The sequence below is a fragment of the Poecilia mexicana genome, unplaced genomic scaffold (assembly GCF_051168715.1).
Source record: "Poecilia mexicana isolate PSO_F unplaced genomic scaffold, ASM5116871v1 scaffold_3, whole genome shotgun sequence".
NCBI classification, from domain to species: Eukaryota; Metazoa; Chordata; class Actinopteri; order Cyprinodontiformes; family Poeciliidae; genus Poecilia; species Poecilia mexicana.
The window spans coordinates 33,521,279-33,665,457 of NW_028263372.1; the positions used below are offsets into that span (position 1 = coordinate 33,521,279).

Sequence of the window (144,179 nt, forward strand, 5' to 3'; positions counted from 1 at the left end):
AAGCTTTAAAATAAATAAAATTTTTAAAAAAATAACAGTGGATATTATTCTGGGCTAGTGTTTGTTTGTTGTTGTTTTTTTTTTTTTTTTTTTTGTTTGGTTGGTTTTTTTTTTAGCTTTTGTAGTTTTCTAGAGTAGCTACTGCTAGCTACTGTAGTCTAACAGGTTTGCCGATTACCGTTAGCCCTACAGCCATTTTAACTGCCACCCTACTGTTCCCGTAAAAAGAAGAGGGACGTGCTGTTGGTGTTTATCGCTTTTCAGCTTATTGTGTTTTAATGAACAGAGTAACAAGTAACACGGAACTTACCCGAAAACGTCAGAAACGAGTGTTTCAACCGTTTCAACACGCTGGGTTGTGTACGCCTGCATGACGCAAGTTGAGCATGCGCAGGATCGGATTCCAGAAGTTGTGTTCAATGACCTGTAGTTGTAGTGGGAAACATTGAAGTTCACATTTAGAAAACAGTTAGAGGCCCGTTTACGGAATCAAATGTTGGAAGTTATAATTGGACTTGTCCAAGCAGCAATGTGCGAATCATGAGGACGTGGTGCAATAAATCTGTATGTGATTTTAGACATCTTAGTTATTCCTCATCAAAATGGTCTTCTTTGATAACATTTTTTCAGATGTTTTAAAAGTATCTATAGTTTTATTTATTTGTTTATGTAACGTTAATTTGTCAGCGTTATTAAAATCGGTACTAAATGTTCAAAGGTGTAAATAGGCTTTAAAACACAGGGCTTTCATAGAATGTCACATTGTTTTGGCACAGCTTTAATCCTGGTATTTACACTGACAGAAATATCCAGACAACTTTCTGAATTTGCTTTTTGCACCACTGACATTGGCAAAAATGAATCATGTATTTGTGGCTTAAGTGTTTGCTTCAATTAGTTATTTTGTTGAACAACATTTACAGGAATCTGAATTCACAAACAGGATATTACTCATATAATAGGGAAATTATAATATCCCTAAATGTTGATCAAATTGCTTTTCAAATTGCACATCAAAGTATGACCTTTGACTTGACTAAGCATACCTAAAGCCTAACCAAAAACATTTTCTAAATGGGCAGCAATGACTTGGGGACCAAATTGTGAATTACATCTATTTATCATAATAAGAGTTATTTTGTAGAACAGCTTTCTACATTACTTTAATCAATGATTCCCATAAGGTTTGGAACTTTACAAGCTTGTTCAGTCACTAGAGGCTCAGCCATTCAAAGATTAGACAGAATTGTTTTAAAAAGGTCTTTTATTAGCCTGTTTGCAGGCTGCAGCATTACTCACTCCCCCCACACACCCTATCATCATGTGCAACAGCATAGTCCCAGATTATAACTTGTTCTTTTTGATATATTAGCTCTGACACCTGGGTCATATTTTCATTAATTAAACATGGTTTTGTAATAATTTCATACTGATAGAGACCCATTGCACTACAGACTTTGGGCACATAAGATATGCTTTTGCCACATAACTTAATTAGAAAATGATAAATGTCTTAGTAGTGTGACCATACATTTCCTAAAGGTCAGGGACACCTACGACTTTGTTCGTTTTAATTCATAATACAGGCTGAGGAGCTCGCTGCGATGTATGCAACTCCTCCCTTTGTGTGTCGCACTCAGGTCCACAACAAAATAATGGTTAAAGTTTGAGTTTGTGATTATTTTTTCTTAAGTGTCACTGCTCAGACTAATAATCCAAAAAATTAACCTTGGGTTACTAGTTTTTATTAGCTCTGTCTGACTGACACCAGACCTTTCGTTTAATGCATTGACTTGCCCATAGATGGTTGATGATTTGCACAAATTAGTTTTGTAGACTTGAATATTTTTGTTTCTTATTTCCCCACATAGTGGTAACCTGCTGATAACATATATGCCTTCTAATATCCTGAGGTTAAAAACACATCTCTGCTAAATTTCAATTTGCTATATTTCCAGACTTCGCTGCATTCATTTTGTGCTCAAAGATAAAGACAGAAAATATGTACACATTGGCCTGAAAGCTGCATGAAACTGAATCTATTCCAAGCGTATGATGAGCGGCAAAGTACAGCTGGTGAAACTCTAAACTTTTTCTGTGTGCAGTGATCTAAAACTAGCTTAGGGGCTGCCAACCAAAACTGATCCAGTGTACAAACGAGTTAGTGTCTGTTGTGGTAATTAAAAAACTAAAAATAAAAATAATATATATATATATATATATATATATATATATATATATATATATATATATATATATGCCAGAATTTGTTTACCCCATCCTCTTTAGAGAAACATCAATAAATGAAGCATTTAGGAAAAGCATCACTAGAGACTTTTAGCAACCAAAGCCATATGTGCAGAGACAAAGTCCACTTATCTGACGCTGTACAAATCAAGATAGTGCATGATTTAAGAGAACAGCAGAATTCTGTTTTTTTCTAAATATATTAATTATTGAATAAAAATAAGCATTTGCACTTTCCTCCTACATCCTATATGTTCAACTTTTAAAGATAAAACTCCTCAGTTTTGATAACCGTGTCTTTTAGTTGTGATCATATTTGAATTATTTTTTATGGTATTAGTATGCAGAATGACTGGATGCATCAAAAATCCTGAATAGAAATGTCCAATCTTCCAGTCAATACATGTTTTGCAATAGAAAAAGTATCGAAAGCAAACCAGGAAGTCCAGCTCTGACTGGCAGCAACAAACAAAATTAATTTAACGTTTTCCAATGTGTTCATAACAAACGCCAAGTATGAGGAGAAAAGTAACAATTTTGATTAAATCTGTGCAACTCCAAATGCTGATCATTCAACTTAGCCTGTAAACAGATCCAATAAACATTATTGAGAATGTTTTGCAACACAAACAATTTGACAAGGCAATAAATACAACAGGAGCAAGGACAGAAACTCTGAGAATAGACTTATGTATTGTTTTTTGTCAGTTTTACTGTTGGAATCAAAGCCAACAAAATATCCCAAAACAGGCCAAATGTGTGATATTGACTTAATTCAAAGAGCAGGTGATCCTGGCAGACAGGACAACGACACGCTTAGACTACAAATGTGTCTCCAAGGTCATCATTAGAGCAGCAAGTCTGATGCTCATCAGTGACTGCAGCTACGGCTAAGATTAAACACAAAAGGAACAATGATGATAATGAAAGCTCTGCTCTGCTGGAGGCTCTCTGTCTGGCTTCATTGTTTATTTCCACTTCACTATAACTGACTTGACTTGCCAAAATGTCACATAACGGTTTTGTCTAAACTGTGAATCAAGTAAGCTAATTTCAGGATCCATATCATTTCATAATTATTTTATTTGATAATAAATAAATAAATTTCTGGATTTCTTTGAATAACTCCCTGGTGAAAATCTCCAAAACAAGCTACAAAATGCATTACTAACTATACATCTTTTTGTTTACTGTAAGATTTTGTTGGATTTCATGACAAACCAACCAACTCAAAGTGAACAAGTGTGAAGTACATTGCTATCAGAATCTGAAAAGTGTGGCATACATTTATGTTTAGTCCCTATTTATATGTTGTAAATCAACATTTGTTGCAAATTTAGTAGCAAGTAATTTGTATATGTCTTTACTATCTTAAAAAAAGTATTTTCTTTTTTTTTTAACATCACCTTCTTTCAAGTTCATTATTGCATGCTAATTTGAGATAATTGATTACAGAAATTCTCCCCTGATGTTTTGGTCCGTAAATGTGAAATTATGAATAACGCATGAATGCACTTTTCAAAATACTGAAAAATGAAAAATAAAGACTGCCTTTTTTATTTTTAACATAAAAATGCAAATACAAATTATAGCATTTTATGCATTAGACTTTCCACTATTGGTAGAAAGTTGTTCATAGAACTGAAGAGACAGTGGCAGAACTTGAAGTTCCCCCTGAATTTTTCATTACTTCACCATTAAAAGACCCAGAGGACTTTTATCAATACAAGCCAAAAATAATTTGCCAGTGACACACACTGCATTGTTTCAATGTATTTTTGCAACTGTCAAGATGTAGGTTGAAACATGTTGTATGTTATTGCTTCTGGCAATAAAAACATTAAAAACTCTTAAACGTAGATAATGACTGTAATTTTTCTGTTTTCAAGCACTTAGTTCCCAGACTCTTAGCATAATTCAGTCCTTTTTTTTCCATCCCTTATAAGCATTTTTCTTTAAGACAAAAGAACCTAAACATTTCATCTGCACAACTCTGAAAAGGTTTTTACAACAGTGCATTCTCCAACTGATCCAATTATAAAATTCACACTTTTAGGTGCAAGCTTTATTTATAGCCTATTAAATTTATTCATTGTTCAGTCAAGCTCTTGATAATTTGATGGGGTCAAATTTTTGATAGATCAAAGCTCCCTGCAGGCTTTTTTTGTATTATTTAGAACTCCAAAAGAAAACCCCAAAATTTACATTTTTGATATCACTGTAAAACACTGCATGTTTAATTGTTTGTAGCACAAATGGAACGCCAATCAAACTGAAAGTGTTGTCTGACAACTAGCTCAGAGGTAATTTATTTTTACCGTATAGATGCACCTTCTCCTTCAGTCGTCTTTTAAACCATGAAATGACATCTGCTCATGAAGCCGGTTGTGACATTTAAACGTGGTATAAAATGTCTGGAAGTTCAAGGTGTATTCCATACTTTTTGTTCAGAACAGAGCAGACACCCCAGCCCATCCATCACTGCAAGGGGTTGTTGTGCACATTGACATTTTGTATGCTGTGAAGAGACCAAAGTGGGCTGCTGTTACTTGTGATTCATTTGTTGTTGTTTTTCATTGGGATCCTGCAGAGGAGTTGAGAAGCTGGTGCTTTGTTTGAATGTCAGCAGCTGAGATGGGAAAGGACTGCTGGGCCCACTGAGCTATGTACAGTATGTGGCCATGATTATGATGGATTGTCCACCATGAGAGCACATTTATGAATGCTTAGAAGACCTTTTATTCAAAGCAGGTGTTTTGAAAGTCAGGCTGTCAAAAAGAATGTCGGACTATTAAAGCATTTCAGGCTCATTCATGTGGAGACAAACACTGAATTTACCTTTTTTTTAAAAATGGGTGCAGGTGGTCGTCTTTCCTATTTGTACACGTTATCACTTACACCCTCAGGGGGTATAAATAAATTTAAACTTAACATTTTGGGCAAAACCTTTATGCGGAATAGTTTTTGAAAGATCAAAGCCTCTTTTAGCGGATAATAAAAAAAAAAAAAAATTTAAAGGCACGTGGAGCCTTTGTTTACAGAGCGAGCCGAGGTCGTGGCAGCTGGACCCACCGGTGGGTCCGTCGGGTTCTAGGGGTTAAGAATTTGAACTTTCTTCACAGTTAAACATATTTAATTTTGAGAAATGTCATCAGTGATAGTATTACAGTGTGAAGAAATGTAAGTACATTTTCAATATTTCCCTGCAAATGTGTGAGCACACAGCCTTAAGTAATTGTTACACTGATAAAAATAAAAATTGTAATTTGAGTAATAATCATAAATTAGATGCCTCTGGGATCTACCTCACATTTTTTTACTTTGTCTTATGGTGTCCAGAAACTTTAAATCAGTAATTCACAACTCCCTGTTTCTCCAGGATAAAAATATAGTGGTTCTCTGACAAATGTCTTTGGATTTCACTTTATTTTTTCGCAGTTAAATGCTTTAGATCAAACTAATCTTACTATCAGACTAAGATAACCTGAGTAAATACAAAATAATGTTTGAAAATAATTGAGGAATAATGCTGTTAATATGGACAAGGGCATGCAAACAAATGTAAAGCTAAAATAGCATTTCATGAATTTTGCTCTTTAAATCATGAAGGATAATGTTCAGTTTATTCTCAAGCTCAATTAAGTTTTGCAGGAGTGCTGGATCAAAATCCAACTGAGATTATGTGGTACGAGCTTCAAAGGACTGTGATTAAAAAACCCTCCAACGTGGCTAAATTAAAAAAAAATGCAATGAAGAGTTGATTAAAATCCTTTCATAACAATTTCACTTTTTTGCCCAGTTTTACCCACAATTCCCAGGAGGGTAAAATGTGCATCAGTTTGTATTAGTGAGGAGCAGTTATTAGTTATCAGTTATTAGTGGGGATGGCCAGTTATGAGAGGTGGTAAAGATGGGAGTCTGCAAACTTTATCCTAATCATTTAAGCCTACTTTTTATTTTCTATTTTTATATTTTTCCTAAATTGTGATGGAGTATGAACTGATGACTGACTCAACCAGATTTTATCATATTTCTACCAGTATGTTTTTATTCTTCTCTTTTTACAATGAGCTCCAAGTCTTTTGAGGTTGAATGGCCTCATTGCCATCACCAAATATATGTAGCTTTCTCCAAAGATTCTCAATTAGTTTCAGGCTATGGCCAAAACTAAACATTAATATTACTTCCAGACAAAATAATCATGTTTACAATATTAAAATATGACATTAAATAAACGTATTCACCGCTGATTTCAATACTTACAAAGAAAATAGTTGCTGATCTAAACTTTTTAAAATCTATATTGAGATAACACTTAAAACAAATGACTGTGACACAAGGCTATCTTGCCACCATGCACAGTAAGTGGGATGTTAAGAATAATAAAAAAAATCTCAGAAGCTCATATTTAGTGAACTGCAGCATAAATGACATCTTAAAACGGCACCAAGTCTCCATAACGACAAATTATCTTACAGGTTTCATGCACATCATTACCATAAGTTTCAGTAACTGAGGAGGGAGTAAAACTAAATGCACGTAAGTAAAAATGCACAGCTGTATGTCAGTTCTTATTTCCTTACTGACTGCGCCTCAGCTTCACACAGCAGCTCATCAGTGCAGCACTGTTCCACACAGAGGTGTTTTCACAGCACACTGTGAACTTCCCTGTGGCAGCCTCTGGCACAAAAGCAAAGGTTTATCTTGTAGTTAACAAGGCTACGCTCAAAACAGAACGACCCTTCATTTAAAGGACTGCAAACGGGAGACTTGTAGTGGAGCAGCAGCAGAAAAACCTGAAGAGAACTTTCTGTTGAGCCCAATGCTGGCAGATAAATCTGAAACTGAGGACAGACGTTGTCAGAAAGAGGCTGCATGAAGGTTCTGTAATGTTCTACACAGAGAATTTACAAATAAGATTAACAGGAAACAAGCATGTTTACTTATCTTGCATATTTGTTCTCTTGATCATTAATTTTTTTGTACATCAGAATGCTAAATATTAGATTCATATTTGGTTCATACAAAACTGTAAACACTTTTCTTCAACGCCAAAATAAGTTTTTCAATTTTTTTATTTTTGTTTTTTTCAATTTTTAATTTTTTATTCAATTTTTTATGTAATGTAATTACTGACTGAATTTATACAATGATCTTTTAATAAGTAATGTTCCTTTAGGGAAGGCAGTTGGTTCAGAAGTCAGTGGAACGGAAGTAATTTTCAGTGCGGACGACTTTGAATGCGACACATTTTATAGACACTAGTTACCGCGGGTTTCCAACATTTAATCGCCGCATTCATATTGGTTTTTAGCTTTATACAGAACTGATTTCAGAGTATTAATGTGAAGATTTGTGTTAAGTCCAGTTTCTGACCCATTTGCTGAAAGTGTGAAGCTTCGCTACGAATTTGATCGCATTTCTCCCGTTTGGTTACGTTTGCCAATGAGGTGCGTTCAGGTATCTCTGTTCATTTGAGTTTCCATGTAATCGAAATAAAAATAGTCATTTTATAGACTTATATTGGTCAAAATGTTATTTCTGGATCGTGTTACTTGACGTTTAGATGATTTTATGTGTGTAAGAAAGTATGCATGTGTAAATATAATTTTTATTTTATTAATTCTCACTGTGGCATTGCTGAGTGATCCTGTTTGTGAGCTGTGAATAAACCATGTGTACATAAAGAACTTGTCCTTGTGTTAATTGATAGGATTAACACTTATGCTTCCCAATAAACCGCCAAAGCCCTGCCTAAATATATGATACAAAAATATAGCCCACAATACAATAAATCAATAACAATATATATATCGTGATTGGTACATGATCAGTATCAATAGCTAATACATTCACTGACTTTAGCAGCTCAACCCCTCACAGCTAGCAAAATTGGTGTAAACTTATTCACTTCCTCTTTGGTTACCTAGCAACAAGCTGTTGAGTAACTTCTGGTCACCTAGCAACAATCTGCTGAGTAACTTGCAGTAGCAGTTTCCCCACAGTGCCTCATAACTGCAACAACATTATGGAGTGATAACTTGGTAAAAGAGGGTCATGGCTCCAGTTTACGAGTGTTTTACATATGAAAACAAACAAAAATCAGTAATTGATATTGACTGATATAAAATGTTTATATTGTGATACGTTTTTCAACAATATCAACAGGGAAACAGATTCAGGTCTGATGGTCTATCGGGTCTGAATCATGAATAAAATGACATCCATGTACAAACCTGAAAGATCATCAGTATCAAAACATGAAGTGTTACTGTGCACAAGTTCAAACACACCAGATGTTGACTATATTAATAATTAATTATTTCATCTGATAGAATAATCTAAAAACCACAAGGGAGAGACTGTCTGAGTGAATTAATATTACATGGCAACGCGCCGTTTCCTCCTGAAGCGCCAGAAGGCCCCCAGTACTTTGTTAAATTTAATTTTGTGCACAATATTTCATGGATGAAAATTGATTTCCAATCGCACAACAGCGTAGCTTGGGTTTTGGCATAACGTACAAGCTCTTCAGATGGTGTATTTTTCCTGAAAATGAGCATCAGTCCTTGATGGTATTTTTGGAACACCTCCATTTTAAGGAGCTCAACTATGCCTCAGTCTGCTCCCATCAAGCTAGGTCTGAAGTGCACCTGGTGGGCTGAACACGGCTAAACACGGGAGGCTACAGTAACAACAACCCACTCTATAACAACTGGCACAAGAAGAAAACACAGAGGAGCCCGCTCAATTGAGGGCCAAGAAGCAACAAGCCCACATTCTTCTTCAGCCAAGTTACTAAAAATGCTGGAGAGGAAAGCAACAGCTTTGAAACACATGAAGCAAACAAGAAATGAAGAATAGTAACTGAAGCTATTTTTACACCATGCGATAAGATCATCAGAAATAAATTGTACTTCTAGACACCATTTTCTGCAATCGGCCACTTTATTGGTAGATTAATTGTAGGTTTAAGTCAGAGATGCACCGATATAAATGTCCGTATATGAAAAACAAATTGTAAATCCATGCTTTATGCTCTGAGCGACGTCATGTTTTATTATTTATTTTATGTTATTGTTAGAATTCCTATTTGCACTTTCTGAGCCATTTGAAAGAAAAAATTGTTGCAGTTTAGTCACCTTATTGTTTATATCAAGTTATTTATAATTTAATCTGTATTGGCTGTTCTACTGTTAACTGCATTGACTGAACAAATTAAAGTTGTTTTTGTTTTTACATATTTGACCGAGTTTGTGAATCTGTTGGCGTTTTACAATGCGCCCTACAGGTGGAGAAATAGCAAATAAATTTGTAATTCAAGATTTAAGTCAATTCAGCTCTGCTTTTCTGTATCGGCCGATGCTAAACCTTTCTATTTCTATTTAAGCTAGTGTTCAAATTGCAGGTGAATGTGATGTTTTGAGTGTAAAATGTTTATAGTTTATCCAACTAACACCAAGCATAGCTTAAGGCAAACTGCTCATGTGAAGTTTATCGAACCGACTTAAAATGTATAGTTTTTACCTGAATGCCCTTTATAGTGACGATATCGTGCTTCAATTTAATTTGATTGCTGTGTGCCTGAAGGAAAATTGTACAAATCAACATTATGGCTTCAGAGGAAACTGTGAAGTGTACTAATTACATTGCAATTTGTAACCTTGTCTGGAAAAATGAAGCCGTCGCAGAAGAATTATGTGGATGGAATCAAATGTTTGTCTGTATGGGCGCAGAGAGTCATATGGTTCCAACAGAGGACAACATCTGTCTGCTGCATATGGGCTCTTTGATTTGTGCTTGGTGCAGATGGCCCGTCATGCTTCATAGTTTCACACAGCAAACGCTACGGTAACAAACGACTCGGGCTGTGATCCAATGACAGCGACTCTCTGTAGGACAAACTAAAGGCCAGACGAGGAGGCATCTTTGACTGCAGTGACACTGTAGCCTTAAAGTTTACCCCCAGTGGAAAAACTGTTGTCTAGAAAACTTTATGTCAAAACATGAAAGATGAACTCAAAGTAACTGTCTTTTTATAATAAGTGTTTGAGTGAAATGGGAACCTCCAGCAGAATGAAGGTCAGTGCAGCACCTAGCAGAGTGGCTAAGGAAAAGAAAACACAGAGGGAAACAAAAATAATCTGAACCCAAAACTAAAGGCTAATAATACTAAAATCAGAATCTGCACTATGTGTCAAACTCAAGGCCCACGGGCCAAATCCAGCTCGCCATGAAGTTTTATGTGGCCCAGAGGGACATGAAAATGGAGCCTTGAAAATAACCATTGTATTTATTTATTTCGAACAGACAAAAAGTAAAAACAAGAAAAAAACTAAAACAAATCATCCCCAACTAACATTTTATCAAGATTTTGAGAAAATACCAGAATTCTTAGGAAAATGGTGAAAATTCTCACAAAATTCTCTCAGAATTCTGATTTTTGATCTCAAATTAAAGCTGGTGGCCGTAATTTTCTTTCATAGTTTTCATATGTGTATCATATTACACCAATGTGAAATGATGTTCAGCATTATTTAACTTTAAGACATATTCATCGAGTGCAGAGGCGGCTATGTATTCATGTTTTAAAGGTTTGTTAATGGGTTTTATCGACACATTTTACCACAACTGGCCCTTTGAGGACATTCATAATCTCAATATGGCCCCAAAAAATGAGTTTAACATCCTTGATCTACACTAATATACAAAGATAAGCAAATGGGACAAAGATTAAAAAAAAGAAAACAAATAGCTGATCTACACCAACACGCAAAGAAAATAGAAAAAGATAAGAAAAAAACGAACAGTAAAATGCTGCGAGTGACAGAAACCAAAAATTACGACATGCTAAAATAATCTGAATACAAAACTAAAATGACAACCAAACACTAAACCAATCACCTGTAGTTCATGACAGATAACTTGACAATAATTAGCAAAATTTGCTTTTCTATTCCTTGCATGGCATAGTGTCATAATAGTGTGGGACTCCATATTAATTTCAAGTGACTAAAATATACAAGAAAATTTTTTTCATGGTACTTTGAGTTTTATTTTCTTGCAAAAACAATTATTACCATTTATGTTGACAAAAAGCATCTAAGAAAAAAGCCTGAGAAATTTCAAATGGCACACCTGGTGCCAAGTTGTGATAAAATGTTACACCACCAAGCATTTTTCAGGTGTGTTCCATATTCAGTAACGCTCAACCTGTGACATGGTTGATTGGTTTTTGTTTTGCTTTGTATTACCTTTGAAGTCTTTTCTCTAAAAATAAGAGGCTTAGGGTTTAAAATGCTAACTTAATGCAAGAGCTAGTCAGTTTGCATAAAATCCCAGATAAAATCCCCGTCCAAACTTCCATCATACTCATTACAAATATCATCAAACCCGTAATCCAGTTTCAGTGCCACACTGTTCAGTGCCCTGTTGTCCATCAATCAGTTTTGTGGATTGATTGACTTTAATGTATGGTTCTTTATAAAGCTGGACAACAGATGATATGCAGAGCAAAATGTAAATGAGATATAAATCAAAAGCAGTTTCACTGTTATTTACAGTGCAGCAGCTTTATTTTCTGTCTGCTGCCTCAGTAGGAGGGAGCATCAAAGTTCAGCGTTTCCCCAAAAGACTTGATTTGAGTATGGTACTTTGACTGCAAAGGGTTGTGTGGGTTGAGGTAAAATAGCAGAAGTAATTCAGAGGAGAAAGAAGAAAAAAAAGCAAACGGTAAAAACAAAAGTATAAAAAAAAAATAGTAAAGCAGACGAACTGATGTTCAATGCAATACAGAAAAGGTATAATCAATGAATATGAAAAATAAAATTATGTACTGTAATTTATTTAAAACTAAATATAATTTATTCCCATTCTTGCGTTTATTTACTATAACTGAAGTGAAACAAGCTTAAAGCCTCAATTCAATGTCCTGATTTTGGAGAGAAATAGTTTTATCCTCTTTAGGAAAACATGCACTGTTTGTGATTTTTAAAATAAAAGCCCCTCCTAACACCCGGAAACCAAAATCCTAACACAGATACATCACTGTAATCTAGAATATTGACAGTATGATAATCACAATGGGTCGAAAATGCTAAAAATCCAGAAGATTTGGAGACAAAGCTGTAATTCCACTGAATCCGATCTGACGAATGCCCTTCCACTCACACTTCTTTCCCACATGAAAGGTCATTAATTTCTGCTACACCCTTGTCCTTTCTCAACACCAGGCTTTAACACACAGGTGCTACTTTTTTAAAGAAACACTCTCTCACTCACACACTCCTCCAAAAGGCTCCATGCCAGAGGGAATTGGATATTGGATGCTATCGCTTTTGGTCCGAGGCTCTACTGTGACAGATGAAGGCTTTCGCTCGGTTAAAGCGACGGTGTCAACTGGCATTTATTGTGCCTAAAATCAGAAGTGTCTGTGTTTGACTGCAAGTGGGAAATACTCCTAAATGTGGATCCTCAACTAATAAACAAGCAAAGAATAAAACCTACAAATCTTAAGTGTCATCCCTCATACAGTAAGTGTGCAGATTCATGCTTCAGCCTACTTCGTGTCTTCTTCTGCGTCTTTTCACATAATCTGTGTGATGTGAAAAAAGTGTTTCCATTGCAGTTTTGTGAAATAAACTAATTCCAATAGAAGTAAAAAAAAAAAGTTTTGTAATTTGGCAGGCTTCCATTACACTAATTTGTTCGTAATTTCGATTTGTGCATTGCAGCTTGTGTTTCTCTCAAACTGAAAACTAATTAAATAACATACAAATTATTGTCAGCCGATTTTCTACTTGAACTGAGAAACATTTTGTAATATTGTTGGTTCAGATCACTCAGGTGTCAAACCAAAACTCGTTAGATATATTCACTCAACATCCTTCAAGGTGAAATCATTGACTGTTTTTTTTTACTTCAAAACTATCACCAGCACATTGCCAAGCATGCCAATTATCTTAGAAATTACTAGCTGAAGAGAGAAACGGCTTTTATTTTCACTAAAAGGTACTGGCTTATTTTTAATATATTTTATACCGCATAGCACTGTTTTGGCTTTACAAGTGAATCATTATCCCTCTTGCAAACAACACATTATTCCAGGATGGAACCTATAATTTCTGAAGTGGATTTAACTTTGGCCAAGTTGCAATACAATGTGGAAAATTACATCTTCTTTCTGGCAGCAGAATTTGAACAGACCTCTTTGCAAAATAACAGTTCTGCTGTTAAAAAAAGTTTATGATACTCCCACACTGTTTTTATCAAACGAGTTTATTATAAAAATAAAAAGAAATCTATTTATTTATGATGTGTTGGTTTTTGTCTTTATTTGGCTAGAGTACTAACACATTTCCAGACTTCTAAATAAAAAATAATAAACCAATTAGGGGCTCTTGATAGGATTATAAAGGGGTGCAGCCATCATGTGCCAGAACCACAGAAGTGGCAACAGGAAAATCACCATGAAAATAACAAGCTTGCGCGAGAAAATAACACATATTGCCAGACCTTATAATCATGTGGAAAAAGTCTTAGAATAATTTAGAATTTTATAGTCAAACTGTGAAATGTGTGAAAGTAATAAATAACATCAGCTTTATTGTAAACCCAACACTTAATTTGGGCACAAGGTGGGGGGGATGAAATATTAATCACATTTTTTGCTAAATTACTGGAGCAACACTTTTTTACAAAATAAATGTAACTGAAGCACTTTAAACTATTACAAAGCTCACAAAGACTAACAACTCTAGATGGATATGTCTCTCCAACAGGCATCATTTGCCAAATGTATCAGATTGATTGGGAGAAATATCAGTAAAAATCCTTTTCTGCCCTCAAAGCACAATCATAAACTTAATTTCCCTAAACTTTACCAAAACATTGAGGGTGAAGTTATGGCCTTTATAATAAGAAAAGAAAAGGATTAAATTTGGCCAAATAAGAAAATCTGAGTTCATGGAAATCTTCTAGAAAAAGGAACGAGGAAATTTCATCCTTTTTTTTGTCTTTATCTACAATGACCCGAATCCTCCGGAGTCATAATGTCAGGTGCAGTAAAGAAAGAAAATGTGGCAGAGCATCTAATGCACACGGCTCCTATGTGATGCAGAGGGCCACTTGTGGTTATATATATATATATATATATATATATATATATATATATATATATATATATATATCCAAAAATCACCATCATGATAGTAAGAAATTGTTTGCCAAACAAAATCAAGCCTGTCCCATGCTTGAATGGTCATCTCAGTTCCTCTAAAAAAACATATTTCCAGTTTTATGGAGAGAGAAAACAATGGCACATTAAAAATTATGTACAGTTTATCCTTCTCAGTAATCAGTGGAAGATTCTTCGTTGACTTTACAGTTAAAGAAGTCCACTTGTAATTGCTGGCAAGTTTTCTGCATGTTTCTGCTGGTATTTTGATGGTTTATCTGAGTCTTTGAGGCTGTAAGGTCTCCTTGTTGTCACCATAATCATTACTTTACTTAAGTAGGCTTGATGTAGCACTAAAATGTAAATTGGAATAATCAATAATCATGATGTTTTATTTAATAAAGAAATTTTAAAAACGTACTTTTTGCTGCAGTGACACAGCAGGGAAAGCATGTGGTATCATAGGGGGAGCAAACAATGAAGCAAGAGAACCAGAAATACATTTGAGGATGAAGAGGAGATGATGGATTAATCAGAACCAGCTGAGGAGTCAGGAGATGAGTAACAGCTGTGAGGACAAATAAAGAGATAAACAAAACCAAACAGAGCTGAGAAACTGAGAAGTTACAGATAAAAGGAGAAAGAATAGCACCGACATGAGAATACAATGCAAAGCACAAAGACCAACTTAAGTGAATAAATAAAATAACACAAAGGAGTAAACTAAAATGGCAAGATGTAAGTAAATACACAGAAAAGGACTGATTCAAAACAGAAGCACAACTGAAATCCAAAACAAAAATCACAACGTCAAATTCTGGACTTAACTCAGCCGCTGCATTTGATGAAAAAAAAACACAATTTCATGATTGTGTTGTTTCCATTAAATAAGAAACACAATTAAAATCCAACACAAATAAGTTTTTTTACACCATAAGCTGTTAAAAAAAACATGCAGCACCATCATCTTCCAACTACTTCCTGTCGTCGTCGTCTTCACGGTTTCTCCAGTAGCAACAACCAGTTGATCGTGTGACTCGTGTGAAAAAGGTGTTTTTGTTGCAGTTCTGTGAAATAAACCAATTTTGATATAGCACCTTAAACTTTTTTAATCAAAAGAAAGCATTTCCTCAAAAATGACATTTTTGTATTTAGCAAATTTAGTTTTTAAAATGTCAAATTTCACAGTTTTATGACGAAAGGAAACACGACTGTTGCTAGACCATTACAATAGCTATAATATAAAAAGTGGAGACTTGTACAATGGTTCGAACAGTGAATGCCAGGATGAGCACATCTGCGCTGTCTGCTCTTGTTCCTAAAGAAGATTTAACGTCCTGTTGTCAGCAGAGCAGGTGCAGAGTGTTCAAAAGCTGGACTACAAACAGATATTTTGTCTTCAATAGTTGGATCTATTGCAAACATATTTTTAGACATCCGGATTGCTCTGTGTTCTTTATGTCACATTAAGTAGCTCACAGGTGTGATAAAAGCAGGGATTTTAAAAGCATATTTTTGACTGTTGAAGTCATCTTTCCAGGTCACGTTATTCTCAACAAAACCTGCGACTATCCAGTATTATGCATTTGTGTCTTTGCAGCAATCCGTCTGTGCGATTCTTAATATCCAAAGGTGTCATATTGAAGGATCGTGTCAGTAATTTCAAATTCATCTCAGTAATTTCATCACAAGGTCCCCACTTTGGTTGAACTAGGGATGTTATTGCTGAGTCCTATTGTCGAGGCGACCACAGAAGCAACGGAGAGAGCCGACAGGTTGTCATCGCGGAGACGCGGCGGTGGCAGGCACAAACACCCGGCATATGAGATCAACATTTTAGCAGGGTAGTAGAAAATGGGAAAATCTGTGGCTTTTCATGTAGCAGGCAATTTCCTCCCCCACTTTGTGCCACTGCTGTCAGGGTGAGAAGAAAAACTCATGCCAGTCTCAGCCGCACAAATAGAGCGGGTAATTTACCATGGGAAAACACAGAAGCAAATTCATATTGGTAATAATGGGGAATTACAGCTGTGCGTATTTATTCTGTCTCATGTATTCTTCCACAGACGGACAGGTATTATAAACTTTCCAACCCTTTTAATATTTGAACAGTTCTGTTTTCTCTGCAAAAATGGCCATTAAATATTGTTTAATATGAAGAGTGAGGGGTGAGTTTACCAATTACACAACAGAAAAGAAAAGTGGAAAAAAAGATTTCTCTACATTTGGGGCATTAAACTCATTTTCATTTTGGGCCAAATCAAAAATGTTCCTAAGGGGCCATTTGTTCCAGAATCTATTGATAAAACCCATTAAACTGTTCAAATATCAGTGAATAGCTGTTTGTTTCAGCATTCAGTAAGTGTTTCTTAAATGAAATGATACTCAACACCTTTTCAGTCCATCTAGGATTTTTTGATTGTTTTTGTGGTTCTTTGCAATCAAAATCACAGATTTTGTGGTGCTAATTTAGAAATATTTGCAAGGAATTTTTACGATATTTGCGCTAATCTATGACGATAAATGTGACTTTTTATTAATCGCTGCATCGATCACAGACTAAAACTTGAAATCAAGTAAGGCTGAGGCAGCAGTCACTTAAACCCAAAGCTTTTGGCCAATTTTGAGAAAAATCTGTAGTAAAATCATTAAAAAATTTAATTTTGCAAAAATGTAGCAGATTTGTGGAAAAATGGAGGGACTTATTGATCCTCAGACTTTGAGTTTGACATATTTGCTCTCTAGGAAAGAAAATATTCACAAATGTTTACAAATGCTGAGCGGTCTAATAATCAAGCTGTCCTAAAATGAGTTATTTGCTGGCAAAAGTATCAATGTGTTGTTACATTTCACCTACACAAACACGATTTATTTGCTGTTTTGTTTTGTTTTTCTATCACGATTAAACTATTTTTGATATCATAGAAATAGCTTAAATATATCCAAACTGTCAAATTAAGACAAAAAATACATTATTTCAAAATGAATAAAGGAAGTCAATTTTTATTTTTTTTACATGAAGACAGTTTTTAACAAAATCCTCACCTATCTTTCTCTTACCGTGATTTTGTAAACTATTTTTCCTTCTTTGAGTCGGTTTTTAGGCACATTGTTTTGTTTATAGTGATGAATTTCAATGAAAGCTGAGCTTTGTGTCAGCAAGCTGAGGGCCACAAAACCTTTAACAGATACGATGAAAAGAAATGGAAAGACCTTTAGGTGGTGAGCAGGGATCACTGGATTGATCAGAACGACAAATGTCTGTGAGTCAGTACCTGCAAAAAAAAATAAACCCAAAGTGTCCTGGAACATCAGCAACACTTTTTTACTAACTTCAGACAGCTTTGAAGTGTAACACATCTATTTGAAAAGAGCAGATAATACAGATGGAAACGTTTGCTCACAAAGGCTTGAAAATGAATAATGACAGCTGAGGTTGACCATAGGATATTTCAGATCACCTGATGACAATTCAAACAGGAAACCAAGTGATGATCAGTACGACGCCATATTACGGCCATTGTAGATAGAAATAAAGGAGTGCATTTCAGCAAAAAATGCTAATATTAATCTCAGAACTTCTAGAAAAATAACTTGCAAATTTCTGAGTTTGAAAAGTCAAAAATTTGAAAGAAAAAAAATAACATTTTGAGATTATGAAATTTTGTAGAAGAAACTTAGGAAATTTATGTGTTTCAAAGTTTTAGACTTTTCAAACTTAGAAATGTTTGTTTTTTCTTAAAAAAATTCTGAGATTAATCTCCAAATTTCTGTTTTTTCTATTAAATTTTCAACTTTTCAAGCTCAGCAATTTTCAACTTTTATTGGAAAATTTCTGAAATTAATCTTCTTTTTTTTTTCTTTTGGTGGAAATTTACAATTTACTAACTCAGAAATTTACAAGTTTATTTTGTTTTGTTTTTTTACAAAATTTCTGAAATTAACCTCAGAATTTTACTCCTGCTTTTTTTTAACTACAATTGCCCTAATATGCTGTCATAGATCAGTGACCTCCAGAAAAACTTAAAATCCCATCTGTTGGATGTGACATAAACACAAAAGTTTTACTGCAGTCCTTTTCAGTACGGCTGGAGAACAACAACATGGGCATTAATTTATGAATCTGAAGTTATTTCACTGATAACGGTATGGACCTTGTTGAATAGCAACACCGGGGTCTTAAAAACGGCCCAGCAGAAACAAACATCTTTCTCTACCATCACAACATTCTCCAGAGTGTTGATGTCCCACATCTCAGCGTGGGACTCCAGCTGCAACATGGCAGACAAGACGGGTTTGCAGAGAAAACCGGGGGATGCTGAGAGGGTTATTGGTGTGTGTCTCTGTCTCAGTGCCTCTGCAGGACCAGGGTCCAAAACAAAACAACACAGCCAAAGACCCCTCACTCCCTCCTTGGTGCCATAACATTGAAAGCAGAAACACCACACTCTTTTTTTTTGCCATATTAACTGCTTTAAAGATTACTCCTGATATCGTTGTACTTATTTTAGTTAGGAGGAGTTGTCGGTTACTGGTTGCTATGGTAACCACCAACCGTCAAAAGGAACACAACAGAACAAGTGTTGTGGTCATTTTTGAAACTGTAAAACAAAATGGGCTCTTTAACAGATTGAGAGACAGGAAGTGAGCGTGAGCTGCATTAAATGGCCGTAAGTCGGACCTCATCGTGTCGCCATAAAGCTTTGAGCTTCTTATGGGAGGAGGAATCGTTTTTATTTTATCCTAGAATTGATTTATCTTGCATTTTAAAGTCTCTTCACTGCTTGGTGCTCAGTCTTTCTGCCAATATTAGTGGCAGCCAGATTTAAATACACTGTCAACTAGTGGAACTTTTAAACATTAAACTTTGGTTTGACTTAAAGCTGCAGTATGTAACTTTTCTAAGACAAATATTTGTTTTACATATTTATTGAAATTATCACTATGTTGTGACAGTAATATGAGTCAGAAACCTGTGAAAAATATTTAACCAATCAGAGCCAGGAGACGGGTCTTTATGCTATCAATCACCCTCTGTGTGGCCCTTCCTCTCTGCTACCCTACCCTGTTATGAGTGCTAATGCTAGTTAGCATGGCCACTGATGATAGCGGATAAACAGCTTTCCTAATAAGTTGTTTCCAGATGTGGGGAAAGTACCCAAAAACTGTAATCAAGTAAAAGAAGCACTAATTCAACATATTCTTACTCAAAAATTACGTCGTCAGACGGACAAATATATAAAGTTAGGTGGAAATTTTGGTATTTTAAGGACAAAAATGACAATAATTCACATAAGTACCAAAAAATAACAAAATAAGGCATTTTTCTTTTCTAAACTTCATAATAAAATTACTCAAGTAAAAAGTACAGTGAAGTAAAAATACAAAATAAGTTACTCAAGTAAATGTTACTACCCAACTCTGATTGTTTCTCCACCATTAGCATATTTAGTAGTGAGTACATGAAGTTGATTGACAACACTAAGACCCTCCTGCTGGCTCTGATTGGTTGTTTTTGGTCGGGAGCGGTGCGTTTTTTCTGACGACAGCAGCAACACAGGGAGTAGTTGGAGGAGATTGAGCTTTTCACAGATTGTCTCTATAATTTAACAAAAACATTGTTTCTATAAAGTTACATACTGCAGCTTCAAATTAATCAAGTTTCTTGTGCAGCAATTTTCACTATAAGTCTCTGTAGCTTTCGCCAAGGGACTCTTCCACGCCCGCCTAAAACAGAGCGGTAATCAATGAACTGCTCCAAAGTGAAATTCAGTTGCAAATGAGAGCTGTTTGAAACATGCCAGCCTGTCTGCTGCAGTGAGCAGAGCGGCGCATCACATGTTCCAACAAACAACGCGCCTGCAGGAGTGTTCAAATCCTCTCTTTCTTCCTACTCGCATCTTCTTTGATCATAATGTTCCAGTAAACAATGAACAGTGTGTGTCGTCTTCAAGCAGCACACCGAGGAGACGCCTTCAGTTACGCAGCAGCTGAATGTGGAAGTTGAGTGGCAGGTTGAATCACAAAGGGGACTTTATCGCTGTAACCTAATTTTCACGTCAGTGTTGTTTTAGGCTTCGCGAATGCAAAAGAAGTCAGTGACAACAACAACAAAGCAAAACAATAACATTTATTTATTGATTCATACGTTATACATTTCATGATTTATTAGCGATATATTATTATTGGTAAAGATACTATAATCCAATTGCATTTCTATACATAAATACAAAATATGAGGTAGGGCCTCAATAATTGATGATGAAAATAAATAGATGCATTTTTCACATTTATGATATATATCTTCTATTTTTTTTACACATAACACACATTTTAAAACATACTTTTATAATATATATATTCTCAATTTTTAAATTAAATGAATGTCATGGGATGTTGGAGGCACATATCTATATCCATAGGCAGCAGTGCCTCACATAGGACACACAGAAATATATGACATTACTCAAGTAATTAGAAATTTAACCTATGCACTCATAGGTCACACAATAAAGTGCCAAAAAGACACAACAGACATAACAATAGGAATACTGGTACCATATGAGACAGACAGCTATGCTGCGGTGTTAATTTTGAAATACATTTAATAATAATAATTCTACTTTTTCGAGAACATCTATAAGGCCAATGGTTACCTGAAGATGTGTTGTAACATATTGGCAAACATCAAAGAACAACTACATGTTAAATGGATGGCAGTATCTGGACTTCCTATACGCACACGACACATTCCTTTTTAAACTTTTTACGTTTCAACTACGACCCCACATAAAGTACTCATTCTTTGGTTACTTACACTGCCCAGTGGTGACTCGTAGGCCAAGAGACTTATTTATATTTATATATATATGTATTCTTTTTTCTTATCTCTAAACTGATGCCATCCCTCGATTTTGTATCTTTATGTTCAACTAAAGGTTCCCTAAAGTAAACATGCAGAGACTTATACTTCGAGAAGGAAACAGATAATTACACATGGACATTGAGTTATAGCAACACAAACTGCAACATGCAAGCTCTTCATTTGATATATTTTACAAATATATGTGGTTCAAACAAAACCCTAAGCTGATTTTTTTTTCTTCTCAAACCAAAGGCAAAGAATCCCTACACAAATGGTAACACAGGGACATAAAATAGGTCTCACCTCAGTAAAGTCATAAAGGGTTTCATCTTTAAAGTCTTGCAGGAATAAACTAAATGCCCTCATCATACAACATTTGCTTTTTAATCTCTGATTAGAAGAGAAGCCATCCATTGGAGTATTTTTATTTTTTTGGGAGCAAATCTGTATTTAAAGTTAGCATTACAAAGCTAGCTTAGCGTCATACTAGGAACTGCTTGTAAATCCTCCTCGCTTATTTCTACAGTCAGCTCAGACCAGTCATGCAAACATTTGATTGACAGCTACGTGGAGATTGATTAAACATACAGAGACAAACACACACGCGCACACACAAGCCAGAAACAGACATACATTTTTTTAAATCACAGCTAGAGCTAAATGCATGACGTACTAAAAGGAACACAGTGCAGCGAGCAAGCTATTTAACATCTGTATATTTGTGCTCATTAATTGATTATGTTTTGCTTTCAAATAACCTCTTAGTATCTGTGCTATTTTCATATCAAGGTCATGAAAAGACATGGCTTAGAGAAGTAGGAATCAATAGCCTTAAACTTTTAGCAATTGCTTTTTCAACCGGCTAAAAAAAGACACTCCACCATTGAAAGCCTGCAGTGATAAAAGCATCTATTACGCCAATCAGGAACTCTGCTTAAGCTCAAAAAACATGAATGCAGTTGGTCCAAAGCAAAAATGACTAATTGCTTATAAGTAGGTGCATGGTGTTTCTTTTAAGTTAATAGGTTGGCAGCCCTCATTAGTGGCCTGCCGTGACATTTCAAGTCCGATCACCTGCAGAGCTGCACTCTTTTAATTTTTTTAAACCCACAGAAATCCACTTATGGCAGCTCAATTATGCGGATGATGTCAGAGCATAATAATTCAAAGGAAACAAGTGCTAAATTTCACTAATGCGTCTGATTCTGACGGACCACAGTGGGACTGTGATGGGTCCAGAAAAGCTGCTAAAAGCCTTTTGCCGTTTACAAATATATGCACCGCAGCAAACTATTGCACAGGCCGATTTTCTCTGTGGTTCATTACAATCAGTGAAAAAGTTACTTTTAAATATGTTTTACAGCTTTCCGTGAAGCGCATAATGACACCCTGCAACACAGCTGCTCGAAACAGAGTGACTCACTTTGCATTTAAGCAAAGGTGAGTGAAAAAAAAAAATCAGGCTTCATGGAGGTTCTCCAGTAAAACAATCTTTCCCAGCTGGGTGTTCATTGTGATTAAACACAAAGAAGGCTCTAATTTTCCTTATGCTATTATTCCTGCAGCTACCACAGTAGTCTGACGAGTTTACCTGAGACCCTGTTTCAACGAGGACACACGGAGAGAGAGGCAACATGTTCCGAAATGACAGCGAGGTCTCCAATAATCTACCACGAACAACAAGAGACGACGTGAACTTCCTCGGGGGAGCGAGGCCTTTTTTCTACTCTAAATCTTAATTTGTTTGCACATAGCAGTAGCTCCTATAGAGAGGATGTGACAAAACACACTTATTACTTGAGGATAGTTGGGATCATTTTTTTTCCAGGACTGCACTTTGTACAAAACATTACATGTTAGCAAGAGTAACATTAAGGGACATTTACACACACAAACACTCTCACTCTCTGCCTTCCTCCTCTGGAGGTTTATAGATATATTTATATATATAACTCTAATAATGTGTATGCTTATATATTTGATATAGTTACTCTACTTATGTAACATACATTGCAAAGAAGATTTATATATTTATATATATGGCTTGACAAAGTCACAACACATACGTACAGCATTTAATAGACATTTAAGAACATAGAGGTCATCTTCGTCAACCTGAAAGGGTTAATTAATTGGCCAAGTAATCGCCAACGACAATGATGGCCAGACTATTCAGATAGCTTTCTACTTTGCACCGCTTTAAATTCACAGACAAAGCAACTTAACAAAACACAACTTAATAAAATAAGGCATCACATTCTACCTCTCAGGTTCAGAGACAAAGAGAGTCCAAGCTTCTGCTCCAATGCTGAGTTGTGAAACACGCAGAACTGGTAATCAGGACCCATTCGCCACTCTACTGGGACATAGGAGGCACAAATTACAGATATCATAAACTATTTCTGACAAAGCAAGAGCGACTGAGCTGTAGTTGATGTGACTATTAATACATACTGCAGGAAACGTGATAACAAAGCATACTAGGTCTATTTTTTTTCAGATAATATCTATAATTCAGGTGAAATTTTGTACACAGGTGGACCCAAAACCAAGATCCCCAACCAAGCTTACTGAACTTAGTTTTTTTCTCTTTTTTCTGGAGTTTCATTTTCTTTTCGTTTTTTTTCTGGCTGCTTGCTTGCACCGACATGATTCGTTATCTTTACACAGAAATGAAATGCCACTCACACACTCACACACACATAGAAACAAACAAACACAACTCCATGGAGAACAGCTATTGTGAGTCTAATATTGCAAGTGCAATCTGAGTTGTGTCATTTTATGACACAATTTTTCTCTTGGAATGAGTTCCCTGGGAGGGGGGCTGTGGAGTAATCAGTGGTCATGTGTGGGAGGCAATGATAGCCCATTAACCGAGTACCAAGTAGCAGCAGGAAGAGCAGACTCCACTTGGACAGCCGTCCCTCCCTAAGACAAGACGGGAAGAGGTGAAGAAGTAAAAGAAGAGGAAAAGCCTGTTTCCACTTCCGTGATAAAGAGGGGAAGCAGACAGAGTGAAGTACAGAGCGGGAGAAAAATCAGAGGAGGAGGAGGAGGAAGAAGAGGTGGAGGACAAAACAGCCTGGAAGCAGGCGTCCACCCCACTCCAAGCGCCCCCTGCAAAACTTGGAAGGTGTTGCTTCCAGAGCAGCTGCTACTGATAGGAACCAAGCTGGAAGTCCTTTGGGGGCAGTTTGAGACCCAGGGAGCTGGTTCCTAATGGGTCGATCATGTTCTTGTAGCGATTTCCACGGTGCTTCATCAGGAAAGGCCCCCAGTCAGGCTGAGGGGAGCAGACCAACTTCAGACGCTGCAAGAGAATACAGAGTCCGGTTAAAGCTTTCAGCCAATAAATCAGGCCTATGTTAGCATTCTGCTGGCAGATGTTTTGTTAACTGTGTCCAATCTCATGGTATTACTTTAAATTTTACAAATTAGGGCTTATATGATATTAGAAAACCATACAGAGTCAGGCTCTGGTAAATCATAATGATAATATGAGTTGCAATAAATTCACATACTCCTATATTTCTCGTGTGTTTTTTAAAAACACTGTTTGTGACCTTTAAGTGTCTTGGAAACTGAAGTTTCTGCTGCAGTTAGACTTTATCCAGCAGGCTGAATATCTTATTAATGTGTAAAGTGTGAATTCATGAAACTTGAAATATATTCATCATCAGAATTTTCTTTCCAAGCAAATAAAGTTCCAGATATCAACTTGATACACACTTACATAAAGAAGTTCCATTGCACAAAATTTTGACAATATTTCACTAATGACGAAAAAACACAGCTTCGTAATCGCTGTTTTCATTAAATAAGAAACGCAATTAAAATCACACGTAGATAAGTCATTAAAAAACATGCTATACCATCATCCTCCCACCACTTCCTGTCGTCTTCTTCGTCATTTCAGACAGTAGCAACATCTAGTTGACCACATGATTCGTGTGATGCAAAAAAATATGTTCCCATTGCAACTAAAAAATGGGACCTTTTGCTCAATTTTCCTTTAAAGCAAATTTATTTTCATAATTTCAATTTGTGTTATTCTATGGTTAATGGAAATGCAGCTAGTGATTTATCTTTTCTGGCTATTTGCCCACTTTTCCTCTCACATTTCAGTTAAAACACGTCACATCTAAATGCTTTTAGCACAGACATGAAGCTGCATTTCTATTACAAACGTGCAAAAACATTGTCAATATTCCACTAATGTAAAAAAAAACACAATTTCACAATTGTGGTGTTTCCACTACATAAGAAACACAATTAAAATCATACATGAATATGTTTGCTAATGTAATGAGTCATTCAAAATTAATTATATCAAAACTAATTTTGATACAACTGAAAAACCACCTAGAGCAAAAACTTCTGATCAAAAAACTTTAGTTCTTTTTTTTTTCCAAAATTGGAAAATTTATTTCCATAATTCCAATTTGTGCAATTCTATGGCAAAAAGAAACACACTCAGAGATAATATACTGTATTGTGAAGTCCTATTACATATGGTGGCTTTCAAAATTATTAATACCACTTGAACATGTTTCATGTATTTTATGGGATTTCATGTGATATACTAAAACAAAGTAGGATATAATTGTCAAGAGGAAGAAAAATGAGAACTTTTCTGATTTTCTTTCTTTTTCTAAGTGTTCATTGGACTTGTCTCAATCCTCTGACTCAATACTTTGTAGAAGCAACACTTTCTGAAATTACTTTTGCAAATCTTGTGGAGAAGGTCTCTCCAAGCTTTGCACATCTAAAAGTGGAAATTTAGAAATTTTTCTTTGCAAAATAGCTCAGGCTCAGTCAGTGGAAACAGTCTTTTAAAATAAACTTCAAGGACACGGACTCTCACATGGACACAGGTCTGATTTGCCCAGACTCCACAGAAACAGGAATATGCTTTTATCAAAGCCACTCCATTGTAGGTCTGACTTTATGTCTGCAACAGAGAAATTTGTTCTCTCTCACAGAGGACTAAAAAAATGTCATAACTCTGTTCTTGCAGCTCTGGTTTGGGATTTCCTGTAGATTATTCTTGACACATTATCTAGGTTTAACCTTTATCCTTTTCTCCTGTGGTACATTTGCAGCTGGTGGGACGTATGTGGACATCAACAGAGTTCTGCTTTTAAGTTCTTGTGAAGAATGAAATGTTTGGATAGAAGGACATTTGTTATGAAAACCTCAAGTAAAATAAAACATATCTGTTCTTTGAGAGTACATATTTGCCGTTAGCCTATTAGACCCTGTGGAAGCTGCATTTCTACTATAGTATCAAGACTTTTTCAGCCTCTAACAGGTTTTACTTCATTATTTCCACATAATTTGCGCAATATTTTATGTAAATTATCCATGCTTTGAACTTCTCCATAACTGCCTCGCTGATCTGTCTGCTGAGTTTGTCTTCATATTGTTTGACAATCTAATAGTTGGTTTTGGATTAAACAGAAGGATGTTGGAGACACAAACGTGCAGGAATAATTTGAGGCTGATGGCTAATACTAGAATGCCAGCTTTGTTGTAAAACAGCGATTGAAGTCTAAAATCGGTTGGTTGGAGGAATGTATAGAGCATAAGACGACAATCAAGAGAGAAAATATAAGAAGGACTTAATTAATTAACTTTATATCAGATGAGCGCTTGCATTCATGGTTATTTTCCCAGATAACAAAAGTAATCTTGATGAAAAATCTGTAATTGATGCTTCTGTCAGCGATACTGAGAAAACAAAGCTGTTTGGACAAAAAGCCGCAATCATCATCATCCATTAATCAAAGTGTTTAAAAGAGACTCGGAAGACTCCCAGAAATATGAACGAATTAATCCTCAGCCTGCAGCTTGCCTCTCCATGCTAATGAGGGAAGGATGAGACTATTGATTTCCCAGTGTGTATATGTTTGTGTGTGCATGTGTGTCAAAAACAATAGACAATATCCTGCCGCAGTTTCATCTTAATTATTACCTCCACTACGGTGCCAGGGGCCAGGTGCATCTTAATGACAAACATGATGGGGATCCAGATTACCGAGCAAATAACCATGAGCCAGCCCAGAACCATGGACCAGGTGGGGTAGGTGTAGTCCTCATACGTCATCCCTTTCCACTGGTACAGACTCAGTCCCAGGATGCCCTGCACAAATAATAAACTTCTGGTTACATTTAACAACTTGTTGGTTGTGTAAAAATGTATGGACCTCCTGCATGTTATTGTTTATAACCGGAAATTTCGCGCATGCGCTCAACACCGGAGTGCAAAAAGACGATTCTTTTGCCATTCATAGCCTGCTGCGGTAGAATAATTAACTAAATGAAACTTGAAGATGTAGATATGATTAATTTAGTGCAGTGCGCCACAGCAAAGGGAAAAATAACGCAGAGAAACCGTTAAAGAACAACTCAAATACCATTTCCCCCCCTTTCTATGTCGGCTATGCTACGTGTAGACTCGTTGCCATAGCAACTGACAACAACGCCACCAAACGTATCAGGATTCAACACCAAAAACATTCAAACACTTTCCACACAAAGAACAGAACATTCAGCCCGTTAAAATGTAACGTTTTCATGCTTGATGTTTATTTTGTGATTATTAATAAGTGATCGCTGTGGTAAATTTGCTATTAGCTAATCTAAGATTAGCCATCGCTACTATTAGCTAATCTAACACAGCTGTGGTTAATTAAACACCTGATCTACTGATAATCTGTCAGAGTTGTCACATCTACATGCTAAGGTTGTCAAAGTCCAGCTAGCATAACTGAACTACTTCCCAAGCTATTTTTTTTTCTTAATTAAAACTTTTTTACTGACCTTGTTATCTAGTTGTCATAGTGTAGAAAGGCACTGGGTCCCTTTTTCCTTTATATATCAGGCGTGCATTTAAGATTTAGCGTGTTATATTGACAACTTAACAGCTAAAACCAATGCTAGCCATCGTTAGCCAGCAGCTTGTTGCTGGGAGATGGAGGCGGGGCCTTGTGTGTGTGACGTCATGCTGCAAGGGCGCAAAAATATTCAAATACTCAATCATTAAACGGATCTTGTTTGCTCATAAGGTTTTATTCAAATGATTGCAGGATTTTTTTTGTTTTATTTTGGAGTTGAACATTTTCTGGATGATATTTAACTTTCCTTTGAATAGAAATCCCTTCATGTTCACAAAAAAGTCAGATCATGCTGAGCAATGTCAAAGAATAAAATAATCCAAGCATGGTAGCGAATCTACAAAGAAATAGCTGGAAAAAAAATCAAGCTCAAAAGAACAGACTTCAACTTGATTGAAAGGTAGTGTTGAAACCTTAAAAAAATCAAATGAATATCTTCAAACCTCAGTGAACTGAGCCAACAGTTAAAAAAAAAGAGTTTTTACTTAGCGACCTGAAAGGTCAAAGCAAAGCTCGGTTCAAGTTGCAGCAGCTGAAGTTGGTTTTACAGGGTAATGAATTTTGTAGTGGACTTGTTTTTTTCATTTTAGTTTTAAAAAATGATCATGATTTAAGGAGTTGTTTTTTGCCCACATATTTACCAAATTCATGGTAGGTGTCAAGGCTGTTACAGCAAATAAAGGACAATTTCTCACCAAATGAGCCAAGATTTTAGCACAAGAAATGGTTTTCAGTTATGTAACCTAACCTTTGAAATCTATATGATCTAAACAACTAGATTCTTGAAAAATAGATCTGGATATATTTAATAGAAAAGTTGGCATGTAGGAATGAGTTCACTTCCATGTTTTAGTGTTGCTGACCAAAAATAAAAGTCTGATCAGTTAACTTTTGCCTTATGCAATGTCATCAGCGCTTTAAATCTTGTTTTTGGGAAGCTAGATTAAAACTGGATTGATTATTGATTTACAACAAAGCAGAAAAAGAAATAGAAAATGAACTAATTGAATTTTCTTCTATATGTCACTAATCATTTCTAAACCTGATTTATTTTACAGTGAAGTTTGGCTACTAGCTGAATTTAATCACTCAACAAAACATGATTAATGGGTTTTCCAAAATTAAGCTCGTTCACATTTTCAATGCATATGTTTTAAATTAAAATTTTTATGTAAACATTGGATGAAAAATGAATGAATAAATCACAAAATGTTCAACACCAATGAGTAATTTCTTGCAAGTTTCTTCTGCTGGGGGTAAAAACTGTTTCCTCAGCTCCATTTGCTTTAAACAGAAAGATGGAAGACAATAAAAAAGTATTTCACATGTAATTAGTGTGTGAAAGAAAATGCACACCAATCTAGCTTAAAATATAAAAAAAATAGTAGAGATAAAACACAGAAATGGATCAGTTGCAGAAAATGAATCAACCCTCCAATGAGAGCAGCAGGATAAACATGCAGCTCCATTAGTCAGCATCACCTCTGCAGTGTTTTTTATTATGTTTATGTAAATTAAACATATTTATGCAGGCCAGGGTCCTGCTCAGACACACTAGTAAAATCTGTGCAAGGGAATTTACATCTTCAGCTGGACAGCTCAGCGAAACGGAGGCTGATTTCAGAGAAAGTCTGCATATTTTATACAGTTCAAGCAATTTTCCACCTAGTTCACGATGCTTAAGTAGAACTAAATTGTAAACTGTGGTGACAGACTTCAAAATAGGTATGTGTAGGTAGTTACAGAAATAAACATTTGAAGTGTTGGCTCGGCAGGAAAAAGAGCGAGGAAACAATTTTCAGCTCCAGTGTTTGGGGAGTAACTTCTCATCTGTTACAGAATGCAAATTATTGCATTTTTAAGGTGACGGATACAATGGGTGGAACTGAAAATAAAAATGTCCACCAGTGGCTCTGTGCGTGTAGCAAAATGAGATGATCAAAAACAAACATACTGTCAGGATGGTTGGAGTCACAAAGGCCCAGCACACTCTCCAAAATCGGTTTGGCTGGAAACCAATCATCATTTCGATGTCCTCGCAAAACCTCTGCAGACCTGCGGAGGAGAGGAAAAAAACGGAAAGAGAGATAAAATCAAAGACGAGAAATGATGGGAAGAGGAAACACAGACAGTGACCTGGGTTTGATAAGGTCCCTTTAAAAGGAGATCAGCAAATTTTGCGTATGTGTGTGTGTGTGTGTGTGTGTGTGTGTGTGTGTGTGTGTGTGTGCATGCGTGCGTGTGTGTGTGTGTGTGTGTGTGTGCGTGTGTGTGTGTGTGTGTGCGAGGAGAGTCAGATTCCTGGAGAAACTGAGGGAGCAGATGGCTTCATTCCTTCGTCTTAACTGTGAGTGACATGAAGAGGCAGAGTCACACAATCATTTCAATATGTCACCTGTGCTGATGCTCCGACAAACCGAGCCAAGCCTCTCGCTTGGTAACAGCCACCTGACACACACCTGAGTCCTGGGCACGTCGGCGGCTCAGACTTGGACATTACAACAGAGACCCCTTGTGGCCGCGTAGGGGATATCAGGAGACCAGCATGAAGGACAATGGGGTAAATCCCAATTTCCTCTGGAAGGCCAGCAGTAATCACAAAAGTCTCCCAGATGTAATTGGTGTCCCTGCTGAGGTGTTGGACTGTGCGTGTGTTCATGATGCCTCAGGCTGGACTAAAAACAAATAATAGGACCAAACACTGTAACACCACATGTGAGTGTGAGGCGTTCACATCTACTGGCACCTCTGGTAAAGATGTGTAAAAAACACCAAAAACAGAGTCATGTTGTTTTCTTGAACACTGACGACTTTTTGTTTTTTATTCAACCTTGAGAACATTTATTCCGTGGGAAAATAACCGATGTCACAAATGTTTGTATCGCCAGTAATAAAGGTACAGAGAATGTAACTTTTATAAATAAAAGAAAAAGTTTTTTACATAATTTGTTGTTGCTATGAGACAGATAATTTGTGAAAAGATTGAACTCTCCTACCTCATTCCTGAGGTAGGAGAGGCTGTGTATTCAAGAAATACACAGCCTGACCAACAACAACCAATCTGAGCAAGGAGGCGGGTGTTAGTGGCGTTGATCAACCTTCTGATTGGTTGTTTGTAGTTTGCGCTGGAGAATACAAAGGAGTTGAATTTTTTCAGATTATTTGTCTAACATATTGTCACACCATGGTGACAGTTTCAACAAAAATGTAAATAAATATTTTTTATATATAAATTACATACTGCTGCTTTAAATTAAACTTAACTTTAAGTTTGTCTTGCCATCATCCATGGTGATGACTTTAGAGTTCATAACAACCATCAAATATTATCTATGTCTTAATTAGCTGATTGGAGGTATTTTGATGTATGAGCTTATGCTACTAATGTACTTTACTGTAGCAACAAATGCCCATTGTATTATAGCAGGAAAATGAGGACAACTAAAAATGCAACTCCACTGCATTGAGTTTTCTCAGTTTGTCTGTTTTGGAAAGAAATTCTTAAACATAATGATCAACTGTAAACATCATAAATGAACCACAAGAAACAGTAGCAGTTGGTGCTGAGTATCCATTACAAATGTGCATAATGTTTTGTCAATATTCTGAAAATATAATTTTGCAACTGCTGTGTTTCCATTAAATGATAAACGCAACTGAAATCACATGTTTGTTCATGCAATAAGTCATTAAAAACCATGCAGCACAATCATCCTCCTACCACTTCCTGTCGTCTTTTCTGCCAATAGTAACATCTGGTTGTTGATCACGACTCATGTGATGTGAAAAAAGTGTTTCCTTTGTAATTTTGCAAAATATCAAAAAAAAAATTTACTTAAAAGAATCGTGAATTATTTTGGAAGTGGTGTGTTTCCAGTAAGCAAATTTATTTTTGTGATTCCAATTTGTGCAAACATTCAAATTCACAATCTTTCATTCTACCAACGCTGGAGCTTCCTGCTGACCTCTGACCTTTCAGAGTGGTTGCTTGGAGTGCAAAACCAAGCAGAGTAAGTAAAGGTCATGTTGCAGGTCATTTACTCACCGTAGAGGTAGGAAATCCCAACCAGCTCAAAGATGGCAATGATAACCAAAGAATAGGAGGCTGCGTATGTGTCCACCAGCTGCAGCATGTACATCCCACTCTTTAAAAGTCCAATAAAACAAAATATATATTAGTAAGACAGTTGGGAAAATGTATTGCTTCAAGTAAAATAATAATTTACTTAAAACAAGTTCCTATTTTTAGCTGAATAGCAGCAGCGGTGGAAGTTCATGTTGTCTTATTTCATTTGAATTCAGATACTTACACTAAAAAGTAAGTCAAAATTACTTGGTAAGTTTTTGTGTTTTTGCAGTGTAACCTATCATCAGTAGGAACTTGTACCTCTGTTATCATGGGAAAGCCCAGGATGAAGAAGGAGAGGCAGCAGACCAGGGTGAAGAGCGGTTTATGTTTCCTCAGGTACTTGGGGTACTCATCCGACACGGACGTCACGATGGTTTCGATGGTGGCAAACTGGAAAAAGTTGGAGGAAGAGGGGAGTAAAGGATGAGGAAGAAGAGCGGCTCATCACGAATCTTCCCTGATCGTCTCTTTCTTCTGCAGAATCACCGGCCTGCAGCCAGCAAGTTTAACTAATTTAAATTTTAACAGCTGCAGCTGTTAGAATTTCAGCATCTAGTGTTGTGAAGCATTTGTCTTCATTTAGCCAATAAACTCTTTTTAAAGTAATTCAATTTACTTCCAAAACAGTTAAAAAGAACATTTATATAACTCTGAGAAGGAGAAGAAAACAAAAAAACGAAGACTTTGGATCACAGGGAAGAGACCCAACATCAAGTAGGAGTCAGCCTGGAGAAAAGCAAATATGACATAATGGTGAAAGCGCCTCTGAGCCCAGAGGAGAGCAGCAGCGGATGAATACATAAACAGGGAAATTTAAAGAGGCTGGTGTTGTGAGGACATATGCATGAGAACACAGCGAAAACGCACCGACGCAGAGCTGGATCTGCCACTTCCCCGTTCCTCTCCATCCTCCTGAGCTCCCAAAACTAATTTCCTGTCAACATCCCAAGCCTATTACTGCTGAGCTACTTCCTACAACAAAGCCCGCAGCCCTCTCCTCTGAGCTGCCACTGCCAAGGCAAAATAACATCATCATTTACTGTTTCCTTTGACTCGTGTCCTAATGTGCCACTGTGCCCTCTGCTCCTCTGCTCGGCTCAGGAGCATCACTGAGCACTTAAAGGGGCTGGTGCTGTACGTGTTTGCTCAGGATCACACTTGGAAATGCTCTGAACATTAAAAAAAGAAAGAAAAACAACATGCCAGAGACTGAAGTGTTTATTTAACAAAGCAAATCCAGTAAATTAGCAAAGTGACTTGAATTTTAGTCAAACAAACAGAATAAAAAAACAGTTTCTATCCAAGAGCTGCTGTTGCCATGAACACAGGGAATTATTCCAACACCTATCCATTTATTCATTCATTCATTCATTTACTTATTTTAACTTACTAACTTATTTATTTATGGTTTTCTTATTTATTTACTTATTTATTTTTTCTCAACATCCCAGTTGTTTCTGTGTTTTTCTACCTTATTTTTTACATTTGAGATATACTTATTTGTCATTATTTTATTCAGTCATCGAGAGTCGATATTTTTAAGTTTCGTTGTGCTTTCCTCATCAAGGTTCAATCCTCTGGTTCCTCTTGTTCTGGTTCTGGTCTGCATCCCCAGAACCAGAACCAAACATTCAGCTTCTACGTGCCACATATCTGGAACAGACTTCCAGAAAACTGCAAAACTGCTGGAACATTCAAATCAAGACTAAAAACTATTTGTTTAGAGCTGCCTTAAATTTTTATTAATTCTCATTATTTTACCTCAGTAATATAATGATTATTGTCTCATTGTTTCCCCTTTTGTTACGTTTTTGTCTCGTAAAGTACCATATTTTCTGCACTATAAGGCGCACCGGATAATAAGGCGCATAGAAAAGACGCTACAGTAGAGGCTGGAGTTACGTTATGCATCCACTAGATCAGTGTTTCCCAACCCTGGTCCTCAAGGCACACTGCCCTGCATGTTTTAGGTGTTTCCTTGTTTCAGCACAGGTCTTTGCTGAACTGCAATCAGCAGAATGACGTGCGTTGAAGCAGGGAAATTTCTAAAATATGCAGGGCAGTGTGCCTCGAGGACCAGGGTTGGGAAACACTGCACTAGATGGAGCTGCACTAAAGTGAATACCAACAAAACAGTCCGACTCCAGTCAGCGAGGAGAGCCTTCCTCTACTGGGCCGGGGCGTGGCCGGACAATGGTCACCCCTCTCCTATCGCGCACAGCATGTTCGTGGAGAACGTGGTGCTAAATGACCTGCAGATGACCTGATTTTAAACCAGGGGTGGGCAACTCCAGGCCTGGAGGGTCTCCTGCACCTTTTAGATGTGTCTCAACTTCAACACACCTGAGTCAAATAATGAGGTCATTAGCAGGACTCTGGAGAGCCTGACTACACTGAGGAGGTGATTCAGCTGTTGGATTCAAGTGTGTTGGACCAGGGAGACATCCAAGAGATGCAGGACACCGGCCCTCCAGGACCAGGATTGCCCACCCCTGGTCTAGACGGTCGGTCGGTAGGTAGATAGGTCAGTCAAACTTTATTAACAAACCAGCGTTCTGACAACTATCCCAGCATGCACCGCGCTCTTCTTCTTCTACGGGCGAAAATGAAGTCGGGGGCTGCTTACTGTAGTTTCTAGACCTGTTGTGGCTCAATATTGGTTCATATACAAGGCGCACCGGATTATAAGGCGCACTGTCAGCTTTTGAGGAAATTGAAGCTTTTTAGGTGAGCCTTATAGTGCAGAAAATACGGTACTTTAAACTGCCTGAAATTAACTGTACCAATAAACTAAACTTGACTTGATTTTTGTAACATCATCAAAAAATCAATAACAATCAGCCAAAGTGCAAGTCTGGTTCATCCCTGGGTGAAAGATAAACCTTTCACGTTTATCTTTTCAAATAATTACAATAAAAAAGATGATTTCTGCATTTGAGATTAACAATTTTTATTTTTTATTTTTATGACACGTCACGCGAATGATTAAAAAATAAAGGACATAAAGTTGATGTTTGCTAATGAACATAAATGATTTTAATGGTGAAATGTACTTTAATGCTTTTTAAAAACTTTTAGATCTAATTAGTTTGACTCGTTCTAATCACAGACAGACAGCCTTTGTTCAGCTTCCTGGAGAGTTTGAACTGTCGAGCAGACAGCCGCAGCGGGACGCGTACATGGGTAATTATGTTAATTGGGTCAATGCCTGCAGTGTTTACACATCACTGGATGTTACCTGCAAAGTTGAAGGTTTATTCTGGAGCAAACAAGTCAGGAGATTCATGTGACTGTAGGAATGTTGATTACTTAGAGATTAATTCAAATTCAAACAAAAAAAAGACAATTCATAAACTTTTCTTCTAAATTCTGTTATATTTAATGCATTTTTGCATATTGATCAATTTTCTGGAAATCAAAAGTTGAATGAGTCATTATAATATTTTAATTTTTTTAATACAGGGTTTTAAACATTGAAAAGAAAAGATGCAAAAGCTTAAAGAAGAAATTGTATTTCAATAGACTTAAAAAGTTTTTAAAATTCTTTCTAACAATTTTCAGTGTATAAACTTCTACATTAAATTATGAGCATTTGTGCCATAAACTTGAATAAAAACTTAAATCTTTCTTTTTTGTTAGAAAAACTAATAATCTGGTTTAATCCATCATCCAATGTTTCACATTTAAAAATCACTAGAACCATAAAGGGAGATATAAATGTCAGAAGATTATATTTAGTGCTAAGAAGAAATGAAGAAATGTTAATAAATGTCTAAACCCGGTTAGGAGCTTTTATTAGGACATCAATTCTTTTTGTATTATTATTTTATTTTAAAGGGAGTTCTAAAGAGTAGCTCATGAAATTCCTACATTTTCTGTATCCTTTAGATGAAAATATTGACATTAGTCTTAACCTTAAAGTTTGTTTGTTATAGAGCGGGGGAGTCCAAAGTGCGGCGCAGGGGCCATTTGGGGCCTTTAGAGTGATTTTTTGTGGCCACTAACTGCAGTTCAAGAATAATACAAACTTGTCCTTTAATTAGGGTTAAATTATTACCGACATAATTTTCTTACAATAGAAAATGTCAAGTACAACACAAAGTATTTATCTTTTTATGACCAAACTTTTATAATAAGCAGAATCACATTTACTAAAAAGTCAACTTTTCTGTTCCTGGATCAGCTTTTGTTTAATTTATCAAACTCGGCTAAATATAACAAGTGTTTTGAAAGAAAGTGACTCAAATCTTTTTCTTATAAACAGAATAAATTTGTTCAATCAAGTCCAAAAGAATTAGAAAATTAAATAAAATAAAATTTCTAATACAGAAAATCCGCAAAATCATTTTATCTCCAATGAATAACATTCCTGTTCTACAAAAATCAACAATCAAACAACTTTAATTTGTTGATTTCATCTTGTTATCATAATTTTTTAACTTATTTTGTCCTGATTTGGCCCACGTGACAAAAAGTTTGGACATCCCTGCTGTAGAATTATCACTGTAAATTACATAATCTAATCAAAAATACAACTTTTTCACACAAATGTAAAATTTTTCATACATTTATCATAGTAATTTGTCGGTTATATAGGACATATAAACTGTAAGAGTGCACTGTATATAATATCACATAGTATATGTGATAAAGCAGCAGTTACCATGGTATCCAGTCCAAGAGTCAGGAGCATGAGGAAGAAGATAATTGCCCAGAAAGGAGACAGAGGGAGTCTGGTCAGAGCTTCAGGATACACCACAAAGGCTATGCCTGGACCTGAAATTAATGCACAAAATTACATAGATATGCTTGTTTTTTACACATTATGGACACAGATGATTAAAAGGCAGAGAAACCTGAGAACACAATCTCAAAGTTCAACAAACTTTAAATTCTAATGAACATTTAACACTGGAACTGGAAGACATTTTAAATATCCAAAACAAATAAACAAAACAACAGAAACGATAAATAAAATTAAGAACCAGACTGAAAATTTTTATCATCCAGTTTTTGGTAGAAAGAGAGAAACTATAAATGATGCAAATTGAAATTATTTATCACGTGATTAATTGATGTATTATTGCTTATTGGGGCAGGCTTAGCTGTCTTACCTTCATCTGCCACTTTCTCTATTGGCACCTTCAGTTCTTGAGCCATGAAACCAATAACAGAGAAGATGACAAATCCAGCAAAAATGCTGGTTGCACTGTTGGTGCACGTCACTATGATGGTGTCCCTGAAAAAACAAAAGCAAAGGAGGGAGGCCAGATGCAGCATAAGCAAAACAAAGCATATGTTGAACTAGTAAAAGTATTTTTATATTCCAAATACATGCTGGTGCATGATATAGGTACAACAGTGCCCTCTGGTGACAAGACGAAAAACTGCGTGTGAATCTAAATTATGGTAATACAAAAACTAAGCACTAGATGGCGCAAAATTTCAGAAAAAAAAACAAATTTCTGTTGCTTTTTTTCTTCTTCTGACGGCCATCTAGTTGTTATCATTTACAATCAGTAACATGTAATAAATAGGAATAGATTAAATGACAGAAGCAGTGCGCTGCGGTGGCTAAAAGTGATATTTATTGGGACATTTCTACCACACAGACAGATACAGCATCATGCATCTGAGGTGTCAGGGTTAATAGGTCTGACAGACGCATAGTTTACCTTTTAAGTGTTTACCTGTAGCAGTTATTGTGAAACTTATTGTAGGAGGAGAGCGTAATGAGGCCTCCCCAGGCAGCCGACAAAGAGAAGAAGATCTGAGTAGCTGCGTCTTTCCACACCTGAGGAGCAGGAGAGGAGTTAAACGAAGGCAAATTATTGGTCAAAACTGATTTTATTTTGTTTATATCTGGAAGCTGTAATAAAAAAGGGGCTCTTCGTACCTTTGCATCGTTGAGTTTTTCCCATTTTGGCGTGATAAAGTACAGGATGCCGTCGGCGGCACCGGGGAGCGTCACTCCTCTAATCAGCAGGATGACCAGCACCACATAAGGAAACGTGGCTGTGAAATAAACCACCTGAAACATGTGGGAAAAGAAGTAAAATTAAAGTAAGACAGTGAACAGAAGAACTGTCCAAAATCAAACCAAATTTTATTTGTACAGCAGATTTCAGTTCAAAGTGCTTTACATCATAAAATCAACAGATGAAACGTTTCCAAAGTGCCATTATTACACATTAAAATGTTGGTTAGTGTTTCATTAAATCAAAAACAAATCCAAACAGGTGAAGTTTTAGTCTAGATTTAAAGGAATTCAGTGTTTCAGAGGTTTTATAATTTTACAGAAGTTTGTTCCAGATTTGTGGATTTTAGTTGATATTTAGCAACATTTTTGATGTTTTTAGATATTCTGTCGCATATTTCTGCATGTAAAGGACATTTAACATTGAATAAATAAAAACTAGAAGAGAAAAATTAGTGATATTTTTTGGACCAGTTTGAACTTAATTTACATTTGCAGAGGCATTGTTTCAAAAACTTCAAACAATATAAAACAATATAAAAGCACTTATTTCTATTGGAGGTTTGCATAAGTTTTTAAAATTAAATCTTGAAGTTTGATGGTTGGACAAAAATGAAGGTTCAAGTTGCTCAATAATCTTTTTCTAATTACAACGTACAAGCCGGATTAATTAATTAACTTATTTATTTATTTAGAACATGATAGCAGTATAAAATAACTGACACGAACAAGGAATGCAAAAGACACATAAGACACATATTTGTTTGTACCACAATAATCTTAACATGGTCCAAAAGGAATAAGAAGGATACTTCCAAACAAAAAAAATCTCTTATTTCTATTGTTTGAGTTTCACTGTTGACAATTTTCTATTTGATTTCACCAAATATTAAGGTAGTGGCCATCTGGATAGTTTTATTTTCTAGTGAAATTTCACCAGAATCGTTTGTGACCCTATAAGAACAGGGTTAGGGTTAGGGTGGGGTTAACCCTAACCCATCCTGTCAGCCGGGAGATTTGATTCACTGCAGCAGATTTAACGTGTGAGGTTGTTGCTTTTTTCCTTTACAAATCTAATTAAGGATGTTTTTTATTATCAAAGATGAGTTATTAGGATGTAATTTTATTTTTTTTAAATTGCCTCTTTTACAGTGTAGATTTCACCCGGATCTAGTGTCAATTTTGGCTGTGCTGTACTGAACCGCTTCAACCACTAGGGGGCAACATAACACAATCTATCTATCGTCACATCCTGACTACGGTGTTTGTGCATGTAGTATAAGTCAATAGAGCCTGATTTATAGAGTTACATATTTTTAACAGCTAAGATGAGGAATTTACAGCATTTTTGTAAATAAATGCCCTTAAATCACCAAAGGAAAGAGAGATCATATTAAATAGTTTCCTAGTTTAACTGTCCTCAGCTGTTACAGATTAAATGTTAAATAGTATGTTTGCTGTGTGTGTTTTTACTTTGCCTGATGACTTGATCCCTTTGGCTAACGAGGCGTAGACGATGAGCCAGGCCAGGAAGAGGCAGCCTGCCAGAGGCCAGCGGATGTCTCCTGGATATTCAATCCCTTTGGAAATATGCAACACATTGTACCTGCAGGAGGAAGGCGAAGCGTTAAACTCAACTTCAACTCGACTAAGCAATGAAGATACGTTACATTAAAACGTCTATTATATGTTATTTACATGCAGAGTTAAAGGAAGCCACACACTGACTTTCATCAAGTTTCCCATAAATCAGTTCAATCCAGTAATCTGGAAATGATCAGATGTCGGTTTTCTTAACTAAAATATGATTGATATGTTTATTGTATTTGAAAATACTGCTGAAGTTCAAACACCTTAAACCTTTTTGCAACTTAAAACCAAAAGTTTCAGTGCACTTTTGGTAGAGTGTCGCTAACTGAACAAAAAAGATACTTTTCCTTTTGTTTGTTTGTTTATTACATTTACAATTCAGAAAAATTATACTTTTTATTCTATACCAGAATAAAAAGTTCAGGCCTTTTTATTGTGATTCAGTGCAACAAATTGTCTTCAATAATGATCAAAGCAAAAGTCCAATAAATTACTCAACTAAGAGTAAAAGAGTATCCGGTAAAATGTCTACTCAAGTACTGAGGAACTGATCAAATGATCAGTCATTTCATATTAAAAAACTGCATGATCAGATGCACCAAAATATAAAGTTAAGTGGAAATTTTGATATAAAATATATGAAGCTTTAACAAAAACTGCAGGTGTGTCTGTGTCTGGTGAATTTTTGGTTAAAACATGTTTATGTTTTTCATTTAGTGGGTAAAAAATTCAGAAACTTTACTTAAGTAAGAATAGGGATACTTTTGATACTTTTTTATTTTACTAAAGTAAAAATACTCCTAAAAGAAAAAAAATCCAAAATAAAATTACCCATGTAAATGTAACGGCGTAAATAGTTAGGCTGAAGATTAGTTTGTGGCACAGAAAACAGATTCAAATGACATTTTCTGCTTATTTAGTTTTAAATTTGCCAGGATTTATGTCTCAAACTGATTAAAAACAACAATATAAGAGTGAGAATCTTATGATTTAACCCTGGATTTAGTGTTTTCCCTCTCTGATAAGGCCAGGAATGAACCGACAACAGAAACCAGACAAACTTTGCAGAGAAAGTGGAAGCATTTTATTAGAAAACAGACTCACTTGAAGTATTCCTCACTGGGGCTGACGTAGGTCTTGTTGCCATCCGCCGTCATGTTAAGCAGCTTTGTCAGGTTTCCCACGGCGTTGGCGGACAGACAGAAAGTGGAGTTCTTGATGGAAACGGGGTTTCTGTCCCGCAGGATGCAGGAGTCTGTTCCAATCAGAAATCAACACATTTGAACAGGCAGAGATGCACACAAGCCTGGAGTTTGCTTCGTTTTCACACAGCGTAAAATGGGAATGAACAGATAGATGGTGTGATTTGCAGGGAAAGAAGGTTTCTGCAACACGGAGTCGATGTTGTGAAGCACTGAAAGTCAGAAAAAAGTTTGATTTATGTGTTGATCCACTGTAAGAACCTTAATGCTTCCGATTCCCAACTTTTATGCTTAAACTTTAGGTTTTTGCTCTATGAGATCACAGTTCATGACGGCTTTTATATACAAATGGCAACATGTATCCAAGACAAAGTTTCATTTTAGCCTTTACAACTGATAAATAAAAAATATCCCAACCAAAAGAGTGATATCTGAGATTTTAAAGCACTGTGAAAAAGTGTAAGAATAATTTTCATATACATTTTGAAGTTATGTGATGAGCAAATTACACAGCAAAAAACTTAACAGCAATAATTTGGTTTATTTAGCCTGCCATAAGGAAAAGAAAACTGTCATATTTTCAATGCCAAAGTTCCAAACTAAATATTTAATTCACCAGATAAATACTTTGCTTCCTAACTACATACTTAATTCAGTTTACAAACTAAATATTTAGCTTGTTAGTTAAATATTTAGTTTGGAGCTCTGATATTAATAAACATATGAAGTAAATCTTCAAAATGTGACATTTTTTCACTATTACAGTCCAAATAATCCAGATTATTGCTGCTAACTTTTTACTGTGTAACTTTAAAAAGTCGTGTGCACCGAGCAAACATTGGAGAGACTCTATATATAATTCACTATGAATTAAATTCATAAATACATCGATTTTGACAAAGAACAGATGCTATATTCTGTTTCGCCAGCAGAGGTCAGTGTCGGGCTCACTGCAGCACTGCAGCAGCCCAGTCCGTACAGTAAATTTGTCAAGCAAGCAGTTTTAGTGCTGAATTCACAGAATCGCTGAAGGGAAATATTACAGAAAATATAACCAGTTTTCACGATTATTCGACGCAAAACGTTGTTAAACGACTCAATGTTTAATTCTTGGACTTTTCTGTAAAACAAAACGCAGTTTTACGAATAGTTTCTCTAAGAATCGCGATGTTGCAGTCTGCTACAGCTGTGCACTGCATTTTTAAACCATTAAAACTTATATTTACTGTAGGATTTAAAGCAAGTTTCGTCGAAATCTTGAACTCCGAATAATTTGATGTGTCACACGGCCTCCTGTTAGTGTCCTCATCAGCCGGCATCATTAGAGACGCACCAGACATGAGTGAGCAGCTCTTAATTTGTCACTCACTGCAGAGATCGCAGGTCAGGATTCATTATACTGCAGGACACCTCGGCTGAGGGAGTCATGACGCATTGCGCATTGTGGAGAGAGAACGAGAGGCAGAGGGGGGCTTTTGGTGAACGTGTGTGAGTGTGTGCAGGTGTGTGTCTTACCTAACAGCAGCATGTCTTTGTCCTTACATTCCAGCGTGTTCCACGCATTCCTACAGTTAGCCCATGGCAGTGAGCCCTTCAACGAAGCGAACAGGTAGTACAGTGTCCAGCACATTATAATGTTATAGTATATGGCTATCAAGACAGATATTATCAACATGGCAATCCCGCAACCTAAAATAAATAAATGAGACGAAATATATACATTACTCTTTAGAAAATTTGAGAAATAGTTATTATTGCTTCATTTTTCTGATTTATTTATTTTTTTTAATTTGCTTTTTATTAGTGGCGCCAGTTTACCTTGGAGAGCGGGAATGCATTTCCAAACTGACACGGGCCCCTGGCTGGCAAACTGGCCCAGAGACACTTCCATCAAAAAGATTGGGATCCCGGCGATGCCCAGCATGGTCAGATAGGGAATCAAAAAAGCACCTGGGGAGAAAATTACACAAATTAGAGAATAAAACCCTCACCAGGGAGAAAACCCTGCCTCTAAATGATCAGATTAACTGAAAGGTTAGGTTAAAAATGACATTCCTGTCATTAAAACTAAAATCAAGCAAATGTAAATAGAAGGTGGTATTTATTTATTTTTTTTCAATGTTATTAAAATCATTTCCCAATGTGTCACGCTTTTCGTTGTTTTAAGGCCTTCAAGCATATTTATAAAATTTTATTTTTACAAAGAAATATAAATCTTATCATTTTTCCCGTTTTTTATTTAATGCATAACATAAACCTCAACATAAGCTTTTAAAATCATGATTTTTTTTTTCTGTTTCTGAGCTTTTACCTCCACCATTTTGGAAGGCAAGATAAGGGAACCTCCAGACATTTCCCAGTCCCACCGCGTAGCCAACCATGGACAGAATAAAATCCAGTTTATTGGACCAGTTTCCTCTGGCCTTATTCTCATCTCCCCCCTCATCATCATCATCATCAACAACAACGTCCGCCTGAGAGGAGAAATAAACATTAGATCATTCTCTAAATGAAATGAAAAATAAACTAGATTAAACCCAAAGTAACCAGTCGAGTCAATTTATTCATACAATATATTTACAAACAAAAAGAACTGACCAAAGTGTGCAACTTGGAGAAACTGGCAGAAAATACATCGATTTAGACAATATATAAACCAGACAAAAGCAGAAAGAAGACATTTTTTAAAGGGGATTTTAGTTCTTAAATAATTGTGATAAAATACATGTTCTCGTTTTCAATGGGCACAAAATTATGTTGTGTGTGTTCTGCAAAAACTTAAAATTAGCGTCTTTTCTATCAATTTGATCATGGGAAATTTTTAATATTTTCTATCTTCAGCTGCATTTATTTACAAACATCTTTCTGCCAATAAAGCACAAATTTTCTGTGCAGAGATTTTTAAAAAAATGTCCGACATCACGCAAAAGCAAAAATAATGAAACAGAATCTAAATGTGAATAAAATCTAGTGTGAGCGTGAGAGAGGGATGTCCCCTCGCGACAGGTTGTGATCCGCAGTCTCGTGCTCAGCGCAGCCTGTCTGGCGGGAAACACCTGGGCTGTACCAAGTGCGTCTGCTGGGATCCGGGATCACAGCCAAATACCGCGAGAGTTAGGAGTCAAATCCTGCAGTCCAACCCGCTTCTGGGGCTTTAACCGCGAACAAAATCAATTATAACACCTTAACCGAAACAGAAATGAATTTATAAAGAGGAGACGGTTATTGAAAATGGCGCAGAAGAAGAAGAAGAGACAACAACCTCTGTTTGACGTGCATCCTTTTTGCTGACATAAGCGAGATTTAAAGTTTGGGATGCTTTAATTAGATGCACAAGGAAAGAATAATTAAACAGAAGCAATCGGAGCATGCAAGATTACAGCATTTACACAAATTGAAGAGTTTGGTTTTGTAATACGAAGTCAATCAAATTTGACTGAAACACGCAAATAAAAACCCCTTTAACTGACTAATCCTTACAAAAACAGCGAATTATAAAATATGAATCTCATAATCAAGTCTTAAAAACCAAAACCTCGACAATCAAGAAGCAGCACGAAGCTCCGCAAACTCTGAATGTTTGTTCTTGCCAGGGGCTTTTGCGCCCTTCACGTCCATTCATCTTTGCGCTTCGTTTTAATCAGAAACATCCGCAGCGCACCTGCCTCCAGCAGCCCAGGAAACGCCTCATTTAGCAGACTTACCCCCGCTAACGTCCCCGGCTGAACAGACGTGTTCCCATCTGTTCCCAGTATGATGGTGGTCTGGCTCATAGTCGTCCAGTTGCCCGGGGTGTTGTTTTGCTCCGCCGTGGCCCGGAGCGGGTCGCCGGCTGAATCCTTCCTGAAGGCCGAGTTGATGGCCACTGATCCGGGGACAGGAGGCGCCGGCGCGCTTTTAAACGTCCCATACTCCTTATTGGAGTCCGGTTCTCCCGGTTTATTCTCCGGGGGACAAAAAGTTTTACTCTCGTTGCACGGAGGCGGCGGCTGAGGCGCCGGGTGGTGGTGAGGGGCGTGTGGTTGGCTTGGCACCGTGTTGTCCGGTTTGTTTGCTGTAAATCCCGCCGCTCCTTCCTGCTGCTGCATTGGGATGTAGCCGGCCGGCTGCTTGGCCATGTCTCTCTGCTCAGACAGATCCTGGAACATAAAAGTGACAAATCAGCGACAGGAACCGCGACGCTACGGTAGAAAGCTTGAAGCCTTGAAGCTGCTGCTGCTGCTGCTGCTGCTGCTCATCTCTGCAGCTACAGAACCTTTTTTTTTTTTTTTTTTTTTTTTTTTTCCACAGTAGCCTTTTGATTTTGGGATATTTCACTTTCAGGAGGTCCGTTTCTGCAGCCTATGAATGCACAGTATTTGTGTGTGCGCGTTGAAGGGGGAGGGGGCGCTTTGCCTTCTCCACTTCTCGCCTTCTGCAAGATTCTTTAATTTTACGCCCCATTTCCCCCTCATGTCATTCAGCCTCACATCCACTGATTTTTATGGCCAATAGACAAGCTGCTGCGGGTCTCTGGGAGGCTCCGCTCTCCCCGTAGGCAGGCGAGATCCCCGGCGTTTCAGGGCTTGAGCTGGACCCGGTGCGGCGGAATTAAAAAATGGCTCCCTGGAATTTCAGGGGGCGGGAAAGCAACCGGAAAATCCTCCAAATGGAAAAAGAAATGTTGATTGATTAATGCTTTGTTGCGTTCATGATTAGTGAAGAAGGTAACTAACTTCTTGTAGCAAAGTTTCCCTCCGTATAAAACGAAAAAAAAGCATAAATAAATAAAAAGGAAAAAAAATAACCCGATTTTTTTTAGTTATTATAACCCTTTAAAGCATCTGGATGAATTAAAACAGCCTTACAGGAGCGATGACTGAAAAATCATGAAGAAAAGTTTTCTGCGTTTCAGCACCACGGACAGCGCAACTGCTTCAGCGTCGGAAAACTACTTTCAAAACCCGCAAAATTTACACAGAATACTCTTTAAAAAACTCAATATTGATGCAACTTTACGTGCAAAAGCAAACGGAGGAGTTTCTATCCACTTACCATTTTGTGCAGAGCTCTGCGTTCAGGCTGAAAACAGCTGTAAAAAAAGAGAGAGAGAGAGGAAGAGACGACTGGGAGCCGAAGTGGTTATTGCCGCGCAAAGCAGCAAGTGCAAAGCTTTTCTACGGCTCCGTGGGAAAGCTTGGAGCAGTTTGCGTCAGTGCAGAGCAAGGTGCCCTTCGCGTGACATTTTCTTGATAATAGGAGTTTGATAAATCATTAGGCTTGGATTCGGTTTTTTTAAAGGGGACTAGCAGAGTCAAAGCGACGGGGGGCGCGTTTGTGCGTGCGTGAATTGTATGTGTTCTGATTACGCACGTTGCATGCGTGAGCGCTGCACGGACATCGCTGAAGCTGATTAATACACTCGTGACTACGGATGTGCAGCTTCCACGCGTGCATTGACACATCCCACGTGATCACGGGGAACCCGACCGGGTTCATGCTGGAGTTTTAATTCTATGCTGATATACAATCTCGATTATGGCCTTTTATAGTAATAAAGTTTGTTTATTATGCTTTCCGCACCAAATGGGAATTAAAAGAGAAATGATTTAAGGAAGAAAAAGTTAAAACTTTTGCTTTTAAGTATCTAATTCGGGTGAAATCAAAGGTTAAGTTGAGCTAAAAATGACCTGAACTATAAATAGTTTTTCTTTTTTCCACCCAGCTAGTCGGTTTTACGCACAGCGCGACTGAGGCGAGACGCGTCACCGATAGAAGCATTGATCAGGTTTAAAAAAAAAAAAAGTCTATTCAGAGCTACTCATTTGTTCAAAGTCTTGCGCAGGAAGAAGTTTGTTTTATGGACTCACACGCGTCAGGAGGACCCGGAGCCAACCACTGGAGCCTCCACTGGAAGCAGTGACAGCTGATTCCAAAACACTGCATTGCGCATACCATTGTCCTGCTCTTTCTGTTACTGGAGGATGTAAAGAAAAAAAATGTCAGGAGGCTGGCTGTAATGTCTTTATGTCTCCTTTGTCTTATCACTTACTAAGAAATCACGAGGCCTAGTCTCTTCTTCCAGTTATGAGGACAGCAGGCCGCCATAAAGTGAAACTGCAGACACTAAAGGAAAATGAGCTCCGTAAAGCAAACTCGTTATATTAAGACACAAAGCTAAATTATTTATTTTCAGTTCCGATCACTCATCTCGGGTCAAACTGCTCAGACGTTTCTGTTTAATTTCTTGTAATTGTCTTTGGGTCAGTTCACGTTTCCTCCTTCCCTCCAGATAATCATATTTCACATTTTCGTACAACACTCGATGAACAGATTATGGAAAATTACTTTATGCTCTCAGTCGTCAGAGTTGATGTGACACGTCAATGTTTCGAGCTCCAATTTGACGCAGTTACCATGACGCAGAGAGCTGTCTGCTATTCCCAGATGGCTCCATTTCGTACTCGAAACGGTTTGGTACGAAATAACTGCACTGGGGAAAAGATAATGCAGCTCCAAATTTAAAAAGAAATTTGATAAATGGTCACAATTAATCAAATCAGGTTTATTCAAGTTAATTTCTTAAGTTGTAAAGGTAAACAAATGTAAATAATTTGATTGCTTGAGACCGATAAACACATTCTCTCTATTTTCAGTGTACAAATAAGAAGGTACGAAAAGGCGAATCCAAGTCGTTAAACCAATCAGCGGGGGCAGTTGCCCAGGGCGGCAATAAAAATGGGGGAGGGGGAATTTCTAGAAAATAAAGATAATCTTATTTTTATTCTTAAGTTTGCAAGTGCTCCACTGAAAAAAGAACAGAGCTCCAATAAAAAAAAGTCAATTTGCTACAATTGTAACAATTGTAATTGTAACTCATTTCAGTTTGTCAAACCTACTTTGTTTAATATGACAACTTAATACATTTAAAGTATTTATACTTACTTGAATGAATTTAATTTGATAACATAACTTTTAAAGTTGGATCACTTCACATTCATACATCTTTCTTCAGTGATGTATGAATGTGAAGTTCCCCTGGTGAATCCTGGAAACTGGATTATGTGGTTTCTGCAGGAGGGAAAACATCTGATAATTGCTCTCATGTTAATAGTTTGGGGGGCGTAAAAAGGAGGGGGTTTCCACAACACCGATCCTGCAAGAATCACCTACTAAACCAACAATTCCTGGTCAATTTGTCCCAATCTTGCACCAGAATATCACTTTTTTGTCTTTTTCCTACTTCTGTAAACAAACCATTTGCAGCATAAACTATATGTGTTTGTTTTTCCAATTTCATATATATTTCTGTAATAATTTCATATTATTTTCTGAAAACATTATCAGTTTTGATTGAAATATGAGGGAATGTGGCCTTTAATCCAACTATAATAAATTAAAGCAACTTCGAAACAGTGAGCTATTATACGACAAAACTGCAAAAGCCTGAAATGAGAAAGGAAAATAGAGCTTCAATTAGATGGCTTTAGTATTATTAAAATCATAATCAGCAATAATTACAACCATTATGTTCCTATTAGACTTTATAATAACTTTATATCTATATTACTATCAGATATTTCAGCAATAATTTGGGCAATTAGGAGTCACTGATTTTATACACAAAAGAAAATAAATTTGTGAAATGGTGCCGGAGAACTTTACTCACGTAAATGTAAAAAGTTACTTTCCAAGAAATGACTCAAGTAAGGGCTAAAATGTATTCAGTGGGTAGAGAATCCAGAGATTTTACTCAAGTAAGAGTAGTGATATAATAAAATTACTCACATAAAAGTAAAAAGTACAACGTAGTAAAAATACTCCAAAAAGTAAATTTTTTTCCACAAAAGTTACTTAATTAAACATAATTGAGTAACTAGTTGCTTCCAGAGATGGGAAGAGCAGCTAAAATGATAGTCATGTATGAGCAGCTTTAATTCAATATATTTTAACTTAAGTAAAAGTAGCAGTCCAAGAAATTACTCAGTTAAGAGTAAAAAAAAGTATTTGGGGAAAAAAAAAGCCTACTCAAGTACTGAGTAACTGACCAAATTATTAATCATTTAAAAATTACATAGCAGATGGATCAAATGTAAAGTGGAAATGTTGATATGTTAAGGACGGAAATGACAATAATTTATTTAAGTAACAATAACATAAAATGTTTCCAAATCAGTTTCTTTCCCTAACAAACTTATAAAACTTTAACAAAACCTGCAGTGCAGGTGTGAGTCTGTCTGGTGATTTTTTTAGTAAAACTTTTTCCTTTTTTTTTCTTGAGTGGTTAGAAAATCCAGAAATGTTATTCAATACTTCATCATAAAATTACTCAAGTAAAAGTAAAAAGAACAGAGAAGTAAAAATACTCCTAGAAGTACATTTAAAAAAGTTACTCAAATAATGTAATTGAGTAAATGTAACTAGTTACTACCAGTCTCTGCCTTGCTGAGCTGCGCTGAGCCCATGCGGGGCAGCTGCGGGTTGCGGGGCAGCTGCGGGTTGCGGGGCAGCTGCGGGTTGCGGGGCAGCTGCGGGTAGCGGGCCGACTCGCTCTCCTCCCCGCTGGATTCAGCGCAGAGACTCTGGCTCCTCTTCATTTGCACGCTGCGCTCCTTCCGCTTGTAAATCTCCCTCCGCTCCAGATAAGAAGCAGAAGCGGCTGTATTAGCCGCCGCCAGGAGTTTAATTACATTGTCAACAGAGAATAATTGTAATTGATTTCTGCTTCTCCAGCTCAAGGACTGACGCACACGCAATCAGCGCTTATATGATCCCCAGAAACAGTTCGGATGTTTCATTCATCACGCCTGCAGAGAGTGGTTTGCACATTTCAGCTCCTAAAAATGCGCATAAATGTAATTTAAATGCATTAAGTTGCTGGTTTGTTCAGCTTTTGTGGTCTAATGGGTGATTTGAAGTTATCGTTTGTGAATCTTACATTGACAGAGTACAGAAGTTGATTGAGTAGGCACCATGGAGGAGGAAGAGGAGGAGGAAGAGGAGGAGTGTGGGGTGTTTTCCCGTGTCCCTTTGCGCCTGTTAATTACATGAGGTGGCGCAGTTTAATTGATCAGGCTCGCTGTCGCCTGGGAGATAAGAGGCTGCAATCATTGCCAGCGCGAAGGGAGGCGGTGATTCAGCAGAGGGGGTCAACCAGAGCATCAGCATCATCAGCATCATCATCATCAGAACCTTCCCAGTTTCCGGTTTATATTCCAAGTTGTTCAATTTTGCAGTCGTGAAACTTGATATCAGATGTTTTGTCACTACAGGCTGTTTTCTTTTCTGATGGATGGTTTCCATCTGAATCATGTCAAAACCAAAGATCTTTTAACAAAATAATATATTATTCATTCATTTAAGAAATTATCAACTTAAATCAAGCTCCCATATCTTGCTGAAAAGTTGCTTGTGAATTATTTCTGTCTTTTTTCAAGAGAACTAAGATATTAGCACTAAAATCTAGACTAAGATTTTGTGATTTTGCAGTGTATTTGCTTTCAAGCTGCACGCCAGAAAACAGGCTTTTCAGAAGCCAGTGTCACTCATTCTAGCGCCATCATGTGGTCAAAATCATCAGACTGAAGAATCAACACTTTCAGGAAACAACCTCCATCAAGTGGATAGTTACTGTCAGAGATGGGTAGTAACTAGTTACATTTACTTGAGTAACTTTAAAAAAATTACTCTAGTACTCTGTACTTTTTGCTTTTACTTGAATTATTCTGTGATAACTTGATTGAAAAATGAACAAAAATGTTTATTTTGTTTGATTCTGTTTTGTAATTATGTTTTTTATATGAATATTTTCATCTTGGTCCTTAAAATATCAACATTTCAACATAAGTTTATATTTTAGTCCATTTTATGATGTAGTTTTTACTAGTAATGTAATTTTTTAATATTCAGTTCTTTATAGCTTTTTTATTCTTGAGTAATTTCTTGAACAGCTAATTTTTACTTTTACTTGAGTAAAAAATGTGTTGCAGCAGTGCTATTCTTACTACAATCTAACTACCCATTTAATTTACCCATTTGTGGTTATTTTTTGCAAACAATACTTAAATTCCTACAATGTTTATTCTAGTTACTTTCTACCTTTCAAGAGAGATATTAAAACGTCACAATGTAACGTCACAGACAAGCGTCACCCAAATACTAAAAGTAACAAAACTGGGCAAATCAAATCATTAAAAGCAAGATAAAATGACACCAGGTGATGCAAATATGCCAAAAATAGGTATAAATTTTGATTTAAGTCATTCTAAACCAGTTTTGTAAAAATAACTCAGAAGTAGCAGCAGAAATACATCAGAAAACATGACCACTCTAGACGATTACACGTTTAAGAGCTCAGGATTCATCATCACAGCCAGAAAAAAATATTTAATTGTAAGCAGAGCTGCTCAGTGGAGTATGTAAAGAGGTTTAAGTCAGCCTTTTTAAGCTAAAGTACCTTTTAGTATTGTCCCTGGAAACCCGTGGAAGATGGATGATGCTGCCGGCGAAGTCTTGTGCAGCTCAGAGTAAAACAATAAGAGGAAGAAATTCTTGGCAAAAGCACATAATCTTTTCACAAAAGAACAGTCAGCTCTGAGGGCTTTTTACATTTTCTACTCATCACTGAATAAAAAAAACAACACATAGCATCTTCTTAGTTTGTAGAGTTTCTGTCTTGTGTGTTTAATTTGAAAAAATGTTTTAAGAGCTTTTTTCTACAATTGTGTAGGACATTAATCTCAATTTCAGATATCTGGGTTTTTGCACCTTTTGTTTACTGTTTGTAGGTGAGAAATTGAACAAAGAAGTTTGTTCAAACCAAAAATCCTTCACACAGGAAATGGCAGAAATGACTAAAGTTTTAAATCACCGGGGATAAGTTGGCTCCAAGCAAGGGAGAAATTATCAACACTTCCCATCAATCAGCATGAACTCAATGTGGACAGAGGTCACTTTATAAGCCACACACATCTTAACAAAGGGAGCCATTTTTTGCTTTTCTGCCACCAAAATGAAACTGTAAGTGGGAGTGCAGCAAGGCGAACCGTCTGGAGTTCAGCGGAAGGAAAATCAAATTTGAGAAAAAAAGTCTGAAACTGGGTCATGCGAGAAGCATGAAAGTTTGGTGAATTATCTCAATTTTTAATATGGCAGAAAAAAGCAAAAATAATGTAACTGTCAGAATTTTGAGATTAGGACTTATAAAACTTATAAAAACCCAAACAATAAGTGTTGGATCTTTCTTTTTATGTACTTTTATCAGTAAGTGATAAAACAAAGTTTTCCAACTTTGGGAGGAAAAAATGTATCCAATTATATTTTTAACATAAATGCTTACAATGACGCAAAGAATAAAAAGAGTGTAAATAATTTTAAACAAGTAGACACAATGCGGATGACCAAATTATCAGGACTTTGTTCTTTATTTTGCTCAGTACATGAATTATCAAAAAAGTAAAATGAAATCAGAGCTATAATTGGTTACATAGATACTATGATGGGTGACATCATTGCAGGGTGTAAGTCTGCTTCCTGTCTGGAAGGTCAAAGGTGACAAAGAGTGAGCGCGGATCCTTCTTGTTTTTACGAACGGTGATCTTTCCCTTCAGCTCTTCTCCTGAAGCAAACAGGAAGACAAACAACACATTGGTTTAGATTCACATGCAAAATATGGAAGGCCCTGTGGCTCAACAATATGACATTCATAGCTGAAAATGTGCTGATGAAGAAGAAGAGAAAAAATAATTTTGACTTTAATCTCAGAATCCTACCTCTGTGTCCATCTATGTAAAAATCCAAATATTCTAAGGTGCATGTCGATTATGTAGTTAACATATGAAAAATAATCACATTACTGTTTCGTCCTTGCTATAGGATTTGTAAACCTGCTGTTAATTCACACTGAAAGCTTGATCGAAATTTATTTGGTAGATTTGAGTTTAAGAATGGATTTTCAAACAACTTATCCAATTCTGATTCTGAGATAAAATTCTGAATTCTGCAATTAAAGTCCAACTTTTGAGGAAGAAAGTCTGAATTTTGAAAAAAGTAAGAATCCTGAAAATAGAGTCAGAATTTTGAGTAGAGAGACAGAACTTTGATACTAAAGTCAAGATACTGAGGTAAAAGTCTGAATTCTGAAAGAATAATTAAAAATTCTGAGAAAAAAATCACAATTTTGAGAAAAGCGTCAATTCTGATGGAAAAAAAGCCAAAATTTTGAGAAAAAATAGACTGAATTCTGAGAAAATGTCAGACTTTTGAGAAAAAAAGTTAACATTTCGAGAAAAAATAATCCTGAGAAAAAAGTCAAAATTTTTATAAAAAGTCAGAATTTTGACTCAAACATCTGAGGAAAAATGTCCAAATTTGAGAAAAGATTCCAAATTCTGAGATTAAAGTCATAATTCTGAGAATAAATCATTCTTTGCCAGTGGTCATGATTCACTGTTAATTTCTTTGTGTGGAAAAATCTGCACGTCTTTCCTGACAAAAGCACAAAAAAAAATCAATTTAAAATATACATGAGAATTTAATTTAATTTCTGTTGACTCCAAAGTTCACGCCGCTGCAGCTGGTGTTTACTTATGGGACATTCTCTACGTCATTAAGCACAACAGCCTACCAACGCTTCCACACATCAGACATGAAGCGAAATGAAAACGCACCAAAAGACAGAAAACACCGAGTCAGACATCGATCAGAGCGTTCGGAACAAAATGAAAGTCTTCCTGATTCCCTGCAGCAGAACGCTGCTGCTGACTGCGCGAGCTCGGGCCTCTGCAGCATGAGCGCTCTGCTGCTTGCAGAAATGATGATGTGCGTGAAGCCAATATGCTTTAATGTGTCTTAATAAGCAGGACTGTGCATGGCAATGCAGATGCTCTCATATCTCCAGATGGCAGACACGAGGAAACACACCTACAGCGGCGACGCAACGTTATGACGCATAATCGCTCCGATTAACTTCCCGTTTGACTGCTGGAGGTAAATGAATGTTTAGTGAAACGGCAAACCGGCGTCCTGTCGCGCTGCGCTACGCTCGCAGGTTAGAGGACGAGAGCAGGAAAATGCTGACTGCGCCCGTTTCTCCCGCGACACGTCCGTCGTCGCTGCTGCCACGTCTCACTCGTTACCGTGGCAACGTCACGGACCCGAGGCGCCACGCTCCAGGTCCGACGCCGCTGCTGCAGGGAGAGCAAACCCCGACAGCGGCGAGCAATGCAAAACACGATTTAGTCCTCAAAATATTTTTAAAAAGCGTCATCATTTTATAAATATTTGTAATTGCAATCTACTAAAAATTCATTTTAAATCAACTACTCTGATTTAGAGGACTTTTTTAGTTGCACCTTCTGCTTTGGAAAATAATTCAAGTTCAGTCAATTTTTAAATTGGATTTACATCTGGACTTTGAATAGGCCATTCTAACATATATACATGTTGGCTGTTCAGGTTGGAAAGTTAACCTGAAAAACACAAAATCTTACCAAGTACTTTTAGTAGCTTCTAGTGCAAATATGTACTTAATAAGTAACTGCAGATAGGTGTAAAAACAAAAAAATAGAAAAAATTTTGATCATCTGGTCAAAGCTTCTTCTTCCACACATTCTGGTAATATTTTGGCTTTCTGCAGCGCCTCCTCCTGGTGCTTCTCTTTCAAATTTAAACAAATTTTGACTAAGGATTCACTGATTTACTTTTTTCACTTCTGATTCCGATACCGATATCTGAGGTTTAGTATCGGCCGATACCGATCCGATACAGAAAATCAGTGCAGAATTGACTTAAAACATTTCTATTTTTTAAAAATAGACATAAATGTGCAGAATTATAAATTTATTTAATAACTCTGCACCAGCATGGCACACTTAAATACACAAATGGCTTCACAAGATTGGTCAGATGTGTAAAATCAACTTTAATTTGTTCAATTAGTGCAATTAGAAGTATAACAGAAAATGTGAAATACAGAAACTGAAAAACAAACGGTTGACTACCTGGATCAAACATGTATAAAATAACAGCAACAAACCTTTTAAATGGTTTGGAAATGCAGTTAGGAGTTATAAATATATTGTAAAATAAATAATAAAGCTTGACATCTCAGAGCACAAAGCATAGAATTAGAACTGATCTGCCATTATGGGTCGGTTTCATTGTCATCGATATCTGATGTAGGATGTTAAAAAAGCTTTACTAGAAAAAGAAAAAAAAGATGCTTAATGCCACAGAGGCCTGAGCTTTGACAACATTCTGTTACAAGACAGAAAAAAAACGACATTCCCCCTAAAACAACTTTGCAATTAACCGTCCAAGTAATCCTCAGTGTTTCAGATTGAACTGGTGAAGCATACAAACAATCATTGACAGAATTTGTGTTAAGTCAGGGTGCGACTCCAGCGGCCCTGCTGCAATCAGTCAAACTAAACTCCCCATGGAAGAGGGGCCTGGGAGCTCTGGGTAAACTGGCCGCTCAGATCCCAACGAGTTAACCATGTGTGGAAATGAGTCGAGGAACGGAGCCGGGCTTTCGCTGCGGCGTCGTACATCACCATGCCACCGTCATTAAGCACAGGCAGGCCTCTGGAAACAGCTTGTCTCAGCCAAACACTGCTTTCCTCCATGAAATTACAATCAGAATATACAGCTCTGCAGATTGGAGCTATTCATGTTACAACCAGTCTGCACACATGTCTACTGCATCTGCATACACATGCACTGCATGCACTGGATTTTATTTAGGGGGATTAGAAGAAACGAGGTGCACACACACGCATCCACACACACACATCCCCTTAGTAGAGCAGACAAAAATCATATTCAAGTACGAGCAGCACTACTTCCACATATTTATACTCAAGTTAAAGTAAAAAGTAGCAAATTACTCAAGAGTAAAAAAGTATTTGATAAAAAAAATGGTACTCAAGTACTGAGTAACTGATCAAAATCAATTAATTATCAAATCATTTGATAATTAACAATTACATCATCAGACAAACCAAAATATAAAGTTAAGTGGAGATTTTATTAGCACAACATCTCCACTAAAGATTAAGAGAATAAAGTCAAAAAAGTAGAATAACGTCAATGTTTTGAGAATAAACTCGTACAAGAATAAGGACAAAATAATACGAGAATAAAGTGAAAATAATAGAATAAAGTCATAATATTTCAAGAATAAAGCTGTATAAGAATAAAGTCGAAATAATATGAGATTAAAATTGCAATAGAATCAATTCATAATATTTTAAGAAAAAAGTTGTACAAGAATGAAGTCAAAATAATACAATAATTAAGTCATAATAATGAGGATAAATTCATAATATTTAAATAAAATCATATGAGAATAAAGTTGAAATAATACAATAAAACCATAATAATGTGAGAAAAAAAGTCACATTTTAAGAATAAAATCATTATATTTTAACTTATTTTTTATAATTTCTATTTTCTTAGCATGTCCCTTTGTTCCATCTAAAAATCTAATATTTTTCCACTTCCTACAGCCTCCATCTTTAGTGTAGAGTCAGTAAAAAAAGAAAAGAAGAAGTTGTAGTACTGTACATCACAAACACCAGCTTTCACACAAATCCAGCCCATGTGTTGAATAACAGCCACAATAAACTCTGAGCTCGACTTTGGCAGTTCAAGGACCTTCAGCGTTTAAACAATGGAGGAAGAGGAGGAGGAGGAAGGCCCGAAGCGCATGGACAAAGCGAGGGTGTGTGTGCGTTGGGGGGCGGGTAGATATGGAAGAGGTCCACCTCCACACAGGACAGAAAAGGTGAGTCATAAAAGCAACAAAGACCACATGACCGACCAATAAAGGGCCGGACAGGAACTCACACCCGTATTTTACAGGATCTGAGCACCGGGAGCACGCCTCATCTTGAGCTTAATGGGACTTTAATTCACAAGAAAAAAAGGAATTAAGCAGGTAAAAATGTAAAAAAAGAAGCCCATCCTTTTCAATAGCGGAGCTACACAAACACACCAGGGCATGACAAATGATTTGCTGTTTAATTTATTACGCTGCCAGCCAGGAGGATTTGCTGGGATGTTTTGTTCCAGGCTGCTGGCTGGCGGTGTTCGCCCCTCTCCCAGCACAAACCTCCCCCAGCAGCACAGTGCAAGAGTTAATTACTGCTCCGCTCGTACCAACGCATCAAATAAGAACCGGCCTCCGTCACAATAAATCATCTCAGCCAGAGCAAACATCAAGCAACACCATGTTTTGGCCTGGAAGTCCTGGAGATGTCAACAACCAGGAGAGGAAAGAGTTCAAGCTTCTTCAAGGTCACTCTCCTGCAGGGGAGTTTATGGAAGTTTTGTGACGCAGTTTGTGTGCTGTAAAGAACGCCGTGAGAACCTAGCAGACAGCCGATGGATGCCGTTAAAAACTCTATTTTGGGTTTACGACCAGTGAGAGGAGTGGAGGAGCACATCAACACCCAACACTCTTTTTCTCCTTCCATTAAACTGCTCCAGTCAAAAGAAATTAAAACTTCATTTCAGAAAATAAATCCAAAATGTAAAACCTATTTGTAGCTTTAATACACCAGGAATGACATATTTCAAACATTTCTGATGATTTGGACCATTAATACCCAAAATTCTCACTGCAAAAACACAAAATCTTACCACATATTTTTGGCTTAGTTTCTAATGCAAATATATTTGTACACTTGAAATAAGATAAAACTAACAAGAAACTTTTCAGCTTGTTTTAAGTCAATAATTCCTTAATATTGATGAAAAAGTATCAGTTCACCTGGCAAATTATTTCACTTATAACAAGGGAGAAAAGTCCTGTTATAAGAGAAATAATCTGCCAGTGAAACTAAAATACTAAAAGGTTACTTGTAAGTTTGTTTTGTCTTATTTCTAGTATAATAAGATATTTGCACTAGAAACTAGAAAAAAATACTTGGTAATATTTTGTATTTTTGCATTGCTGTTTCTTAGAAACATTTTTAATGTAGAAATGTTGGCCAGCTAAAAGCCTACAGTCATTGAGAAACAGCATTCAGTTTCCAGTTGCCACAAATATGGAACAAACTTCCAGAGAACTGCAAAGATGCTGAAACACTGACTTCCATGAAATGTTTAAAGTTTGATTAGTAGTAAGGCAATATTGCCCAACATATTTGATGATTTTGATGATATCATTTGACTAGTTAATTGCTTGTTTCATATGTTTTTGTGGTGTAAAGCACTTTAAACTGAAAATGTGCTATAAACTTTACTATTTGCCCTTAACTCTTGGTTGCAGCTCCTTTTGCTTGAATTATTGCATCAGCATGGCATGGATGCAATAATAAACCTGTGGTTGTGATGTGCCATTGTACATCTTTGAAAAGCAGAAGTGGCACTTCCTGCACAACCAACACGAATGCCTCACTAAGTGGTTTCAAGTTGGCAAGTCAACAACAAAACACTCGTCTTTTCTAGCAGCCATTGTTCAGCACATTCAGTGGTAAAACCAGCTGACCAAACATGCTGGGGTTGCTAGGTAATGGGGCTGGTCTTGGCTGGTGTTGCTAGGCAACAGCATGCGAAAAAACAGCTGGATGTTCTTTTAAGAGTTTGTGTTGTTTTTAGAAGCAGCTGAGACTGAAACAGAAGTACAAAAACAGGCAAAATGTGGATTTTCTATAATAGATCCCCTTTAAATTTTTGTGGAAGACACTTCCTTTTGTTTCCAGATGGAAATAGCTCAGGACTGCAAAGAAACTGCTTTGTCAGACGACCTCAGAGGATATCCTGCCGTGTTTGGCACTAGGACGTTGGAAATGGATCCACTGGGTTCTGGAGGTTCAGGCTTACTGAAGCAGAGCCCACTGAGGCTCGAGTGGATTGGGATCTGTGGGGTTTCAAGGGCGGACCAAAGCCAAAGACTCTTTGGTGGATTGTAGCTTTTTTAAACTATCACCTTAAACTCACTAAACCAAGTATTTATACTTTCCTACACGACTTTTTACACACATTTTATGCTTTTCGAGACACTTGCTTTTCGATTCCGTTAATAGATAAAAAGGTTCACTATGAATTTATTGCTGATATTTTTTATAGTGGTCATACAATTAATAAATAAATGGATCAATAACATATTGGATAGAGAATGAAGTGTGAAAAGTTTAATTCATTTTCTTCAAACTACTTTCTTTTTCCCAGTTAATCCTCACCTGAAAAATACAATGCCTCATTATTTCACTTATAACGAAACATTTTTCCCATAAGTAAAAATATCTGGTATAAACATACTACATTTTGATCTATATTCAAAGATCATTGACCTAAAACAAACTCCTATCCTGCTGAAAAGTTACATGTAAGTTAGTTTTGTCTTATTCCAAGTAAACTAAGATGCTTGCACTGCAAAGCAAACAAAATACTTTGTAAAATTTGGTGTTTTTGAAGTCAGGCATGCAGAAAGAAAAATATAAATGCATTAATTTACATGTTTCTTTTCTTAGAAGTTTGACATCACTTTCGTCTTTCGAAATATGTTTTTCACCTCTTTAATACAATAAAAGTAAATTTAAAAAATCAGAGTTTTGATTTTATAATCCCACCAATGTTCTGACATGAAGTTGTATTATGTTCTCCAAGTCTCTGAGAAGCTTTAGGAAGTATAAACACATCTGTACCAAAGGCACCCTGGCATTTGCAACCAAAGTTGTGTACTGAGTTGATATCAATCTTAAAAACAAAGCTGTTTTATCCTTCTCCTTCTAATTCATTGTCCTCTTTTATATCCCCTTAATTGTTTATCTGAGGCAGCAAAGTTTAAAGCGTCCCGCAGCATTTGCGCAGCGTCAGAGTTTTTGACGTTCTTATCAGGTTGGCAGCAGGCGGCGGCGGCCGAGCGCGGCCACAGGCTATCGGACATCAGCCACCTCTGTCGCAGCGCGGGTCATTTATTACCGTAGATTTCATCTGATTCCTGCTCAGGAAGTCGACAGCCAGTCCTGCGTTTCATTCATCGGCACATCAGGGGTAGAGGAGTCGGGAGGCTGTGGGTTTGATTCGCCCCAAGTGGCCTACCAGTTTGTGTATTGGTGTAAAGTGACAGAATCTAATTTTTCATTTATTAATATTATTAATTTCTTTAGCTCAGGGCATGATGCTTTGTTTTTTGAGATACTTAATTCAATTGTTGTGAAGTGATTTATTGATTCAATAAGTCAGCCAGAAGCTCCAAGGGTCACTAGTGAAGGAACATTTTTTTTTTTTTTTTTTAACATAGGAAACAGATTTTTTTTCCCCCTAATTACAGTTGCAGTATATAAACTAGAAAATTCCTGCAGAAATTTTAAGGGGCCTGCCAACTGTGCCCATCACTTTAAACCCAGCGTTTCAAATTTGCCGTGAAAAATAGATATATGCAGGTCTGACATACTTAACCAACCAGTAGAACACAGTAACTGTAAATATTGTCAGGTATATTATGATGATATGAGTCACCATTGAAAAGCAGGGTATAAACACCAAGTCAGTGAAATTAAATCCGAGACCGACGACTATATGCTTCGCACATGTGGTTCTCACTCATGGTCCAAAATGAAAAACATGAAGAAAGTTGGTAATTGTTAATTTCTAAAATCAATTTCAATTTTCATAGTAAAGATTTTAATTTACACTCAAAAATTCAGACAAGTAATAATTTTATGTAACCAAAAATAAAATATTTGTTCAAATTGTCACTGTGTCCTGACAGTATATTATGAGAGATAATCTGTAGTAAAAAAAAAAAAATAGAAAATTCAAGTTCCTCCAATCAATCAAACCACCAATCAGAGCCGTGAGGTGGTTCTTAGCACTGTCAATCATGCCTGTGTGCGTGCCACTTCTCACCCTCTTGTTCTCTGCTACGATGTAGCTTCTCCTCATTAGCAGAGCCGGTTGTGAATGCTAAAGCTAGTAACATCGCCACCAATGACAGTGGTTAAAAGTTTTCCTGTAATTGTAAATTGTTTCTCTGCCATTAGCAGATTTAGCAGCACGTTCCTGAGGGTGATTGACAGCGGTAAGTCCCCCTTTCTGGCTCTGATTGGTTGTTTTTGACCAGGAATGGTTCATTTCTTCAGACAGCTATAGTACCAATCTTTTCTAAGATTATCTGTTTCCTATCACACTATTACAAATTGGTGACAGTACTTTTTTTTTTTTTTTAAATAAAAGTTATATACTGCAGCTTTAATGAATCAAATCATCATTTATATTTTCTCTGGCTATCTTTGATACTGAAATTTATTGGATGATCACTGATTTAAACATTCAGAGTGCGACAAAAAAAGCAAAAATACTGCATACACAGTTTAAAACTGAATCCTAGAATTTCAAAACGTGATTTATAAAGAGTTATTTGATAGTTTTGTTGATATTAACATTAAATCCTGCTGGAGCAATCAGTGCTTTTCTTTTCAAACAGAAGATCCTCACACCATATTGATACATTTCCCTCCATTTCAAACTGCGGATAAAGCGATTTTATAAACATTAATACTGCTATTCTTTTGTCATGATTCTGCAGCATCCAAGCTGATATCTGATGAAGTTTTACATGTTTTCTCTGATGTGTGATTTGTTCTGATCCTTCCCTATCACTGTGGGTGACAGATTCAGAGCGTCAACAAGCCTGTCTGAGTCGCTGTCACAGACAGATTACCTGCTGCAACTTGCAAAGATGCAACCTCAATGCCTGAGAGAGCCAACTAAATAAATCGCAGCTGAAGGATATACAGCAGGCAAGAGAAGTGCTGAAAAGACTGGCAGCTCCATTATTTCTAAAAGTGTAATTGACATGAAATTCTCACCAGACATCCGAGAGAACCATAAATTATGTGTGATAAAATGAAAACAGTACGGGAAAAGAAGGTGTAAAAAGGAGGTGACACCAGTAATTAAGAAAAGAAATCAAGTCATTTAGTGCAAATTAATGTCGGCTGCTTCAGTATCAATTGATTGCCTTTAAATAGATGTTTTATTACCCATGGTGTCATACCAGAAACATTTAAAAATGGTTAAAAAAAACAACTTATTAGCTCACCTTATTATTGCAAAACAGACTGATGACTTTCGTTCTCTGAGAATTTCTAAATTACCCAAGACTCCAGTAGGCGGTCGGAGCCAAAACCAGAACGGAAAAGAACATAATTATGTCAAAAACTGGCCAAGATCAGCTGCTGCCAGCAAGATTTCACACAGAGGAGAGAAAATAATCATCAGACGAGTTGCCCAGAAACAAAATGAGAGATTCAAAAAGACCAGAAACTAACAGGAGCAACTGCTTAAAAGAAACCAATAATGCACTTTACGGCCAAACTCTGAACACTCAGAATGTTGAAAATGTTTAAAAGTTTTCTGAACATCAGTTATTATTGTGCTAACAACAAAAGTGACAATAAGAACATGTGTCTTATTTAAGCTAACTGTATGCTGTGACATGGGGTCACAACCAATCATAGAACCACAAACAATAAAGATTTTAATTTATATCCTCAAATTGCAGAGCATAACTACGCTTCCCATATTTTTAAGTTCATTGCCGTAAAACGTCATTGGATAAACAGTGGAAAAAAATAGTAAAATTAACAATTCGGACAGTTTTGGAGGGGTGTTTTAAATAATTAATTTTAATTTAACGTGACAGTGATGAATAAAAATGATACTAATAAGTGGTTACTGACCTGCTTTAACAGAAATGGGCTTTTCTAGAAGGAAGACCGTCTGTTTCCAGTGGGTTTTTGTAACTTGAGGGCCTGTGGAGAATGTCACCTAAAGAAGAAACAACAATAAAAATTAATTCAAAACATGAGAAAAATCAATCCCCTGTACAGAATTAGGGACACAAAGTTTTACTGAAACATCTAGTAGTAAAACATTTTAATCCTGAAGAAGAGATATTATTCTCAAAAACAGTGTATTAAAAATAAGCAATAAAATTCAACTTGCTAGATTTAATATTATAAAATCCTACATAAAATCTGCTTTTAATACTAAAATATAGTAGTAAACCTGCAGTATGTAACTTTTATTTAAAAAAAATTCCCCATTTGTTGAAAAGTATGGTATGAGACAGATAATCTGTGGAAACAAAATGGAGCACCTCTGGTTTCCCACAGTGCTAACTAGAAACAACCAATCAGGGCCAGGAGGCGGGCCTTCGCGCTGTCAATCACCTTCTGTAAACCGCTCGCTCTCTGCTATGTTACAGCTTCTACCTGTCAGCAGAGTGTGTAGCAAATGCTAAAGCTAGTTAGCATGGCCACCGGTAAATAAACGGTTTAGTTTCTTAGCAGTGCCTTTCTGAGGTTGATTGACAGCAGTAAGACCCTCCTCTTGGCTCTGATTGGCTGTCTTTGGTTCAGCAATAGTAGCTCAGGGAGAAGGTGGAGGAGATTGAACACTTAGATTATCTGTCTCACGACATAGCGACAGTTTTAACAAACGTATAAAAGCTACGTAAATCATCAGTTTCATTCTGTATAAGTCCATCTGTTTCCACTAGTTGTGCATCGATTGCAGTTTTTTGGCTGATCTCAGATTAACAATCTTTTAAAAGCCAATTCCCTTTATGAGCGATTCCACTTTTTTTGTCTGAAATATAGTAAGAAAGTTGCTGAACTGGAAACAGTGGGGTAACTATTGTTAACTGTAAACATGCAGACATGACCTGGTAGGCCGGTCTGTCAGTCGAACCTTAACATTTACAGAAGTAGATAAGACCGGTTGATCAGATCGGCTTCACATGCAAAAATTAACCGATCACAATCTAAGGAAATCAACACTGATAAATCGGTGCTCCCCTAGTTTCTACAACTCATTTTAAAATCACTTTGTTCTATTGCTTGGTCCCTGATACCACTATACTCTTGAAGCAAAAAGATATTACTATGTTTTTCACATTGTTCCAGCTTCAGCCCCCAGTGGAAACTGTAATTTACTGGTTCAGCCACTGCATGCGCCTTGGTTCCCAGGTACAATAGGAGGTGCAATCAAAAGGCACGTCCGTGTTGCTCACAGAGCTTGGCATCAGCTGTTCCAACTGGCCAGGCTCTGCTGGGTAAGTGCTTGTATCAGCAGTTGGCTAAGACGCTCGTCGATTGCCAGTGAACGCCTCAGGGAGGAGAAACACGCCAAGGCGTGAACATAATTGAGTTTCTGTTAAATGGTTTGGATGTTGCTGCTGCTGCTGCTCACCTTGTTGCTGCAGCCTTTGTCGAAGAAAATGTCAAAGTAGCCGACAATTGCCTGCAATGAAATATGAGAGTTGTGTTAAATTGTGGCAGTAAAATAAACCCCTGAATTTGTTTGACTACGCGGCGGCTCTGACATGCAGAGCAGAAAAGCCGGGTGTCAATGAGCACAAAAGGACTTAATAGGATGTTTTTGTCCAGGAAAAAATATATTAAAAACTGTTTAACATTTTTCTGTCGTGGTTTTCTCCTGGCAGATACCAAACTTTTGCAGTCCAACTACAAACTACAGCATCACACTGCAAAAAAACACAAAATCTTAAATATTTTTGGTCTAGTTTCTAGTGTAAATATCTTAGCACATTTGAAATAAGACAAAACTAACAAGTAGCTTTTCAGCTTGTTTTAAGTAAACAATTCCTTATTATTGATGAAAAGCGAGTAGTTTAACTGGTAGATTATTTTACAACATAAGAAAAATGTCCTATAAATGAAATAATCTGTAGTAGTTAAATTATTGACTTAAAATAAACTTTTCATGCAGTTATTTGAAATTTATTTCAAGTATACTAAGATATTTACATCAGAAACTAGATGAAAATACATAGTAAGATTGTAGCTAATATTAGAAAAATAACATTAAACACATTTAATGACAAAGACTGAATACTGTAACTGAATAAAAATGTGTTGCAAACAAATGCAACCAGATTATTGCACCTTTCTTGTTTCATATACACTATTTTTCACATTCTCACCTTTCAGATGCACCAAGCGTATATAATCTGGGGAACTAAAATATCCCAATTATTAAAGATATTCCAAGTATGTCTCCTTAAACCTCGCTTCTAAAATAAAACCGGTTCAGTGTGATGTTTGAGTATTCACGCTGAGTCTGCAACACGCCCCATGTGCTTTCCTTCACCTCATCAGAGACTTGTCACTGGACAACAGAAATAAATTATGAGGCAACCACCAACAACGCTGAGGACATTTCTGCTGATGACCAAAAAATAAAAAATAAAATAACAACAATGCAGCCTGCGACAGTTCATGAAATTAGCAAAGGTGGCTACTTTGATGGGAGTGTTGCAATAATATAAAAAATCCTCAGGAGAGAAGGGGAAATTGGTTATGAAAAATAACACTTAAATGTGTTTGCTCCAGTGGAGAATAAATGTCTGGATAAGGAAATTACACAAGTGACAGATTTTCATTTTGAAGCGTAGTTATATATATATATATAAATCAAGGAAGTTGATGAGTGAATGGCTTTGGTTAAAACAGTTTCTATAAATTACACACATAATTTTACATAAAGGGGATGTATTTTGCAAAATGTATATTTTTCACCTTATTGTACTTACGTTTGGGTTTCTACTGCTTTTAATCTAAACTCTTAAACAAAAACATGCAGCTGGTCTTTGGCAGTAAGTTAATGTTTTTGGTGTCAGGAAAAATGAGCCGTTTCAAAAACCTTCAGCAGGCACTGACCCTCACCCAGTAACCCCTGTGAAGCCCAGGTCGTAACCTAGCAACCCCAGCTCGTAACCTAGCAACCCCAGACCGTCACCTAGCAACCCGAGCAGAGCTCCAGAATGTTTGACCATCTGGTTTTACTGCTGTATAATTGCCGCTGGTAAAGAAAAGTATATTCATTATCTAAGAATGATTTTGTGCAAAAAATAAATAAATAAATAACTATCCTAGCCTGTTCAAGTTAGCATAATAGGTCTCCTATAACTACACAGTTAAAATTCAGATGAATATAAAGGCTGATTTTATTAGATTTTAATCCTTGCAGAGCTTTAAAAGCATTTGAGCAGTAGCCATTTCTGTTATGGACGAATTGGGCAGACGCCCAGGGCAGCTTCTCCTGTAGGGCGGCATCAGTTGTTACACTCGTAAACAGTTCTGCAGTTAAACCTGTGGCCCATTTTTCTTCCTTGAAATATGTAGCATCCAAGCTTTTTAAAACAGTTGTGTAAATTAATTTTAATTTCTTGAACTGCAAAAGTGTAAACTGTCTTAAGATATTTTTTTTTATGTTGACTGAAATTTGTGCATCTATTATAAATGAATCTATTTTATTTTTTGTATTTTAACCTGCATGGTGTACTGTGTGTTTGTGCTTTTCTATGTGTGTTTATATTATTTTTCTTGTTACTCCCACATTTTTTTTCAAATATTGAAATAAATTTTATGTGTGTTTATGATGGCGCATGGTAATCTGAATGATGTAATGGTCCAGGGCACCAAACAGGCTAGGACCACCCCTGCATCGTAGAGTTAATAATTTCATACATCTAAAAAACATTTAGCTTAAGTCCAAGGCCAGAGTAGCTTTAGGCGGCAATAGCCAGATTTGTAGGGGAAAAAAACACCCACAGGCTTGTTTTCTTCCTGTATGTGCCCCTCCTGAAAGAGGAAAGCCACTCTATCAATCTCAAGAGCACACTTGTAGTGGCAATGATGCAGAACTAATAGCTTTTAATCCTGACGCAGCTGACAACTTGGAGGCCAGCTCTCCTAGACAAAGAAGAACCGGATCAATGGAAGGAAGGAAGGGAATATGAGAGAGGAGCAAAGGAGGACAGCAACATGAGCGGAACGACGGATTACTAAGAGTGGAGGATTAATTTAAATTAACCTGCAACATGATGTAAATCCAGAGGAAGCATTTCTTTAAAAGGTGCTTACAGCACACGAAGAAAGAAACTCATGAAATCCACCAACAGCTCCTACAAAACAAAGTTTTTTTAGGGGGGGATAATGGATATGTAAAGTTGTGCAACTTCAGTGACCACAGTGTTCAATACCTTCCCCACACCAAAGCTTCAATCAACCTTTATTGACTCAGACAAGCAGAGGCAGCGCCGCTAGCTCACAGCTAAACTGCCAGAAAAGAAGCCAAAGTGGATAAAAGAGCATGTCAACCCAATGCAATTATGCCGTTTAATGAATACTACAGAGAAGCTCGTAGCTGAGGTAATTAGGAAATTAGCTTTAATTACTCATCAGGCAGAGCAGACTCACCTCTCTCAGTCAGAAAGGCAGAGATCACCCTCAACGCGTCGCGCTGATGACAAGGCCTCGTAAGCGAGATTGATTGTCACTTCTTCGTTGTGCAACTTTCACCAGACAGCCGGGATGGGCAATTATAATCTGCGCTGCCGAGTGAAACTTGGAAATATAAAACCGACTAAGCAGTTTGGCAACTCGACACTTCATTAAAATCACATTTGAGAAAAGGAGGAAGAAATGTAACGGCCTCAGACATTAAACACAGAAGATGTGAAAGTGTTCAGATAAGCCATTAAAGACATTGATGACGCACACGCCTTTCAATCAGGGCCTTTCAGACTTCTTGACCAAAGAGATGGAAACGATCAACTAAAAACTTTTGTGCAAGTTAATTCAAAGTGTGAAAAGATTCTAAAATTTTTATTTTTGTAATAGTTTCTAGTGCAAATATCCTAACAAATTTGAAAGACAATAAACGACCTCATAAGTAACTTTTCACTATGATACAGGAGCTTGTTTTAAGTCAATAAATCCTTAATATTTAGAAAAAATATGGGCATTTTGTCTTTATGAGTGAAATAAGATCTACTCAGCCTAATTCTGTGCTTTGTTGTCTGCCTTATGTTTTATTTTATATTATACTTGGAATTTCTAATTGCAATTTCTGAATAATTTTAAAGAAATTTTGTTGCAGTTTTTACATGTTTGACCATGTAGGAAACCTTTTGTTCTGTTCCACTCCTAATTCCACTGACTGAACAAATAAAAGCTGCTTTTACATGTTTGACCAAGCTTCTGAAGCGATTGGTGTATTTAATTGTGCTTTACTTATTTATACAATTATATTTAAGTACATCTATGTCTGTTTAACAAGACAAAAGTTTTAAATCAATTCAGCACTGCTTTCCTGTATTGGATCGGAATCGGCCAATACCTCATATCTGTATCGGAGGTGAAAAAATTTATATTGTGTTTATCTTGGATATTTAAAATGTCTTCCAATTCATGTGTTAAACATTCATAATAATTTAATGTTTGAGAATGTGTTCTTGGATTACTATGCTATTAGCTTTATTAGCTGAAAATGGTCTCAAAATAACAATATTATCGTTTATCGCAGTAACTTCTGGGACAATTTATCATCAGCAAACAGCCCTAAAAAGGTGCTAGGAAAAGACTGAGAAAAAAAAAGTGAAACCTTAAAGTGTAGAGAGACAAACGCCCCCAAAAAGGACAAATCAGAATGAATGCATTTCATTCTCATCAGTGTTTAGCCTTGGGCCTGGGCTCTGTCTGCGATAAAGGATGACAGCGGGCTTCCTGACGGCCCACAGAGGAGGATCGGAGATGCTGCGGCTCTCCGGCCCCCATTCTACGGGAAGAGCGAGGGGAAAATTAATAATTATCATCATGGATAACACCAACAGGGAGCAATTCATCATTGCTCTCCTTTTGCCTGGCTACATGTCAGTGAGATGCGTGGCCCGGCCAGATACTATTATACGGCGGCAGAGAGGGAGGGTGTAGAGAAAGAGGTGGGGGGGTTAAGTAGAGGGAGGAGGAGGGGCGACGAGGTGGAGGGGAGGAAAAGAGGGCTAATGTGCTTTTGATGGGGTTTATCCAGGCATGGAGGCGTCAAGCATGACCACCTCTAGAGCAAGACGGCATGAATCCCCCCCACAAACTCTCCTCCTGGCCTTTCAGCACTGCTGCCGAGGTCAAACATGAACACGACTCGTTTCCAACGTGCCTACAGGTTGTTTTCCTCACACATGTGTTAAACCAACAAATCCACAGCAGGTTTTAAGCTGCACAACTGGGTTTATGTGGTTATTTTACAAATATTGTGAAAAAAAAAGCAAAAACCTAAACTTATTTAATATAAAATTGACTTTTTTGAGCTTCACATCAAGTTCTAAAGTTATTACCTCGTTGAAAACATACCTGGAATGTTGCTGTGATTATTTCAGGAATGTTTGAGAAATCCTTTAATCTCCATGGCAACCGTTCAGCTATGTAAAACTCCTCACAGAGCAGCCCTCCCCCGCCACTCCTCCACTGAGCTCCTTCAGACTAGCCAGCAACAATTAGCAAACACCTGGTTGAACTGCGAATCTGCTGAGCTCACTATACAAGCTACTTCTCAGTTCAATGCTGTTAAAATGTTGTTAGGGAGTCAATAGAGGAGCCATGTTGTGATGACTTTCTGAAAATGCGGATTTAGAAAGAGAATGAGTTTTTGAAGAGACAGAGGCCCAATTTCAAAGTGGCAAATTACAAAGTTAAATTTTGTATTTGACATATTTAGCATTTTTAGAACTACTAAAGGTAACACAGTTACTTGACTGTGATATAAAATAGTACTAGTGCCTGAAAAATAATAATGATATTGCCCCTTTAATGTTGAACAAATTAAAGTTCAGATAAGATTTATTTTACTGGAAATAGTTTATTTTACCATAACAGCTCATAACTTAAATCTAACCATGTAATTAATTGGCTTTTAATTGCTAATGCTCAATCTGTTTTCAAAATGTCTGAAACCAAAAAACGAACAAACTGTAAAATAACGTAAAATAAATTGTGAATTTGAAGGAAATGTAGTTTTGGGTAAGGTTTGCTGAGTTTTTGAATATGTTTTGGCTCCCATATTTGCAATCTTTGCAATAATAGTAACCCATAAAACTAAACCAAAAATACTGGGTAGGTTTTAGTATTTTTGCAATGCAGCAATTGCAGAGCGCATACAGGGATAAAAGTAGCTGACCAAATGCCCTGGAGTTCTGTTTGGGTTGCTAGGTAACGGCGTAGGTTTGCTGGCGTTGCTAGGTAACGGACTGGGTTTTGCTGGCGTTGCTAGGTGAGGGGCATTTCCTGCTATTTTGTGATGCTACATTTCAGTAGTTTCTGAAACAGCTAATTTTCAAGAAACCTTAACTGAGCGGCTGGATGGTTTTTAAGCACTTGGGCTGTTTTCAGACACTTAAGTGGAAGTATAAAATCGAGCTTTTAAATAAATAAAGAAAAAAATAATAAAATACATATTTTTTTATCAGAGTCTAAATCAAATGAACAAGAGAAAATGGTCTGCAATGTATTTTTAATAACTGCAGGCTTTTAAGGCGTAGTTTGCACTAGAATGTTATATATTGTGTAAAAAGAGCAACAAAAAGTTATGAAGCAGCTTTTCAGTTTATCTTGACTTTAATGCAATGTTCTGACTTGGTGAGGTACATTAGAGAGTGGATTTTTCCATTAACAATCCCTTTATTAATGCACTAAAGTTTGTCCTTGAAGTTGACGAGAGCCTGACCCGACACTCCAGAAGGCCACGGCTCCAGACACACAATTTAAATTTGATGGAAAGCAGGTTAGAGATGGATTGCACAGATTTCTTTCCCCCTTCTCAGCACAGCTACAGTAACCACGTCAGCAGCAGCGAGACAGCGCTCTTCAAATTAATTATACACAGAAACTTATTCTCTCCTGCCACACCATCAGCATACATCATTGAGCAAATTTCGCTACCTCTTCTGCAGTTCAGGTAAGCGATCATGACAGTAGGAACACCAACGAGCCAAAAATGAGACTGAAAATGAAACTTCCAGCGTATATATCTGCTCTAATCCAAGTTCTGTGAAAGCAGGCGGTGTAAACATGCCACAAGGGAGGAATATTTAAAAAAAATAAATAAATGAAAAAACAGAAAGCAAGAGCAGAAGGATTTGTCTTATGCTGGATCGGCGCAGACGCAGGGGTAGTGCTGTTCATTTAATGCAAGGTTAGGCAGGCTGAGCTGATGAATGGACTGTCGGCGGGAGAACAAAAGCAGCCGTTCAATCACAGGACAGGAGAGGCAGCAGCTACCCTCTTACCAATCCCAGAGCACTGGTCCAGGACCAGTTTACCCTTCACACATTATACCCCTAACTACCGGTAAGACGCTACGTCTGTTCTGACAACAGATCAGTTTGGTAAAGGTGGAAATGTGAGGAAGAGGAGGAAATTAAAGTGAAAAATCTACAGATTTTTTTGTGTGATTAATTAGAACAGAAAAGGAAGAAAAGGAAGTGAACTCAACACGCCTCGCCATGCGATCGAATCATCAGTTTTGCTGCACTGGACTCCAAACACGTCTGGACTTAAAGTCTAGAAATAGAACTGGGATGTTTTCAATTACAGAGCAGAGAAGACAGGAAAAATGAGAGGATGTTTACGAATCCCATTATATCCAGCAGCTTCACCCAGAGAGCACAGATAATAACTACGTATTGATTGTCCATTAAACCAATACACCCGACAGTGCAGCACAAAAAAAAAACACACACACTACAACACAAAGCCACTTGGACACAATGAGGTCTGTTGCAGACTGATCACTTCACACAGCGTCAGGGTCTACAAAACTGGAGCTACTCTGTAGTTGCTGCTTGCATTGTGGAGAGAAATGTGGCTGAGACACAGTGGGACGACGCTGCTGCCCACAAAATACACATAGAAACTTGTTTTCCAGTAAAGTCCTGCTTTTACTGGACAATACATCCCAACACCAACTTTCACTCAAACTTCTTCTAAGACATACTGTTATTTTAGTTTCATTACATTATCAATAAAAAATATGAGGAGAATAACAAAAGTATTCATAACCCTTTTGCCATTGCTCAATATACTATAATAGGGATTTTGTGCAACACACTGCAAAATCTTACCAAGTATTTTTATCCAGTTTCTGATGCAACTACACAAAACTAACTTATACGTAACTTTTCAGCAAGATATGTGAGCTTGTTTTATGTCAATAATTCCTTAATATTTATTAAAAAAGTACTAGTGCCAATGGCAGATTATTTCACTTTCAAAAGGCATTTTTCCAATATTATATGTGAAATAATCTGTCAGTGGAAATAGTACTTTTTATCAATATTAAGTAATTATTGACTTAAAACAAGCTCCTATTTCGTCCTAAAAGTTACTCATGAATTAGTTATTATTTCATGTCTTGTAATATATTTGTTCTAGAAACCAGACCAAAAATGCTTGGTATGATTTTGTGTTTTTGCAGTGCATACTGCTGCAGTGAATCACTGTTGTATGCACTCATCGAATAATATGAAATTAACATCTTAAAAGTATACAAGTGCTTTATTGATCTGATTTTTGCCTGATATTAATGCCATCTTCACAGACAATTAAAGTAGATTTGAAAAAAATCATGTATCATTGCAACTGCTTAAACTCCAGTTTAAAATAATACACTTACGCTTCCAGTTAATACATGTTTATAAGCTTTGCCCTATAAACTATGGGCATAATTTGTAAGACCTTTTTAAAGTCACATTTGCTAATATCTCTGATTCCAGCTGACAGCATCTCCAAACCAAACATTCAGTCATCAGGGTCTGAATGATGGCTTGTCCAAGGTATTTGCTCAGATAACATTTCTGCAGCATATAATTATGTAAAAAGCAAGTTAAATAGTTGCTTTCTTCCCAAGTTGCCTTGGTGATCAAAAGTGGTGATAATAAGGCCAGTATCTATTGGTAATTCTTACCGTGCAGTCTGTGGTTTTTGTTATCTTTAGCAGGAAATCTTTAGTGAACTCCAGTTCTGACAGGCACACTGTGTTACAGTCCAATGTCTGTTGAAACAAAACAAATTAAACAAAACGGTAAACAGCAGCAGATTAAACAACACAAGACAAAGCAAAACAATAAAATTGATTTATAAAAACACTATCAAAGGAAACTCAATGTAGAAGCAGGGCAGTCAGAGGAAACCTGCGTCTTTATAAAAACTGCTGCTTCATGCAAGACTAGGTGCCAAAAGTGGCCATAATAAGTTGATTCTGATTTATATGTTGGTTTTTCTTACCATAAAAAGATTGACACTACAGTTGTGTGCAAACAAGGTTAATATTGTCACAAGTAATGTACACCGATCCATCGTTTCCTCTGTAATATCCTGAAATCATAATTAGTAAAAGAAGGTTCCAGTTTGAAGCTTTGAAAACATTTTGGTCCCGATTTTATTGAATGTTTTGTGGAAGCCAATTTTTTCCAAATCAGAGTTCCAGATTGGAGGAAGACACAGTAATTATGAGTGTATATTTTAATTTAAACATAAATGAGAAAAGGTGCTGGATGAGAACCTATTTATAGAGCCTATTTTGAGCATTTTCAGGAAAGTTCAGAGACTTGAACTGACAATACAAATGCACCAATCCGATAACATCTGAATCGGTATCGATACTGAAACCAATTCTAGGTTGGGTATCGGTGACAATATGTCCAGATCTATTCGATCTAATTCTATGCTTTCTGCACTGAGCTTTATTATGCATTTTACATTGTATGTAAAATTCCTAACTGCACTTTTCCACAGGCGTGTGGCAGATTACTTTCACATTGTTGACCAATTGTTTTTGTAAATTTCAGTTTCTTTGTCATTTATTTTTACTTTGGGTGCTATACTTCTAATTGACTGAACAAATTAAAGTTGTTTTTTTCACATGCTTGACCAAACTTGTGAAGCCATTTGTGTATTTAAGTTATCAAATATATTTGTGATTAAATATATTTGTGTTTGCTTAAAAGAAAAGAAAAACATTTTAAGTCAATTAAACCATTTTTTCTCTATCTGATCGGTATTAATCAATACTAAACCTCAGATATCGGTATCGGAAGATCCTTACATTTAAATGACAGCAAGTTAACATTCTGAAGTTAAACAGTTCAATCTATTTTCACAGAAAATTAAAAAAAAAAACCTCATCTGTTCAATGGGAATTTATAATTCCACAAAACCGCTTGCTCTCAATTTTCCGGAATTGCAGCCAGCTCTAATGGAATGCTACTGGATCGTATCAACGGGAGGCAATAGATGAGAGTCCTTGTAATTTGGGCAGAGGGGGTGACTATTTGTCACTTGAGGGGAGAAGCTATCGATTAGAGGATTCAAATTCCATTACATCAATGTTCTCCCCTCATTCATCACCCGCCTTGATGGCTGGAGGACGCAACACTTATCAGAGGCGCTAACTGGCAAAGGAACACGGCTCCGGCGCCGTAAGAAGGGCTCTTCTGGGAATTCTTTGTTCTTACATGCAACGCGGTTTCACTGGGTTTTATCTCAGAGAAAAGCCTGCAATCAGTTTGTATTTGAAGCCTGCTGAGAGTAATGAAGGAACTTAAACAAGGATTAGGCAGATCCATCACCACAAACACTTCCTGAAACTCCATGAGCCTCTCTCCTGGTCCAAGAGCCAACTCTGGTTCTCATTTTACGTATCTAACAGCTTCAATGTTTCTGTCTCAGCAAAGCACACCAGGGACTTACATAAATGTGACTTCCTTTTAAATAATTAGGATTTAAGTTAACTGAGGGTGCTGTTTAGACACTTTAGCCCAACTCTTGTTCATTTACGTAGAAAGTCTGGTTTGGTTGTAGAGTGCACTTCGAATATATATGTGACAACCAGAGCAGGAAGTGGACTACAGCGCACGGCATTCTGGGTAAATACAAAAATAACAAATGCGACAGTCCAACGACAGCGGGAGAAATGACTCACGATCTTTTCTTACTTCTGTGCAGAGGCTCTGATTTTTGGGTTTTCAGGATGTTTACCTGAACAACAGCAGGTTCAGAGATGAGCGTCTCCGCCTGCACCACTTCCACCACCGCCTCAGGCACCACCGCCGCCTTCATGCATGCCATATTGAAGCCATATACGTCCTCCCAGAATGCAATCCGGTCTTGGTGCTTCTGAGCGTCTCCCACAGCTGCCAGGCTGATGTTACAAAGATCTGGATACACTGGAATAAGAAATAAAAATGACACACTTTTAAAGACAGGTCAAAACTTTATTCCTTTATTTCACTAAAAAATCTATTAGTTGAGAGAAATACAATTAAATCTCAAGTTTAAAAGCATATTCTTCAACCCAGAGATGTCAAAACTGTTTGCAAAACTCAACAACTGTATTTATTTGTTTATTATTCCAGATAGGATCCCTATTGGTCCCTACCAATAGGGATCCCTATTGGTCTCTACCAATAGGGATCCTATTCTTCCGTAAATACTGTACATCTAAAATTGGAATCATTTTAGATGTATTCTAGTCTGCCAACTCTTTTATTTAAAATAAAAATAAAAACCTCTTATGTAGCCTAGTTTATTAAATGGGTGTTCCACCAAAGTTACTGGATGTTTTCTGGTGCTATGTAGTGTTAAATTCAAATGAAAGAAAATGGAGTTTATTAAAAGGTGAACAGTTTGTTTTGTTGCTCAAGTTTTTGAATTTAAGATTATTTTAATTTGTTCACATCATTTATTTTTTATCTTTAATGAGTGAAAATTTCACTTTGATTTTGTTTTAAGTATATCAACATCAACTGGTGAAATGTATCTGTGCTATTCTTGAATTCTGGCCACAATGAATCATTTCAAGGGCCGCAGATGGTCCCCGAGCCACAATTTGGACACCCCTGTTGTAATCCAAGTCAGGAAAAAAAAAAAAAAAAAAAAAAACACATTTATATGAAATAATTTAAAGATTTAATTTGTCAGAAAGTCCAGACAACAATGAGTTAATCCATTAAGATATTTATTTTACGCTAAACAACAGATCATTAATCATAACTAGAGGAATGGGAGGAAAGTTTGTCTGAAAAAGTCAATTCAGTGATGAGCTTTTTTTTAATATCAACAAATATAATGACTAACAAACCATTTTACAAATTCAATCACAGAACGGTCGGGCATGCAGTGGGTGTGGACATTTACATCAATTTTATGAATGCGCCGTAATGACTGAATCCATCACATGTGAACAAAATCTGGCCTGATGACCGTTTTGTCCTACTTTAATTCTTCATACTTTAAGTTGCACAGCTCATCCCAGAAACAACGACGCACAGTTTGCCTCAGACTGCAGCATACACCGAACTAAAGTAACACAGAAACATGGTTTTTATTTAAATTAAAGAAAAATATGTTGTTATATTTACATTATTCACCTGGCTGATAGACGATATCTAAAAGTTACAAACTGTCCCAGATTAATGCACTCTTTTAATTTGACTGGATAAATTCATAACTTAAGGAATATGTTGCCAAGCACAACAAAAAAACTACAACCACTCAATTTTCATCATTTATGTTAATTCATAAACTTAAAAATAAAAAAACTTTGAGCCACATTTCTAGAAAGATTGTGTTTACATTTATGATACCCTATAAAGTTGTTCTCTCTACATATAGATACACTTTTGATCTAAATGTCTAAGATTTACATCATATTTCAGGATATAAAGCAACAAATTAAAAAGTAATTTTAAGTTGTTCAATGCAAAAATATAAAATCTTTAATCAGTTAATGACAAACCAAAAAATATGTTTAACAATCAAACTTTGAGTGCAGTAGTGCCAGGTAATAAATCCATCCTATACAGGAACAGAAAATGGCAACATTAATAAAGGTAGACTTTAAAATAATGAATTAGTTCTGCATTTTGCTAGAACAAACAAAAGAGAGACAGAAAGAAACTGCACCCAGTTGAATTAATTTGTATCATTTTATGTTTGTGTTGAAAAATATCTGCACATCCTAACATAAAAATAAACTTTGGAAATGTGTTTCCGTCATTTCTGTAGGACAACAAAGTACAAAGCCGTTTAAAATATTAGATTTTTTTTAGCCTTTATTTTATGCTTGTGGTAATAGAGAAGATGTATTTTTAAATCAAACAGAAAAATGCAACCCACTTTCTTTTCTTTATTGTCCTCTTAAGGCTTCAGGGTAAGTGTGATAATAAACCTTTGCAAAATCAATAATAGCATTACTCTGCTTTAAGATTTAATTCAGCAGCAAAACTAAATTATTCCTAAAGAAGAAAAAAGATACAGACAAAAGGTATGATTAATGGCTGCACCGCTACCCAAAACATCAGCGGAATTATTCCGAAATAAAACAGAAATGCAAGAAAACAATAGATAAACAAATAAACTAGTGGCAGATTATGTAAGAGTTTTACTATTTCAGATGCAAGAGTTTTTTGAGATTTGAAACTTCTCTCTGATCACTTCGGTTTTAGATTTTTATATATTTATTTCCTAAATAAGAAAAAAACATAAAATAAGTTGGGTTGGACAATGCCATAATATTACTTTTATAAGTGTTTTTTGTTATTGTTTTGCTTTGTAGTCTCATTGTGTAAATTACCAAATGAATAATTTATGACCTAAAATGAACATTAAGTGTAAATTTTAATGTTTGGTCATTGGAGTTTCACATCAGATACTCAGATCAGTTGTGAAAAGGCCTGAATGGCTAATATCCTTGGCGATTAGACACAAGATGCTTGAAGCCAAATTTATTCCTGCTGCGAAGCCACATTAGCCAACTCCGAGGCCTACGGCCTACACCGACGGTCTGGCTACCTTCATAAGTCAAAACTAAACCAATTTAAATGTAGGAAGAAAGCAAAACAAAGTCAAATGATTTCAACAAGAACTGGAACAGGAAGCAACATCGTTATTTTTATGTACTATGATGATTATAGTGAAACATGCAGGAAAACGGAAAACATAAGGGGCGTTTGGACCTGAGAAATGTTTTTCTTGGATTCTCAAAAATAAATAAAGAAATAAATAAATGAAGTATTTTTTTATGGCTGCACCAAATAAAAACTGTATGATGAAAACATTGGAACAAAAACAATAAACTTGGTTTAGGACATTTTCTAAAAAAAATAAATAAAAAAAAATCTTTGAATTCAAAACTAAACATGTTTGACTTTTGAAACTCAGAGAATTTTTTAAAGTCGAATGTTTCTGACTTTAGAAACTCAAAAATGTCCGAGTTTTTTTCTTGAGCAATTTTTAGATTAATCTCAAAATTAACCTTCAACTGATTTTTCTAGCAAATTTTTGATTTTTCCAACTCTGAAATTTCCATAATTGTTCTCATAAATCTAAGGTTCAGCTAAAAATATTTTTTCTAGCTAATTTTCAACCGAAAAAAATACAAAATAGCTAAATATTTTACATCTTTTAATGAGCAAACCAAATGATACTACAGTTAACACATAGATCGCAACATCTTTTCAAACTTTTTAACTTTGTTAAAAGTTGATTAGACTGTATTAAAACAAAGAATCATTTGGAGAGACGATGGACACCTTAAATCTGACAGCTTGAACAGTTTTCTTCAAACTTTGTAAATATTCTCAGCCCAGGCTGATTGCACCTTTAATCATGAATGTCACTGACTAGAAATGCACCAATCCAATTCGTTTCACTCCCAATACTGAGGATTAGCATCAGCCAATACCGATCCGTTAAGAAAAAAAAATCACTGAATCGACTTAAAATCTCTCTCTTATTAAACATAGACAAATATGAACTGAATTACAAATTTGTAGAATTTGGTTTAGAATTTGAAAGCTGCACTACATCATACTGAAATCATACATAGCCAGAAACTTGGCTAAACATGTAAAAACAACTTTAATTTGTTCAGGCAGTGAAGTTAGAAGTATAAAAGAAAATGTAGAATAAATGATAAAGAAACTCAAACTGACAAAAACATGTAAAATATAAACGGGAACAATCCTCCTTTCAAATGGTTCAGAAATGCAATTAGGAATTATACATATGATGTCAAATAATAAAGCATGATGTCAGAGCACAAAGCATAGAATTAGATTGAATAGATCCGCCCTTATGGGTCGGGAACATTGTAACGATGCCTGATCTAGAATATCGGGACCGATACGGATATTAATATCAAATCACCGGATCTCTACGTGTGGCTCTGAATACTTTGTTCGAATCCTTTTGAATCCCCAACTTTTTGACACATTTTGAAGGTTTAATAATATAAGCGACGCATGTGGGATATTTTATTTTTCATCCCAGGTTATGTGTGAACATGATGAGTGAAAGGATGATGACAGACAACTTACAGCTGACCCTGAGTATCACCACTCAGGGTCAGTTAATGATGATGCACTCAATTATTTACACACGCAAACAGAAGCTTTGTCAGTTCATGTTTTTCTGACTACAGATCCGAGTGAGTAATTGTGCGACTCGGGTGAAGGTATAGGTGCTGAGTAGGCAGAATCGGGACAGGCCCGTCTGTAAGAAAGCGAGAGCGACAAAGCGCCAAACCCGGGCGTAATGTGCAGAAATACGGAAAAACGAGGAAGGGTAGCGTCAATAGATTCATGGCTTTGACATCTGCGTCCTTCTCGATTCGCTGCTCACAGCCCGTTTGTCAAGCGGTCCGCTCCCTTCACCCCCAGCCTGTACTTTAGCTGTCTTTGCCCCCTTTCCACCCCCCATCCCACTGGTCGCCTGTAAAAGAGGAAAAAGAAAGTGCAGGAGGGGGGTGTGGTACAAAACAGATCTCTTTTCCCTGGACACTGTACTGTGCCAGGCATGTGGGGACACATTTCAGGATGAAGGGGAAGTTAATGTTGTGGGGAAAATGGGGGAGCTGCTGTAACTCTGCTCTAATGTAGCTTAAACACACATATAGCAGCAACGCTGCAGGGCTGGACTAATAACTCAGCACAGGCATCAAATCTAAAAATACGCTTTGGAATAAAACTGGAGAAATCCAACGCAGCACAGTGACTTAATGGATTTGCAATTCTTGCACTCAGCTTTATGTGGCCTGTAGACGATGAACTGATCCAACATGGAGGATCTCCTCCCATAGCAAACAGTGTTTCCTGCATACAAACATTTTATTATTTTGAAGATAATGTGGTAAATATTGGTGATTTAACAAAGTTTCCATCATTTATTGGATTTATTTTGAATCTGAAATGTCTCCAGTTTGTGTTTCTTTAATAAACTCTCTTTGTTTAGTTGCATGTATTTGACATGATTTTCTTTTATTTGGTTACACTGCAAAAAAACACAAAGTCTGACCCAAATATTTTACCTACTTTCTAGTGAAAATATTTTAGTACTCTTGAAATTAGACTAAATTAGATTACAAGTAAATTTCCAGTAAGATATAGGAGCTTGTCTTAAGTCAACAATTCCTTAATATTGATGAAAAGGTTCTACTTCCACTGGCAAACTTTACTTTTAACAACACATTTTTTCCATAAGTAAGAAAATCTGCCAGTGGAACCAATCCATCAATAAAATGAATTAGCTTGTATTTCTTGCTGAAAAATCACATACAAGTTATTTGCACTAAAAACTACTATTCTACTATAAAGAAAGTTGCTCTGATTATTGATCAGACTAACTTTTATTTGTTTTTGCAAAATTGCCAGTTAATGTACTTTCTTTTGTAAACGTACATAAAAAAGAACCTTTTTTAAGTTTCATGTTCCGATGTACATCCTCAGGACGATTAATTAAACTTAGATGAAAAAATATGAAACTGTCTGGTTTCTGCACTGAGAAAACGATAATCCATAAAATTCTGGGTAAAATCGTCATGAAAGCTTTCTGACCGTCGTGCTCATCCATTGGTAGCTGTGCGCTGCTTTACCTGCTGTCTGATCGCTCTGGATGTCGTTTTTTCCTGCTGTGAGCCTCGATGTAGCCAAACTCCGTCAAATGTTTGTTTTTAAACGTCATATTATATTCATTGTGTCGATGCATTTTGACGTGCTTCACCCCGGAGGTAATTTTCCGCCAAAACGCGCAAACTTCCCCATTCGCTCTCAGAGCGTTATCGTTCCACACAGCATCGCTTAGGATTTGTTGCTGCGCGCTTGTGCAGTGTGAAGGGAAGAGGAGATGAGCTGCACGTACAGGCTGCGAAGTGAGATACAGGTGATCGGTTTTGGTGATCGGCGATCACCGATCATACACTTTTTCATGGAAGTCAGTCGATTATTATCAGCAGCCGATCGATCGGCACACCTCTAATATTAATATCTACCTTACCTTTAACCATTTGGAGCTTTGGGCATTACACCCAGGAAGTGACAGTGAGCTGAGGCCATCAACGTGTAAGTCATGAAGAACCATACGCTGACCTCTGACCTGCACACTTTTGTCCCACTCAGGTCAAGTCTCACCTGTCCAATCTTCTTTTCATGCACATTTGTCTCTATAGGTGCTCGTCATTCTGGCTGCCCCTGTGTGTGTGTGTGTGTGTGTTGTTGTTGTGTGTGTGAACCTTCTCATGTCCCCAGGAGCCAGTAAAGGCGGTGAGGTGGAACCGTTTCCCAGCATGGTCACATTTGGCACAAACCATTAAATTTGTGCCAGTGACGTGATGACAAAGGAAAAAATGAATTTCAAAGTGTGTCAAGCTAATATCTTTGAGTTTCTTTATGTCACCTCATGTTCACCATTAAAAATACCCATTTTTTATCCAGTAGACAGATTTAATACTAGCTGCTACTGCGGCAAAACCTACAGCGATCTAGCTAAACGACTGTGAATATAAATTATATTTATAATTTAATTTCGTTCACTTTCTCTAGTCTTAGCCATCAAAATATATTACTGGCTTGGACATTGCCCATTAACTGCTACAGCTAGTGTTGCTCACCTTCAGGCGCCATTATTACGTCCACAAAACTAAACTGTTAAAACGCAGAATGAGCCAGAATTGGTCAAAAATGGTTCTGGAGTCCTTATTTCTTGTCAGATTTGTATAAAATACAACTTAAATTAAAGCTGAGAAAATTGGAAATGTTTTAGTAAAAATATGTTTTCTCTCTGGATGTAATTCTATATACAATTTGGTTTCTGTCAGTTGAGTCAAGGTGCAAGAGAGGACTAAGCAAAACTCTCTTACATTGGGTCAATAATTGCTGATCTAGGCGATGTAGTTTATTGTTATGAATAATGACACGTTCTACGAACAACCGAGGGAATTAGCCCAGCATTTGTCATTTCTTAAACGGCAAAAAGTGTGTGTACAGACCAATAAACTGGGGTGGATAATGTATTATTATTTAATTTCCCTTTGGGATCAATCAAGTATTTTTGAATTGAAATTGATGTAGCTTACCACCATTACTGTATGATTTATAAATGCAGTGTAACGTGCTTTGGAGTCCTCTGACTTGATAAAGCGTTAAACAAGTGCAGGTTATTTACCATTTTCACCATGAACACATCTAGAAATGTTCCAACCACAAGACAAATATTTTATTACCTCAAAATATTTGTCTTTTTTCTATAGCAAATGGAAACTGAAAAATGTAACATTAGTTGCAGTCAAACAAATTAAATATTTATTTATATTTTACAAAACACAAACATTAAATATTTATACCACTTACCTGAACCACCGTCGGCCAAGTAACAGTCTCTGGCGTACAGGACAGAGTCCAACATGGATTCAAAGAGCAAGAAGTAACCCTGGTGTTAAAAAAAACAAAATCCATGATTACTACATGAAACTTAATTTTAGAGCTTCAAAAATGAACAGAAGGAAAACGCAACTCAAACTTCAAGATCGGATTAATCAATCGGAACTTTTACAGTTTTTATTAAAACGGTCTGATGTACAAATCTATCATTAATGTAACATTTCTATTGGTTCAAAATGAATAATCTAAGCACAATCCCAGATAATCCAATCTATCTGAGGTTATGTAGAGTAATGGTGAAGCCATCGTACTTTCGTCTAGGATTGTTACTAATGCGGGTTTGTTTTGATCAAAAATCCTCCGAAAGTCATTAAAAATCTTTAGTTTCCACATTATTATTGGCTGTAAAGTCAGACTGGCATTAATTCATGAGCTTAAACAAGATTATAATTAATTAACAAGCTTATCTTTAACTTTATTTAAAACATGACTTAGCTTTGGTTCTTCAAGGCAGATGATTAATGAACGACTTAATATTTAGTTTTAAATTCAGCATTACCACAGACACTTAAATTAGCAGTAGCTGTGAATTGGGTGCTGCATCCACGTGATCAGATCTCTAAAAATGTGATCCTGAGCTGACCTTGTGTTCTGCTCCAGTAGACGGCACATTAACCGTGGTATTATTCCATTAATGCTGAAATTGAGTTCTGTCCACCTCTCGTAGGCTCCTGCCTGAGTGGCGGATGGTGCTGACAAATGGCTTTTTCTACCTGGTGCCCCCCAGCAAACGCATAAACCAATCAGATCAGCCTTTCCTGCAGAGGTTCAGCCTAAAATATGCTCTTTTTCAGTCCAAAATAAATATTTGCTATAACTTATGGGAGGACATGTCTCCATCTGGGATGAGATGGAGTGATGACAAATTGTCCCAGAATTAATCTTGATAAACGACAATATTGTACCTTAAAAACATGTCCAACTATTATAATAACAATATAATATGAATGCAAGTACACCGTCTCAAAAATAAACTTTAATTTCCAAAGAACACATAACACTGGAACTGGAAGACATTGTAAACGTCCAAACTAAATAAAATAATAAATAAAATGGGCTGTGAAGTCTCAATAAAACAAAACTGGCATTAAAAACAATCATTATCCTCAGGCAGGGAAAAAACTCAAAACTGCCAGGACTTTTGTAAAATAAAAAAAAACGTACAAAGGTAAGGTAATTTTATTTATATAGCACATTTTCAGCAACAAGGCAATTCAAAGTGCTTTATATGAGTTAAAAGGAAATACAAACAAAATAACAAATGAAAGAAAGGGGAGAATCTAATGTTGATCTAAAGTATGTAAACTAGGAGCTCCTGTTCAGGGTTGCCAAGTTTCCTCTGGTCTAATTCCATTTCTGGGTTGTGAGAACAGGAGTCTGAAAAATAGTCCAACAATGTTGATCCAGAAGTTTCCTCTGGACTTCTGGTCTCTACATCTAAATAGTGAGTTTCTGATAAAATAAGCTAAAGAGTGACTGATCTAAATCCTTTTCTGGGTTAAAGTGAGTACTCCACAATTCCAAATTATTTTCTGGGTTAAAAGTAATATAAACTAAGCTGATTCCATTTCTGGGCTGTATAATGTTGACCTAATTAGTGTGTACTCCACAATTTCTAATATTACTAATAAACTAAAATAATCATTTTCTGGGTTAAATAGGGAGTACTCCACCGTTTCTAACAAACTACAACAAAAAAGAGAAAAGGACCATTAGGGCAGATGGCAACATTCAGAAAAAACAAAGAGCAAAACAAAGACATGAGTGAAGGCGGAGACGTCAAAGGGCCATGAAACCACGTTACTGACCCCTGGCAGAGTCCGATAGATGTGTTATCGAGAAATGATGTCCATAGGAGCGCTCAGCTCCACAGCTCCATGGAAACAGGAGGGGGTGAGGTGGGAAGACAGTTATGTTTACATATCTTCAAGGAGATAAGAAATATGCAGCCCTTCCAAGGCCACACAGGGAAAGCCAATTCATAAACAGAATGTCTTAGGTCGGGAAGATTATAAATTTCAATCTCCCTAAAGTCTCTCCGATACATCTTAGTTCCCAATCATCCAAATTAGTTTGGTCGTTCCACTGAACCGAAACTAGCAACTTCTCCAAGATCGATTCCAACTCGTTAGTGAGTTTAAGAGTCCTCATCTCTGTCCACACCAACAGTGTTTGCTAGTTTGGCCAAGTCCGACACAAATTTGTCGATAATCCAGGAATCCACAAGCTCCAAACAGCAGAAATCCTGTTATCATGAATAAATCCAGGGTGAATCCCGCCAGGTGTGTCCCCGCAAGACAAGAGGGCTCTCCTGTGCCCAGACTTCTAGTCAAAAATTTGATCAACTGCATTGAGAGATCGGTTGACCAGATCCATAATTTGTAGATTTGGATGATGTGCAAAGAAAGGCTCCAAAAATATGGAAAAAGACAGGACAAAAACAGAGCAAGCAGGGCAGGCATGGGCAGGGAGGGAGCAGAGAAAAAAGTGTCCGCCTTCATCAAGAGCAACAGAGAGAAAAAAAAAGTAACCACTTTGTACTGTGTGTTAAATGCTAGCAGCATTTTTCAAAATGGCGGCTTTAAGCGAAGTAACCAACAGAAATAAAACTGAAGTTATCATCTTTGGACCTAAAGAGGCATGATCTAGGGTCAGTACTCAACTTCAGCTGTTACTGCTAGAAATTAGAGATCAGGCTTAAAATCTGGGTGACTCTGAGCTTTCAGAGTCACAGAAAGACGGTTACAAAGTCGGTCTTCTATCGCCTGAAAACTATAGTATACACCACAAAACTGGAACAAACTTTCAGAAAACTGGATAACAGTCTTTAAATCAAGGCTAAAACTCCAAATGTTTAAAGTTGCCTTTGATTCGCAATAAATGCAACATTGATCAACATATTTGATTGATGGTTTTGGTGACAAAATCTAATGTCTATTGCTGGTTTTGTAGGCAATAAGATATTTTGTTTATGAAAAAGCACTTTGAACTGCCTTGTTCCTGAAATTTACAACACAAACTTGACTTGACTTTGAAATGAACAACAATATGTTTAAATTCAGGGATTCAAACTAGTACACAAGCAGAAAGCTTGATCAAGTGATACTTGGCACAACAAAGTTCCTGTTTTATTACAAGAATGCCATGAATGGTTATTGAAAGTCATTAAAGTCTGTTGAAATTTAGGGATCTGATTAAATCTAGCTGGTTGTGGAGCTGAGGAAATAGTCCACAACCTCAATACGAGAGAGCAGATCAATCTAAGCTGGATGTTTACAGCTTTATAGTGAGACAGCTGATTAAATTTAGCCTCAACTCAACAGTCTGATGGAAAAGAAAAGGATGGCTTGAGCTGCGTTTGGGAATCCAATAGCTCTACTTTCTCTAGAGTGGAGGGAAAGAGGGACAAGGAGAGGTGAGGGCCAGGGTAGGAGATAAAAACTAAATGAGGAGCGCGAGTGTGTGTGTGTGTGTGTGTGTGTGTGAAAGGATATATGATTAAAGACAAAGAGGAGAGTGGGAAGAGCAAAACATGGCGATAGTGAGAGAATGTGGTGGGCAGCAGAACAGTAACTCAGTGAGATAAGAGCCTTATTATTCAAATAAAGACAACATTTTACTGGAAGGAGGAGCGCACACCAAGTCAAACAGCTCTGATTTATAACCCCAACATCAAAATCTTCACCATCTCTGTCATGGGCTGGAGCTGATAGTGATGACAGTGATGAAGCTGATATAACTATCTCATCCTCTGTGAGGTGATAAAGAGAAACATTCTGTCTTTTTATCAACGCTGGACCAGACCCAAGCCAAAGTCGGGCCCACGGACTGTCTACTGCTGACTGCTGTGGTCCAGTCAACGTCCTTACCAACTGAGTGGATCGTTTTTAAAACCTTCACACGGTCTCGTAATTTAGAGCCCAATTTCACGGGACACTGGTTCATGAAGGAAAGAGGATATAAGAGGTATGCCTGAAAGCAGAGTCGCACCTTGTTTTTATCATCAACAATCTTCCTTGGACATCCTGAAAGAGACACGTCCTACACAGAACCCTAATCTATGCATCTGCTTTGTAAACAAAAAACATGAGGAAATGTAGGGGCATCAGTGTTCTGACACTAAATATCAAGAATAATTAGCCAGTAATGAACATGTGATGCTATTGAAGCGGACTGGGGTCACTGAAGAGAAAAAGAAAAACAATTCAAACCTTCTGTTCTTAGAGTTTTGATTTTTTTCTGAGAATTTTGACTTTCATCTCATGATTCTACTTGAAAAAAAAAACAAAAAAAAACAGTTCATTCATTTTCAGGAACATTTCTCATTTTACATTTAGTCTACTTCTGATTGGTTAACCTAGTTGTTAAAAATATTTACCATAAAACAATTTGACATTTCAAAAATAAATCTTCTTACTGGATACACGCCAATGTAAAAAGAAAAAAAAAACTCTCATTTTTTTATGAAAAATTCTGGTTTATTTTGCAAAGCTGCAATGGAAACACTTTTTTTTGCTAACAATCAACAACCGGATGTTAACACTGGCGCAAAATATGAAGAATTCGACGACAGGAAGTGGTTGGAGGATGATGATGTGGCATGTTTTTTTAAAGATTTATCCCATAAACAAACTTATTCACAAGTGATCTTAGTCTTGTTTCTTATTTAATGGAAACACAGCAATTGCCAAATTGTGTTTTTTCAACATTTATAATGGAAACATAACCAACTCCTTGGGAGAAAAGACTCATTCCACTATTATAATCAATTTAAATGTAATATTATTTAAATCCATCAGTAAACTGACTGTTTTTGTAAAAATACTTCCTGAAATCAATAGACTATCTGAATGGCTAAACAACACAGACTGTGGGCCAATGGCTCCCTTGGCAGAAGGCAGTGTAGCCACTGTGCATTTCCATAAAAGCGCCTAATGAAAACCTAATGACAATGGGCCGAAACAGCTTATACACATTAGCATTAGCATATAAAACACATTCCCACAGGGGAGCTGGCATTTACATACACATTTTAAGTATACAAAAATAAACACAAAATTGCAAACAGTTTTATTTTTGTGCTTTTCTTTTGCAATGATGTGTTTTTTATTGCTTATTTAAGAACGGGTATCTGCACCGTGAAGAAGAACTTTAAAACTCTGAGTTATTCAAAGAAAAATGAACAAAAATGTCATCAATCTTTAGGAGAAAGTGTCTGAAAAAAATCAGCGTCAGCACTTTTCACTTTCACTGCCTCCCCGCTCTCCTTTTGCATTCAGCTCTCATCTTCCTCAATTACAGCAGATCATCATCACGTCCGGTCCCAGGAGGGGCCGATCAAAACAAAAGCAGCTGAATAAAACGCATGAGTGTGTTTGTGTGTGAGTGGACGTGTCTGTGTGGGAGCAGCACACGACTGGATGGGGGAGACGGGATTGTTTCACGCTTCACTGAATACTGATGGAAGCAGCCCCGTCTCTGCGCTCCTCTTCCATTCCAACATATATGATCAGATTCTTAATTAGCACAAAAATCTAAGCAAAAGCAGGAAAACGATGGCATAAAGTTAAATCTTGAATTATAAGTTTGTAGACAAAAATGTCCAAAAAACACTATGAAAGAGAATGTTATTAAATGCTAATTTAGGAAAAAACAAACTTGCTTTGCTCTCGTTTTGCCAACATTCCTAAGATTAGATCAAATTATGAGTTCACAAAGTTGTTGGAAGTGTCTGATATGGATTATGGACCAGCAGAGAAGATTGCCTTGAATGATCATTCCCACTTGTGTTTTACCACCAACTGGAAGCGGATAACATCTAAAACAATCCTTGTTGCCTCTAATCTCAGTTGTGTCTCATCCATCATATCACTGATAAAAGTCCAACTTTACCAATGATATGTTGGGTCGACTATCAAACATCTTCCTCTATACAGTCTCTTCTGAAGTGTGACTTGACTGACAGCAGAGCTATAAGAGACCCGAGCAAAAATTAACGATTAAAGTTTTGTACTGCAAAAAATATCAATAATAGTTTAGTCTTGAGGTTGGAAGTATGCCAATAAATCCTAATTAGGCAGACTTGTGACTCAGTAACAGTGTGTGTGTCTGTGTGTGTGTGTGTGTGTGTGTGTGTGTGTGTGTGTGTGTGTGTGTGTGTGTGTGTCTATGTGTGTGTGTCTGCGTGCGTGCGTGTGTGCATGTGTTTGTGTGTGTGTGTGTGTGTGTGTGTGTGTGTGTGTGTGTCTATGTGTGTGTGTCTGCGTGCGTGCGTGTGTGCATGTGTTTGTGTGTCTGTGTGTGTGTGTGTGCGTGCGTGCGTGTGTGCATGTGTTAGTGTGTGAGCGTCTGAGTGACAGTCCACCAGTCTGAAGGACAGGATGACTGATGAATGTCTCGCTTTTCTTTGACAGTTTAAGGCTCCTGTTGCATAACGTGACTAAAGGTGAAGAGTTTCCATTAATTAGACTTCACAGAATTACCAAACAGATATTCAGATCAGGAATACTTTGTTTTGAATCATAACTAACATAACCTGAAGGATAATCTAAACTAGTGACAGAAAGTTTCTTCCTCCTGATTGTTTTCATAGTTTAATGAAACTGGAAAAAAACATTACTAAAGCTACAGACTATTTTAGCTCATGGTGAGTAAATAAAGACCAAAATAACCTTACAGTGAACAATATGTTCACAAACTTGTTAACTTTTGTTTTTTTTAAGATGTGAACTCTGAACTGCCTTATTGCTGATACAAATAAACTTGATTGATAGATTGAATTACCAGACCTTTAAAAAAATAGTAAAACCTGGGCGTAATATTATGTTGTTAACCTACTAAAACTTTGATAAGTGGGTAAATACTCAACAAAAAGTAATTATGTCCAGTATGCAGTTGACTCCCACCTATTTGCAGCTCAGGATTTATAACTACTATTATATATTGTTTAATTAAACTGAAAAATTACAAAAAGTCTATAAAAATAGATTTCAATTAAACTGCAATAATGTTGCATTCAACAACAACAAACAAGATTGCAACATCTCATGTACTCTACATGACTGAATGTGGGAAAAATGAAAAAAATAAATAAATAAAAACATTACAATATATTTGAGAAAATCAAACATATTTAATTTATGGTTTTCATTAGACTACATATTTCCCTTTCATCAGAAATAGTTTAGTAACCTGGCCGGTCACAATAACGATAAATTGTCCCAGAAGTTATTGGGATGAACGACATTTTTGTTTTTAGACCATTTTCAAGTGATGTAATAGTAATAATGGGATAATAATGCAAGTTTATTGAGCTCAAAGATCACTATACAATAAACTTTAAATTTTAATGAATTTTTAACACTGCAACTGGAAAACATCTTAAATATCCAACGTAAATAAAACAGAAACAACAAGTAAGGTGAATAATTAAGTTTCTAAATAAAACTGAGGCTAGTTGAGACCAATGCACCAGTCTGAAGACGTATTATACAATTATTGGTAGAGAAAAAAGCATCCAAGTAGAAATTATTAAGTTTGTTTCAATTTATCATGCAATTAATTCATTTATTGCTTATTGTGACAAGCCTATTAGTGACTCCAATGTTACACAAGAAAAGTTTGGAAAGTAGTTTCCTACTTCATAAATCTATGTCATTTATCAGCCATCATCTGTGATTGATCTTGGAGCGACAGTCTTAATTTGGCCTTTGGGTAACTCCGCTTCCCTCTTTCCTGACAGCGCTATCCCGCGCTCTCTTATCTTCTCTGAACTGTTTGCTTTTTTGGCGTGGAGAGACAGAGAGCAGATCAATGTTGTGAGTTATGAAATGACAGAGACGCTGCTGAAGGCACTCTCTCCACGAGACAGACCCTCATTTCCCCCTTTCTCCTCCACCACCTCCACAAACACATCACATTCGTCAAATATCTGGTCTAATAGCCCTGTAACAATCGTCTGTCTGCTTAGACACACAGCGGGATTCAACCCTCTTGTTTCTTCTGCATCTTTAATTATTAATTACAAGTAAATTTCAAAATAAAACCTGATAACGATACCTGAGGTTTAGTATCGACCGATGTAGAAAAATCAGTGCTAAATTGACTTAAAACATTTCTTTCTTTAAAATAAAGACATAAATATACTGAATTACATATTTGTTTGATAACTCTGCCCCAGTGCAGCACACTTAAATACACCAATAGCTTCACAAGCTTCGTCAAACATGTAAAAACAACTTTAATTTGCTCAGACAGGGCAATTTAAATAAAATAACGAGTCTTAAAATGACCAAAACAAAAATTGATAACCTTGGTCAAACATGTAAAAATAAACTACAACAAACCTTTTAAATGGTTGAGAAAGTGCTATTAGGAATTTTAAATATAATGTACAGTAAAGCATGATGTCGCTCAAAGCACAAAGCATAGAGTTAGAGTGAATAAATTTGTCCTTATGAACCTCACATATTACCACCGACACACTAAAAAAATGTTCAATATTGGGACCAATATAGATCGGATCATTGCTTCTCTAGTGTAAAGTGTTAAAACATTTGTAAAATTTAATTTTTATTCAACTAGTAGTTTTTCTTTGGTTATGATGAAATTCTTTATTTAACTAAACAACTGATTGCCAATCAGGAAAAATATAAATATTGTGATTTTACAGTTATTTATACCTAACCAAAACTGCAATGTGGCTTCCTTTAGAAAAAACTGATCATTTTAAAATCTCATTAAGGGAAATGATGTGACATTTTGAGAAATGTGGTCATATCTTAGAGTTAAATGAGAAGATCAGTCACTTCTCAGAAAACACTGGATCGTTTTATATTAATTCTGCAACAGGGATTTATGTTGAACACACAAACATGAGAACCATTTAGTTTTTTTCTTATTATGTACCAAATATAAAACAGATTATACAAGCATTTATCCCCCTGAATATTAAATTTATTTACAAAGTGAAAGAAATCCGATGCTATTTATACAGTCAGCAAAACATGTTTAAAAATGAAAGCACCAGAAGAATTTGGTTGGATGGATTATAGCATTAGGATTAAATTAAGTACACCTTTAGTAGTTCTTTTCCCCATTAGAATCACTAATCCATTAATTTGCAAGTTCTCCAAAAAGTCCATCTTTCAAAGCTCTGCTGATTTTATTATTATACGTCTTCCATTTTCAAGCCGAAGAACGTGATTGACTTATTTGTTGTTCTGCTCATACATTCAAGTAAATGATGGCGTCTGCTGTGAGAATAAATCAATGACTCCCTAGATAGAGCAAGCATGAATGTGCAGATCTATTAATTGAACAAAGTTCTAATTTATTACAGTTTGGTGACAAAATAAATCTAACAGTCTTCTCTAAAAGTTTCTTCTATATTTGGCTATGCTAACAAATTTAGATTACAGACAATGCATGACCATATAAAGTAAGTATGAAACATAAGGAAATCATATTTTTGGGCCCTTCCACAAAGCAAATATGATATCTTAAAACATAATTCTTAACATAAAGAGCATTTTAAGAGCAGCCCTTAAAACGGGAAGCACTTCCATATATGGACACTGGTAATGAATCCTTAACGGGTCCATTTTAAAGGCTACCGAGTGTCTATGGATGTTGGAATATAGTAAATTTTGTGAAGCTTTATTCTTCCATTTGGGTCTCTACTGCTTCTAAAAACAGCCCAAGAGCTTAAAAAAAACACTCAGTCTGGTTTTGTCAATAAGTTCATGCTTTTTGGTGTCTGGAAAATGATCAGTTTCAAAAACCTCCAGAACATCACAAATCAGCAGGAACTGCCCATCACCTAGCAACCCCAGCCTGTCACCTAGCAACCCCAGGCCCTCACATGGAAACCCCAGCCCCTCACCTACCAACCCCAGCCCGTCACCTAGCAACCCCAGCCTGTCACCTAGCAACCCCAGGCCCTCACATGGCAACCCCAGCCCGTCACCTAGAAACCCCAGCCCGTCACCTAGCAACCCCAGCCCGTCACCTAGCAACCCAAGCTGAGCTCTACTAAAATCTCATTATCTAAGAACGAATTTTGTCAAAAAATGGAATGAACATATTTTGTACAGCCCACAGACTTATCCTAGCCTGTTCAAGGAAGCATAATTGGTCACATTCAAAGACACTCAAAGTTAATAGAAGTCAAAGAAACTCAAAATGTATTTATTTTTTTCATCATCTAAACTACACTTGCTATTCCTACATTTTGCAAACTGAGGATTTTGGAAAGTTTTGGAAAGTGCAATTTTGATAAACTTCTACAAACACGGTTCCTTTGATTGATCTAATGCTTCGACAACTGATAAAAACAATTACAAGACAAACAGTAGAGAAATCCCATCCACAGTGACGCTCCGTTAATAAGACATGACCTGAAGTCATCAAAGTTATATACACTCTAAAGAAACTGGTCAGAACGACTTCTCCTAAGACGACTGTCATTTTTCCTGTTCATGCCGACAGATCAGAGAGCAGCTTTTTAAGTCTTAGCCATTCTGAGAAATGTCTGCCATTGCCGCCTTGATGAGAAGTGACTGGGGAATTCTTAGATTTATTAGCACTCAGTGAGCCAGTGTCATCAGAGATTACGCCCCCTATCCTTCACTGCTCCACTGGCATGTCAGCCTCCGAATTTCAATTTCCTCCCCGAGAGGATGGGAAGGCTCTGGCTGGCGACCTGTGCTTGTGACCCTGGGGTATCACAATGAATAGGCAGGGAGGGGAAGGAGGGACAGATACGGGACGCTCATGAATTAGGGATGAATTCAGTGGTGCATTCAACTTTGGCTTTGGCTGTATCGCCACGGAGCATCTCGCAGATAAATGGCAATCAAAAGGATGGAAGACTGGCCTTCCTGATTATTTATTCAGAGGAGGAGCTAATGGACAAACTTAGCTCCTGTTCTTATGACGCCACGTTCAAGGCGTGTCACTTTCGCAGGCTTGTGGGGTGATGTGCCTTGGCCTATCAGAATTAGTGCTTAGCATTGACTTTTAAAGATAACGAATGTTTAAACATAGCTAAATATACACATTGATTTAAAGTTTTTACCCGTTTACATCTTTATACTTTAGTTTGGACAAAAAACAATAATCTATATTGTGATAGACGCATGATAAATATTGACAGATAATGGATCTGATTGAATATTCACTGAACTCATTCTGGGGGATGTAAGCAGAGGAAAGGCTTTAGCTGCTCAACCTCTGACCAGCTTAGCAAGGTTGGTGGCATTGACTAACTCACTCACTCTTTGGTTACCTAGCAACAACCTGCTGTGCAACTTCTGGTTAGCTAGCAACAAATTGCTAAGCAACTTGAAAAGCAGCAGTTTCAGTTTTTTTTCTACTGTGCCTCACCGTGCCTAAACATTTAAAACAAGTGTGGAATGAAAACTGTGGATAAAACAGGAAAAGAATAGACATAAGAGTCATTTTCCAGAATATTGAAGGTGATACAGACATTAGAGATAAGAATCTTTCAATTTCTATTGATTCAATTCAGATTTTTAAGGTAGCTATTTGATCCAGAAACAAGTTTTGATTCAAACAATTTTCTATTCGGAAACAATTTCCAATCCGAACCCAATTTTTCTATCCTAGAAATTCAGTTTAAATTCTATGACAGAAAAGAGGAAAAGACAGTAAACAAATAGAAAATGTATTTGAAACAATTGTATAAGGTTTTGGCATAAAATTCTGTAACTTAAATTACCAATATTAGGTTAGCTTAGGTCTTTTCGTACATAAAAAAAATATATATATATATAAATTATTCAAAATGCACACGGTGGGGGAGTGTACGCATAATGCGATATGCAGTAGACCTGCAAATAAAAGCTGCAAAGATGTACAAATTTCACAAATACTTTGAGCATTTTCGATCAATTCAGAAATCTAATTCAGAGGACTAGGAATTGCAATTATCAATTTTAAATGTAGCAGACTTAAACAGAGTGTAAAAGTGGAAGTTATGTTGTGCAAATGAAACTGTACTGACCATCCATTCTGAGATGATGATGTCAACCTTCTCCACAGGAAGCTTGATGTCCTCTATGCGACCTTTAATCAGAGTGATGATGTTCTCCAGCTGATTGGACCTGCAAGGAGACGCACTGAAAAGTAAGAAACTGCACAAACACTAAAAATGTTTAGGCATTATACCAAATCGTTATCTGAACTTTTATTCCAAGTTGCTTCTATCTCAATGTGTTAAACAACTAAAAACATCACAGGAAGTAAAACTGTCCTAAACTAAAGTAACTGGTGAAACTTGATAAAACCAGAGTTTTGTCATTCTTGAACATTTTTTTTCCTTTAGGCTTTTACTGCAGCCTCTTTGATATGTTTAGTTTTGGTAAATTTCATCTCAAACATCTTAATATAAAACTTATCCCATGACTAAGAGAAACACTTTTTTCACATCGCACAAGTCATGTGAACAGCCGGATGTTACTACTGGCGGAAACGACAAAGAAGACAACAGGAAGTGGTAGGAGGATGATTTTTTAAATGACTTATCGCTTTAACAAACTTATTCAGGAGTAATTTAAATTGCATTTCTTATTTAATGGAAACACAGCAGTGGTGAAATTGTGTTTTTGTTGTTTTTTTCTACATTAGTGGAATATCAAAAGTTTTGCGCACATTTGTAATGGAAATGCAGCTGGAGTGACAGCAAATTAAATACAATGGTAGCAGACTAAACAATGAGTAAATATGATGAAAGTATTCTATGTTTATTTTTTCTTTTTTTTTTGAATTTTCAAAACTTTTCATTGATCAGCATTCAGCATCTTTACTCCTCTGCACCCAAGTCTCTTCAGACTGAAACAGAGACATGAAAAGGACAAAACTGTAAGTATGAGCCAGCAATATGTCTGGTTCAGGTACGAACCGTAAGATCACCGCTGCCGTTGAAATGATCCCTCCTTTCTGAGCGGCCCGTTTGGGTATCAATCTCTGTGAATATTCCATTATCGTGACAGCTAATGTTACAGAGGACAGAACAATTACTCACAGAGGCCCAGGGAGCATTTCTGCAGCAACGATCCTTATCTTAAACTGTCTCTCCCATCTTGGCTGCTCCTCTAGTGCTGCTATCACCTCCTCCCAGAATCCAACACTCGCCCCTGCACCCATAACCCCCCCGCGCGTCCTGTCCCACCTCCTCCACCTTTCACAAGAAGGAATCACTGTAATCTCATTATTGGGGTAATTTAGAGGACAATGTCAGGACTCTGGGGACAGAGTCGGTATCTCGGTGTATTTGTGGGGGTGTGAGAGCAATGTTCACAAATAATTGCTTTCTAGTGTAAAATGTTCACCATGTCATACAATTTGTTTTCATTACGGCTTACATGACGAAGCAAAGGGATTAATACTTCAACACAAAGTTTTCACTTAATCTTTCATCAGATTGTGTTACTGCCTGATGAAATACAGGACAGGATCCTCAGATTAAAGCTGCTAATTTGCAGAAAAGCATTTTAAAGACTGTCTTCAGTCTACATTAACCAAAATAAATAGAATTTAATGTATCAAAAAACTATATCCTGTTGTATTTATCACCTCCATTGAAACACTGTTCCTTTCAAAATTCTTGGAGAATTATTTTTATCCTTTACAGGTGATTTATTACGATTCTTTGAACAGGTTGAGATAGATCTGTGGGCGATAGAAAACCTTTTCATGAAACTATCATAAAAAACACTGTCTTTACTCAGAGGCTTCTTCAAATTGGTGTAGCACAGACCTCTACAGGAGATCTTTCCTGTCCACAGCCATCACCATCTACAAAAACTCTGAAAGAATTTTTAACTAATATAAGTTAGAACAACATTTCATTTCCATCTGAGATCAATAAAGTAAATTTAATGTTGATTTTATTGAAATAAAAACCTACTTAGACAGTTTATCTGGGTTTATTAACACTTTACAGCAGCTTCAGACACTTTTCAGAATAAAGATGAACTTTCAGACATTTCCATTTTAAATGTGTCTTTAAATCAGGAATTTCCCTTTTCAAGGGAGACGTGAACTGTTTTAGTTCTGCCTATTTTAAACTTTTACTAATATAAAGGTGCTTTTTATAAATAAATTGGATTAAAATTTGAATTCCCGTCTTTTTATTTTTTTTTACAGGATTTAAGTATTACCCATTAGAAGAGTGACTGAGAAAAAGGGAACACATCAAGCTTTTCATTTAAACTCTGCTGACAGAGCAGACAGGAGATGGATTCTCCTGCCCAGCCAATAGGCACAACTTTAATTAGAATCCTCATATTAACATTGAGAGGAAGCACACACACACACACACACACACACACACACACACACACACACACACACACACACAGACACACACACACACACACACACACAAAATACCAGCTTTAAAGTTATGCACCAAGTCATCACTTGATATTAAATGGTGTCTCTTTGTCACTATGTCTATATGTGAACAAAAGTGTGAAAAAGGATCCGAGCGAGCGAGAATTAAGGGCATCTTTCTTCACTGCTGGGGAACCTGCTACATAACCCGCACACTGACACACACTTCAACAGCAAGTCACTGGTCTGTAAAATTAAAACATCCTTTCCCTTCAGCAAACCCTGTTGTTTTGCTTATACGTCGCTTTCTTACATAACGGTAATAACAGCAGTCATAATGGCCTCTAATTCAAAAATGCATTTCAGTGGCAGGGGAGTGATGGCGACTGCAGGTAGTCATAGTAAAAGCAGAAGCTCCAGTGGAGGTAAATGGACTCCAATGGTGAGAACCAGCAGCTGGAAAACTGGAAACACACTGAACCAGAAATCAGACAGAGAACTACTTCACAAATGGCAATAAGACGCGGCTTTGGTGTGTTCTGTATGTTTGTGTGGATGTGGCTGCTGCGTTCGGACTGCAGCAGAAAAGCCGAGGGACAAACAAGACGAACTGCAGGTGTAAATTATGTACATTATGGCGATGCCATTGACAGCAGCTCTATTGAAGTCAGCCAGCTGCAACAAATAAAAGGCAGATGGAGGTCACACTAAGCTCTACTTACTCCTGCTGTTTGTGGCTGTATGCCGAAGAAAACGTCTATCTTTAATTCAATAATATAAGCATGAAACGAGTAGTTTCATTGACATTAGAGATGCAGTAACTTTAACAAAAATATGTTTTTTACATATTTATTCAAACTGTTATCATGTGACGACAATAAAAAAAAAGAAAATCAGCCGCCTCCATATCTAATGCTACTACTGTAGCCTGCAAATATGCACTGCTCCTGGTCAAAAACATCCAATCAGAGCCAGGGGAGGGTCTTAGCGCCGTCAATCATCCTCCTGTATGCTGCTAAATGCAGTAATGGTGGAAAAGAGCTAGATGTTACAGGAAAACTGCTAGCTATGCTAACTAGATCTAGCTTAGCACAAGAGTGATTGGCAGCGCTAAAACCCTCCTCCTGTCTCTGATTGGTTGATTCTAACCAAGTGGTGTATTTCTACAGTTATGTCTTATATTATACTGTCATCACACAATGATAATTTTAACAAATATGTAAAAAACATTTTATTTTTTTAGAAAAGGTACATACTGCAACTTTAAACTAAAAGTTTCATTAACTTTTAGTCTAGTTACATTCCATGCTGTTCGTCTCACCTGACTATGTCCATTGCCTGATATATGATCTCTGATTGGTCCACTGCAATCACCTTTTTGGCCCCAGCTCTGGCGGCAAACATGGACAGTATGCCGGTCCCACAACCCACATCAAGCACCACCTGCAGAACAACAACAGCAGGCGGTGATTACAGGTGGAGGCTTCATGCTGAGCCGCAATATTTATTTCTATCAGTATCTGCAGGAAATGATGAGATCTAGTCATCCGGTGCATTTCGTAATAACCTTCATACTTAATGGCATCTATAACCCAAGAAATACTTCTGGGCTTTTTGATGATCTGATCACTAAACTAACTAAAAACAATATTACTAAAAAAAAGTCAACTTCTGTTAAAATGTAAGATTCTTTCATCATAAAACACCACAGTCAAATGCATCCTTCTTTCTTTGCTAAACTAAAATAAATGATTTAATGATCATTGATCAAGTTAGTCAGAGGAAAATTTGCTAAAACAAATATCTGGCTGATTAATTGGTCCATCTCCACTTATGTTCTAGAGTACAAAACAATTCAGACACAATATTATTGTTTTAATTTTTTTATTGTAGCCATGTCCTTTTTATGTTGGCACTAACTAAACTAAAATTAATAAAATAATAATTGAAACTGAGAAAACAATTTCATTAACTGAAATAAATAAAAACGGGGCAATATTATAGCTAACCAGAACTGCAATCATAAAACTAAAACATACTGAAATTATAGCAATAATATCCTCCGCTTTTGTGTTTATGAATCTATTTATTAGCCTTTTGAAATGATTTCTTTTTCAGCTGTTGGCAAATTAAGGTAGTCAGTACTCCTCCTAACAACAATTACACTAGCCAGCAAAATGATGACGGCAAAATTTGGGAGAAAATACGATATTATTGAACAACAATAACATTTTCTGAAAAAAGCATCTTCTCTTAAGTTAATGTTTACATAATCACAATACAATATTCCAACCTTTCTGAATTCTGCACCAAAAAATTTATTAATATATGAAAAAAACTAAAACTACAACTTTTAAAAATATAAGTAAAACTAAATATTAAACTAATGGTAAATAGAGCTGCACAATAAATCAATAACGATACATATTGCAATAATGAGTATCAATAGATAATACACCTGATAGATTATTCAATATTCAATATATAGAAAATTAATTAAACCGAACAGCATACTGGGGGATGTAGGCAGAGAAAAAACTTTAGCCGCTCAAGTTCTCACAGCTTTGGTTACCTAGCAACTCACCATTCTATGGTTACATAGCAACAACTTTTGAGTAACTTGTGCAGCAGCAGTTTAAAGTTTCATAACTGCTTAAAAAAAAGAAAAAAAACATCATGTGTAAACTGTGGACAAAACATGAAAGCTCACATCATTAGTTTGGCAGCATTTCAGATATTTAAAACTAAAAAACTAATCAATTATCAATAGAATGATATGAAACATTTATATTTGTATCAGCATTGATAATACCTAGTAAAAACTAAGACACACAAAAGTAATTAAAACTAACTGAATTAGACAAACAAAAGGTCACAAAGACATAAAGCTAAACTATAATGACAAGCCCAATCTATAATAAGCTTGGTTAGCACAACAATTAATTGTTTAAAGTGCAATTCTAACCGGCGCTGTGGAAGCAGCTACAGTGCATCCATCTGTGTTTGGTTGCATCTCTATTCAGGGTAACTCAGTGAGTATCCTGCTGTCTTTGTGAGTTCACAGAGTGTCGCAGGAACAATGCTGACACGACACAACTCCTCCTTTCTTTCTCCAATCCTGATGATACCATTGTGCTCTCCTCACCGTCTGCTACTGTTAAAAAAGACACTTCCTTCTCTGCTGACTGAGTCAAGCTGACAGGGATAATGCAAGTTCCCATCAACACAAACAACCTCTGTCCTCTACAGCATCATCTGAACCAGCAACTTCCCATATAATGAAACGCTACGTCTTCCTGGAGCAAAAAGCTGCAAAAAAGAGACGCATGGAGGGGGCCTGGCGTTCAGGGGGGCGTTATGGGTTTGGTAGTGGATTACAAGTCTGTTATCAGGACCATGCAGTCGACATTTGAGGCGTTAATAGAGAGCTGCACGGCCTCCTAAATCAGACACTGTCTCTTTATTAATGTCCTGTCTGGAAAACGCAAACGTCCGTTTCCGTTTAATGGGATTTGCTGTACATTATAGCAGTTAAAGCACGAATGTAAACAAATGAAATCAGACATGCTGCGTTGCATTGGCTCACCTTGTCTCTGAACACTTCTGGGTTTTTGTACATGAAGTCGCGGTAGCTCTCTGTCCGCACTTTATCCTGGAAAATGGAAAAAAATAAAAGCAGCAATATCAGTTAATATGCTGAATTAAAGTTGGTCCATAAATGTGAAGAAATGTGAGAATCAATCTGAAGAATAAATGCAAACGTTTGCAATAGATGCACGACTGATGCAAAAACAAAATCTTACCAAATATTTGCCAAACTAACTTACATGTAACTTATCAGCAAGATAAAGAACCTTGTTTGAAGTCAATAACTCACTAAAACTGATGAAATTTCCACTGGCAGATGATTTCACTTATAAAATGGGAAAACCATCTGTCAGTGGAATAGGTACTTTTTCATCCGTAAGGGAATTATTGACTTAAAACAAGTTCCTATGTTTTTCTGAAAAGTTACTTCTAAGTTAGTTTTTCAGGATGTCAAGGGTCCAAATATTTTTGCACAATAAATTAGACTTAATACTTGGCAACAATTTTATACAAGATATACATTTAAAAAACCCTAATATTTTCTACAACCTGTTTTCTTCTGCTATACTTATCCAATAAAATATTTAAATCAAAATCCATACTTTTTCTGACTGTATCAACCTGATATCGACTTCTTTGAAGAAATGTTTTTAAAAAACTGAGGTACAGTGACAAAGATTTTTATATTCAATACATTTTATTGTTAGCTTCATGCTTGATTCTCTGAAATCCTTGGTAATTAATTTACATCTTTTTTCTCAATAAGTTTCTTGCGTCCCTGTTGACTATTTGCAACAAAACGCTTGATGGTTCTGTCATCAGGCCTCAATAACTTTTCATCACGATATAGAAGCTTAGATTTTCCAAGATCCTTTGGAGAAACTTTTGGTCACTTCTGACTTGTCGGAGTCGGTTAAATCTCTTTTTGGCTCATTTTGCATAAATAAAAGAAGCTGCAAAACAATAATGAACAAAAAGATTTAGGATGTTGACCTTGGTAGGCCACACCCTTCCTTTTTACACAGATTCACATCACCTGCTATCCTTAAAGGGCCAGAATGCCTTTTTATAGTACGATCAGTTAACTATGTTACCTTCAGCTGATTTAAAAGTGCTGTATAAAATGAATATGATTTAAAGAAAAAATTACTTCATAATTTAATGCCTTGAAATCGGGCCTGTGTCTCTAAGAATCTCCTGCTCTTTCTGAAGCTCCGCCTTCAGGAAGTCATCACAACATGGCTCCTCTTATTAACCCTTTAACGACATTTTTAACCAGAGTTTCTCTGAGAAGTAGCGCCTATAATGAGTTCAGCAGATGCTCAGTTCCACCAGGTGTTTGCTAATTTCTGCTGGCTAGTCGGAAGGAGCCGAATGTGGGAAGTGCTGCTCTGTGAGCCGGAAGCTTGGTCGAAGGTGGAGCTAGGTCCACCTGGGCGTTTTGGAGCTGAATGGTTGCCATGGAGATTAAAGAACATCTCAAACAGGCATGAACAAATCAAGAAAACCCTCCAGGTATATTTTTGATGAGGGAATAACGTCACAACATGATGTAAAGCTCAAAATACTACCCCTTTAAATCTACTAAGCCTTAAGTTTATCCAAATATGTCTAATAACGATGATATGGTCAAAACAATTAGTTGGCTAATTATTGAAATCAACCGACTGTACCAGGAGAAACTTACTTTTAATCTGAAGAGAACCTCTCTAACACACGGACTGCATGGTGACGCTGTTTGACCAGGATGACCCGGTGAAGCCAACGTCATCGTGTTCCTGGCCCCTCCTCGGGTCTGATGAAGTTTTCAGACTGACGCACACGCAACGCAAAAACTTTACAGCGGTTAGCACCAATCAGGAGGAGGAGCATGTCCAAGAACTGCAGTCAGTCGGAAAACACACACACACTGAGCGTGTGCTGACACTTTCAGGTTTCAGCGCTTTAAGGCGTGTGAAAATTAATTTCCATGTTCTGTACGGACTGCAGCGTCTCACATGAGCGCCCCCCACTTATTGCTGCTTTGTCACTTTTCAGAAGATGTCGTGTCCTCATTATGAATTTCTGATGGTTTTCATTTGCATGCTACATTGAGATCTTTCAACCAAGTTACGAGCCGACGAGCCCAGCCTCACAACAACTTATGTGTGGAACTCAGACCTTCAGCATTTCCTCATGGATGCCGTAATGGCCGTAAGAGCTGAAGTAGGCCTCGTCCTCATCCTCCCTCAGCTCGGCGACGGCGCCCAGGTTGCCAGCCCGGCCAGGTTCTGAGTTCAGCACCAAACCCTGAGCCAGGAGCCTAAAACAAAGGGAGACAAACCTGCAATTAACTTCTAGTACTGGGACAAAAGCAGTGACCAGAAAGGAGGACGTGCAGACAGGACAAAGCAGTAAATGAAGGAGATGGGAGGCATTTATCTTTCTAACTCTCTTCCACTCCCTCTGTAATTTTCCCTTTCCTCTTCCTCCCTTCAGCTTCCCTGCTGCAGTGGAATTTTCCCCTTCTTTTTTTCTCATCTTTCCTCTTCCCCTCAAACTTCTTCCACAGGGAAGTCAGATTAAAGTTTGTGCAGAGACCACTGTGTCCCCCTGGTGGCCTGAATAGGGAAATGCAGGAAGATGACGCTACACGTACAGAATGCATTCTTAAAGGTGATCTGTTACAATTCCTTAGGTCTGTATCTCAATGCAAAACATGTTCATTACATTCATTACAAGATCATTCTTAGATAATGAAACTTTAGTTTGTTTTTAGTTCCTTTCAGAATGAGTTGCAATACAAAAACACAATCTTATAAAGTATTTTTAGTCCAGTTTCTAGTGCAAATATCTTAGTACATTTTAAAAAGGACAAACTTATAATCAACTTTTCAGCAACATATAGGAACTTGTTTAAGGTCAATAATTTCTCAATATTGATGAAAACGTACTACTTCCACTCTCAGATTATTCCACTTATAACAAGCCATTTTTTCCATAAGTGCAATAATCTACCGGTGAAGACTAGTGCTTTTTTCATCAATATTAAGGAATTATTTACTTTAAACAAGCTCCTATATCTTACTGAAAAGTTACTTCTAAGTTAGTTTAGTCTTGTTTCAAGTAAACTAATACATTTGTTTACTTTGTAAGATTTTGTTTTTGCATTGTGTCACTTTAAATCCGGCTGGCCACTCAATGTTTACACTCACATGTTAAAACGGCTGCAAACAGATTAGCATTTATGCAACTGTACACCTTTGAAAAGCAGAAGTGGAGCCTCCTGCAAAACCAACAAGAATGCAGTAAGTGGTTTCTTGATGGTAAGTCAGCAACAAAACACTTGTCTTTTCCAGCAGCCATTGTACAGCAGTAAGGCCAGATGACCAAACATGGCAGAGCCCAGTTTGGGTTGTTAGGTGACAAGCTGGGCTTCGATGAGGTTGCTAGGTAACGGGCTGCACCTGAAACAGTTCATTTTCCGACACTAAAAAACATTACTTTACTGCCAAAAATCAGTACAAACAGTGTTTGTACTGTTTTTAGAAGCAGTAGAAACCCAAATGGAAGCACAAAATACGTTCCCTTTAAAAAAAAAAAAAAAACATTTAAAAAACATCAGAAAAAGGGAAAGATAACTAAATCACAAACCTTAGTTTGTGCACATCCTCCATAAGTCTGGCCACTGCCTCTTCTGAACGCTGAACTCGTTCTTCGGCTGTCAGGGCTCTGCGGAGCATCTCACCATGGGAATCGCCTCTGGATGATGAGGACGTGTCCTCAGTGCCACACAGCTCCTCCGGGTCTGACAAAAACACAGGCATGAGCGCAACACAGTTAAAACCAGATGGTGACGTTTGTTTTGTTTGTATTTTAATCACGTCAGCTCCACTTCAAAATCTAAAGCACCAGAAGAAATCTGCACCATCTTATTAGGAAAGCACAACGTAATGCATAGCGGACTCATGCCTTCCAGACAACAAAAAGAAAATATGTGGCAGTGATTTAGAAGGTGGGTTTAGATGCAGTACCTGTCTGCAACAGTGGGTCGTCCTGAAGAACCGGTTTTAGGAAGTCCTCACTGTCCCAGGGCAAGAGGCCCTCTGACAGCTCCATCAGGTAGGATGCAGAACATTTCTAAGCATGCAGATAAATGAATACTTCTGTGTTTTATATGAACATACAACTCAAAACCTGTTATTAAAATAAATATGTAAATGCTGCCACAAAAATGACAGACAGAACTTACTGTTGCACGAATGAAATTGATCATTTTTATGTAACCGTAGTCATCTAAACCTAAAGAGAAACAGAGCATGAATGACCCCAGCAGAACAAAACAACAACTGGTCCTGGACACGGTTTAATTTTGTTTACTTACTGTGTTTTCTTATGACGTCTACAACGTTGAGCTGGTGTTCAGCTGTGCAGTGCTGAAGCGTTGCAGAAACAGAGTCCAACAACCTAAACACAAGTGAAACGCAATAAAGTTTGTTTTATTTAGGAAGACTCAAACAAGCTGTGAAAGTTAAAATTAAAAACAGCTTCTCTTATGTAAAATATACAACATTTTAATTTATAAAGTGTGTTAGTTATCCTCCTCCGCATATGGTTATATTGTCATTATCACTGTTTTACACTTTCAGGTAACCCAGAACTTTTGAGGATTTTTAGGAGTAAGGAATTTTGAAAAGTATATAAATTACAATAGAATATGATAGAATATAATAGAATAGTCCTTTATTAATCCCACAGTGGAGAAATTCACTTAATACAAAAAACAGTAACAAAATACACCAATATGAATATAATTTTTGCATTTGAACAAGACAAAACTCAGACATTTTCAGATAAATCTCAGACATTTTCAAGAAAAAACTTTGACTTTTGGCAATTTTTGGACTTTTGGAGCTCAGAAATTTACTTGATTTTTCTTGAAAATTACTCAGATTAGTCTACAAAAATTCTTGTAAATTTTCAACTTCTCAAACTCAGAAATTTCAAACATTTTCTTTTTTTAGAACTCTTTTATGATTAATCTAAAGGTTTCTGAGTTTTTCTTGCAAATTGTCACCTTTGCAAGCACAGAAATTGCCAAGCTTATTTCTACAAAATTTCTGAGATTAATCTAAAAACTCTTTAAGTTGTTGGAGGAAATGTCCTCCTTGTTTTCCTATCTGCAATGGTCCTAACGGGTCGTCGTAGGTTTATCTTTCTCGATTTTTTTTTAAGTGAACAGAAATATTCTCTACAATAAACTGTAGCAAAAAAAATCAGTACGGTTGAAAACTGTAGAAATCGAGAAGAAACAAAAAAAAATTAATAAAAAAATAGCCTCACTTTTCACAGAACAAACAGATAACGGTCTGACCCTCCTCCTCCATCCACTGCCATTGCTCTTCATCACCGTCGACATCACCGTCATCTTCGTCAGAAAGTTCGGGCATCTCTTCAGCATCTATCAGAGTGAAACTTCATCACAACTTCAAAGAAACAACAGAGTCCCACAGCTAACAGCGGCAACGGTCATACAAATATGCAGCAACGCCGTTAGCTGCTAGCTCGGTTTAACGCCACTTAGCGCACGTCTGGTTGCTCAAATACTCTGCAGCGGGCGTGTATAAACCAGTAATAAACGTTTATATTTTAAAATAAATGAGATGCTTTGTTTTGCTTTAGAGTAAACTCACGTGGGTCTGTGTTGTCTGCCATGATGTCGCCTTTGGAATCGGAGGACTTCCTGATGACGTATCGTGACGTTCCGACCGGTTGGCTGTAACGCAACATCCAAACCACCAGGTGTCACTAAAAAGACGGATTTTTTCTTTTTAGCGTCATGTTGTTTTAATACTTACGTTATCAAATATATTTTAATCTGTCAATATGTTATTTTATTAACATTATGAGGTAATTACTGTTATTAGTTCTTCTTTATCTTGTTTCGTTCTAACTCAGACAAACATAATGGATGGCTTTGCCGAAACTTGCCACCTGTTTTGTACACAGCTTTGTTTCTACAAGGAACACCTGAAGGGGTTATTGTAATGTCAAGTTGCATGAACATGTTTCACGTTACAAATTACACGCCAAAATGCAGACTAGAGCAACATTGTAGCCCAATGTCCTGTCCGGTTGCTGGGAGAGTCAAATCAACACAGTTGAACCTCATTGTGGCTAATTGCTACACGATCAGTTGCCACGGGGGAAAAACGAAATAGGTAACTTATTTAATCTTAGTTAAAAAGCTTTTACATGTAATTTGCTATCTGTATTCTTGCATAAGATTGTGTGGCTTAATTGAAATACAAGCAAAGATAAAATGAGCAACATTTCTAAGCTGTGTTGTGTCACCTCATACCTTAGTTGAATACCTTATTATTCAACTAATAATGTTCTGTAGAAAGTAATGTATGCACTGAATAACTAATGTAATAAGTAATTTGCTTAACTCGTGTACTTTTTGCGGTTTTAATGGTACTACTTACGGAGTACGGGTCCTGATACAGCAAATGCTTTTAGAGCTACAAAATGTGTTACCATTTTCAGTCACAAGAGGGCGATGTTGCATCATCGACAAATATGCAAACTATGTAAAGTACTTCAAAAAAAAACATCAGTCAAAGAAGTGGAATAATTAGATCGTTCAGTATAAAGACAGGCACATATTTTCAATATTTTCATAAAAAGTGGTTTGCATTATATTATGAATATTTATCATTTGATGCAGAGAATGTGAAACTAAGTTGTCATTCATCACCTGAAAATTGATTTCAGGATCACTTTTTGCAAGAGGTGCATCGGTAAAAGAAAATATTGCAATAATCACAAATGTCTAAAATGGCACAGGCAAAAAACGCTTATGAATGTGAAAATATTTTATTGATTTTTAAACACACACTTAAATATGTAGCATCATTTACTGAATATGTTTGCAGCACATGTATGGACATTCCTTGTATAAAATGTCAACACAATCAGCTTAAGGCGGTGGTTTAGTGTGTCAGAGCACAAATGAAAAGGCCAAACAGTTTGGCATATTTCCCTGATTTAAACATCACAATATAACACAAAGCGATACACTTTACTTTATGCACATTCTTTCATTGGAATTAGGAATAAATATAAGAATATCTGTTTTCAAGTACTTCAAAAATATCTTGATGAGGCTCTTGCAGAATGTGATCATCTATGTACAGCAGCCACAATGACCTGAAAATACAAAAAATAGTTTTAGCAAGTTAGTTTTAAATTAAGTGCCTGGCATAATGTACTGGTATCACGATTAACATTTACCAATATTCATTGATCAATTAAGATAATCCAAAATAAAGCTTTGAAGAAAAGCTTTGCAAGAAAATTGAACAAGTGATAGTAGATCCAGTTTGACCCAAAAATTATTCATTTTCCCTGACAGAAAATGAACCATACTGATTTTCAAAGTAATTTTAGAGTCAGAGTTCCGACTTAAATCAGAATAATTAAATATTCAATCAGTGGAAAAATGTAAAATGCTGGTCAGTAATTCTAAGAAGGATTTGATTACTGTAATAAAGCTATAATTTAATGTAAAATTTGTAAATTTGTAAACAGATTTTTCCCTTTTTAGTGATTCATTTAATCTAGTTGTGGATGTTTGTCATTTACTATCAAAAATCAACTAGTTGGTTGAATTAAAATCTTTTTAAATCTGCCAAGGATGTGAATAATTTGTATTTTTATTCCTATAAATGTTATAAGTGTTCCTATAAATTTGTGTGATGTACTGTATTAAACAGTACAATGTCTGTTAGCGTGTCTGACTTCCAGAAATATTGATAATTCAGTTTAAACAAATAAAATAACAGTTTTTCAACATTTTGTACCTTCCATTTATTTCCCTTTCACTTTTCCCAGACTGGCAATGTCCTTGTTCTCCAGGATCTCCGCCTTCTGCTCCGGCTGCAGCAGAGTGTTGGACACCATCGCTTTCGCCACCGCTTGGATTGAGATGGACATGGAGTTGGAGCAAACGGCAGAGAAGGCGCCGAAGAACTTCCTGGCGAGCCACTCTCCGGGTCGACTCTCCTGTCTGTCGACGAGCAGAACCCTGTTGGAGGAAAACGGTACAGCCCAGAGATGCTTTTGGTTTAAAGTCAGTTTAATTCTCAGTGAAGTCATAACTGTAGGACAAAAGTTGAATCAGTGGCCATTTTATTGCAATTTTTCACATAATACAGCCTTTAATTTAGATACAGTTTTCTTCCTTTCAATCAGGGATGTCCAAAGTGCGGCCCGGGGGCCATTTGTGCCCTTGGAGTAGCTTTGTGTGGCCTCTTGACACAACTTAAAAATAGTGTAAGCAGTTCTCCAGCAAATGGAGTTGGTGCAGATGGATACTTTTCTGATTTCCAATAACAAGTTTACATCTTAAATAATACATTTTAGGTCTTGCTTCATTTTAATGTCAGTAAGTAGGGCCACAAATCGCAACCAATAATTAAAATGGGCTAAATACAGCTAGCGGTCTACAGTTAGACAGTTATCAAACTAAAACTGGAACTTTGACCAACAAGTAAGGAAACTGTACAAGGTGGAGACTCTTTTCCAGACTTTTCAAATTAAAACGCATGGTAATCAGTTGCAAGATGAAAAGAACTTCCCACATCTATTCTCTTTTATAAAATGGGACCACTTACCCTGGTCTGTAAATGGCTAATCTGTCAAAACCCAATTCCTCAATTTCAGCTTCAACTTGGCCCTGAAAAAAAAAACATCCATTCCATCAGGTCTCTTATTGGCTGTTTTACCTGAGAGAAACATGTTCAGAAAAAGGGATTTCAATATGTCACCACTGAGAAAATATACATTTTGTGTTTCTATTGGAGTTTAAGTTAATAATTCCTTAATACTGATTGAAAAGTACTAGTTCTTTTGTCAGATAATTTCACTTAAAACAAGACATTTGTAAGTGAATGTCTTATAACATTAATTTATAACACTAGCGGAAATATCTTTGCAAATATCTTTTCCATATAAACTAGACCAAAAGTACTTGGTAACATTTTGTGTTTTGCAGTGTAGATTATTTCACTTTTAACACGGGTACACTTGAAATAAGACAAACTAAATTACAAGTAACTTTTCAGCAAAATATATCAGCTTATCTTAAATAAGTAAACTAACTTAAGTAACTTAAACTCCTACATCTTGCTGAAAAGTTAGTTATGTTACTTTTGCCTTTATTTTAGGTGTACTAAGGTATTTGCACTAGAAACTAGACCAAAACACTCTTTAGATTTTGTTTTTTTTGCAGTGAAGTAGTACAAGAAAGCTAATAACTGACCTTGACTTTGAGGTAGAGGAAGCTACTTTTTTTATCGGCTCCTCTGGAGGACTCCAGGTGAAACTGTGAGCACCCTCCAGCCTTGGCGAGCTCTGCAGACTTCAGAACGTAGTCATGATCAACTCTGACGAATCCGTCCTAAAACCCAGAAATAATAACATGAGATAAGGATTCCCTTTGCCTTTCATACCTTGATCATTTGGAAATTACTGACACCATTTGCCTGGTGTCACAAATTAGCACCATTCCTAAATTTATGCTAATCGTAGGTACAATGTTCAAACTAAACATCTTCAACATCTGACTGGCAACAATAAATAATAATTTTTCATACAATAGGGTTGAACTTTACGATTTCTAGCTCAATATTTACCTAGGCTAGCTAACTCAGCTACGCTTCAGAGGCAACGTCAACCAACCCTAAAATAGATGTTGATGCTTAGTCATTGCCAGTGTTGGGTAGTAACTAGCTATATTTACTCAATTATATTTACTTTAGTAACTTTTTGGAAAAAAATGTACTTCTAGTATGTTTACTGTGCTATACTTTGAGTAATTTTAATATATTTTGCCAAATACTATATTTACTCTTGAGTAATTTTTTGCTACTTTTTACTTTTACTTGAGTAAAAGCAAGTTGAAGTGATGCTACTCTTGAGTATAATTTTTGGGCACTCTGGTCATTGCTACTGCTTCAACAACGTTGAAATTTGAATTAAATTACAGATTATCCCCCACTTTATATTTCATTTACTTACAGCCCCTGCTTTTGCCCTGGTTGTTCCCAGGCAGCAGTAGCCCACATCGTGGCCATTGAAAGCAGCAGCATAGTCATCGAGTTTTTCAAAGTCAACCACTTCCTGTATCTGCAGGCATAAATAATAAAAAGGCATAAATAAGTATTCTCAAGCAGAACATAAAGAGTTATGTTATAATGTAAAAACTGCATCCAGACACTAACCAGATTTTCATACGCTTTATCTTCAAAGCTCAGCTGTCTTCGTCCAATGAGGGTTATTTTGGAGAAAATGTTTCTCTCCAGCAGCTCTTGAAGCAACACTTTCCCAGTTTCCCCAGAAGCTCCCAGGATAAAACAGCTCTTGTTCTGACCCCTGAACTTTTCCTCCAGGGTCTTCATGTCCTCAGCCATGCTGGGAGACAGACGGACATGAGGCAGGAGGGTTATCACTTATCTAGAACAGGACATGAAGTAGCAAACGCTAATTAATTTTTATGTGTTTCAAATAGAGCTGGACAATTTGGCAAAAAAAAAAAAGTTTCTTATCAGTCAATATTGATCGTTTGTGTTTTAAATATCTGAAATAATGCCAGATTGGTAGGATAACATTTCCTGTTTTTCCATATTTTAACTCCACACTTTTTTTAAACAATTATGAGGTGGAAAAACCTTAAACTACTGCTTTACAAGTTACTGTCTGCTTTTATAAATAGACTAATAATGGTTTAAACGTGCCTGAATTATGATGTCAGTACAAACACAAGCAGCAGAAATGACTGACGAATGGTGAATTAGTGACAGTAAAATATCACTGTTAACACAACTACTATAAAAGTAGTTGTGAATAAATATTCTTCTCTATATCAGCAGAGCTAATACTTTTAATTTCTGTGTTATTCTAAATGACAAATCTGTACAATTTTATATGTATTTCTCATAAACCTTTAAGCAAATTCAGAAGTAGGTTTAAGTTTTTGAAATGCACCAAATAACCACATTTTAACACAGAATCTTGGTATCATACATTAAAATATAAATATATTTTAATGCTATGTTAAATAAAAGCATTTGTTTTATTTACTACCACACCAAAAAGCTTTGATCTCTCTATTGGTTTTAGAAGCTGATCAGGGCCCCCTGCTGTTCAGGAGGCCGTAAGCAGCAGCAGTACTGGTACGCATATACCTTCGGCCGGCTCTGCCTTTTGCTAACGAAGCATGACCAAGATAACGAGTACAAAGATCGGATTGTTTTATTTACCCCGATCTCTATGCCAGATGTCTTTAACTCATATGAACCGGTAAACCAAGAGGCAAATATGTCGGTTCTTGTGTTCATTAAAGCAAAACGAATATAAAAGAAATCGCGTCTTTTTTCTTTTCTATCTTTTTTTTTTACCTGCTATATTTGCTTGGAGAAGTGTCGGCGAAATAATGAAGTACCGCTGCAACGATGGCAACAGTGACGGTTAAAATCCAGGTTGCTTTCCCCAGGGTGGAGCAGAGGAGTTTCATAACAGAAACCAGAGATGATCAGCCACTTCCTGGTTGCTTCATATCTACAAGGAGCGTCGTCTTCCTGCTCCGGGAAGAGCAGTGGGGAAAATAAAAATCCTCTAAAGCTCTTACATCGGACTACACGGGTTAAAAAATGTAATTCTGAAACCGTAAATAAAACAGAGATAAATTACTGGATCTGGGGCTGGTGCAATCACCTACCAAAGATAACACGCTGTAGATGACGCATGCGCACTGGAATCCGGACGGTTTGACGCTCGAAGTGAGATTTTGATCACGTTTTTGACCAAAGTTTATTATCCCAGTTTAAAACAGAGATATTTATCTTAATACATGGAAAAACATCAGTGAAGTAAGCGATATACTAAGATGTTTACGTCATAATTCACTGAATGCAGTCATTTATTGACCCAAATCACAGAACTGTTTTACTGGAAAATAAAATTATCTTATCGGAAAGGACTTAAGATATGTTCAGAATGTCTTGTTTTTATTTTTTTCATCAAAAACGAGTTTACTGTTGCAGTATAGGTTACTGTACTATAAGAAGTGACTAATGGTTGCACAAATTAGTTATTTTAAGCTTCCTATGGCAGATTTGTACTTGAAACTGAAAAGAAAACGGGTGGATCTTATGTTTGAGAGCATTAGCATCCAGTCTATAAAATATTCAGTTTTAATCAGCTCTCCAACATGGCATATCATAAATTTAAGGGTACTGAAGTACCGATGACATATGAAAATACATGGAGAAACAGCAATAAAAGACCTTTGTGTCACTTCAAGTTAATTAATTATTAATGAGAGCAATAATCAAACAAGTAGTGGAGACCCATGATAATGAGCTGCAGAAATCTACAACTCAGGTGGGTGAAGCTACAATTTTCATTTGCTTCTTAAATTTGATCTTAATGGAAAATTGGCAAGAAAAAAGAAATGCATTAGATGTCCAACTTAAAAGTTCCCTCAATAGGACACAGGAAATAAAGTTAAATATGCATGCAACGTGCCTAACACTATTACTATTAGTGTCATTTAGAATTGGCTTACATCATATTGGTGTTATTATGACAATTGATTTAACAAGCAAAAACACTCAAATTTATTTGCATTTTGAACTGCAGAGTGGTCTTTAGGTGTGGCATATTATTATTTAACTATTTGAAAGTAACATCTGCAGATAAACATTGAAATTACAGTAAAAAAAAATTAGTGAGTTTAATATTTTTTGTTCTTAAAATTTGGAAGAGATGTGTAAAATGTGCAAAATGTTCAATCTATCACTATAAAATCAAATAAAAAGTTGCTCTTGGTGGCCCCTTGGTGGAGTTGGGGCACTAAGCTTCAGCTCACGTGCACAAAACATTGTTGATATTCCGCTAATGTTGACAAAATACATTTTCAGAATGCTGATGCTTCCACTAAATAAGAAATACAAAAAGTTTGTTCACTGAAAAGAAAACATGGTCTTTTCAGGCGACAAGTCATTGAAAACATGCAGCGCCATCATCCTCCTTCTACTTCCTGTCGTCTTCGTATTTTCCGCCAGTAGTAACATCTGGTTGTTGATCACATGACTGGTGTGATGCAAAATATGTGTTTGTATCGCAGTTTGGCGAAATACAGAAATTTTAATACAGCGGAAAAACTGCCTCATATTTTTGTAGAAAAAATTTGATTTTTATATTTATTTTCATGAAATCAATTTGTGCAATTTTATGGTCAATAAAGACCCAAATCTGGTTGAGAATCTCTGGCAAGATTTTAACATTGCTGTTGACATTCTCCATCCAATTAAATTGGAATTTATTGTGACGACAATAAATTGGAATTATACTAAGAAATGTATCACAAGAAATTTTCTCACTGGCAAAATATCTCTGAACTGCAGATGGCACAAACGGCGCCTTTTATGATCAAGTTTGTGCAGAAATGAGAATGATAATTTAATATCCAACAAGCTAAAAAGTTAGTTTTGTTATTCTTTGAGGGAAATCTAGAGTGGAGTGAAGGTTGAATCTTTGAAAATGTTTTTGCCTTTTGTCAGACCTTTCATTTGCCAAAAGCTGCACACAAAGAAAGCAAGTGCAGTCACATGCAATGAATTCATCAACACCCCATGTTTTTAACACCCCTGCCACTTTGAACACAAGGCATCGACCCAATCTAATAGAAAATGATGCAGCCAGGGATGATCCTTTAAAGATGTCAGCAGTAAAAGACAGAAAGAAAATGAGCCGAGGTTGGAGAGAAGAGGCCTTAAACTGGCACTCTGCTGAAATGAAATGTCGCCTCTTTGTTCCTGAGCCGCGGGGGCTAATTGGGTCCAGCGGCAGGGAAGAGAGCTGCTGCTGGGGTCTTGTCTGTCGCACCTGTTGAGTCATTGTCTCTCACATTGATTAGATAGGAAGTTGGAGTAAGAAGGCTTATGCCTCTGGGTGCGTGGCAGAAACGTGGTTCAATTTCTTTTTAGAACGCCACTGCTGGAGGTGGAAATACCATTGGTGGTAAGTGATCAATTGCGCTTAACCATTGATTAGCAGACACTAAAAGACATATGGATTAAGATTATTTTTTTCTTTTTTTTTCACACCGTCCTCGTTCTTTTAACCAAAGGCGCAATCCTTTCAATGTGCTCTGTAATATTGCGTAATATGATTGATTCACTTCTTGCCGTCAGGACTGAGTTTCTGGCAGCAGATTCTGCATAAAACTACAAAATAAGCTTACAAAATATACCTTCACAGTGTAATTTATTGCTTTTCACATAAACAAAATAAGTAACCTGGGTTTCTTGAAGTGAAGTCAGCTTTAGGCAACGTGTTCGATTTTACTCAATGTGCATAACCAAACATTCTGGACAAAAACAAATCATGACATGAAGCTTCAGCTGGCCACTTTGGCTTTGTAAAATATACCGAAGAAAATGCATTGGTACATGGGAAAATTTGTTGTTATAAGTAAAATATTCTGCCAATGGAACCAGAACTATTTTATCAATATTAAGGAATTATTGACTAAAACAAGATCCTATATGTTGCGGAAAAGTGAGTTAGTTTTATTTCAAGTGTACTTTTCAAGATTTTGTGTTTTTGCAGTGTGGACATGTTTAGAATAATCGTATCGATAATTAAATCGATTAAAAACCTAAACGACTGAATGGCTACAGATCAACATCTGACCTACATTAAACAAGCAAACCGAAAAATAAGCATTTTGCATTTATGGCTCTGGTATAACCTGATAGGTAGATGAAGAATCCCTTAGAAGTCATTTTGATTCTCCAAAACTTGAATTTACAGAATTTTATAAAAATCCTTCATGTTTACATTGTTATTAAAGACATATTTATTAGCGAATCATGCATGCCTGCATACATATGTGCCACATGCTGTACCCATACACAGCTTAAGGCTTAGCAGTCCAGCTCAGACTCTGAAGTGTGATGCTAATGATGCTAATTAATGGGCCCTGACAGCAAAATCTGTTGCTCATTGTCTCCCAATAAACAGCTTTACAGTCCACATGAGCCGCGGAGGGGATGAAGGTTTAATCTGAGGCCTGAGACAGTGAGAGTGAGACACGTCCACAGTGGAGGGTCAGTCCTCCCGGGACGCCGCTGATCTTGAAGTGGGGATTAGTTCAATTAGAGAGGCTCTGTCTGATCGAGATGCAGGCTTCGATGTGTGTGTGGTCATACTTGTGTGTTTGTTACAAAGGAGATCTTAAACCTGATTTGCTGCCGTCTACATTGATGCAGCTGGTGTGAACAATAGTCAAGATGATGCCTTTTTGCTTCCCAGTGACCTTACCCATAGATATCCATTTATTATCATAAATCTGTGAGGTAATTATTCTCATTTGTGCTTTATTATCCAAATAAATACCCGATCCATGAATATTTCAGTAAGCTTAAAGTCAACATGTTACTGAAGTAGGCATTGTTTCTACATCAGCATTAGACTTGATTTTTATTCCCCACCCAAACCAGTTTTTAGTCTTTTGATTAAAGCATCTGCTTTGTGCAACAATTTGAGTTGATCAGTAATTCATGCTTAAATGTATTTCCCTTTTTATTTTTCCCTGCAAAGTTACTTGGTTATATTATTTAAAATTGGTTCAGTTTTGCTTCTTAATAAAAGCAGTGGCAGTTTTAGTGAACATTTATTACTGTCCACACTTTCAGGTGTTTACCATTTGAATTGCCATTAAAATGATTATGAATCGTTTCTATCAAAAAACATGGACTACCATGAGAAAAAGCTCAACAAAAAAGATTTAACACATTATTTTCTGGTTTTATTACATTTTGAGGACTCTGGAGACAATAAAAATCAAAAAATTATATTGTTTGGGATATTTTTGTTGACAAAATTAAGTCAGTAATTAAGACCCCTGATGCTTAAAACACATGAACATAAAACAAAATATCCTTTTTTAAAACTCATTTTAAATTTTAAAATATTTTCAAGAAAATAGAAATTTCATGTTATTGAATCTTTCCTTTATTGGTAGTTATGAGAAAAAAATGGATTTTTCTCACCTGTATGTTTGTTTATTTGTATTTTATTTTACCAAATAATCTCTCAGTAACACCCGACTGAAAATGATCATGTGGTTCACATATTATGAACTCTGAGGCTGAATATGTGAATTTTAAGTTGTATGTGTAGCAAAGAAAATCATAACTAATGAAAACTTCTGAACAATATATAGTTCAGAAGTTTTATATACTTCCAGAGTATAGCAAAAAAAAAAAAAACCCACCAAATTTGGTCTCTTTCAAACATCTGCCTAGTAAAATATAACTAAGATATTTATAAGCATCTGAAAAGTTATTTCCAGGGTCTAACTGGCCACAAAACCAAGCAGTGGCGGGAAAGAAAACAAAACATTTCACCAAAGAAACATTGCAGATGGACAGAAACCTCTGTCTTTGTTGCAGGCTCAGACTTGAGGCTCAGACCTTTGCAATATGTTTGAGATGAAGCAGAATGTCTTCAGGAGCCGCAGCTAAGCAGCAACAAATGAAACCTCCTTTCCCTTCTCTCTGAGGAACAAAGAGTTCATTAAAAGAGCAAATAGATTATCAGTTTCTTTCAGCAGAGCGTCTTAAAGAGTCTGAAAGACCAGGCAGCTCCCAGCAGGTAGACCAAAGACACATCTGGCTAAACTGCTGCTTTTGTCTCATGAAATCAATGCTTTTTGCTTAAACTTTTCCTAAAATACGCTTGAGAAAATTCCATCTTTTAAAAGTTAGATGTGAAACCTTTGCATGCTGTTAAGAAATGGTTTCATTATGATGTGTGTAATACTCAAATAATCTGTCTCTATATTCACTTCAACACAAAGCTCTGTTGTACTCTAAAATGTTTTTTCTATGAAAATTAACTGAAAAACTGTTAAATTTGTTTTTCCATGAGCTCCATCCTGCATGTTTGCATTGGATCGACACTGGAAACAGACAAGGTAATAAAATAAACAAGTTCTGGATATTAAATCTGTTAAAGTTGTTAAAACATTTAATTCAAAGTGGCTGTTTTCTATATGCTTGCATTGCAAATTGTTATCCAGCGAACATTACACTTGGACCTGTGATTCAGCATAAAACCACATTTACTTGCGATTTGTATCATAAATGCAAAAATTTCATGCCTTTCAGATATTAGTTCTATTTAAAGGTGTCCTACTTTACTTCATGAACAGGTTAGAATAGGTCAATGGTCTAATCAAAACATGGTCATTACATTTTCTCCACTGAGCGTCTTATCACTTTAAATCCAGATAAGCTACTGCTGGCCACGCACCCCTAACTCAATGTTTACTCTCGCACATGAAAATGGCTGCAAACAGATGTGCAACTATAAAAGTGTACATCTTTAAAAAGCATCAGCAGGGCCTCCTGCACAACCAACAAGAATGCAGGAAGTTGCTTCTGGATGGCAACAACCACAAAGCACTTGTCTTTTCCAGCAGCCATTATGCAGAGCATACAGTGGTAAGACCAGCTGACCAAACGTGCTGGAGCTCTGCTTGAGTTGGTAGGCATTGGGCAGAACTCTGGTGGGGTTGCTAGGTAACGGGCTGGGTTGCTAGGTGAGGAGAATTCTGGAGGTTTTTGAAATGGGTCATTTTACTGCTAAAAAACTGCAGGGTTTTTTTTAAAGCGCTTTGTCTGTTTTAAGAAGTAGTAGAAATGCAATTGGAAGTATAAAAAAACATCCAAAATGTGACTTTTAAATAATATGTCCACCTTAAAGGGGAAAAAAATCACCAGAACATTTAATTGAATTGCAAGATTTTTTTTCCATAATCAGAAGAAAGCAAAAGTAAGAAAAGGAAAAAAGAAATTTAAAATTATGATTCCATATGTTATGTTTAAATTTTAAATAACTCATAATTTCACTCTTATTTAAACACAAATTAAGTGTAGCACCAGCAGCATATACTGCTGTGGCATTGCCAATGCAGCGGAGTTACAAATTTCTCTTGTGTTGGCCTCAGATCTTTTCATGATATGATGTGAAATTAGTTAGCTGACTTTGACATTTCCATCCTCCTAACACTGAACGCCAGCATTTATCAGGAGTTACTAAAACTACTTGTTTTCACAGCTTAGTGTGATGATGATCCTAATTATATTTTAGCATTTTTTTCTAGCAGCTTGATTTTAGAGGGATTTTCCCAGGAGAAAATTAAAACTTGAAACAGTTAAATGTGCTGGGTTCCTTTTATAGGATAATAATGGCATAATGCACAAAAGCGTCTTAGTGGATATTTGTGTTTGGATTTGAGTTTTTACCATCAGATCTATTTGCTGTCTTAAATCTCTCCTTTGTGGTGGGGCGGGTAAAGCTTAATGACTCCTTTGAACTGCCGCCATCTTCAGCAGAAAGGCTTTGGGAATGTCGGCCAGCTAACCTTTAGTCTGTTCCCACATCCAGCAACAGCGAAGGCCATGTAATACCCAGCTTTCCATTCCTGTCCAGCTCCTGTATTCTTTGTGGCTTAAACATTTTTTTTCCTTCTACACATGCAAATAGGAGAAAATTATGATAATGTAAGCAGCCATATCCTCCTGACTACCAGTAGTTCATTTTTGTCCTCTGTAGAGGACATTTCTAAACTTGAATATCTCCCACTCCCTGCATTCTACTGAATTAATTCCTTTTGGTATCTGGAGAGGACATTTAGGGCTTTTCAATGATACCACATATGAAGGGGTGGGACTTTTTTTCGTATCTTTTTCTAATACATAAAAATTGTGTTCATCAGTAATAACACATTCTATGGGACGAGACAAAGTAAGTGCATAAAACCTTTTATTACCTTACGAAGAATGTGGGATTTAAAAAAAATGGTGATTGGACAATATTTTTTTTCCTGGTAGTCAGGAGGATATGAATGAATTTTCAGAACTTAAAAAACACTTTTTTTTTAAAACAAACATTAAGTTTATAAAGAAACCCAATGTTTTTAAGGGATTTTCTTTAATTTCAAGCACAATCTAAATTAGTTTTATCTAAAACACATTTAGAGACTGCAATCTATCATGTAAATATCTGCTTTTTGTATAGCGACACATTTTTTGTGATATTTCTGTTTAACATGTCTGTCATTCACATGATGAAAACTTTAAATTAAACAAAACATTTTCACAATCATACGGAAGAGGATTAGGTCCACTGAAAAGAATTTTGACTTTAATCTCAATTTCTAGCTTTAATCTCAGCATGTTTGACTTTAATTTTGAGAGATGAAAGTCAGAATGTTTTCAGTGGCCCCAATCCTCTTCTGTAGAATTTCCTTAAAATGTGTGCACAGCCTTTTTTTTTAGACTGGATTTTCCTTATTTTCTGTATGATAAAGGAAGCTGAGCTGTCATTACTTTTATCGTTTTAAAGTTGCTGAACATGAATATTATTCACTGTAAATACATTCCAGCAGCCATTGTACAGCACATACAGTGGTAAAACCAGCTGACCAAAGCTGACTGGAACTCCACGGGGGTTGCTAGGTAACAGGCGGAACTCCACTGGGGTTGCTAGGTAACGTTGCAGTGCCCAACAAATGTGATTTAAGAAACTTTAACTTATTTCCAAAAAATTGGTTTGTTGTGTTTTTTAGCATTTGGGCTGTTTTTAGAAGCAGTGAAAACCAGATAGAAGTAAAAAACAAACAAAACAAAAAAAAAACATGGAAAAAGATAATTTTGCAAGGTAAACTCTTATGAAACCATTGAGTAAACTAAAATAACTTTCAGCCAGGAGGCAGATGGTCACATTTCCTTAAGAAAGACCATTAGTAGATTATGGAAAGATTTTGAAAGTGGTATAAAAGGTCTATCAGAGCTGGTATTGATATATGGTTAATATGAAACATTACATGGTCTGAAGGCTCTGAAACTGCAAAAATACAAGATACTGCAGGATGTTCAAGTCAGATGTTTTCCCATTTGAGAACAATCTTAAGTGATTTAAGGTAGCATATGTTAAATACTATCCACTAAGTACCAAAAAAATGACTTATCATGTAATGTGTCCTGCAAAAATGCTACCAGTCTTATCAGTAACTGTTTCAAACTCTTACATATTCATCTTCGCTTTCTACCACTGGACGTTCTCTGCAGTCCTGTGATGCATCCGGGAGGAAGGGAGATCATGTCGGACCCACCACAGTACAGAGACCTCCCTGCCGATGAGTAAACACAACTACAAATACCGCAGCTAGCTGGACAATCATCGAGTGAATGGAAGCTAATTAGCTGGAGCCTAATGCCAGTTTACCAACACCTGTATTAGCGTGCTGGCTCAGCGGGGAGTCAGGGTTGGCCAACAAGCTCTAATCCCTCATAAGCCAGAAGTGCTCCTCCTAGGAGCATTAGCATTAGCATATTCTGGTTTAGCCAGCTGTTGGTCACCAGAGTTCAGAAGAGAGGAGGAGACTTCCTCTGGGAAATAAGGGACAAAATTAATTTAAAGTGTACCTGTCTGTTCAGGTATATCAAAACTATATCTGTATTTTTCCAGATAAACGGCTGTGATAGAAAATTAAAAAGTTAAAATCAATATTAGCTTAAAACGGAGGAACCAGAAGCAGTAGTTACTATTTTAAAACCACTTATTCCACTAAATCATCTGTTTGAATTGATTGAAACTACAAGTAACAGGAGTTTTCACCACATGTATAAAATATTTAACACATTTCTCCCCTCCCCCACCTGTTGCTGTGCACTTCTGGTCATCTACCTGAAAAAACAATAATTGACAATGTCTTACAGCCGGTGTTGGTCAAGTTACTTGGAAATTGTAATTTATTAATAATTGTGATTACTTCCCCAAGAAAATAATCCATTTATTTCAATAATTACTTATTTTTAAAAGTAAGTATTTACTTAATTACTCAGATACTTAAAAATATGCATGCAATTTGCATGTTTCCCAATAAATAAGTACTACTTTTCTGGTCAAGTGTGTCTGAAATAATTAAAAATGACAATGTTGTAGATACAACTGTAACAATATGACAGAATATTAGGGACATTGTAGACAGAAGAAAGGAATAAATTTCCACCAAAAAAAACTCGGAAATGTTGAGAATAATCTCATAAATTTTCAAGAAAAACTTGTACATTTCAAAAAATTTTAAACTGAAAATTTCCAAAAATTGAAAGCTTCATACTTTTGAATCTGATTTTTTTTAAAAATTCTAGAAAATTTCAGAGAAAAAAGATTTCTAAGATTTCTTTCTAGAAAAATTTTGACTTTTTAAACTCAGAAACTTTTGAGTTTTTCTATAAAATTTCTGAGAAAATATTTTTATTTTTCGGCAGGAATGTACTCCTTTTTTCCTATTTTTCTATCTACGGTGGCCATAATACACCACTGTAGTTATAATCACTGTGGTAGCAGTAGAAATATTTTTTAGTTATCCAGCAAATAGATAATTGTTTATCATTTTGTTTTTAATTTTCTGTGTAAATACCAATACTGTGGTGTTTTGGTCGAGGTTGTGATACCGTGAGAACATCCTACCAGGCTGTGGCGAACCTAAAGCCTACCACATTTAAACATCCAGAAAACAATTATCTTCCTTCTGCCTTAATCCTCATATCATGATCACTTCGCCTTCGAGGAGCCGTGTGCGTTTTTCTGTTTCATGTCTTTGCTCCTGCGTTTCTCCTGTCCTGTCCAGCTGCCTGGGTGGTGGAGTGATTACCATTTGTGCATCAAAACAAGTGAGAGGCCAGGGTGTGTGTGTGATGGATTAGTGAGCTCTGGCATTAATATCACGACTGGACTGGCTACATTCCCTCGGTCTGCTGATAATTTGAGGGGAGGAGGAAAGCGGTTGGTCCATTAGCCCGATCTGTTTGCTTAGTAGCAGTCCGAGTCTGATCCTCTATTTTCCGTCACCTTTTTCCAAGAGGATCTCTGCTTTTGTGCCAGAGGGATGGGGAGATAAAGGATGGGCCTGAGTGGTACATTGATTCAGAGATCAGCATTCTTGAGGCTTTCTGTACTCCTACCAAACTAATCAGCGTGTGTAAACACAACGAGACACGTTGAGGGCTGCCGGCTAAAAGGCCGGGGTCTCCAGGGTTGATTAGGAAGCGCTTTTTGATGGACCACACTCAGTGTCTGTATGCTCTGCCTTGGACGCAGCTTGACTCTTGCATCACTCTGTTGTGCCTGAGTGTGGGTGGCTGGACAGACACTGATGCACACGGTTTTAAAAAGACCAGTCGGGTGGGTTTTGATGTCCAAAACGTTTGCAGAAGAGCAATCAAGGAAAAGAGAAAGTGTAACAAAATCTGTTGGAATTCAGATAACTTAATTTGAGTGCCAAATCTTTGTTCAGTTTCCTGTAGAACAAGTTTTTGACTACTTACATGGATAAAACAAAAATGGATTTGTTTGAAAAGGAATGAGTAGTTTGCCATCATAAACAGCAGCTGTTATGAGTGCTATAGTTTTTCCACAGGTCTTAAAGTGGTAAAACCAGCTGACCAAATGTGCTAGAACTCAGCTGGGGTTGCTAGGTAACGGGCTGGGCTTTGCTGGGGTTGCTAGGTAACGGGCAATGCCTGCTGGTTTGTGACATTACATTCCGGATGTTTTTGAAATGGCTCAAATTCCAGACACTAAAAAACATTAATTTATTGCCAAATTACTACTATTTATAAGATGTGAAATCCAGTTTTCCCATGTTATAAATGAAATAGTCTGCCAATGGAAATGGTATTTTTTAAATCAATATTAAGGAATTATTCACTAAACTATTCCCTATATCTTATTGAAACGTATAAGTTAGTTCTGTCCTATTTCAGGTGTAGTAATTTTATTATGAAGTATCTTTACTCTGACTTGAGTAAAATTTCTGGATTCTCTACTATTGAATGGAAAACAAACATCTTTTAACCCAAAATTCACCAGGAACAGACTCACACTTGCAGTTTTTGTTCAAGTTTCAGAGGTTTTTGTTTTTATTGAAAAAAACTGATTTGGAAACATTTTCTTTTGCCTGATTTTGTTATTTTTTGTTATTTATATGAATCATTATCATTTTGGTCCTTAAAATACCAAAATTTTCACTTATATTTATATTTTGGTTCATTTAATGATGTAATTTTTAAATATTAAATTATTGATAATTTGATCAGTTGCTCAGTATTTTTTACCAAATACTTTTTTTCCTCCCTTGAGTAACTTCTTGGATGGCTATTTTTACTTTTACTTGATTAAAATATGTTGAAGTTGTGCTACTTTTACTTGAGAACAATTTTTAGGTAAGCTGTCCACCTCTGCTTATATTCTCAAGTCATGGTGACAGTTTTAACAAATATGTAAACATTTTTCTATATATAAAAGTTACATACTGCAGCTTTAAAACAACAAATTAAGATCGTCTTTGACACGAGGGGCTTGTGTTATAACAACCTATCAATCATCAGATCAAACACCTCGTCCCAGAGGAACACCATTCTCTCTACAAACGATGACTCAACATCGTCTTTACTTAAAGCGGACATCAGCTCAGATGTCTCTATCAATTCCCCAGAGTTATGACCCCTCTTAAAGCCCCTCACAGCCAATTAGGGGAAGCAATGGCAGCACACCTTCAATGACGATCACCAGTAGCTGGTTAGCGCTCCACATGCTGCCCCAGTAGTGGCTATCAGGACGGATAAAGTCTAATGGGCAATCACAGGGGGGCTTAAGTTGCAAATCAGTGCCGATCCGAGGGCTCTGCTGGGGATTCCTGTCCAGTGTGGGCTGATGCTGGAGCTTATGATCCAGTAATGGGAGTTCTGGTTGAGATCTGAGGCGGTCCAGAGGGAATGTGGTGTCAAACTGGCCCCAGCTTCCTCAGGCTAAAAGGTCCTTTGATAGGCGAACTGGTGCAGCTGAGCGGACATGAAGAAACAGGTCCCAGCTGATACGACGTGTCACTACCAACTTGTACAGGAGCTGTTGACTCTTTTCTTTTAAAAGGGCAGACAGATTAGAAGACGTAGATTTAAATCTAAATTTAAAGACATCTCGTAGATTTAAATTTGTTAAAAATATAATTCAGACCAGAGTTCACTCTGCAAAAACACAAAATCTTACAAAGTATTTTGGTCTAATTTTTATAGAAAATATCTTAGTACACTGAAATAAGACAAACTAACTTACAAGTATCTTTTTCTCAAGATATAGAAGATTATTTTAAGTAAATAATTTCTCAATATTGGTAAAAAAAGTTCATGTTTCATTGGCAGATTATTTCACCTATAACAAGACATTGAGACAAGTTAATTCACCTGCCAATGAAAAATGAACTTTTTCATCAATTTCTATTTCCATTAAGTAAGAAACGTAATTAAACTCACCCTTAAATAAATTTAATGAGATAAGTCATTAAAAATATGCTGCGTCATCATCCTTCTACCACTTTCTGTTGTCTTGTTTGTCATTTCTGCCAGTAGTAACATCCAGTTGTTCATCATGTGACTCGTGTGATGCAAAAACAAAAGTTTCTGTTGCAGTTTTATAGTCAAAAAACCACTGCATCCTCGCACTATAACTTTTTATACAAAAACAGTTTTTAGAAATTGTCATGATTCTATTTAGCAAATTTCTTTTCGTAATTCCAATATGCGTAATTTTGTGGTCAATGGAACCGAAGCTGGCATCATAAGTTGTGTTCACATTACAAATGTAAGCAAAACTTTTTCTATTTTCCACTGATGTCGGAAAAACATACGAAATACGAAACAATAAAAATCACGTGAAAAAGTTTGTTCAATTTCAATTTGCGCAATTATATTTTCAATGAAAATACAGCTACTGTTGGGGTAAAAACTGGTTTCCGTTCATCTTTGTTGGTCACTGTCCCAATACTTGAGATGTCAGTGTTGCCTTTTCATGTCGTAAGTGTGTTTTATACATATATGAGAAGGAAGTTTTGGCAGATTTGTGTTTGGGGGGGTGTATTCTGTCTGTTTGTCATGTCAGACGATGGGAGGGTGGACGTGCTGTGAAGAATGGTGAAGGCAGGTGGTGTGACTAAAGCGAGGACTGGACCGATTTGGAGGAGATGGGACCGGGTGTCACCAGTCGACAGGGCCTGTCCAAAGCCGGGCGGCGCACCACACCCACCCAACTGTTCCTCTTTCACCTCCCTTCTGCCCATTTCTTCCCATCACCCTCTCTCACTCTATCTCGCTTTATCTCTCTTTCTCCTTTCTTTTGGGGATGCATTGTTAACAAAACGGTTTACAAACCCTGGCTGGTACATTATCCACGACCGCCTCCTGTGAGATTGATTTAGGCAAATGGATTCAGGGAGGGAGGGAGGGGTGTGTTCCTCCATGCAGCAGCTTTAGAAAACCACCACATGGGCCACATTGAATATTCCTTTTTCTTTTGCATTTTTAAAATGCCATACATTAAACGCTCATTATGCAGCCTTTATGTGCCAGAAGTCTCTCTGTACGGCTGAAGACGGGCTATGATCTCCCTGCGCATGCATGTATGGCCCATCTTTAGAGGCCTTCTGACATGTATGATACCGTCATGACCGAGAGATTTGACTTTCATGCCTGGCTCAGGAAACGGAGGGAGTGTCAGAGGCTTCAGAAATGTTTGATGTTACGAATCAAGTTGAAAAAAATTTGTTGTTTATTTGTTTATTTTTTGCTTATCTGTTGAAGCAGGTATGTTTGCATTCATAAGAGTGATAAACTTGTAAAAAAAATGTGTATTAACTGACACAAAGTAATTTGAAATATGATTTTTTTTTTACTCAGAATTCTAACCTTAATTTCAGAATCTTGACTTTCACAAAGTTTTGACTTTTTCCTCACAATTCTAAACTTTTCCTCCAAAGAATTTTGTTTTCTCAGAAGTTTTAACTTTTTCTTAAAATTCTGACTTTAATGTATGATTTCTGGCTTTATATTCAGAATTCTGATTTTTCTCAGAATTCCAAATTCTGAGACGTCAGTCTCAGAATTCTGTTTTTTTTTTCTCAAAATTCTAAAAAATTTTCTCATAATTCTGACTTTTGATCTCAGATGATTGGCCAGAATTCTGAGGAAATAAAAGACGGTGTTTTCAGTGGCCCAAATCATCTTCCATATAATTCAAACAGATGCAACATTGAAAGTATACAATACAAACATAGATAGGAGGAGACTGATTACTTTTTGTTTTTACATCTTTTGTCAATAATTTAAATATCTGTCAACTCGTCATTATTTCCATCCATATTTAATTTTCTGTCACATCTTTTAAAGTTACAAATCAAATCAGAGGAGCAACATGAAAGCAGAAATCAATTAAACTAATTTTTGTTTTCACAAACAGCAATGTACATCCACAAAAAATGCATATGATGCATGTTCTGATTTAAGGATAGTAGTTGCACAGAAGTCTTTAAAAGAGCTCCCATGTCTCCAAGAGAGACAAAATTGGACTGTAGAGTTTTATCCAATGATTACCTCATAATCAAGATGCAAAATGAAAGACCATCATTCCACCAAGTTTTAAAAAATTCATGGAAATCTAAATGGAAGAACCACAAATCATAACAGGAGTAATATGAAAATAGCACTAATATTTTTTTAACTAGACAAAGATACCTGGTAAGATTTAGTGTTTTGCAGTGTAGAGTGATCCCGCCCATCTGCTGAAAAGCAGTTTGAAGCACACTGAATAAATACGGTGTCATCTGCATAGAGGTGTATTTGCATTCGTTCCACTGTTTTTAACTAAAATGGGAGCTAAAAACGAAGCATTAATGGCCGCTTCCTCAGTTCTTCTTTTGTAAAACCAAAGAAAGTTTCCATCTTTTCACTCATGATTGATCTTTAATCTTGAATTTGCAGATTCTTCTTCTCATTTTGGCTCTTTAAACGTACCGTTTCACTTTGGACTCCACTTTCTCGGTCTGCTTTCTTCCTTTCTCCAACAATAGCATCCTGTTTCTACGGGTTCTAGAGGTGTGTGTGTGTGTGTGTGTGTGTGGGGGGGTGTGTGTGTGTGTGCGTGTGTGTGTGTGCGCACTGAGGGGGCCAAAGGTTGAACTGGGCATCCCATCATGATAAATCACTGGTTAATGAGGAGTCCATTGTGTCCTCACACATTGTCTCCCTCCTCTCCGTCCCCTCCTCCCCCTCGTGTCCCTTAGACCGCTACCTTCAGGTTGTTAAGCTGACACAGATAATGAACTGGCCGCTTTGAACCGTCCTCACAATATTGACTGGTTGCACACAGCAGATGTCTCCCTGGCAGAAAGCAACTGGTAAAAGCACATTAGGTTAACAAAAGGCTTTGCTTTTGGTGGGTGGGGACTGTGGGGACGGTGGCAGAGGGCTCCGTGTGGGTGTGTCGTGTGGTGGGAGGACGAAGGGACGGGTGGGGCAGAGGGCAAGCTTTAGAGTTGACAGATCTGGAGGATTATATCAAAACAACACAGTTGTCGATTATATGGCAAAGAGAAGAAGCAACAGAAACATGACGGTATGTTTTTAAAGAGAAAATCCTCACAAGAGGCTAATAAACTCTAAGTGCCCCACAAAAACACAAAATATTAAATATTTTTGGTCTTAATAGAGTTGAATTAGGACAAAGCTAACTCATAAGTAACTATTGAGCAAAATATAAGAGTTTGTTTAAGTCATTAATGCCTTAAAATTGATGAAAATGTACTAGTTATAAGTAAAATTATCTTCTACTTAGTGTTTTTTTGTATTTAAAGTGTAGAACTTTATTACTGATTCCAAATAAGCTCCTATATCTTCCTGAAAAGTTATTGATAAGTTTGTTTCATCTTATATCAAGTGTATTAAAATTTTATGTTTTTGCAGTGTATCTGCTTTCACACTGCAAAAAATACAAGATTTTACCAAGTGTTTTTGGCCTAGTTTCTAGTGCAAATATCTTAGCACACTTGAAATAAGAAGAAAAAACTAAAACTTCATTTATAACTAGTACTTCTGCATCAATATTAAAAAATATTGACTTAAAACAAGCCCACATTGTAATGAAAATTTACTTGTATGTTAGTTTTGTCTTATTTCAAATGTACTAAGATATTTTCACTAGAAACTAGAACAAAAATACTTAATATTTAGTGTTTTGCAGCGCAGTTAAAGTTTAGTGTAACTCCTTTAACTCACTGAAAAGTTACTCATAAGTTAGTTTTGTTTTAGTTCGAGTGTTAGTTGAGATATTTGCATTAGAAACCAAACAAAAAAATACTTAAGATTTTGTGTTTTTGCAGTGAATAAAAAGAAACTGATTTCAAACAACAAATCTCAAATTTGCAGAGCGATGGTGTGAGTAGGGCTCATAGCTGTTTAAGTTGTGTCATATTCTGAACTACAAATGGTCTAATTCATGCATAAACTTAACAATCATCATAATTTGTCACTGATGGGTTCATTAATTCATAGCTCAGATAACAAAATGATCAGTGAAAGCGGCGCGGCCTGCGAGCCGGCTGGTTTCTTTCTGGCAGTGGGACGGGTGGCTAATGGGTCAATAATAAGCCGTGACTAACCGTCTCCCAGAGGAGCGGCCCGGCCAGACACACACTCTCAGAAAGCAGCAGGAAGGTATGAGCTACCAACACTGATTACCATATAATTGGAGCCATTGTATTTGACATGGAGAATTAGCAGCCCGCAAGGTGGCTAACTGGCCTTTTATTCAGCTGTGGAGTGGACAGGATGCACAGCCAACCAGAGACCGCTGCATGCAGCTCACATCAGTAGCACAGCTGTTACGGTTTAACCTTTATAAGTGTCGCTGGTCAGCATTTAAATGTGCTTTAAATTCTTAAAAATGGATTGCTTTTCAGTTTGCCCTTCTTTTTGCAAAAATTAGAGCATTAATAAGGTAATAGAGCTATAACTGATTTTATTTTGAGTGTATCATCAAGATCAAGTAAGTCTAAATGTTGTAAAGTAACTCGATCTCCGCTGGCTTACAAGTCAACTTCAGAATGTTTTCTTGAAGAAATATACAGATAAAGGCGAATTCTTTGGATTGAAATGTCTACAACATTCTAAAACAACAGAAAAATGTTGCAATTTAAATCTGAAAACATGAGAAAGATGGCAGAGAATTTATTTGAACAGTATTTCAGAACCACAGTTGAAGAATATATGGAAACCTTCCTTCTCTGAGTTGCATAATAATTTGAGGTGGTTTCGAGTTGAGAAGGGTTAACTCTCTGTGGCGTCTCTTTAGCCCACGTGTGGCTAAACGATCACTTCCCTGTAAATCTCTTTTCATGATCACGTTTCTCTCTTTCTCTTTCCTGCCTCACTGCTTCTTTTTAAACCAAGGAAAGAGAGTCAGGGATGGATTTTTTTGTCCCCTGTTAAAGGTTTTTGTGTGAGTATGGCTGAGTGAGCGTCTGTTACAGAAAAGGCCCCAGACCACCACTGGATGACCCCGCTAGGAGCAACAAAACCCAATTGGTCACGGCCGCCATCGGCTAATGGGCCAGAGAGGAATAGTCTTGGGTGGGTAATGACTGTATTCTGCAACTCTTCTTCTTGTACCACTTCACCTTCCCTCACCGCCTTCATGTTCCCCTGCTCTCCTTTTATTAAGTCAAGTTTATTTTATCGCACATTCAGCAGCAAAGCTGTTCAGAGATTTACATCCAGAGGTGAGCAAAGTACCCAAAAGTTGTAATCAAGTAAAAGTAGCGCCACTTCAACGTATTTTTACTGAAGTAACAGTAAAAACAATAGCCGTCCAAGAACAGTAAGAGTGAAAAAGTATTTGGCAAAGAGTTACTGATCAAATTATCAATCATTTAATATTTTAAAATTGCATCATCATACGGACAAAAATGTAAAGTTAGGTGGAAATTTTAATAATTTAAGGACAAAAATGACAATAATTCATATAAGTAACAAAATCCAGGTAAAGCTATTAAACTTTAATAAAAACTGTTTGTTCTTCACTCAGTGGGTAGAAAATCTGTGTCTTATTTTGGCGTTTGCACGACAAACACCTTATAGTTGTGGGCGGCTACTTATGTGACATTTTGGGAAAATTGTCCTCAGCCATTTTGCAGAAGAGCGATGGATTGAACATGTTCAACAAACACAAAATGGTTTATGAACTGTGATGCTGCGGGAGCTCTGGTGGAGCCACTGCACATTGTCTGAAAAAATACAAACCAACCATCATCCTACTTCCACTTCCTGTTGTGCTCTTCGTTGTTTCTGCCAGTGGTGACATTGGCTGTTGATCCAAGACTTGTGTGATTTGAAAAAAGTGTTTCCATTGAATTTGGCTAAATATTCCTACTTCAATAAAGTTGGGGAAAAAACACCTAATCCCAACACAAAAACTTTTTTTCAAAAAACTAGAATTGACATATTTCCATTATTCTTGTCATTTCAATTTGCGCAATTTTATAGTTAATAGAAATGCAGCTGCTGTTGCAGTGATCAATAAAAGATAAACGCATGGATGAGTTTCTCTAATGCTTGGATGTTAGTCCTCTAACACTGGATATGTACGTCAGGCGATAGAAGGCGACTTTGTAACTGTCTTTATGTGGCTTTGAAGGTTCAGGTCAGAGTCCATCACCCAGATTTCAGCCTAATCTAATCTTAATCTCTGGTTTCTATCTGACTCTAGATTGTTCCTCTTTGGATCCAAAAATAATAACTTTGATTTGTTTCTGTTCAGCTGGAAAAAGTTTTGGCACGTCGATTTTTATCCAGCAACGTTAACATAAAGTTTTGAAAGACAAGCTTCCAAAACCTTTTTTATGTTATAGATCTATGGTTTACTTATCCTCTTAACGTTTAACTGTACAGTAAAATGTTGTTCATGTTGGAAAATAAAAGTCCTTGAGCTCTTTCAACCTGATATTTTGGTCACAAAATGTTGGGACATTAGTTGAAACTTGGAGTAGGCGTGACTCACACAAAAACTGGATTAGTGGTGAAAACATAAAATCTTTTCAAGTATTTTTGGTCTATTTTCTAGAGTAAATATTTAATAGACTTGAAATAAGACAAAACTAACTTACAAGTAACTTTTCAGCAAGATATAGCAGCTTGAGTAAATCCTTAATATTGATGAAAATGTACTAGTTACACTGGCAGATTATTTCACTTATAAGACATTTTTCACACTTTCTAAGTTAATTTATGTATCAATGAAACAAGTACTTTTTTTTATCAGTAATAAGGAATAATTTACTTAAACCAAGCCTGAATAGTTTACCTTAAAGTTACCTTTAAGTTAGTTTGTCTTATTTCAAGTGTATTAAGACATTTGCACTAGAAACTAGACCAAAAATACTTGAAAAGATTTTGTGTTTTTGTATTGTAGTTCTGAAATTTGTTTAACCAGGTGTCAATATTTTAAAAACAGTTTCAAAATGAGATTATTATGAAGTGCATGATAAATACACGTCTTAAATCTAAGCAGGTAGCCGTAAAAGAAAACTCAAAAGTCATATTTTACTGTGTAAAAATCGGCCGAAAACCATTTTTTGTGAGGATGGTTGCAGATGGTGGCGATGTGGTGGCTGGTGGAAAGCGGAGACACACGAAGCAGACAGGCGGAGGAGTGGTTGTGGTTGTGGTGGTGACGGTGGTGGGCCGTGGCGTCTTTCAGGCACTAAGACAACACCACACAGAATGATAGACTCCTCCGAATTGTTTATCGCTCTCAGGCCGTCCCCCAAGCCCCCCGGTCTCCCTCAATGGCACCCTTAGCTGCACATGACAGACTCTCACAGGTAGCGTGTGTGTGTGTGTGTGTGTGTGTGTGTGTGTGTGTGTGTGTGTGTGTGTGTGTGTGTGTTTGAAGGGTGGAGTGCCAAAGGGGGGGTAGTATTTTAGAGATAAAGCCTCTGAGTCCTATGGTTGATTGCCCCACTATAGACACTAACTCAGTGGCTCTGAAAGGCTCCCTCAGACACCAGTGAATAAACTCTTACTATTACGCATCCATACATCACCCTCCACCCTCCACCCTCCACTCTCACTTTAAATTTTCCAGGGATTTGAACACAAACTCTAAAAACCCTCCTCCCTCCCTTCTGAAGGTTTCCTCACTTCTCCAGAAAGAAAGTCTTTGCTTTCATGCTTGGAAATGTTTGTGACTCACAAAGACACATTTGGAAGTCAAAACTTCCATATTGACACAAAAAAAATCCCTGTTGGGATATTCATGACGAACCTCACAGTCACAAAATATTACCAAATAATTTTAGTCTAGATTTTAGTGCAAATGTATTAATCTGCCAGTGGAACAAGTAATTTTTCCTGAAATATTAAGGAATTATTGACTTAAAACAAACTCACACTGCAAAAACACAAAATCTTACAAAGTATTTTTGTCTGGTTTCTTGTGTAAATATCCCAGAACACTTGTAAGACAAACTAATTACAAGTAACTTATAGGTTACTTGTAAGTAAAATAAATAAATATATTTTACTGAAAAGTTACTTGTAAGTTAGTTTTTCTTACTTGAAGTGCACTTAGATTTTTGCACCAAAAACTAGACAAAAATACTTGCTAAGAATTTTTATATTTACAATGTTGAGAGCTTTTTAACATCTGTGCAAACTGGTGTTGCTTTTAACTACATTTATCTACTCATGTTTAACCATTTTAAACACTTTTTTGAAGAAATAAAAAGCAAATTAAAGCATTTCAGTAAGCAGACAGATAAAGCTGAAGTATTGAGACTTTCAATAAAGCTCCGCTTCTTTTTCTCAGTGCTGTGGACTGGTGCAGTGAAGATGAACGCGGTCAATACGACCTCAAAGATCTGGGCGGTGACGTTTTTCCACACAGCAGTTTGATCGACGTCGTCCATCACAGGCAATGAACTCAGCTCTTGAGCTCCTTTCTTTTTCTTTTTCTGCTTATGTAGAAGCTTTGCTTGGTTTGTTATTATAATTGACCAAAATTGCCAGAAAGCATGTTAAGCTAATAACACTGAATCTCTGACTGTAGCTCCATTTCCATTGGCCATATATTTTCGCAAACTGGAATTACAAAAATAAATGTGCATAAACGCATCAATTTCGGAAAAGAAAGTCATATTTTTGAATTTGCGCATTTAAGATGAAGTGGTTTATCAGTTGTATTGGAATTAATGTACCACACAAAACTGCAATGGAAACACGTTTTTTCGCATTGCACTTGAGTCACGTGATGAACAACCAGATGTTACTGCTGGCCGAAAAGACAAAGAAGACGACAGGAAGCGGTTGTAGGTTGAAGGCTCAGGTTCTTTTTTTTTAATCACTTCTTTTACGTGTGATTTTAATTGTTTCTTATTTAATGGAAGCAGCAATTAGGAAACTGTGGGGGATTTTTCCAACATTAGCAGAATATCAGTGAAGTTTTGACACATTTGTAATGGAAACGCAACGTTTGATGCTAGCTGCGTTTCCATTGACCATTGAGTGGAAACAGGTCAGTTTGGAAAAAACTCATGTTTTTTAATTAAAAGTTTTTGCATTAGGATGAGATGGTTGATAAAGTTGTTCAGCTTTATCAAAATTAGTGTATTTCCCAAAACTGCAATGGAAACACTTATTTTCCATCACACCAACTGTGATCAACAACCGAATGTTACTACTGGTGGAAACGATGAAGAAGACAACAGGAAGTAGTAGGAGGATGACTGTGCAGTTTGTTTTTATCACTTGCAAAAAAATTATAAATGTGTTTTTAATTATTTCCTACTTAACAAAAACACTGCTTGATGTTTTTTTTAGTTTGTAATGGAAACACATTTCCAAACTTTAAAGCCAAACTGAGCTGAATGTTGCCTCCTTATGGCTCAGCCTTTCTTAAGCCATTCAAATTCAGGCTGTGAGTTGCAGAGCTTTGCATGCGTCCTCTGGGACTTCAGCCAAGGCAGACTTACCTTTGTCTGCACCTCAGCTTGCAGACCTCAGGGAGTTCTTCACTCTGATCAGCGCTCCATTTAAACAAATCAAACAAAACCACCATTTAGAGCAACCAGGTTCCCTCCACTGGAGGTTTATGCTGCAAGCTGTTACCCTTCTGTTCCTGTTGTGACGGTGTGTGGCTACTCCTTACGTCTCCCCATTATTCTGTAATTGTTAAAACAAAAACTGTTTCATTTTAGTTCATTTCTGTAATATAGAAAGGTGAGGGTTTTTTTTAACAGACGGCAAAGTTTTCATTAAGTTTTTGCGGGAAAAGTTGCTAGCTTTCTTTTCAGTGACACATCCAGGCTCTCCAGGATCTTCTTCAACAATAGATCTAATATAAGCAACCATTGAAGCCTTCTCTCTCACTCCTGTTCCAATCATTTCGTACACTTGTGAGGAACTATAGCTGAATTAGTCTGCTTGGAGCCAGAGAAGTGCCTTAATTAAAACTTTGTCCGCCATCCAAATCCCCCAGCGGCGGACAGAAGGGCGACATCGTTGACTTGGCTTTCAGTCTTTCACCAGCCTCTATAGAAACCCCACCATTAGATACAATGACATTGCAAATTAAAGGGATGACTGTCCAAATTAAATCAAGCAAGGCTGCTTCATGCGTCCTCCCTCCTTTGCACTCTTGAGTCTCATAACCGAGAGGTGAGCAGAAAGAGTGAATGGAGAGCTTTTTCTTCTTTGGCGTTTCTTGAGATGCTACTTCTTGCTAATTAACTGGAGTTCTTTGTCATCCCTCCTGAGAGGGCGAAGGACGTCGGACGGCAGCTTGAATAGAGCTTTTTTCAGCCTGCAACAGTTTCCAACTGTCTCTTACCCACATGCCCTCTTCTTTCTGCTGCTTCCATTTGATGTTGCAACAGAGAATGAATTGATAGAGCTTTTATGAATTAGTTTTTGTGCACCAACATCCCTCCTTAAAAGGAAGCGGTCTATTGTAGTGAGCATTTTTGTGGATTCTTGTCATTAAAACTGAATTTTAATTTAAAAAGAAAATAGTGTGTGTGTGTGTGTGCGTGTGTGTGTGTGTGTGTGTGTGTGTGTGCGTGCGTGCGTGCGTGTGTGTGCATGGTGTAATCTCTTTGCATCTGAATGCAGCTGTGATCCCAGGACTCATGAGACCGGCCTATCATGGCCTGTCATCTTTAATCCTTGAAATATTGTCCCACTTCAATGAATGGTGTAAAATTGGAACATATGTGTCATTATTCTGTAAATCTTTCATTATACCGGCCTTCACAGTTTCTCTCTTTATCCTTTTTTATTATTTGTCCACAGACCACTCTTCAGACGCTCTGAATTTCCCATGCTGCACTTGAAAAAGTATCCATACTCCTTTAAATATTCTCATCATCCAATAATTATTTTTCTGACACTTTGCAATTATGTGAAACGGAAAAATGAGGGTGAATTTTTCAAAATATTTTACAAATAAAAATCTAACATGTATTTGAACTACCACAATACTCTGATATCCCTAAAAAAAACAGTGTAAGCAACTATTGTCACCTAGTTAGTAAATATTATTGTCATAATAAGCAATTGCATGATAAATTAAAATGATCCCCAATAACATGGATAAGGCAAAAGAAATCCTATTAGAGGTCTCCAAAAACATATCGCACAAAATCTTATCAATTAATTTTGGTCTCGTTTGTAGAGCAAATATCTTGGTCCACTTGAAATAAGACAAAACTAACTTAAAAGTAGATTTTCAGTAAGATATGGAGGAGGTTTTAAGTCAAAAATGTACTTTTTGATCAGTAATAAGGAATTATTTACTTAAAACACACCTCTGTATCTTGTTGAAAAGTTACTTTTAAGTTAGTTTGTCTTATTTCAAGTGCATGAAGATATTTTCACTAGAAACTACACAAAAAGTACTTAAGATTTTGTGACTTTGCAGTGTAGAGATGACATTCACCTTCCATCGATCTAATACACTCATAGGTACAATGAGGAGGTTTAAATCTAAACATAGAATGGAATAAACAAAAACCAAACCGAAATATAACTGGAAAAATGCTGGAAGAAAAATGAAAGAAGTCGAAGCTGAAAATATTTTATATGGAGCCCAATGGAGGAAGAGGAGACATGCCTGCGCTCCGGAAGCGTTTGAAAGAAAACCGTAAAACCTACAGCAATAATGTTTATATTTCCTCAAACCAGATGCCTGTGGTTATATCTTGATGCATAAATTATTTCTGCAGAGTGAAATATGTAAGAACAGCAGGATTTTGTTTGTGAAAAATCAGCGAAACGTGAAAACGTTGCTAGAGTGGCAAACTCCGTCATTGGATTGTAAATCTGAAAAAAGACCAAAGTCTGCATAAAAGTTTTAAGAAAACCCATAAGAAATATCAAAAATCTGAATCACATGAGGATAGCTTAACATCTTGTGACTTCTTTAAAAGCTGAATGAAGTTTCTATGTGCAAGTAGGCAGAAGTAGCAGGCTGTTAAACATTTTTGCTGAATTTTGTGGAATTCTGAAAATTTTCAATGGCGTTAAAATTTATATAACAGTTTAAATATTTTGAAAAGTGTATAAACTGACATTACCAAACAGCAGAATTCTTCTGAAGAAGTTAAATGTTTTGATATGCAACTTGCAGAAATCGGTTGAAGTAGTTGAGGGCAGAAAAACGTACAGAAGACAGAATAATAATCTGAATCTGGATTGAAAATTGATATTTTATTCACTTTATTTATGCCACACTGATTTTCAACAAATGTCATCCAGAGGCACTTTAAAAGGTCCAGTCCAATCAAATCCACGTTTGTTGATTGGAAACTTGTGGTTTTGAAGTGTAATGGCTAATCTTGTGGTAAATGAAGCTGGATTGTGGCAGCTCTGTGTGTGGCACACATGTCTTATACATTGTCCCAACAAAGAAAGGTGCAAGAGCATCGTTGACCTGCTGCATACTTTTAAAGACGACATTTCTTCTTAAAGATTCACCTCGAGTGAGAACTAACATTCCTGTTCTCTGGCGTCTTGTGTTTGGAGTGGACTCTCGCTCAGGCCTTTGTCCTCTTCTTGACCTTAAGTGTCTTATCATTTGACCTTTCAGAGCAGAGGTCATCCTGCTATAGGTGACCCTTACCCTGTCCGATCCATCTTACTTGTGCACAAGAGCATAATGCATAGAAGAGGGCTGTAAGTAGAATCCATATCTGAACTTTTATCTTTTTTACTCAGAGATCCTAATAAAGCTTTTAATAAGTTTTGATTTGATTTTAAAATAATACAAAAAACTCTAAATATTTCAGGATTAGTCATAATGTTACAAGAATAAAGTTATATGAGAATGAAGTTGAATTAATATGAGAATAGTCATAATAATATAAGAATAAAGTCATAATATTATGAGAATATTCATAATATGAGAGTCATATTACGAATATAAAGTCAAAATAATAATTTATTTCTCTTAATATTACAACTTCATTCTTGTAATTTTATAATTTTTTATGCTATTAGTGTCGCATAACCTGTCTTTGTGAAATAATTACACAACTTGGTCTTCATCATGAAAATCTGAATTCAGTCATAACATTTGATTGCTTTTAAAAGCAAAACAAGGGGACAGAAGTTTCTCTAATCTGGATTAACTTCTCTGCTAAGCTGGAATATTTGAGCCCAACATGGCAGCCAAGCCAAAGGGAGACCAGGCATGGAGGAAAAAGAAAGCAGGACGGGACGCAGTTGATGTGAAAGAAATGGTTGAGTGATGGTTTACAGAGCTGACAAGCAGAAGAGGGAGCAGGGACCTGCGGGGTCAGAGGTCAGCTCACCTACAGCTTATTAGATCCCCATAAAGCAGTGATGGGATCAGATTTAGGCCGCAGCACAGGCCAGTAGCTCCAAATGGCTGCAAGTGACTTTGAGAAGCAGGAGTTTGGAGGTTCGGGGGGTTGAATGTGTGGAAAGTCAGTCAGACCAAATCGCTGCTGTCTGTTCCCGGCAGTAATCCAGACCGCCCGGATGGTCATCATGCCTCACAGAGTTTCAACAGGTTAAATGGACCGGCTGATGGGCCGCATCCGGGTTGGGGAGAACCTCAGCGGCACACAGAGCCACGCAGCTGACGGCATTTTAAAAATTTTCCAAGACAAAATATGCAATCCTCAGTCAATGGTGGAGAAAAATGGACGGAACAAGTGAAATAACACGTTTATTTTTCACATCTTCTTCATAATGGTATGTAGAAGATGTGATATAAATGAAGAGCCCACTGCACTGAACCCCACTGAAAACCTCCTGGTTATTCCACCAAACACTGATTTCTGAACTGAGTTAAAACATTAGTATTGTTGTTTCTAAATATGAACTTGATTTCTTTGCATTATCTGAGGTCTGAAAACTCTGCATCTTTTTGTTATTTTGACCATTTCTCATTTTCTGCAAATAAATTCTAAATATTGGAGACATGTTGTCAATAGTTCATAGAATAAAAGAACAATGTTCATTATACACAAACATAAAGTTATGTTTGAGTAAAACAGTTCAATACATCCATGTTTAGGTATGAAACAGTCAAGTTTTCTGGATGACAAACCCAAATTCAAAAGCACCTTATTAATCCCAAATGGGAAAACAAATGTTGTTTTAACTAATTAATTCAAATATTTCAAAGAGTTATTGCAGATAGAGATGACTGTTGGCAGGAAAGATCTCCTATAGCAGTCTGTATTACAGAGAATCTGAACAAGCCTCTGACTGAAGAGAGTCTCATGAAGACGACGGTCAGAGTTGTTCCATGACTTTCTTGATTTTATGAAGAATCTTTCTTGCATCAATGCACGACATTCTTAGAATATTATTAATTAAAATATCCAGGGTGAAAATGTCTCTGTTTAAATCGGTTTTATGTTATCTAAGCTGAAATTATCAGGAGTCAGATAGATTAAAAAACTGGAGAGGGAAAGAGTCGATATTTTCCATGTAAAAACTTAAAAGATGAGGCAAGATGTTCTGTTTTAACTCTGCCCTCTGCAAAAACACAAAGTGTTTTTTCTAGTTTCTACTGAAAATATATTAGTTTTGTCTTATTTCAAATGTAATAACTTATAAGTTACTCTTCAGCAAGAGATTGGAGCCTGTTTTAAGTTGATGATTCCTGAATATTGATGAAGAATTACTAGCTACAAGTGGAGCTAGTGCTTTTTCCTGAACATTAAGGAATTATTTACTTAAAACTGGATTTTGTATCCTTCTTCCTATTTCCAGTGTACTGGGATATTTGCACTAAACTAGACCAAAAATACTTGGTAACATTTTGTGTTCCTTATAGGCAGGCTAATTTTCCAAATAGTCCTTCAACTAACCAAAGAAATTAGTTAGAAAAGCCTAATGTTTACATGTTTTATTGTTGGGTTTTCAATTAATCATGAGAGGCCAAGTGTATGGTCCAGGTCCACCCTGGTTAATATAAACACACACACAGATACACACACTTGTGCAGCAGCAGCGGCACTGAAAAAGATCACTAGTCCCCCCCTCCTGTTATGCAAATGAATCAAAACGCTTGAGTGAGAATTATATATGAATCCAATGAGGCTTTTTCTCTCTTTTAGAAATGCTTAGCCGCAAGTAGTGGGAGCCCTCAATGGCAAGCGTCCGCTTCACTCCCTGGCCATGCGTATTATTCAGCTTGACGAGACGCAAACTGACATAAGCACCCGGGCTCACTTTCACCCACTGGCAATCCGATTATATGGCCAACACGGCATCAATGCTGCAGGGCCAACAGGCAGTGAAGTCCGTCAAGCATCCCCTCCTCCACCCAAGCTTTTTCTTTCTCCATTCACACCACCTTCTACTCCACTGTCTTCTTCAGCTGGCCCTCCCAAACATACTTACACACTTCCTCCACGCTGCAGCCGAGGAGCACGGCGAACTCCGAGTGCCGTAAGCATAACTTAAAAATTAACATGTGAAGAATTTGATTAATTAAACTAGAAATAAAGGGGACATATTATGCAACTTTTGCAAATTTTTTGTACTTCCACTTGGATTTCTACTGCTTCTAAAAACAGCCCAAGCTCACCCAGTACCCAGCCATTTTTGGCCATTTTTTTCTGGTGTATGGAAAATGAGGAGTTTCAAAAACTTCCTTAATGTAACGTCACAAATCAGCAGACACTGACCGTTACCTAGCAACCCCAGGGAAGCCCGGCCTACTATCTGGCAACCCAAGCTGAGCTCCAGCACATTTGGTAACATGTTTTTTTGGTGTACAAGGGGCTGCAGGAAAAGACAAGTATTTTTGTTGTCGACTTACAATCCAGAAACCACTTAGTCCTGCATTCTTGTTGGTTGTACAGGAGGCTTCACTTCTGCTTTTCAAAGCAGTACGGTTGTATATTTGTTTGCAGTTATTTTCATGTACAAGTTTAAATGTTATGTTTGGGGAGCATGTGGCCAACAGTGGCTTATTTGGACTTAAAGTGATAAGATGGCCTAAAACAACTGATGCACTGTGTTACAGCCCAAGGCCTTTCCTCTGGATCTCTCTAAAATCTCAGTTTCAGAACTCCTAATTGGTGCTGATGGAAATGGAGTTTCTCCAGAACAACTTGAGATCCAGCTTAAGATGCACCACTGTCTCTCTCTTTTTGTCACTCTCTCCTTTTCTTCCTCTCTTTGCCCTCTCTTCTCCAGATTGGGATAGTTTTTGTTAAATAAATCTAAGTTTTTGTCATGGTTCTACAACCAGACCATAACAAATTGGGGGCTCGTCCAGGAGTTGAACTGGGACCTCTAGCACCCTAAAAACACCTAATCTTTTTTTTTGGTCTACTTTCCAGTGCAAATATCTTAGTACACAAAAACCAACTTGCAAGTTTTCTAAAATTTTCAACAAAGTATAGAAGCTTTTTGTACGTAAATATTTCCTTAATATTGATAAAATATTGATCAAAAAATACTAATTTAATTGGCATATTATGTCATTAATAACAAGACATTTTCCTATATTTAAATAGAACAATCTGCCAGTTGAACTGGCACATTTTCATCAATATTAAGTATTGATTTAAATCAAGCTCCTATATTTTGCTGAAAAGTTAGTTTTATCTTATTTTGAGTGTACTAAGATATTTGATCTAGAAACTAGACCAAAAATACTTACGATTTTATGCTTTTGCAGTGCAACAAGAATATAAGACATTTTCCCATTTTATAAGTGAAATAATCTACAAGTGGAACTAGTGCTGCTTTTTAATCAATATTAAAGTATTTTTGCACTGCATGACTTTGTTTCTGTATTTGAAGTGCAAATGGTTTGTGCACTGATGGAGACAACAGCATTTTATTTAACACCTAAGTCTGTTTATTTCTTATCAGCAGTAGATATTGGCATCTATATCTATATTGTGGTTGTGCAGGTCAGGTCAAAATGTCACAACAGGGCTCTTAAACTAAACTGGGGTTGACAACCACACAGCCTGGCCGTCATGTCGGTGCAGAGCAGCAGCGCTTGGGTCCTCAGCAGCAGTAAGTGTTTACATGACGCTATCAGAAACAGACTGCCAGGTGCTGAGGGGCGGGGGGCAACAGGTTGGGGGCAAATCTCCCCAGATCCGTGAAACTAATGTAGAGATGAGATTAGACCAGCAGAGAAATACATTTGCAATTGATTAACACTGAGCCACTGTGACAAATTGTATATACTTTTGAAGGAGTGTGTGCAACCTGCATGGGGGGTGAGAGGGTGAGCACGGGGGATTTTTAAATATGGGCACTGGATTATTGCTTAACCTGGAGCGATTGGTTATAAGGCAGCAACAGCTGATTCAGTATTTTAAGCATTAATGTTTGAATCCACTAAATAAACTGACCATTTCAGATAAAGTTTACCACCTGCCTTTCCAGTCTAAAACCAAGATTAAGCTGCAAAAAATAAAAAATAAAAAAATTTGCTGGATGGTAAATTAGCTTTTTTAAACCCATTTTAAGTTAATATAATGTTAACATAATAATGCAAGGACACATTTTTAAAGATGAATAAACTTTAAATTCTACTGAATGGAAGACACTTTAAATATCCAAAATAAATAAAACAACAAATAAAATGAGTGATGGAGGCTCTGTAAATGGAAATGTTCTTCAAAAAATGGTCTAGCTGAGAAAAACAAACCAGAATAAAGACTTTCATCATCCAGTAGTTTTTGATTGAAAGACAAAGAAAATGCTTGGTTAGATTTTGTGGTTTTGCACTGAGAAGTTTAGTCAGCTGGTTTTACTGCTGTACAATGGCTGCTGGAAAAGAAAAGAGTTTTGTTGTTTACTTGACAACAAAACTCTTGTCCAGCTCCACTTCTGCTTGTCAAAGGCATATGGTTGTATAATTTTGCCTCAGTTTGTAGCCATTTTCTACAAAAATGATAACTTGTGCAAATGGAAATTATTGAACTCATTTTAATTTATCGTGTGATTTATTATTGTGAGATGCCTAAAAAACATTGTATAAAGTATTTTGTTTAGTTTGTATTCCAAATATCTCATTACACTTGAAATAAGACAAAACTAAGTAATTTTTAAGATAGATAAAAGAGTTTAAGTCAATAATTCCTTAAAATTGATGAAAAAGTTCTATTTCAACTGGCAGATTATTTAAGTTATACATTTTTCTGATGTTATAAGTGAAACCAGAACTTTATCAATTTTAAGGAATTCTTTACTTAAAACAAACTCCGATGTCTATCTGAAAAGTTACTTTTAGTTTTGCCTAATTTTGATTGTACATATTTGCATTAGAAACTGGACCAGAAGTATTTTAGATTTTATGTTTTTGCAGTGTAAAGGACCACTGTTTCCTCTGCACCCCTCTGTTTTTGTCTGGTTTTAATGAGCAATTAACTTTGCATACAAGGTCACAGACAATGGCATCGGTTGTCAGATTACGCTAATGTTAAGGCTGTGGCTGTGCTGAAAGAGGATGGGGATTCACTGTGAATAGAAAAGGTTTTGGCCTTTCTCCAAGATTAGAAAACGATATGCAAACTGTACCAACATGTGCTATAAGAGGATTAGGACACCACTCGACATCCATACTGCTAATAAACGAGCATCCTAAAGAGGAGGTGAGCGTCTGGAGCAAAAACTCTGCGCCGAGAGTGGAACCGGTGAATCAGGAGTTCCTGGAAATGTGAAATGCACGGTCTCCGTAATGTGATTTTTATGAGTTGTAAACCTGGAGGCGTGAGGATGAGGCGCAAGAACGGCAACAAAAGCTGAACTGAAAGAATTCAGTTGGACAAGAAAGGAGCCTGGGGTGAAACTAAGAAGTTGAACTCCCATGACCAAAGCGAGAAGGAACAGGTGCAGCGCAGAGCTCATACAGAGCGCTTTGTGCACCGACGTGGCTGCGGTCCATTTGGGGATGAAGGAGGGGCCCCATGTTTAATACAAAGTTAATATCGATTTAATGCTTGTCACTGTCCTTCTGAATCTTATGGCATCACTAATTCGCTCAGTGTCGGGTGGAGCTCTTCACCGCTTTGCGGCAGATGCTGCAGGGACCTGGAGCGGCGAGGTGAAGCAGCGGCCAAAACGCCCCGA

At 36.7% G+C, this 144,179-nt stretch overlaps 3 protein-coding genes across 5 annotated transcripts; all 3 read right to left on the bottom strand.

Moving 5' to 3' along the window:
* Window positions 1-20,537: 20,537 nt before the first annotated feature.
* On the bottom strand, window positions 20,538-46,021 carry slc6a5 (solute carrier family 6 member 5). The gene is made up of 15 exons (XM_015009046.2): window positions 44,789-46,021; window positions 43,396-43,558; window positions 42,903-43,034; window positions 42,600-42,773; window positions 40,987-41,137; window positions 39,766-39,898; window positions 38,212-38,346; window positions 38,006-38,109; window positions 37,430-37,554; window positions 36,979-37,091; window positions 32,574-32,705; window positions 32,232-32,331; window positions 30,141-30,241; window positions 27,265-27,432; window positions 20,538-24,600 (listed from the first exon to the last, which is right to left on the bottom strand). Exons 1-15 carry the CDS (start codon window positions 45,230-45,232, stop codon window positions 24,445-24,447), a joined length of 2,331 nt encoding a protein of 776 aa, XP_014864532.2. The 5' UTR covers window positions 45,233-46,021; the 3' UTR covers window positions 20,538-24,444.
* A 6,446-nt stretch (window positions 46,022-52,467) lies between these two features.
* Window positions 52,468-107,151, bottom strand: prmt3 (protein arginine methyltransferase 3). 2 transcript variants are annotated; one of them, XM_015009050.2, is made up of 17 exons: window positions 107,064-107,151; window positions 106,269-106,383; window positions 105,919-106,036; window positions 104,960-105,042; window positions 104,828-104,877; window positions 104,610-104,715; window positions 104,230-104,383; window positions 102,757-102,898; window positions 100,595-100,660; window positions 98,330-98,451; window positions 94,676-94,775; window positions 82,561-82,639; window positions 74,915-75,102; window positions 72,843-72,929; window positions 64,272-64,322; window positions 62,759-62,846; window positions 52,468-52,680 (listed from the first exon to the last, which is right to left on the bottom strand). In XM_015009050.2, the coding sequence occupies exons 2-17, from the start codon at window positions 106,363-106,365 to the stop codon at window positions 52,571-52,573; spliced, it is 1,641 nt and encodes a 546-aa protein (XP_014864536.2). In that variant the 5' UTR covers window positions 106,366-106,383; window positions 107,064-107,151; the 3' UTR covers window positions 52,468-52,570. The 2 variants fall into 2 exon arrangements, with proteins under 2 accessions (XP_014864536.2, XP_014864535.2); XM_015009049.2 differs by having other exon boundaries at window positions 106,269-106,351; window positions 107,064-107,128.
* Window positions 107,152-107,435: 284 nt separating this feature from the next.
* Window positions 107,436-112,398, bottom strand: htatip2 (HIV-1 Tat interactive protein 2). Of its 2 annotated transcripts, none has more exons than XM_015009052.2 (7): window positions 112,038-112,398; window positions 110,862-111,093; window positions 110,659-110,766; window positions 109,901-110,038; window positions 109,254-109,315; window positions 108,441-108,664; window positions 107,436-107,787 (listed from the first exon to the last, which is right to left on the bottom strand). In XM_015009052.2, exons 2-6 carry the CDS (start codon window positions 111,048-111,050, stop codon window positions 108,448-108,450), a joined length of 714 nt encoding a protein of 237 aa, XP_014864538.1. In that variant the 5' UTR covers window positions 111,051-111,093; window positions 112,038-112,398; the 3' UTR covers window positions 107,436-107,787; window positions 108,441-108,447. The 2 variants fall into 2 exon arrangements, with proteins under 2 accessions (XP_014864538.1, XP_087860586.1); XM_088004460.1 differs by having other exon boundaries at window positions 110,862-111,051; window positions 112,038-112,397.
* Window positions 112,399-144,179: the final 31,781 nt, after the last annotated feature.

What these genes read in the sequence shown, in the direction of transcription:
- htatip2 (XM_088004460.1), bottom strand. Translation starts at nt 112,153, where the DNA reads ATGAAACTCCTCTGCTCCACCCTGGGGAAAGCAACCTGGATTTTAACC. An exon ending in TCTCCAAGCAAATATAGCAG is followed by an intron (nt 111,052 to 112,037) that starts GTAAAAAAAAAA and finishes TCTGTCTCCCAG; the next exon opens with CATGGCTGAGGACATGAAGA. An exon ending in CCAGGGCAAAAGCAGGGGCT is followed by an intron (nt 110,039 to 110,658) that starts GTAAGTAAATGA and finishes TCTGGGTTTTAG; the next exon opens with GACGGATTCGTCAGAGTTGA.
- prmt3 (XM_015009050.2), bottom strand. Translation starts at nt 106,365, where the DNA reads ATGTTGCGTTACAGCCAACCGGTCGGAACGTCACGATACGTCATCAGG. An exon ending in GGCAGACAACACAGACCCAC is followed by an intron (nt 106,037 to 106,268) that starts GTGAGTTTACTC and finishes TCACTCTGATAG; the next exon opens with ATGCTGAAGAGATGCCCGAA. An exon ending in ATCTGTTTGTTCTGTGAAAA is followed by an intron (nt 105,043 to 105,918) that starts GTGAGGCTATTT and finishes ACTTGTGTTTAG; the next exon opens with GTTGTTGGACTCTGTTTCTG.
- slc6a5 (XM_015009046.2), bottom strand. Translation starts at nt 45,232, where the DNA reads ATGTTCCAGGATCTGTCTGAGCAGAGAGACATGGCCAAGCAGCCGGCC. An exon ending in CAAAGACATGCTGCTGTTAG is followed by an intron (nt 41,138 to 42,599) that starts GTAAGACACACA and finishes TGATTGGAACAG; the next exon opens with ACTCCTGCATCCTGCGGGAC. An exon ending in CCCCTGGCACCGTAGTGGAG is followed by an intron (nt 24,601 to 27,264) that starts GTAATAATTAAG and finishes ATTCTCTTGCAG; the next exon opens with CGTCTGAAGTTGGTCTGCTC.